This window comes from Heterodontus francisci, chromosome 18 (assembly GCF_036365525.1).
Source record: "Heterodontus francisci isolate sHetFra1 chromosome 18, sHetFra1.hap1, whole genome shotgun sequence".
Lineage (NCBI taxonomy): Eukaryota > Metazoa > Chordata > Chondrichthyes > Heterodontiformes > Heterodontidae > Heterodontus > Heterodontus francisci.
Genome location: NC_090388.1, coordinates 52,327,442 through 52,471,620, shown reverse-complemented (window position 1 = coordinate 52,471,620; position 144,179 = coordinate 52,327,442). Strand labels below are relative to the sequence as shown.

The 144,179-nt window shown below is 41.7% G+C and overlaps 2 protein-coding genes across 2 annotated transcripts; both read right to left on the bottom strand.

The window, feature by feature from the left end:
* Positions 1–5,421: 5,421 nt before the first annotated feature.
* Positions 5,422–7,785, bottom strand: tmem121b (transmembrane protein 121B). The gene has a single exon (XM_068051263.1). It carries the CDS (start codon positions 7,756–7,758, stop codon positions 6,592–6,594), a length of 1,167 nt encoding a protein of 388 aa, XP_067907364.1. The 5' UTR covers positions 7,759–7,785; the 3' UTR covers positions 5,422–6,591.
* A 25,546-nt stretch (positions 7,786–33,331) lies between these two features.
* On the bottom strand, positions 33,332–120,861 carry mkrn1 (makorin, ring finger protein, 1). The gene is made up of 9 exons (XM_068050756.1): positions 120,776–120,861; positions 120,321–120,674; positions 87,073–87,201; positions 71,089–71,333; positions 54,805–55,031; positions 52,266–52,480; positions 37,950–38,060; positions 36,273–36,417; positions 33,332–35,409 (listed from the first exon to the last, which is right to left on the bottom strand). The coding sequence occupies exons 2-9, from the start codon at positions 120,422–120,424 to the stop codon at positions 35,197–35,199; spliced, it is 1,389 nt and encodes a 462-aa protein (XP_067906857.1). The 5' UTR covers positions 120,425–120,674; positions 120,776–120,861; the 3' UTR covers positions 33,332–35,196.
* Positions 120,862–144,179: the final 23,318 nt, after the last annotated feature.

Below are 144,179 nucleotides of genomic sequence, written 5' to 3'. Positions count from 1 at the left end.
CAGGTCTCCATGAACTAGCACAGCCAGTACAGGGTACGATGAGTAGGAAAAGAGAGGCTTTTACCAAATACAAAGACAGCAAATCAATGGAAGCATTAGTGGAGTACAGAAAGTGTAGGATGGAGCTTAAGAAAGCAATTAGGAGAGCAAAGAGGGGACATGAGAAAGCTCTGGCTGGTAAAAGTAGGGAAAATTCCAAGATATTGTATAAGTATATCAATGGGAAGAAGATAACCAGGGAAAGAGTAGGACCCATGAGGGACCAAGGGGGAAATCTGTGGGTGGAGCCAGAGGACATTGCTAGGGTGTTGAATGAATACTTCACATCTGTCTTCACCCAAGAGGATGAGGAAGTAGATATGGAACTCAGAGAAAGAGACTGTGAGGTTCTTGAGCAAATTGTCATAGGGAGTGACAAGGTATTGGAGGTTTTGGCAGGCTTAAAAGTGGACAAATCTCCAGGTCCGGACGATTTGTATCCCAGGATGCTGTGGGAGGCGAGGGTGGAGATTGCAGGGGCTCTGACCCAAATTTTTAATTCCTCTCTGGCTACCGGAGAGGTGCCAGAGGACTGGAGAACAGCTAATGTGGTCCCATTATTTAAGAAAGGCTGTAGAGATAAGCCAGGGAACTATAGACCAGTGAGTCTCACGTCAGTGGTAGGGAAACTATTGGAGAAAATTCTGAAGGAGAGAATCTATCTCCACTTGGAGAGGCAAAATTTGATTAGGAATAGTCAGCAGGGCTTTGTCAGAGAGGGAGGTCATGCCTAACAAATTTGATAGAATTTTTTGAGCTTGTGACCAGGTGTGTAGATGAGGGTAGTGCAGTTGATGTAGTTTACATGGATTGGCTTAGCTGTAGGAAACAGAGAGTGATGACAGACGGTTGTTTTAGTGACTGGAAGCCAGTGTCCAGTGGTGTACCACAGGGATCTGTGCTGGGTCCCCTATTGTTTGTCAGTTATATAAACGACATAGATGACTATGTGGGGGGTAGGATCAGTAAGTTCGCGAATGACACAAAGATTGGCCGAGTGGTTAACAGTGAGATTGAGTGTCTTGGGTTACAGGAAGATATAGACGGGCTGGTCAAATGGGCAGAAAAGTGGCAGATGGAATTTAACCCTGAAAAGTGTGAGGTGATACACTTTGGAAGGAGTAATGTGATATGGAAGTATTCAATGAATGGCCTGACACTGGGATGTTCCGAGGAACAAAGGGACCTTGGCGTGTTTGTCCATAGATCCCTGAAGGCAGAAGGGCAGGTTCATAGGGTGGTGAAAAAGGCATATGGGACACTTGCATCAATCGAGGCATAGATTACAAAAGCAGGGAGGTCATGTTGGAGTTGTATAGAACTTTGGTAAGGCCACAGCTGGAGTACTGTGTGCAATTCTGGTCGCCACATTATAGGAAGGATGTGATTGCACTGGAGGGGGTGCAGAGGCGATTCACCAGGATGGTGCCTGAGATGGAACATTTAAGCTATGAAGAGTGGTTGGATAGGCTTGGGTTGTTTTCGCTGGAGCAGAGAAGACTGAGGGGTGACCTGATCGAGGTGTACAAGATTATGAGGGGCATGGACAGGGTGGATAGGGAGCAGCTGTTCCCCTTAGTTGAAGGGTCAGTTACTCGGGGACACAAGTTTAAGGTGAGGGGCAGGAGGTTTAAGGTGGATTTGAGGAAGAACCTTTTTACCCAGAGGGTGGTGACAGTCTGGAATGCATTGCCTGGGAGGATGGTAGAGGCGGGTTGCCTAACATCCTTTAAAAAGTACCTGGATGAGCACTTGGCACGACATAACATTCAAGGCTATGGGCCAAGTGCTGGCAAATGGGATTAGGTAGACAGGTCAGGTGTCTTTAATGCATCGGTGCAGACTCGATGGGCCGAAGGGCCTCTTCTGCGCTGTATTATTCTGTGACTCAGTGATTGAACCCGTGCTGTTGCTGTCCTTCTGCATCATACACTAGCCATCTAGCCAACTGAGCGAACCAACCTTCCCCATTTTTAAAGACAGACCCCCCAAATTTAAATAAATCTCTAACGCTCCATTCCCACCCCTTAATAACAATTACATGAACTGTTTGCCCATCCCCCCCAAAAACACTTGCCTTTAACATCTGACCTTCACTCCCCCCCCCAAATTGCATAAAGTTTACAGTTCAACCCTTCCCACCATCCCCTACACCCATGACGTTTATTTGACCCCCATCACCACACACCCCCGTACTCATAATCTTACCTCCTCCACCCTCCCCACCAGTGTGACGCCACCTTTCCCTGGACGGCAATTTGAAGGCACAGGACTGCTGGCCACTGTGCCGAAGCTCACGGCAGGCCCTCAAGATCACAGGTAAATGTATTATAATTTATTCATTTTGTTGATTTGAATATTTTAACTGTGGTCCCGTTGCCCAGCGGCGGGGGGCCGCCATGGAGCCTCGCCACTGCCGGGAGGATTAGGCCGGGCCCTCATGGTGTCAAGGTCTGTGGTGGGCCTCATCCGGAGCCATCTTCAGGCCTCCTCTGCCACGGAACCTGACGCTTGGGGGAGAACAAAATCCAGCCCATAATCTCCTTAACACTGAGATTATCAGTAGAAGACTACATAATCATACATCAGGGTACTGGTTATTAAAAATAGATCACTGGAAATTGGTATGCCTTTCACTCATTTTTTGGGTGTGAAACAGACTTAATATATATGAATTTCTGGGTACAAATTCTTAACCTAGTCTGTGCCAACAGTGCTACTGCCATATTGGTCCTCATTGTTTTTTGGCGAACTTGGTGGCTGCATTAAATCAGCATTGGATCACTTTAAACTTGCAAAGAAGGGTCCTGCATCTGTTTAAGTACCCTTCTGCAAAATGCGTGTAAAATTAGGTGGAGTACGTAGCTAGTTTTTCCAGCTCTGCAGTGATCCTTAAAAAGATGGATGGCGTTCTGCTGAAGATATTGTAGGATAGGAAACGTTTACCGCAGTAAGGTCCCTAGGTATCACTTGTCCCTTTACTGGCTGCTCCTTTCTATACATTACTTCCAATCACTATGTTGCTGCTACTCTTGGCTCTGCAGAAAATGCTGCAACCCACGCCCACCCCATCTTATTCTCCAGTCTTCTCTCTTCCCCCAGTCCAAGCCACAATCTCTCCAGAGCATCCATTTGCTAGTATTTGTCCTCCAGTCCCCAAGCAGCCATCTGCAAACTATTGTTTTTCTGTCTTGCTTTCACCATCAAGCCCCCATTCCCTAGCCTCAGTCCTAGCACCCTCTCCCCTTGAGTTCTCCCCTTTCCCCTAGTAATCCCTCCCCGTCCTCCTCCTCTCTTTTGCCCATCCCGTCCCCCTCCTCTCCTCCTTCCCCAATCCCCCTCTCTCCTCCTCCCACCGATCCCTGCTTAACCTCTCCCTCTTAACCAGGCCCCTCCCCTCCCCTCCCTCTCCTCTCTACAGTCCCCCATCTCCCCACTCTCATCTTTCCCGACAGCCTCTCCCAGCCCCCCTGACCCCTTTCCCCAGTCCTCCTTCCTCTCTCCCCCAGCCCCCCTCTCCCATCCATCACCCCGTCTCCTCCACCAGCTCCCCAATTCCTACCCCCTCTCCTTCCCCATCCCTACCCAACCCCCATTAACCCCCTTCTCTCTCCCCATCCCTCTTCTTTGCCCCCGAGTCACCATTCTCTCACCCCTGTCCCACTTCTCTCTCCCTCCTCCCCCTTCTCCCTAAAGGCCTGCTACCTGACCCGAACCTGACGGGACCTGACGACATGTGTCAGGTTCGGTTCGGGTCGCTCTTCTGGGTCCGGCCTTCGGGCAAGACACAACAAGAATTGCTGGTAAGTCTTAAAAGTAAAAAACCTACCTGAACTGGGAGTCCAGGATGTCACGAAGGGAAACTCTGAGTCTGCGCAGTCGCAAGGTAGGTAAAAGGAACATTCCGGTGGTTGGGTCAGGAAAAAATGGAGGAACTCGGGTCGGGCTTGGGTCCGATGTGGTTCTGTCGGGTTTTTTTTCCCTGACCTGAGCAGGCCTTTACTTCTCTCTCCCCACTCCCCCTTCTCCCTCCCTCTGTCCCCCATCCCTCTCCACCTCCCTCCCCTCCCCCTGTCTTTTTTTCATTTGTTCATGGGATGTGGGTGTCGCTGGCTGGGACAGCATTTATTGCCCATCCCTAATTACGCTTGAGAAGGTGGTGGTGAGCTGCCTTCTTGAACTACTGCAGTCCATGTGGGGTAGGTAAACCCACAGTGCTGTTAGAAATGGAGTTCCAGGATTTTGACCCAGCAACAATGGTCAGGATGGTGTGTGGCTTGGAGGGGAACTTGCAGGTGGTGGTGTTCCCATGCAAATCCGTCCCCCTTCTCTCTCTCCCCATCCCCCTTCTCAACCCACCCCCACGCCCCCCTTTCTCTAACCCCCGTCCCTTCTCTCCCCCACGCTCCCCTTCTCGATCCCCCGTCCTTTCTCTTCCCACCCGGCTCCTTCTCTGCCATCGCCCCCCCATCTGCCCTGAATCCCAATCCCCTAAATCTTGTTCTCCATCTTCCAGTCGAACCCAACTCTCTATCTCTAACTATCTCTCTCTCCCCGCCCCGTCAATTCCAGACCCTCTCTCCTGTGGACGCCTACTCTGCGCCGTCAGTGGGTGACGTCACGGAAAGGGGCCAGGCCCTCCTGTGGCGGGAAATTTAAAAGGAACAGGTTCGCCGCTGATCGGAGCAGTGCCCGGGAAATTCGTGTCCTATTCCGCAAGAAATTGCGGGCTGTACGTTTGACACCTCCGATTTACACTGTCCCAATTTTATTTTATACATGGCCCTTAACAGCCAGCAGGAAAGATTCAAACCCATGTACCATAGGTAAAATCAGATAGTGCCACCCAGCTTTCCAAATACGCAGCAGAAGCGTACAAGGACTTCAAATATGGTACAGAAAAACTTTTCTAAACATACTTTGTGACTACCATATATAGGGTATTTAGGTCCAGTTTGTATGTGCAGAAAGAAGTATTGTGAGATCATTGTGACATTATGGCTTTGAACTCAGGTTCCCTGCTTTGGTTTTCCTTTCCCTCCAAAAAGTATAATAGCTGTAAAAAGAACTGCAATTTTGATACAAAAGAAAAATAACGGGGAAGCTGGAAATGTGAAATTAAAAACAGAAAATGCTGTAAATACTCTGTTTTTACTGCAATGTTCATGTTCGTTATTTCAACACTATGGCCAAGGATCTTTCCAAACATTAAAATTCAGAATAACAAATATGTTCCATTACATCAACTGAACAAACTGTAAAATGAGAACAAATTTATTTACATTTTAAAATATTTCATACAGTTTTGTGAACATTCAATACTAACTGTGCAAAACACTTTACAAATATAAAAAGGCTTTCTTCTGAACATATTAATCTGACTTCAATACAAAAACTCTACAATCACAGATGAAAAATACGATAAGGTTGGTTAAAATAAGCATCCAAATTACATAAGGCTTTTTTTCAACTTATTTTCGTTAATGCTGCTTCTGGCAAAATGCTAAATTGATGACGTGTAAACTATTAATTTGAAAGAAAAACTATTCTGTACCTTGCGATCGTGATCTCGTGTAATACTGTGACGTTGAAACAATTCCACTTTGTTAAGCTTTTTTAAATAACGTTTTCCAGGTTAATATTCTGCAGTCGACCCTGTTGCAAACACGCTTCAATATTTCGTAACCAGGTCCATAAACGAGGATTTGAAGACATAATGTACATTTGTGCAGCTTTCTCTTCATCTTATTACAATATTATTGATTGGTGTAAATATCCCCAAATGTAGTTATTGGGCCCTCTGTGTTAACCCTATTCTGTATCCTGTGGGTCTCATCAGTACCAATGATTTGTACTATAGTTTCACGCAACCATTTGTGATTGGGTTGCTAACTTGCAAAACGAGCATAATGAAAGTTGGATTTCTTATATGGAACTTATTTCTCATTATCCCTGTAATTCCCGGTTTGTTACAGAGACCTACTTATACCTGGACTTCACTGTCTTATGTGGACAATTGCATACACAATGTCTAAACTGAATTTACACGAAGCAGTAACTTGACCGAATCCACCTGCAGCCGGTTACTTACTAGACTTCAAAATTAAAGCTACATCGAGGTAAACGTTTGAGTATCGCGACCAGGCTCACGACATAGGACCAGCGGGAGCTGCTTAAAACTAAAGCCTGGAAGGGATACACTTCTGAAGTTACCTCCCACATTTATTATTATGATTATGTTCACTTGACAGAAACCGCGTACTCCAGCCTTGAAAGTGAATAACTGAGGCAGGCAATTCACACAACCAATTAGACTTCAAGCGTAACTAAAGGGAATCGGCTCAGCCTGACAGCACGTACAGCTGATCCAGAAAATACCTTGCTCACATCCAACTCGTTGTGCAGAAATCAAATACGAGTCCCAATACGAACTGAAACATAAACATTCAAAAAATCATCCCCAATTACAGGTACAAAAGAGTTTACAAAAAAACAGAAATGTAACAATAAATCCTGCAGGTTGGATTGAAAGGCCAGCAGCTCCTGCTGCTGCTAGGACTGAGCTGTCACTGCCAGGGTATTCACATATCCATGTGCACACATCTCATTCTCTGAAATGCAATGTGTGAACTGCACGGGAGGGCTCGAGTACTTACGGACACGTCTCACACTACAACACCTCTCCAGCACCTCAGCACAATCACAACACAACCAGAAGACATTCTTCAGCAGGAACACCGAGACCTGTTGATCATAAATAAAGACAAGAAAGCACCTGACCACCAAGAGAGGGGCATTCACCGCGGAACTGGACAGGAAGCGGAACACAACACACTTGTAATGCAGCTGCAATGAGTTGAGTTCATAGAGCCAGAGAACCGGAATGAAAAACGAGACGAAGTAGACGGTGGTGACCGTGTACTTGAGGTAAACGCTGGGAATGTGGCCGGCTAGCATCAGCTCCATGAGAGTGAAGCTGTCCAGGAGATCCAGGCATGTCCTGCTGTAATAGTTCTGGGCTCGGTGGCTGCTCTGGCAGCTCAGCTCCTCAGTCACCGAGTTTATGAGCGTGTAGAGCAAGGGCACGGACGACATGACCACGATCTTAAAGCCGGTGGTGCCCAGGGGAACCTTCAGCTCAATCAGGTCGAGGATGGAGGTCTCCAGGATCAGCACGATTTTGGGCGTGCAGGCGATGACATAAATGAGCCAGGCCAAGTAGGCGAAGGCGAACTGGCCGCTATCGGGTGCCCCGGGGGCCGCTTTGTCCCCGGCTCCTCTCCGCCTGGAGTGTTTGATGAAGAAGATGAGCCAGCCCGCCATCACCACCAGGTCGGTGGCAATCCAAGAGCACCAGTACAGGTCGGTAAAAATAATCAGGTAGAAATCCAGGAGTCCCCCCTGGCACAGCAGCAGCAGGAGGCAGAGGCCCTTGTAGAAGAGGGTCCTGGTGCTTGAGGGTGGCCCGGGGCTGCTGGTGCAGTCCGAGCTGTGCTGCAGGAATTCTCCCGAAGTGATGATGAAGGCTGGACGGGCTTTGATGTTGGAAGCGGCACCAATCTCTCGGCTGAGGCTGGCCGTCGAGGTCTGAGAGTTCCTCCTGAAGGAGCTGTTCCTGATGAAAAGGGAATCGTTCTCTCCCGTCCGAAGGTTTCCCTCGGCTCCGCTCGCTGCTGCGGCGGCCGATCGAGAGCTCTCATTGCCGGCCGCAGCGCTCATTGTCTCCCCTTCTCTCCCCTGTGGCTCGGTGCAGCTCAGGCAGAGGCGGGCGGATCTCAAGCACAGGGATGGATTTGCAGGGAAGGGACTGTTGCTGAATCACCCAGAGGGATACAGACAAAAGGAGCGAGGTTAAAGAATACCCAGAAACATTTTGAGACTTAATGGGATAATTTATATTACAGCCGAGCTCTGGCGTTGGAGATGCTCCCAGTAACTGTCAGGTTTCACTCATTGAGCAGTGGGATCTGACTGATAGTTCTGGTACATTGACTCTTTGTAGAGCGGTCCCGAGTGATGGATGAGGCCAGTTGTAGGCAGGTTTACCGCCATATCTGTCTTACAGTTTGCAACTAACACAAACCCGGAACAAGATACATTTGGGTAATCAGCTAATCAATACATTGCTTTGGGTTTATGTTAAAATGTTCCTTATGCCTTGGGTTCTAGTACTAAAACTCGGGAAAATGTGAACCTCCTTTATAACCATTGAACAAGCTACTCCGGCAGCTCTCTGTGAGCCCGTATCGGTCGTAGACTTTGTTGTAATATTTGCAAAGCTAAGAAATGGTGACATTTTTCTTGAGAAATTAACAGTACAATATATATTCCTGTCTTCTCTGGAGTTTAGAAAAACGAGAGGCAATCTCATCGAAACATACAAGATTCTGAAGGGGCTGGATAGGGTAGACGTTGAGAGATTATTTCCGCTGTTCGAGGAATCTAAAACATTGGAGCACAGTCTCAGGATAAGGGGCTGATCATTTAGGACTGAAATGAGGAGAAATTATTTCACTCAAAGGGTTGTGAATCTTTGGAATTCTCGACCCCAGAAGGTTGTGGATGCTCCATCGTTGAATACATTTAAGGCTGAGATAGATTTTTAGTCGCTCAGGGAATCAAAGGATATTGCGAGCAGGCGGAAAGTGGAGTTGAAGCCTAAGGTCAGCCATGATCCCAATGAATGGAGGAGCAGGCTCGATGGGCCATATGGTCTATACCTGCTCTGATTTCTTGTGAATAGCCACTTCAAAAGGCATTTGACTTTCAAAGGGCATTTGATAAAGTGCCTCATAAAAGACATTCAAAAAATGAACGAGATATTAAAGGGACAGTTCTAACTTGGATGCATGATTGGCTAAGGGATATGAGATAGAGAGCAGTGGTGAACAAATATTTTTCTGACTGGACAGCAACCACAATATGATTGAATTTTACATCCAGTTTGAAAGAAAGGAGTGGGTCTAAGACTAGTATGTTAAACTTAAATAAGGACAATGATGTGGGCATGAAAGCTGACCTAGCTGAAGTGAACTGTGTTACTAGGCTAGGAGATAGATCAATAGAGAGGCATGGGCAGACATTTAAAGGGATACAGAACCATAGAAAAAGTACAGCACAGAGGAGGCCATTCAGCCCATCGTGTCCGTGCTGGACGAACAAACTAGCTGCCCAAGCTCATCCCACCTTCCAGCACCTGGTCCATAGTCCTGCAGGCCTTTAGTGCAGAGGGATCTAGGTGTTCTAGTGCATGAGTCACAAAAAGTTAGTATGCAGGTACAGCAAGTCATAAAGACGGCTAATGGTATGCTATCCTTTATTACATATGCAATTGAAAATAAAAGTAAGGATGTGATGCTTCAGTTATACAGGGCATTGGTGAGACCACATCTTGAATACTGGATGCAGTTTTGGTCTCCTTATTTAAGGAAGGATGTAAATGCATTGGAGGCAGTTCAGAGGAGGTTTACTAGATTGATACGTGGAATGAGTGGGTTGACTTATGAGGAAAGGTTGGACAGACTGGGCTTATTATCACTGGAGTTTAGAAGAGTGAGGGGAGACTTGATGGAAATATATAAGATCCTGAACGGTCTTGACAGGGTGGATGTGGAAAGGATGTTTCCTCTTGTGGGTGAGTCCAGAACTAGGGGGCACTGTTTTAAAAAAGAGTCGCCCTTTTAGGACAGAGATAAGGAGAATTTTTTTCTCCAAGGGTTGTGTGACTTTGGAACTCTGCCTCAGAAGGTGGTGGAGGCGGGGTCATTGAATATTTTTAAGGCGGCGGTAGATAGATTCTTGTTAGGCAAGGGAATCAAAGGTTATTGGGGGTAGATGGGAGTGTGGAATTCAAGACACAAACAGATCAGCCATGATCTTATTGAATGGCGGAGCAGGTTTGAGGGGCCGAATGGTCAACTACTGCCCCTAATTCGTACGTCGTAGAACTTTGCAGTGGGGTCCCCTGGGGTCGGTATTGGGACCATTGCATTTCTTGTTGTCTATAAATGACCTGGACTACAAAGTTTGCAACTGATACAAAACTTGGCAACATAGTAAATAGTGAGCAGGCTAGCAGCAAACTTCCAAAGGACATAGATTGGTGAAATGGTTAGGCATATGACAAATAATGTTTTAAGGTGGATAAATGTGAAATGATGCACTTTGTGAGAAATATGGAGAATCTAGAAAAGCTGGGTTTGTTCTCCTTAAAGCAGAACATGTTAAGGGAATATTTATTAGAGGCAATCAAAATCATAAAGTGTTTTCATAGAGTAAATAAGGAGCAACTATTTCCAGTGACAGAAGGTTCAGAAGTCAGAGGACACAGACTTAAGGTAATTATTTTAAACAGCCAGAGGTAAGATGAGGATAAAAAAAGATGCACAGCAGGTTATGATGATCTGGAATACACTACCTAAAAGGCTGGTGGAAGCTGATTCAATGGTAACTTTCAAAAATGAATTGGATAAATACTTGAAGGGGAGAAAATTGCACAGCTGTGGTGAAAGGGTAGGGGAGTGGGACTATTTGAATAGGGCTTTCAAAGAGATGGCACAGGCACAATGGGCTGAACAGCCTCCTTTTATTCCGAAAGATTCAATAAAATCTGTACTTTTCATCTGCTCTTGTGGAATCACTATTATAGTTTGTGAAAGAGCTTAAAATGAATTACGGTGAATTCCTGATAAGAAATGTTTTAGTAGGATTATCATGAGACTAATAAATTCATCTGCTTCATAACAGTGGATAAACAGAATTACTAATGAATTACTTCCCATTGTATCCCAATGAATTATATTTCATGTTTCATTTGTGCTAGGATTTTTTATATGTAGATGATAGATGAAAAATAGGCAGATCAGTTAAAAATCTTTAAAAAAAATACTTTAAAGACTAAGGTGGGTACATCACGCATATACATATGGTTCTAAAATTTTCAGTGCACATACCCCTTTTGGGTCCACTCCAGTTAATAAACTGATAACATGCAAGCCATGACCTATATAGAATACTATAGTATAAGTACTGTAAAAGGTTTTCTGGAGCAGGTGCTTCCTTACAACTTACTAAAAGGCACCAATTGTTGATTTTCTATTAAGTAGCTCATGGGTATTGTCTGGACATAATGAATATTTGAAGAAATAGAAGCAGAGTAAGAGGAAGTTGGGGTCCAAGGAGTTTCTAACCAGTTTTCTCTCAATAACTGGCATAATATTGGAAAGCAACCTGCAAAATAAATAAAAGCAAAATACTGCGGATGCTGGAAATCTGAAACAAAAACAAGAAATGCTGGATTCACTCAGCAGGTCTGGCAGCATCTGTGGAAAGAGAAGCAGAGTTAACGTTTCGGGTCAGTGACCCTTCTTCGGAACTGCAAAATAAATTACTGATCAAATTCCATTAGAAATCTTAAATTTATAATATCACAGTGAACAAGGGGAATGGATGCATTTTTATTTACAAAATCTAAGTTATCATATTCTATTTCACATTGATTTCAAAATCTTATCAAAATTAAACAGAGGGAAATGTAAATGTATCATTAATTTCATTGCATCATAACACTTTTTACCCAACTTTTTAAGATGTTGAATGTGTTAAGAGTCATACTGGATTGCTTGGAAAGAACAGACAGGAGGGGATAGGATGATAATTAAATACTGTCCCTGAACGACAGACTAAAAGTTATACCATCCAACCTAATTCATATTCAGATTTCATTTTGATTGACTAGTTTCTACTCAGTGCAGTGTGCATTATCTACCAGATGCCTAAATTATTTTCATCATATCCCTTTACAATCTATATCAGTGTTCGATATTATTACTGAATTCAGTGTAACTACCAATTTATATCATTAACCCTTAGCTTGCTGAGAATGAAATTTGTGCTGTGTATTTGCTTGGATTTTTGTTTTTCTGGTAGGTTAAAAGCTAAGATGTCAACTTACCACCCACCTGTTTTGACTGCCATAAGGCACAGCTATTTTGAGCTCCGGGTGTTCTTTGCACGCAGCCAGCTCTAAGGCAGCTCACTGGCTGGAAAGAGTCTGCATGGAACAGAATGTTAGTTTGAGCCTGGTTTTGGGGTTGTGGGGTAAGGGGTGGCGGGTGGGGGGTGATCGTGGAGGCGTATGTGATTCTGATGAAGCAGCGTATGAACCGGGTGTGGGCCAGAATATTTTTATAGAGCCGGGAGAAGTAGGCATGCTCCACTGCACGAGCTCCACAAAAATGAAAGAGAAAATTGTTGGCTATTTTTTGAGCAGCCTTCAGTGTTCCTTTAAGCTATTTGGTTAAGCTGTTCCACATAAATATAAATGTGTGGAGCATGAGCATTGCATGGTCTGCTCTTTTGTACTTCAAAACTACAGATGTGTTTCTATGTCATAGAGTCATTTACAGCATAGGAGGAGGCCATTCAGCCCATCAAGTCCATGACGGCTCTCGGCAGAGCAATCCAGTCAGTCCCACTGCCCCACTACACATCATAGGATCCAGATTCGCATATTGTTACGTCCGAGGTGGGAGCAGTGCACTGTTTATTCAGTCCCACTTCTCCACAGATCACAGCATATCAATACATTTTTCCACTTACCGAAACAGACAATTAGACACTCTATTTGTCCCCAGAATAAAGAACTCCAACCAGGTTTCTTTCATAAACAACAAAAATTATCCATTTATTATAAAACCAAGTCTTAACAAATGACATGAATTGAAATATTAACACCCCATATTTTATATCCTAGCCCTAACACACACTCACATACATCCAAAAACCAGTTAACCAGGAATAAAAGGGATTTTTGTTTAGAACTGTTTCAAAGAAATAGAAGGAATTAAAAAAAACTTAGTCTGAAAAGAAGGAAGTCCTTTGGTTTGACGAGGTGTCTCAAAGTCGAATAGTTGGCAGCCATTATGAGTCTTTCCAGGCGAGGTTGATGAACAGTCTGCTTTGGGTAGGCGTTCAAAGAAATTCAACTGCAGAAGTCTTCACATAGGTCTCCAATCAGGTGTGCAGCAACAAAGGTGTCGGTTCTCACACACATTCGATACAACGTTCATTTGAAGATGCAAAGTTTCTGCAAACATTCAGGGTTTCTTCAAAAATGCAGAGGCAACAGTACTACTTCATACAGACTTTTGCTTTTCAAGAGCAGGATTCTTTACAGAGGTAACAGTTTTCTTCTGAACTCCTGGCAGGTCCATATTAAATTCCAATTGCCTGCTTTTAATCCGAAAACCAACATTTTTTAACAGTTCAAAGTGAAACTAAACTTTTCCAAGCAAGTCATAAATTCTCTATTGTCACAAAAAAGAATAACTCTCAAATCAAACCCCCTGTGGTGTTTACTTGAAATCATCCGGTTTCCAGTACTTGTTTACTGGTTAAACTTTTGTTGAACTTCTGTTTAAACAAACACCCAAAGTTCAGCAATCTCCAGATGTTTTAATGCCCATGAAATTCTTTTTTTTTTAGTTTTTTAAAAATATAGATCCCCAGGTTTTAAGACAAAAAAATGGAAATTTCGTAACAATATTACAAGTGTCTCCCACCTGAAACAGGCAGGCGATCTAGTCATCCTTCTCAGGGCCCTACCCAAGATGAAGAGTCAGCTAAAAAGGGGTGTAAGTGACCTAATGTAATCTTCAGGTTCCAACTTCCCATTTACAATAGGCACAGGCAGTTGAAACTGGCCCAATGTCTTCAGTGCCATGAACCTTTTACGCTGAAATTGTATGGCAAGGGCCACTGAAGTTTGAAAAATATGACTTATTTCAGTACAGCTTGAATGACTGCACTTGGCAAACAAGAGATTTACTGAACATATTTTAAAATAAAATCTAAGAAATTATTCAGAGATGTGAAAATCTGGGGATATCAACAATCTTGTCCTTTTATTCATGTTCTACACCAGAGTTTAAGAGACAAGACTGTTGCTTATGCAAACATGGTTTATGTTAATCCCAGCCTTGTTGAGAACACTACTGTTACAACAATAGCCATAACAAGTCCTTCAAATAAAATGCAACCACAACAAAAGGTAATCTAATTAAAGGCTTCTAATCAAGAAAGTGTTATGTATCACAATAGATTATATGGTTTTGGATAAACTGAAGTTTGCAGACATTTAGAACATGGGAGGCTGGCCAGTGAGAATTGGTGTATTCAAGCCTGGAAAAACAAAAACAGGCAGAAGATTATAGACGGAAGAAGTGTCTTACATTTTTCCAATGTAGTCCAGCGCAGAAGCATGATCTTGATGTGCAGTGCAGCCAGGAATTTGAAGCCAGATTTGAGAAAAAGTTGACATTCAGATCCAGATCTTTACCCAACCAAGAAAAATGTAGGGAGCAGCAGCAACCTTTATACATGGCCTTCTTTGACCTCACAAAGGCCTTCGACTCTATCAACTGAGAAGGGTTATGGAACATCCTCCTCAAATTTGGCTGCCCGGAGAAATTTGTCACCATCCTCCTGCACCTGTTGAACAACAACATGCAAGCTGTAATCCTTGCCAATGGATTTGCCACTGATCCAAGCCAAGTGCAAACTGGGGTCAAGCAAGGCTATGTCATCGCACCAATGCTCTTTTCCATCTTCCTTGCAGCAACACTCCATCTCATCTCCATGAAGCTCCCTGCCAGAGTAGATCTACTCTACAGGGCGAGCGGGAAATTATTTAACCTACGTCGCCTCCAGTCCAGAACCAAGGTCACCCCAACCTCTCATTGAGCTGCAGTATGCTGACGACACTTGCGATGCATACGCTCAAGAGGCCTAGCTTCAAACCCTCGTCAATGCAGTCACGGAGACGTATGAAAGAATGGGCCTTAAGCTAAACATCCAGAAGACAAAAGTCCTCTACCAGCCTGCTCCCACAGCGCAACACTGTTCCCCCCACCCCCCGATTATCAAGATCAACGGCAAACCACTGGACAATGTGGATCATTTCTCATACCTTGGGATCCTCCTCTCAGCAAGGGCAGACATTGATGATGAAACTCAGCATCGCCTCCAGTGTGCCAGCGCAGCCTTTGGTCGTCTGAGGAAAAGAGCATTTGACGACAAAAACCTCAAACCTGGCACCAAGATCATGGTCTACAGGGCCGCAGTGTTACCTGCGCTCCTGTATGCGTTGGAAACATGGACACTGTACAGCAGACATTTCAAAGCCCTGGAGAGATATCACCAGCGGTGCCTCCGCAAGATCCTGCAAATTCAGTGGCAGGACAGGCGCTCCAATATCAGTGTCCTCTCTCAGGCCAACACCCCCAGTATCGAGACACTGGTCATGGCTAGTCAGTTACACCGGGCAGGCCATATCGTCCGCATGCCTGACACAAGACGCCCAAAACAAACTTTCTACTCCAAGCTCCATCACAGCAAGGGGCTACCAGGAGGGCAGAGGAAACGCTAAAAGGAGGTCCTTAGAGCCTCCCTGAAAAAATGAGACATCTCCATTGATTAGTGGGAATCTCTTGCCCAATACAGCCCAAAATGGAGAAGAAACATCCATGAAGGTGCCAGCCAGTTCGAACGATGCTGACATGCCCAGGCAGTGACCAAGCGAAAACAGCGGAAGGAGCACTCGGAAATTCGAGCAACCCATTCACTCACCTCACCAAACACCACCTGTCCCATCTGTGGGTGTGGATCAAGAATTGTACTATTCAATCATCTAAGGACCCACAACCCTAGAGTAGAAGAAAGTCATCCTCATTCCTGCGGGACTGCCTAAGATTCAAGCCTGGAAGTGACAAAGACATTGATGAGCATTTCATGTACCAATATTGAACTGTTTAATGGCATTAGAAACTAGAACTTGCATTATCCAGGACCAGCAAAATGGTGATCCTTGACTGGCATAATGAGAGCCACTGCATAAATGAGGCACAAAATATACATTGGCAATAGACCTCTGACCAGGAGACCTATTAGAGAACATGATCTCTTGTAGCCTGTCCCAAAGACCCTTCAAATTTGGAATTTTCCACACTAAACATTTATTGAAATGCTTACGATAGGACACATTCAGTGGAAAGCACTTCAGCCTCTATGTCAACAGCATTGTTTCCTTTAACTGGTAATTTACTTCACCAGAAGATATCTTTATTTAGCTAGTTGGCAACAGTGTTAAATAAATAGTCTCCTCAAGTCATCTTTACTTTTCCAGTTTTGATACAGGTTACCCTGAACATTTGTTTGCGCTCACAGGAAACACAAACCAATCTTCTGTGTTCAGTCAACATAATAGCACAGAAGTACATTCACCAATGCAATTGATCTTACATTCAGTTTATAACTTGTGTGCAGCTGGAATTCTCACCTTTCCCGATTGAACAGTCAAAGAAACATTAGGTAAGTACATGGTTTAGGTCTCTTTTTCAGAGGTGGTCTGGGTAGTTAGCTACTAATATCCTCTTCACATACTTTTCCAAAGCTAGAAAAAGTGCCTATTAACCAATTTGGGAACTTAGGTTGTTTCAGAAAATGAGCTCAAATTATATAACATAAAATAATTTAAACTGAGATGTAGCTTCCAAAGAAGAATTTGTGGCCTGAAGAAAGAGCTTGATTTCTCACATTCTTTTGTGAAAATAAATTCTTTTGGCAATTGAATTAGAACAACAATTTTGACATGTTAGTTTGGGATTTCAGACTATGCAGTCACAAGTAGTTGTTGGTGTATTATGTTAAGAAAAGGTATGATTAAGGTAAACTTAACACTCTCAATAACATTTACTCTACTGTACAGCAGGGATGGCAGGTACAGATTGGCTTCCAGACAGGCAGTCTGAATCAATGTCCTGAAGACAGATAGTGTGGCCATCCAGTGACTGTTTGCACTGACTGCTGCTGCAATAATGACATTCATTTAAACATAGTAGGGATCATTGCCACATTAGGCGAGTGGATTGTGTTCTTTGTAAAGGGGAAGATAGTCAATTTGATGATAAGTTGTCACTGGAGTTAGCTCTCTGTTTTCAAAGCCTATGAAAGATAGAGATAGGCAGCAAAGGGCTGTGAGAAAGATGCAATACAGGAGAAAATTAGAAATTAGAATTAGAAAATTAGCTGAAAGTCAAACAGGGCAGGTGACTGATGTGGATATTTTTATACTTTGCATGAAGGCAAGTTGTATTGATGGAAATAAGTGAATCAATCATAATTGGTGTTCTTTGCTTTGAAACCACCCAGGATCACAGGTATCTCCGAGAAATACAACGTTCCTCGGACTGCTACTCTCGCCGCATCCTGAGATCCACACTCAGTGCTATGCGCCGCCACATGCACACACTGGACCTCTCTCTCCAGCAGCACCGCCTCACCTTATCTCAAAGCTGTTCTACTCCGCAGTTTCATCTCATCTTACGTCTCATCCAACGCATTAACAAAAAACTTTTTTTCTTCCTTTCAGGTGTTAAGGAACGCAAGCTCCAGCAGCTGATGGGGACTAATGCCCCTCCAGAACCTCCCTCCGCTTCACTTCCCTCTGACACCACCCCTTCTGATCTGACCCCTTGCCGTGTATTCACTATACCCTCTGACCTCCCCCTCTCTGATGCTGAGCGTTCTGTACTCAGCAAAGGTCTCAGTTTTATCCCCTTACGCCCCCACCTCAATGAATTTCGCGCTCGGCATGACGTTGAGCTCTTCTTCCGTCGCCTCTGCCTCCGGGCTCACTTCTTCGACCAGGAGTCCTCCCCCCGACCAGCAGACCCATTCACCCGCCTCCAGCATTCGCCTTCTACCTGGACCCTGCCCCCTGGCTTCTTACCCGCTCTTGATCTCTTCATTGAAAACTGTCGGCGAGACATTGGTCGTCTCAATTTCTCTGCCCCCCTCACTCACTCTAACCTGTCCCCCTCTGAACTTGAGGCACTCCGTTCTCTCAGGTCTAACCTCGACATGGTCATCAAACCTGCAGACAAGGGTGGTGCTGTTGTTGTATGGCGTACCGACCTCTACCTTGCAGAAGTTCAACGCCAACTCACAGACACTTCTTCCTACCTCCCTCTGGACCATGACCCCACCACCGAACATCAAGCCACCGTCAAAAGGACTGTCACTGACCTCATCTCCTCTGGAGATCTTCCCTCTACAGCTTCCAACCTCATAGTCCCACAACCCCGGACAGCCCGCTTCTACCTCCTTCCCAAAATCCACAAACGGGACTGTCCCGGCAGACCCATTGTGTCAGCCTGCTCCTGCCCCACTGAACCTATTTCTTCCTATCTAGACTCTATCTTTTCTCCACTGGTCCAGTCTCTTCCCACCTACATCCGTGACTCTTCTGACGCCCTACGTCATTTTGACAATTTCCAGTTTCCTGGTCCCAACCGCCTCCTCTTCACTATGGACGTCCAATCGCTCTACACCTCCATCCCCCACCAGGATGGTTTGAGGGCTCTCCGCTTCTTCCTGGAACAGAGGCCCAACCAGTCCCCATCCACCACCACCCTCCTCCGCCTGGCTGAACTTGTTCTCATATTGAACAACTTCTCCTTCAACTCCACGCACTTCCTTCAAGTAAAAGGTGTCGCTATGGGTACCCGCATGGGTCCTAGTTATGCCTGTCTTTTTGTGGGATATGTCGAGCATTCTTTGTTCCAGTCCTACTCAGGCCCCCCCCCCTCCCCCAACTCTATTTCCGGTACATTGATGACTGTATCGGTGCCGTTTCCTGCTGCCGCCCCAAACTAGAAAACTTTATCAACTTTGCTTCCAATTTCCACCCTTCTCTCACCTTTACATGGTCCATCTCTGACACTTCCCTTCCCTTCCTCGACTTCTCTGTCTCCATCTCTGGGGATAGGTTGTCTACCAATATCCATTATAAGCCCACCGACTCCCACAGCTACCTCGACTACACTTCTTCACACCCTACCTCCTGTAAGGACTCCATTCCATTCTCCCAGTTTCTCCGTCTCCGACGCATCTGCTCTGATGATGCTACCTTCCATGACGGTGCTTCTGATGTGACCTCCTTTTTCCTCAACCGAGGATTTCCCCCCACTGTGGTTGACAGGGCCCTCAACCGTGTCCGACCCATTCCCCGTACCTCTACCCTCACCCCTTCCCCTCCCTCCCAGAACCGTGACAGGGTTCCCCTTGTCCTCACTTTTCACCCCACCAGCCTCCATATCCAAAGGATCATCCTCCGCCATTTCCGCCACCTCCAGCGTGATGCCACTACCAGTCACATCTTCCCCTCCCTTCCCCTGTCAGCATTCCGAAGGGATCGTTCCCTCCGCGACACCCTGGTCCACTCCTCCATTACCCCCACCACCTCGCCCCCGTCCCAGGGCACCTTCCCCTGCAATCGCAGGAGGTGTAATACCTGCCCATTTACCTCCTCTCTCCTCACTATCCCAGGCCCCAAACACTCCTTTCAGGTGAAGCAGCAATTTACTTGTACTTCTTTCAATGTAGTAGACTGTATTCGCTGCTCACAGTGTGGTCTCCTCTACATTGGGGAGACCAAGCGCAGACTGGGTGACCGCTTTGTGGAACATCTCTGCTCAGTCCGCAAGCAGGACCCTGAGCTTCCGGTTGCTTGCCATTTCAACACTCCCCCCTGCTCTCATGCTCACATCTCTGTCCTGGGATTGCTGCAGTGTTCCAGTGAACATCAACGCAAGCTCGAGGAACAGCATCTCATTTACCGGTTAGGCACACTACAGCCTTTCAGAGCATGACAGCCCCCCATTTTACTTTCATTTTTAGTTATTTTTTCTTACGTTCTTTTTTACATTCTTGTTTTTGCATTTATTTCATTTCATCTTAGTTTGTTCAGTTTGCTTACCCACTGTTTTTTTTCACTTTGCACTTGCTGCTGTTCAATATTTAGTGTATTTACACCTAATTTGTACTAATGCTTTGTCTTTCAACACACCATTAACATATTGTTTGCCTTTGCTCCATGACCTTTTGGTCAGCTATGTGGCCTGGTCCAATCTAGACCTCCTTTGTTATCTCTTGCCCCACCCCCACCTCACTTGCTTATAACCTGTGACTTTTCTAACATTTGTCAGTTCCGAAGAAGGGTCACTGACCCGAAATGTTAACTCTGCTTCTCATTCCACAGATGCTGCCAGACCTGCTGAGTGGTTCCAGCATTTCTTGTTTTTATTTCAGATTTCCAGCATCCGCAGTATTTTGCTTTTATTTTGGTGTTCTGTATGCTCATCTGTCTCAGCAATTGTTCACTCATTTTACCTTCAGAGACTGACACAGTGAAAGACACAAGTGTTCGATCCACATCGGAGGGATGTAATTGTTAAATCATTGGGTATTCTTTTGGGCCTCCTTATCTCGAGAGACAATGGATACGCGCCTGGAGGTGGTCAGTGGTTTGTGAAGCAGCGCCTGGAGTGGCTATAAAGGCCAATTCTGGAGTGACAGGCTCTTCCACAGGTGCTGCAGAGAAATTTGTTTGTTGGGGCTGTTGCACAGTTGGCTCTCCCCTTGCGCCTCTGTCTTTTTTCCTGCCAACTACTAAGTCTCTTCGACTCGCCACAATTTAGCCCTGTCTTTATGGCTGCCCGCCAGCTCTGGCGAATGCTGGCAACTGACTCCCACGACTTGTGATCAATGTCACACGATTTCATGTCGCGTTTGCAGACGTCTTTATAACGGAGACATGGACGGCCGGTGGGTCTGATACCAGTGGCGAGCTCGCTGTACAATGTGTCTTTGGGGATCCTGCCATCTTCCATGCGGCTCACATGGCCAAGCCATCTCAAGCGCCGCTGACTCAGTAGTGTGTATAAGCTGGGGGTGTTGGCCGCTTCAAGGACTTCTGTGTTGGAGATATAGTCCTGCCACCTGATGCCAAGTATTCTCCGAAGGCAGCGAAGATGGAATGAATTGAGACGTCGCTCTTGGCTGGCATACGTTGTCCAGGCCTCGCTGCCGTAGAGCAAGGTACTGAGGACACAGGCCTGATACACTCGGACTTTTGTGTTCCGTGTCAGTGCGCCATTTTCCCACACTCTCTTGGCCAGTCTGGACATAGCAGTGGAAGCCTTACCCATGCGCTTGTTGATTTCTGCATCTAGAGACAGGTTACTGATGATAGTTGAGCCTAGGTAGGTGAACTCTTGAACCACTTCCAGAGCGTGGTCGCCAATATTGATGGATGGAGCATTTCTGACATCCTGCCCCATGATGTTCGTTTTCTTGAGGCTGATGGTTAGGCCAAATTCATTGCAGGCAGACGCAAACCTGTCGATGAGACTCTGCAGGCATTCTTCAGTGTGAGATGTTAAAGCAGCATCGTCAGCAAAGAGGAGTTCTCTGATGAGGACTTTCCGTACTTTGGACTTCGCTCTTAGACGGGCAAGGTTGAACAACCTGCCCCCTGATCTTGTGTGGAGGAAAATTCCTTCTTCAGAGGATTTGAACGCATGTGAAAGCAGCAGGGAGAAGAAAATCCCAAAAAGTGTGGGTGCGAGAACACAGCCCTGTTTCACACCACTCAGGATAGGAAAGGGCTCTGATGAGGAGCCACCATTGGGTGGCTCATAAATCATTGGGTATATACCATCATATAAGTAGATGTGGGAGTTAAGCAACACTTTTGTGTAAGACTGCTCGTGGGAGCAACTGACACCACTGAGAACGTATCTGCATCACACCCAAATTTGAAACAGGGGACCTGTAGGTTTTAATAGCTGAGTACATTAATGTAAACCTTTTCATTATGCAGGACTGTGAAGGAGTGTTTCAATTGCATCCACAATAAAAGAGACCATATACAAGCCTCACTGTGATCACAAAAGTAATCAGGCAATAGTGCTGATCTTTCTCTTTCTGTCTTTCCCTCACTCACTTAAGCAAATGTTTAGCTGATGCCTGTCATCTCCTTTTGATGATACACTGACGTTAAAACTTGCTATGCCTGAAATCCTGTGCTTCACCCTGTACCATGTCATTCAGTGATATTAGTGAATACTGAGCTACTTTGACCAGCGTGGAGTTTTTAATTGTTTGGCTGGGTGGAAGGAGTGACTGGAAATTCAGGTACTTTGCCACTATGTTTTATCTTTTTATCCCCTATTATCTGCCTGACCTGACTTATGCAGCTGAGTGGACAGCCTGCTCCCAATCACCAAAATGTTTCCAATAATCAGTTGCAAGAAGCGTCAAAGATCCCTCAGCCGTAACTCTCTTCTCCGATTCAACCCTTCCCCAACACGAGAAGGCACCTGAGCCTCCAATGAGTACTTGTCCGCACAATGAAAAAAAAACCATGAAGTGGAACAGGACCAGAATGTTTGTCCATTGGTGGTGTAGAACTAGTTTGCCATCTCTGCACGGTCTCTTTTCCTTAATCTTTTGAGGTGACATTGTGGTGGAATGCTGATGTGCTGATACTGCATTTATAATCTCTGCTGGGGTGTGAGAAACATCAAGCCAAGGCCACACATTTCTCAGCAGGGAGACAGTTGAGAGTTATGCAGTGAAAGCTTTGTTATCCAGCATGTGCCAGACCTGAGAGGTGCCGGATAATCAAAAATTCCAGTTAATCAAGAGTTGTATGTGAAACTCTGGAGCAAAATGCATCAGATTGCAGGGACCAAGAATCCCATTATAGTGAGTCACCAAGGCAAGGTAGCATTTCCACCCGCAGATGGCGACCTTCATTCCCAGTTTTTGGTGGTCCAACCCAAAAGGTTGAGAAGTCTGCCAACTGGCTTCCCGGTGTCCGACCGGGTTGGTTCTGGTACCGTTGGATGCCTAGCCCTGCGACCACCAACCGATGCACAGAAGTCAGCCTCAGCCTTGCAGATTCAAGACAAAAAGCGGTTTCCTATTGCCACTCGGTCGGGCAGAGGTGCAGCCACGGGCACTGGTACTGCCCACTGTGCCTCACCGAGTCCTACTGCCTGCCATTGTCAGCATGGAGATCAGACCTTCCGTCCTGAAGTTATTGCCGGAGGACTGAAGGGTACGCAGGGCCTGGCATGCGGAAAGCCAATTTTTAATTCTCCCATAATCTTTCAACGTTGGTGCTCTAATATACCTGTAGTACAGGCGAGAGTGCACTTGGGAAAACTCAGCCCGGGAGAGCTTTGGGAGACTTTGGAAATTCCAGATAATAGAGCTTGCCAGTAGGTAAAGTGCCGGATAACAAAGCTTCTACTGTAGTATAAAACTAAAAGAAAGGGCAAGGAACAGTTAAGAAATCATGGACTGTAAGAGATATGAAGGACAGCAAAGGGATTTAAAAAAGCAGTAAGAGCCGCAAAATAGGAATGCAAGAAACAGCTTGTGAGGGATATCAAGGATAACACTATTGGTTTTTACAAATATATTAAGATAGACGCAAGTGATATTGTAATTGGAAGTCCGGAAATGGCAGGCATACTAAATAGCTGCTTCGTGTCAGATTTCACAGGAGAGGAATTTTTAAATTTATTATTCATAGGATTTGGGAGTTGCTGGGAATGGCAGCATTTACTACCCATCCCTAATTGTCCTCGAGAAAGTGGGTGACTGAGTGACTTGCAGAGCCACTTCAAAAGGCAGTTAAGAGTTAACTACAACTAGGATAGTATAGGATGAGGATAATCTATCAGAAACTCAGAACAAAAATAAAATCAAGGAGAGGAACTAACTAGATTATATTACAGATTTAATGCAAGTTAAAAAAAAACTGGAGAAACTATTGTTATTAAAGGTAGACAAAGCTCCAGGACCCGGGTATTAAAAGGTGAGGAAATTGTTGATGCGTTCGTCATGATCTTCCAAAACTCTCTCAATTCAGGAATTATCCACTTGGATTGGAAAATTGCCACAATCGACTATTTAAGGACAAGAGTGATAAACTCGGAAATTATAGGCTTATTAGTCAAACATCAGTTGTGGGGAAGTCACTAGAATTGATTATTAGGGGCAGAGTGACTGAGCATTTGAACAAATATGAATTGATCAGAGAGAATCAACATGCGTTTGTAAAGGGAGAGTCCTGTAAAGAATAAGTCATAGAGATACAGCACTGAAACAGGTCCTTCGGCCCACCGAGTCTGGCTGACCATTAACCACCCATTTATACTAATCCTAATTAATCCCATATTCCCTACCACATCCCCACCTTCCCTCAATTCTCCTACAACCTACCTACACTAGGGGCAATTTACAATGGCCAATTTACCTATCAACCTGCAAGTCTTTGGCAGTGGGAGGAAACCGGAGCACCTGGTGAAACCCATGCGGTCACAGGGAGAACTTGCAAACTCCGCACAGGCAGTACCCAGAACCGAACCCAGGTCGCTGGAGCTGTGAGGCTGCTGTGCTAACCACTGCGCCACTGTGCCATCCTGTCTAACAAACTTAGTTACCTCCTCAAAAATCTCAACTAATGTGGCAGATAGGGAGTTTCTATTGATGTATTTTTATATGAAATTCCAGAAGGCATTTGACAAGGTTCCACATAAGAGAGTATTAACAAGGTGATGCGCTTGAATTGATGCATAAAGAATTAGTTAGGAAGTAGAAGACAGAGAGTAGGGATAACGGATATGTACACAAATTGGCAGGATGCAAGTCGTGGTGTCCCCAGGGATCTGTCCTGGGGCCACAGCTTTTCACATTACTTCATCCATGTCATTTATAAATAGAGAGCAGTATATCTAAGTTTGCTGACCATACTAAGTTAGGTGACAGAGTAAATAGTGTAGACGGGAGCAAAAATTGAAAGGGACATTGACAGATTAAGTGAGCGGGAAAAAAAACATTGGCAGATGGAGTTCAATGTTGATCCAAGAAAGATCAGAGCATTTTCTAAATGGCAAGAAGTTAGGAACTATTGATAAGCAGAGATATTTAGAGATCCAAGTACAGAAATCACAGTTAGTTGATAGGTAAAAAAATTACTGAAAAGGCTAATGGAATATTGGCCTTTATCACAAGAAAGCTACAGTACAAAGAAGTGGAAGTTATGTTACAGCTGTACAATGCTCTGGTGAGACCCCATCTCAAGTTCTGCATTAGTTCTAGGCACCTCAGGAAGGAAAACTGGTCTTGGAGAGGGTGCAGTGCAGATTCACCAGAATGATACTGGGCTAAAAGGTTTAAATCACGAGGCCCTCATAATACAAGACTCGGCTTATATTCCCTTGAGTACAGAAAATTAAGGGGTGATCTAATTGAAGTATTTAAGATGATTAAAGGATTTGATAGGTTAGATAGAAACTACTTCCTCTGGAGGAAGAGTCCAGAACAAGGGGACATAACTTTAAATCTTAGAGCTAGGCTTTTTAGGGTTGATGTCAGATAGCACTTCTTCACACAAAGAGTAGTGGAAATCTGGAACACACTCTCTTCTCCCCACTCCCCTCCCCCTCAGAAAAAAAGCTGCTGAGGCTAGATCAATTGAAAAATTCAAAATGAGATTGATAGATTTTTGTTTCGCAAACACAGTAGGCATAATGGAAGGCAGGTAGATGGAGCTAAGATGCAGATCAGCTAAGATTTATTTGAATGTCAGAACAGGCTCGTGGGTCTGAATGGCCTACTGTTGTTCCTATGTTCACCCAACTACTAATTTCATAGAGCTATTAGTGAAAAGCAAGGAAAATGTTACTCAGTGTAAAGGCTGAGGGCAAGGATAAACAAATGCATTAAAGTAGCAGTCTCACCTTAAAAAGTTCAATATTTAAATTTTAAAAGCTTATAGCATTGCCCAGTTAATGTGATAATGGGAGCAAGGAATCTTTGAAGTCTTAATTAATAAATCTGGTCACAAAATGATGCATCTTTATTTTAGGATTCTAGTAAAAGGAATCTGCATGCAAATCAAGAAACATTAGTATCAATACCAATGAATGACTTCAGTAACCTTAATCTCACTGGTGTTGAGAAACTATTGAAGTTACAATTTGAAGAGTGATCTTGATTCAGATTCTGATGTCTTAGCAGATCATCTACATTACCCACAGACTTTTTAATTTTGGCCCCCTGAAAGAGCACTATATTCATGAAAGCAATGAGATTATCTACTCCCAGGTCTCAATCATTCTTAATTGACAATTAGATAGTGCTTTAAGTATCTTGGCATTTCTTTGCAGATGAAGATTTTGGGAAGGTTGTACTCATCGGTTTCAGTCCCGCTGGTGGCTAGTCAGGCCTATCCGTGACCGGCAGATTCTCCCAAAGCAGGTGCAAGTGAAGGTGTAGTCGCTGCTGGGGGCAATTATATCTATCCTTCTCCTTTTCTCTTTCATGCTGGTTCTTCGCTCAGTCTCAAAGGTGTCTGTAGCACTCCCAATGTAGCATCTCCAGTCATCACTATCTATGGCCTGTACTTCCCACTGGCAATGGTCAATGTGGCACACAGTGAGGGACTTATTCAACAAGTTCTTGAAACGTTTGCATGGGCCCCCTCTATTTCTTTTACCAGTGGTCAGCTCTCCGTACAACACTATCTTGAGCAGGCAACTGTCGTCCATCTGGGCAATGTGACCAGCCCAACGCAGTTGGCTTTGCAGGAGGATGGCCTCGATGCTGGTGATGTTGGCTTTTTCCAGGACTTCAATATTGGTGATGCGGTCCTGCCAGTGGATCTTGAGGATGCTGCAGAGGCAGTGCTGACGGCGGTATAGGACCCATGACTGGATGCCATACAGAAGGGTGCTGAGGACTATGACTGTACATTTTGAATTTGGTCTGTGCTCTGAGGCTGTGGTTACTCCACACCCGTTTGTAGAGTCTGCCGAATGCACTTTTGAAAGCCTGTTCCCACTTCCTTGTCTATCGTGGCATCAAACGAGATGACACTCCCCAAATAGGTTAATTGTTTGACAGCATTCAGCTTGGTTCCCTCGATGACTATGCTTGTTGGTCTATATTTCTTCTTGGGGGGCAGGCTGATGCAGGATTTCAGTTCTTTAAACTAATTTTTATTCTGAAGAGTTGTAGTGCTTCGGAAAAATGTGTTGTTAGGTCTGACTGACTATGGGCCAGGAGAGTGTAGTCATCGGCGAAAAGAAGTTCACGGATGAGTTTTTCTTGTGTCTTTGTGCGAGCCTGAAGATGCCTAAGGTTGAAAAGGCCTCCATCAATCCAGAAGTGTACGTAAACTCCCTCATTAAGGTCTTCCGTTGCCTGTTGCAGCATCATGCTGAAAAAGATGGTGAATAAGGTCGGGACCAGCAAACATCCCTGCATCACGCCACTGGAGATTCGGAAGGGACTCGAGGTCACTGTTGTGCTTGACTTGTCTGTACTGATATTCATGAAACTGCTTGTAAGTATCACATGTTCACAATCTCACATTTCTACCTATCCTCGCCTGGCCCCTGGGGAACTATCCTCTTAGTACCTTCCTCCAGAAACCTCATTGAAAACAGAATCTTGCAGTTTAGAGGAATTGAAGGTTCAGCCTCGTGCATCAATCTACAGAATAGGGACCAACTTTCAGTGGCACCAGGACATCTCAGGCAGACTTATATATGTGTAGTTTTGATAAGTGGAAAATTTTTAATTCAAGTAGTATTTAGTGTTAACCAAAGTGAATGCATTGACCCCCTTTTCTCCTAGTAATGTTGCTAATCTAAAATTTAAAATAAAAAACAAGAAACCTTGAATAAACTGATTGTCAGGAAAAAATAATCCCAAAGATTTTTCTCTGCTGCAGCCCTGTTAAATTTATTACATTTTAAACTATTAAGAAATTGCACAAGTGCTATAAAAATTAAACTTCCAATCAATAGGCTATTTGAATATAAATTTAAACACAAGTCATCTTGAGTACAAATCAAACAGCACGAGAGAGCTGCACCATTCAAGTCAATGGACTTCTAATTACAAGGCGATTGATCTCAAGTGCTCTGTTATAATAAGTGATCATGCAGAACTAGTGGAAGTAAAAGTTATCAGCTTTATTTTTTGACAGTCGGATTAATGATAGATTTATTATGTCTTGCTCAATTTTTGTGGCCATTGTAATGTTCTGGGTTGTTCTCATAACTAGTGTTTTTATTTGAAATTGGACTACTTTTAGGCCTTCATTGTATATTCAGTAGGAAACCATGGTTTCCACTACTGTTACGTTTCTCCCACAAAATGTACAAACAGCAATTTTAGCATGCGACTTCTCAACATTTATGGCTATAGTGATTGAACTGCTTCAAATTCAGCCAATTACCTATCCGAAGTATAAATTGTGTATAAAAGAGCCCTATATTGGCCATTGTGCATCACCACACCCCTTCAGCTAGTTTCTAACACATTTTGACACCAGAAATATAATTAAAGATTTTAAAATTAAGCCAATTAGAAATTACAAGTGTTGAAAGAAATATTATAAGATAACCAAGTTTCAAGTTAATAAAAGATTTATTAAAATTAGTTTGGTGTACTTTCCACTTTCTAAAATACATAGAACACATTCAAACCAATGTTTAGGGACAATTTTCTTTAATAACTATTTAGCGTCAATCTCAGCAATGAATTAGAGTTAGACTAAACTTGAAGCCAATCTTCAAGGGTGGGAATTCTGGATATGCTTCCTCATAATATGCCAAACGCAAAGCCAGACAGAATTGTTTGCCAAAATTTTACATCAACAGTGATGATATCAACTATGAATAAAAACTCATGAAGCAGACAACATTCACTTAAAAAGCTCACAAAACTCACTGCACTGAGCTTTCAACATTTTTCCCACTAGTTAATCAGATTGCAAAAAAAAACAAGTTCAAAATATCAATAAAAATAAATTAGCTATGACTGAAGAGATGAGGGTATGGTAATGCTAATTCAAAAAAAAAACAGTTCTATTTGTTTAGAAACTTTGCAATGAAATCATTTCAACACACAAAGACTCATCCATTAACTGTACTTTGTCTCTATAAGACTGACTGGTGAATTGCATTATCTGTAACTGATGGACCGTTTCGTGGACCTAATGGAAATAAAGGATGAGATCTATTTACAAAACAGCAAAAATGTAACTCTTTCCAGCTTCAAACCCAAATGGCTTAAAAATGTCAACTTGTTTCACAGAATTCATTACTTTTCTCATGATATGGCATCTTTCATACATTACTAGAGCAAGCTGGCTATGTTTACATGAGAAAAATAATGTACAGAGCAACATTCTTTGAAGATATTTTTACCATTGGTTCATTTGGATTTGATGTACTTCCTGAACAGCATAATGGGTTGGCATATACAAGATATGCCAAACCAGAAAGAGAAAAGTTAACTTAAAAAACTCAACACCTGAGGATATGGTCAGGTGTATGAACAATAGAATAACACTTAAATAATTAGGACAACCCGACAATGTAACAAGTACAAAAACATTGATTTCCAAGAAAAGGAAAGATTCCAGTCTTGAGAACTGGTTTGCCTGTGGCCTTTGAGCAGAATCAAGGGAACTGGTAATTTTTTGTTTGAGTTTATAAGACTTACTGGATATGTATCAACTGCATTCACTGTCAACCTTCCAGTCATGAAGTTGTTCAAAAGATCAATTAAGGGTCTTGGCTCTCATGTTGTCCACTCTGACTCAATGTTGCACCAGGATTGTCACCCTGTAGTTCGAACACCATTAGCCAAGCAGTGTCACATTACCAAGTGATCAGAAAGTGAGCTAATATACTGTGCTATATACCATAGAATAAACAACTGCTAATGTTGTCTATTCAGATATGCACCGACTTATCCTGTAGCAGACAGAAAATATTTAAAGTCACAAGCACAAATCATAGCTCAAAGCTTGATGTACCAATTGGATTCATCTTCAGTCCATTGAATTAATTTATATGTCCTGTAATATGGTGCCCCTGCCTTCATCCACGAGCTGTAAAGGGAAACATCACTGGCATCAATTTAGAAATGGTGGCTGCAGCCCAAACATCGCAAGGGATTTTTTCCTACTGAGGCCACTACTGATCAGAGCCAAGGCCATTCCATCCTCATCAACTTAAATAAGAAAGACTTGTGAGGAAGACCACTATCGATGTAGTAATAAAAACAAGAAATGCTGGAAATACTCAGCAGGTCTGGCAGCATCTGTGGAGAGAAAAGCAGAGGTAACGTTTCAGATCAGTGACCCATCATCAGAACTGGCTTAAAACCTATTACATTTCTAACATTTGCCAATTCTGATGAAGGGTCACTGACTTGAAACGTTAACTCTGCTTCTCTTTCCACAGATGCTGCTAGACCTGCTGAGTATTTCCAGCATCTGCAGTATTTTGCTTTTATTTCACTATCAATGTAGGTTTGGCTGTAGTGATCTTACAAAAGTTGAGAATTTGGGGAAAACATAAATGCACTGCTTTCCTATCATTAATGTTTCGCAGAGGAGAAATAAATCTTTGATTGTGAAATAACTTGGAAGTAAGAATCTTTGATCATAGAGTCCTATAAAGGTCATATTCTACTTTGCCTCTAGATAAGATTCTGTGCCCTTGACAAAAAAAAAGTGTTCTTGGAATATGCCAAGCGCCTGCAGGGAGGCTACATTTGAGACTTTTCAACAAGGAAATCTGTAAAGTCAGTAATTTAAACTGTGTTGTCTCTTCAGAGTTGCATGGTACTCACTGTTTAAGCTCATGCATGGAAGTGTGGAGAAAATGTCTAGGAGTATTCCATACTCTTATTGTGCCTCCAAACAGTAAATTAAAGCCAAGTGTAACATCACTCATTAATTTACTGAGTAAACTGATTTTTTTTTGTGCGTTAATTTTATTGGATCTGTGAACATGTTCTAAATGGCAAAAATATGGAGCATAATCTAATTCAGAAACATCAGTCTTTTGGTGATGTACTGTACTGTCTGCAGAAGACATTTAGAGCGAATTAGATTAGAGATACAGCACTGAAACAGGCCCTTCGGCCCACCGAGTCTGTGCCGACCATCAACCACCCATTTATACTAATCCTACACTAATCCCATATTCCTACCAAACATCCCCACCTGTCCCTATATTTCCCTACCACCTACCTATACTAGTGACAATTTATAATGGCCAATTTACCTATCAACCTGCAAGTCTTTTGGCTTGTGGGAGGAAACCGGAGCACCCGGAGAAAACCCACGCAGACACAGGGAGAACTTGCAAACTCCACACAGGCAGTACCCGGAATCGAACCCGGGTCCCTGGAGCTGTGAGGCTGCAGTGCTAACCACTGCGCCACTGTGCCGCCCCTAGGCACATTAAAGAAGCAAATACTGCAGATGCTGGGAATCAAATAAAAACAGAAAATGTTGGAATGCTGAAAAAAACTCAGCAGGTTTGACAGCATCTGTCAAGAGAGAAACAGTTAATGTTTCAGGTCGTCAGAACTGGAAAAAGAGATGCAACAGGTTTAGAGGAAGTACAGAGACAGGGAAAGGGGGAGGAGAGGAAAAGAACAAATGGAAAGGTCTGTGATAGGATGGAAGGCAGGAGAGATTAAATGACAAAAGAGATAATGATACAAGGCAAAAAAGGGTGGGTAATGAGACAAGTAAAGGAACAGTGTGTCTAGAGGAGATGCAAATGGGAAAATGCAGACTCATTATTAACAGCTGCCATCTAAAAACTAAACAAAATAAAGCACAGGTTATGATCCAAAATTGTTGAACTCTATGTTGAGTTTGGAAAGCTGTAAAGTGCCTCAGCTGCATTACACCTCGGCCTTCATGAAACTTAAAAATTTGAAAGAAAAGGGGTGATTCTAGTCAGATTGGACTATGATATATATTCTCTTCCAGAGTGGGCGGATAAATGACAAATGAAACTCAATATAGCAAAGTGTGATGGGGTTCGCTAGGTAGGAGAAATAAGAAGGCAACTTTATTCTTTGGAAGATAACAAACTAAGCAGGATAGAGAAGCAGAGATCGAGGTATACAGATACTTTTTTAAAAAATACATTCATGGGATTGTGAGCATCACTAGCAAGGCTAGTATTCGTTACCATCCCTAATTGCCTTTGAGAAGTTTGTGGTGGTGAGCCATCTTCTTGAATCACTGCAGTCCATGTGGTGTAGGTACACGCACAGTGCTGTAAGGGAGGGAGTTCCAGGTTTTTGACTCAGCACCAATGAAGGAATGGTAATATAGTTCCAAGTCAGGATGGCGTGTGACTTGGAGGGGAATTTGTAGATGGTGGTGTTCCCACGTGTCTGCTGCCCTTGTCCTTCCAGGTGGTGCAGGCCACGTGTTCATAAGGTCCTGTCGAAGGAGTCTTGGCAAGTTGTGGCACTGCATCATGTAGATGGTACACACTGCTGCCACTGAGCGCCGGTGGTGGAGGAAGTGTTTAAGGTGGTGGCTGGGGTACCAATCAAGCAGGCTTATTTGTCCTGGATGGTTGTCACGCTTCTTGAGTGTTGTTGAAGCTGCACTCATCCAGGAAAAGTGGAGATAAAACACTAAAGCTAGTAACACAAGTTGATAAGGCCATGAAAGTACTAGGGTTCATTTCTAGAGGAACAGAATACAAAAGCAGGGAGGTAATGTTAAATTTATATAGAAACTTGGCTAGAACAGACTTGGAATATTGTGTGAAGTTCTGGTCTCCATACTACAAAAAAAAGATATTAAAGCAGTGAAGAAAATACAGAAAAGATTTACAAAGATATCACCAGAATTGAGAATGCTATCAGGAAAGATTGAGCAGGCTAGGGCTCTTTCCTCTGGAGAAAGAAAAAGCCGAAAGAGACCTGATAGAGGTCTTCAAAGTTGTGAAGGGGTTCAGTAGGTAGACGTGAAGAAACTGTTTCCACTTATGGACAAGTCCACAGATACTCTTTGGGATGGAGAGGCAGGGAAATGTGTTTGAGTCTGCTCCTTACAGTAACATGCCAAGGACTACATCCAGATCCAGATGATGATGTTGAATATATAGGCACAGAATGGTTGCTGTAGTTCTGAAAAAGCCTGTGGACAAAATAGCCCGACAAATGGTGGAAAATCCTGAAACGGGATGTCAAACAGGGAATCGTTCAAAGGTTGAATTGGTGGCAGCTTAGATTTGTCAAATAGTTCTTTGATTTTCTCACTGACAAGGGCCTTCCTACTAAACTACATCTGGAGAAGGAGCTGCTGCAATTATTGTGCAGAATTACACAACTAAGCTGGCTAGCAGAGAATGATCCTATGGGTTATCAACCTTCCTTGGAACACTGAAAGGCACTCATCACAGACTGCTGCACTGAGCATTGTTGGAGGAAATCATTGAAATCAATGTATATTATAGATCATCCCTGTAAAGTATGCAAGCACCTTCATTTTTTTTAAACCCAGGATACACACAGGACATATACAACAACATGGTTTAGAGCAAAAGGTATTTATTTAGAAAAATGCTGTTTTATATTTGTAATGACAGTTTAAAGGGCATTTGTTCCAGCTACATTTCCATATGTAACTGGTCACAAACAGCTTTGGGAATCTACATTCCCTCCCACTTACATTGCCAAGATGATTAGGCTCACAACAGCAAACCTCTTCATAAATTCAGACCTCACGTGCAGTTCCACAAAGAGGGAAAAAGGGCTAATATGCATTGTCACATATCCAAGTCATGCTGCAGTTACTCAGATTCCCATGCTTCCATTAAAAATAGTCACTGAATCCTAATGTCCTGTAAAGGAGACTAGGAACATGTATCCTAGTTTTCTGTCTGAATTGAGTTCATATTGTGCAGATACCATGAAGCCAGAGACTGAGCATATGGAGTTTAAATATTACAATACAAGGTAGTAGAAATAGGTACGTTTGACTGAACCTCATTCATTTAGGATTCACAGTATATTCAACTAATGCATCTCAGTTAGTTAACAGGTGAGCATTTGTAAAGGAGAGAATGGTGGCAGTTAATATGCCTAAATGTTCAAATTTACACAATTATAACCTGCAATTGATGAATTTGGTACTTTACAAAAGATTCACCCCTGACCATTCCCAAACATCAGATACAGTCAGTATCACAAGAGCACCCTATTCTTAATGTTAAGAATTCAAATGAAATCTGAACTGAAATCAGTCAGATAAACTTGTTACAAGATATAAAATGAGCCTTATATGAAAAAGGGATAAATAACAAGACTTTGGTAACCCCATAATTTTGTGTCATTATTTTTATCTAGATTAGATGAAGGATTTAAATAAGCTAGCTAACTTGGAAATGTCAGAGAACAGCCAATAGTTAATAAATAAAAAAATTGTAATATATGGAACAGTTAACCTCGCATTTCTTATGGAATCCGATCATGTTGTTTTGCTTTTATAAATGCCATTAATTCACTTCACCATGGCAAACAACCTTTTTCGAACAGGGTACATACTTAAAGAGGGAATCATAACAGTAGGATCCCTTTTGAAAATTGAACAACTGAAAATAATTCTGATTAACATCCTTTTCTTTCTGATCTATTTGAGTTTATTTTAAAAATATTTTTGTATAAACTGAGTGCTGATGACGTTATTGACGAGAATTGGGTGGGAGGGAGCTGCTGAGCATGAGGGAACAAATAATTCTTGAAACAAACAGTCTGATCATCTCAACAGTGTATGGGCAATTCAGCTCCCTCACAAGCTGGACTCAGTAGCTCCTCTAAGCCCAGTTCTCCTGAGCTCAATTAGCCTACTATATAAAATTAAAAAAATAGAAAGACAGGAAAAAAACCACGGTTGTTAATCATAACTATTTTATACTTTGAGTTTTAAAAAGGCCACTGACTGCACGACACCCTCCTTAAAACAAATTTAGTTATGTGGAAACAGCATTGTATAGAATAACACAAGCTGTCAAATGAATTAAGGTGTACATGGTCCCTTGTTGGTTTCAGGCTTTTGTGCATGCAAGTGGTCATATCGCTTTCATAACAACCAAGGACAGACACCTATGTTAGATCAAGCACCTAAACTCAACTCTTATTCCACATGAATAAATAGAGCCAGTTGCTATATTTATCCTCCAGGTTATCACCTTGAGTAAAGCAAGTTAATTTAACTTATATTTCGTATGGAACAAATTTCTTTTTTGATGCACTACGACAAGAACTCTGCTCAAACGTCCAAAGTGAAACTGCACCCAGAATGCCTGGCCTGCCTAAGACATATGGCACTGCCACAACACAGGGAAAGCTACTGTCTAAAAAACAAAGAACAAGACAGTCCAAAATCCACAATGGGTGCTATAGGTCAAACTCATAATAATCAACATCCATTTCATCATGGAACAAGTCCCAATCATCATCATCAGAATCTGAAAAGTCGTCATCATGGCCATCTGCCAAAAGCATAAGTAGCACTTCCCCGAGCTCGAAGGTGACCATTTCATCATCTTCATAGGAATCAGCATTTTCTCTCTCTCCAATGAAATCCCAAAAATGTGTCCTCCGTTGGTTCTGTGAAAAAACGTATGTAATTATGAACAAATTAAAAAGGTCTTAACAATATTGAATCGGCCTCCAAATGATATTGTTAGCTGTTAAAAGGGCTACTATTTAAGACAAATGATTTCCTTACAACTTATGCCACAGCTGCAGAGAAACTAAGATGATTAGTTTAGGCTCAGTATTTTCAGTCTTCACAGACAGGCATTAAGACTACCAGCTCTCAGCAAGACAATGTTATGATAAATTTTTGTTTGACCATGTGCATATTTTGAAGTCAGGTGATTAAGCAACAATGGAGCAGGAAAGAGGCCAATGGAAATAAATTGAATGTCAATTTTGTCTTCAGGTCATACTGACACAAAATAATGGCATAAAAACAGTGAGGTGCTTCGGGTGCAAACCAGGCCAAGTTAACCATACAAGTCAACATGAAATATTGAATTTCAATCGACTTGCAATCCAATCAGATTGCCAAAAGAGTATAATTCTGGCAGCACTTTACTAAAAACCTAAACCTGTAAGATTCAGGATTCTAATTTTCTGTATATATTTATACCATATCAACTAGAACAATACTAAATAGTTAATGTACATAAAAAGTGTAAAAATCGCACCTAGAGTAGCAAACGCAAAGGAAATCTCTGCCAATTCTATCTTAATTTGCTCCTACATCATTTAATTAGAAGGATACAATGCAAAGCATGAAGTGGCATCGCTCACCAGGAAACTAACTATAAAAAAAAGTTGTTGTAGGATGTTCCACCATATCTCCCTATAATTAGTTCAACACACAGCTCCTAAATGAAAGCAATAGCATAAAGGTGACATTCTTAAGCAAAACTCGCTTGTTTAACATATGGTAATGTGCTTACCCGATATCTACCCATTGATCCAATTGGCTTCCTCTGTGGTTGCGGTTCTTCCAGACGACCATCAGGGTACGCGTGTTTGTAGAAACAGTTCCCCCCAAAAGGACAAGTGCCGCGTCCTTGATCAAAGTATCGACATGCTTTATTGCTGCAGAGCAAACGAGAAATAATTATTGAATACAGAAAACTCCTGCTTTATCTGGTGACAGAAGCCAGTAAAACAGCATTAGATCAATTTCATTAGCAGGTATATTTATAATGCAAGATGTTAAATGAGTATTTGCCAGTCATTTTTGGCTACGCTCCACCATACACTACCCTCCACTTAAGTGTCAGCTAACAACTCACTTACGAGCCAGCCCAGTACAGATCTTCAATTGATTTAAAATGTGAGAGTACAGCTTAGAATAATTTCCTTGATAATGTACACTAAGTTGGCAAAAATGCTGACAAGTTAATCACAGGTGTGACCCCACACTCGACCAGAATTATAATAGGAATCTAAAAATAAATAACGTATAGAGTGGAATAGGAACTTGGAAATGTCACAAGAAACCAAACTCCTTCCTAGTAATGAAGAATATAATGTTGGATAACTTTTCTGGGGTTTTACTTGATTTACTTGGTTTGGTGGGGGGTGGGGGGGAAAAGAGAGAGGGGTTTTGAAGAATCTTTCCTCAAGAAATTACAGTTTTGGTAAGGGTCCACAATACAGCAGGTGTACATAATGTCCTAGAATTACCTTGAAAGTTTGCAACACCAAAGCGGAGATGTGCTGAATTTTCTGCAAGGAAATTCACACAACTAATTTGCAATGTCTTTACGCACTATTTTCGATAACTTACACCACTCCTGAGTTATGTCCACCATAACCCCATTTATCTCATTAGCTCAGCCTCATCCCAACAAATAAGGCCAAAAAATGAGTTTCCTGCATTTACATCAGTTCTGAATGGATGTAAATTTACACCCAAAATTTAAGAACAGCATGACCAAAAGTTAATATATCTGGTGCTTTACAGATCATTTTCTTTATTTCTCCTTACCAAGACCACCGTATTCTCTTATATCTTTAAACACTTTATGGCATAAGAATTTGATACATTAAAAAAGCTTCCACAATCGCAATTTCTTAAAACATGCTATTCTTAATGCACATAAATGATGGTTTGACGGCTTCAAACTTCAATTTTCAGATCAATAAAATAAAAAAAGGGACTTAAAGAAGATAGGACACTATTCCACACTTTCCTCAGGCCCTGATTGTTTAGGCTGATTTCCATTTCTATTACCCTGGTTTTTATATCCAGACATATGCTGGTGAGATGCTCAGAAAATTTTGGTTTTAGGTACTGTCAACAAGATTGGTGTACAAATTGACATTCAGATTGAGAAAATTCCTGCTTGGGTGTCAGTCATTGATGTCATTATCAGCATTACAATTTTAGACAAAAAGATCTGCAAAGACTGCACAACTCCGTGTAACAAACTCCATGAGCAATGTTTTTTTCCCACCCACCATCGCTGCCCTCAATTTTTATCCCTTCTCCAAAGAGCAGTTTTGAAGTACAGCCAGATTACATTTGGCCAAAAATATAGAAACATTAAAAATATAGAAACCAGAAAAGGAAGCTGTAATTATGGTAAACGAGAGTCTGGAAAACTGTCTGTTAACATTACCTCATTGCCTCTTTGTACTTCTTGATGAGTTTCTGTTTTTCTTCCTTGTCTTCTACCCAGTATTCACTTGGAATTACAAAGTTTGATGTAATTCGACACTCAGGACAGGATCTGTAAAAATAAATTCATGAATAATTGGTATCTGCAATATCGTCAAACCACCTTAAATATCTTAAAAAAAGCTTAAAGGAAAAGACTCATCTTTCTTTTCACAAACAGAAAACTGCTATAAAATGGAATATATAGCTTCATACCTCAGCTAGTAAATGAATTCCAACAACCAATTATTGAAATATGCATTGCAGTGTAATAAAGTTCTTAATATAAACCAAAATACAACAGTTACCATTCATGTATTTCAAAATGCCTATGTTGAAATAACACCAAGAAATCTCACATGTATTTATCATGTATCTTTTCTCTGAAGACGTTATATATCAAAAATAATTTAAATATGTGTAAAAAGCTGACAAGTTTTGAGAAGGGTCACTGGTTTGCAACAAAGCTCTTCTGTTTCTTATTGTAATCTGACACCATGTGCACAGAAGATATTATTGAAGTGCATCTCCAAACAATAAACATGCAGTGAGGCTAACCTACATTGGTTAGCACCGCAGCCTCACAGCTCCAGGGACCCGGGTTCGATTCTGGGTACTGCCTGTGCGGAGTTTGCAAGTTCTCCCTGTGTCTGCGTGGGTTTCCTCCGGGTGCTCCGGTTTCCTCCCACATGCCAAAGACTTGCAGGTTGATAGGTTAATTGGCCATTATAAATTGTCACTAGTATAGGTAGATGGTAGGGAAATATATAGGGACAGTTGGGGATGTGACAGGAATATGGGATTAGTGTAGGATTTGTATAAAATGGGTGGTTAATGGTCGGCACAGACTCGGTGGGCCAAAGGGCCTGTTTCAGTGCTGTATCTCTAAAACTGAAAAAAACTACTCTCATATTCCTACCAACTCAGAGCAGCAAAGATAGAAACAAGGAAGTGGGTTATCTCTCCAACATTTTGTGAAAAGGAATGGTGAGGCTGGGGGAAGGAGTTGACAAATTAAATAACATAAATTACATAAAAATAATTGTAAACACTATACAATTTAAAATACTTGAATATATCTTGGATTACAAGCCAACTTCTTCTTGTGATAATCCTGACTTTAAGTGATGTGCAACGGATGCAAGCTCAACATATTTTACATTAACAGTCCAGTTAACCTAAAATTTGATAAGTCATTATCTTAAAGAATTTAAAAGAAGAAAAGTAACTATTTGAAGTATCCTGTTAGTTTAGAGGCATACTTTGAAACTTGAGAAAATTCAAATGCATTCAATACTGGAATCTGGTTTTCAGGACAGTGGGGTACATACTATAGCCAATTCTCAAAAATATGGAATTTTAAATAAGTACTGCTAAGCAGAAGGAGGAATAAACACAAAATGTAGGTTAGACCTTCTATATTGTACAACGATACTGTTCAATATCACTTGCGAAATTCCAACCTCATTATGATTACCAGTTTTACACAATTACAATTCTATTTATAACACAAATTACCCTGAATATTAGGATGACCTACATAAATCGAGATCTACGATGACATCTCAAATTTTACTGAACTATACTTCAATACCACCTGTACATTAAAAGAGAAAACGGCAATGTTACTAATGGTTAAAAAAAACTTAGGTGTACTACTTTTGGTTAGTCAGGAGTTGTGATGCATAAAAATCACTGCCACACTTAACAGTATTCAACACAAAATACCAGAATTTCTGCTCGTCTAATAAGGTGCGCATAGTCCCTTATTCCCCCTCCATAGGGATGTACTTCACTTGCATAAGCCTACAGAACATAGATGTAGCTGATAAGAGCAAAGGGTTAAAGACCTCCACTGCGCACAGAAATAATGATAGAGTTTAACCGACACAGCTTACCAGCCCTCGCTTACTAGGTTAAAAGATTGAGTGGGAAGATTCCAAGCCCGTTGACAGGTCTACCACTCCAGGTCAACTAATGAGCCAGATTGCAGACCTACTAGCTCAGGTATCATATTACCGAATCTACTACACAGAATCAACTTGGTTTGTGTCTCCCATTGCCAGACATACTGGGCTGGACTTTACCTCAGGCGGCCGGGAATTTGCCAACGTAAAAGTTGGTGGCGAACCCGCTTCTGCCTAGCCGGGGATCCGTCCCGTATTTTACGGGTCCTGGGCTTTAATTGTCCCGAGGCGGGACTTCCATCCACTTGAGGGAGGAGGTCCCGCCTCAGTGAGCTGCCGGCCAATCAGCGGGCCGGCAGCTCTTAGTCCCAGCAGCGCCACCGGTGGCCACTGCTGGGACTGCAGCCCAACCGACGCCATGGAGCCTGGAGATGAGGTAAGTTGGGCTTGCCTCAGCAGGGGGAATCTGTCCTTCCCTGGTGAGGCTGGAGTGGTCGTTTGGGGGAAGGGGGGGCGTCTTAGGTCCCAGGGGTGGGTTGGGAGGCGGGGGCGGCCCTCAATCGGGCACCCTGTGCCCGACTGCCATGGTCCCCCCCAGGATGCGGAAAAACCGACAGCTATCGCTGGGCGGCCTTTCACGTCCCCAGCACGCCCGCTTGCCACGGGTAAAATACCCGTGGGGGCGGGAGAGGGCCGTTAAGTGGCCACTTAGGGGCCTTAATTGGCCTCGGGCGGCAGGCCGCTACCCCCCTCCCTCGCCCGACCACCGTAAAGTTGACCGGAGGCGGGAGCGGGGTGGGTAGGCCTCCAGCTCAATTTTACACCGCCCCCACACCACCATCCGACCCGCTGGGGCAGCGTAAAATTCAGCCCATTGGCTTGAAATCCACAACTCTTAAGAAATCCCACTTGCTTCCCTTCCACCAAGAAGGTTAATCACTAACTGGTTAGTCAGACTACCAACAAACATGGATTTAATCCTCACTAGTCTACAGCAGATGCTAGACACTTCTCCCAGCAGCACAGTAACTTGTACAATACACCACAAAATCTGAGCGCATTGCCACTAGCCTCCTGATCACATGGACTTACACCATATCTCATTAATGATGGTTACACCAGCAAAAGGTGCAGATTTTCAGTACCTTGCCTTCCTGCAATCAAATCAAGGTTCATTTCAAGTCTTGAAGTTCTATCATCTATTTGAAGAACAGTGTGCTGAAAGGATCTACACAGGACAGTTTTCAACATAACAGCCACCTTAATGTTCTTGATGTCCACAAGTAGTATTGGAATAGTAATCTGATTGAGATGTTTATAGGGTTTCATAAAAATCAGTCATCTCAGAAACTTTGAGATTCATAACAAGCATCTGAACCCAGAAAATTATACAATAAAACAGAAACCATCATTTGAACCTTCTTGGTATCTGTAACTATTCACCTGTAGAGTTGTTAGGGGAAAATTTGCGAACCGCTGCTTTGAGCAGCACTACACAGATTTACGTCGATTCCCCGGGGGCAGGCAATGTCGTGGACCAATACTTGCATGATGTTCTGCATTGACATCACTGAAGAAACTCGCATAGGCTGTGCAGGTAACAGACTGCGGCGCTGTCTGCCCCCGGGGAATCGACACAGTCTGTGCAGTAAGAAACACTATGCAATCGACTTTCTCCCCCTTTGTTTTTTGCTGGAGGATCCTTTCCCCCTTATCTAATTTTGTTAACTTTTCTCTCAGCCACTGCTGAACATATTAAGTGATGCTTCAGTATGGCTCTACAAATGCCTGCAGCCGTACTGTACCTCACCCAGGTTCATACAAATACAAAGAAGGCACAACACTGAAACAGGCCATTCAGCCCAACTAGTGAATGCCAGCATTTGCCATCCATGTGAGAGTACAGTCTTAATCACATTTATTTGCCCTGGTATATCACATCACTTTAACCCATTTTCTTCATCCATCTATTCAATCTAATCTTTAATGTTGATACAATTTCTGCTTCAACCACTAATTCTGGAAGTGAATTCCAAGGTTTGTAACTCTTTGTGTGAAGAAGTTGCTTTTGTTCTATGTCCTAAACCCCTCAGCAACAGGAAGCTTCCATTTATGCTGTCCCATCCTTTACTAATTTTAAACACCTCTATCATATCATCTAACAAAATAAAGCTCCAATTTTTACAATTTTTCCTTTATATCGCTATTTCCTCATGCCAGGAAGCACTCAAGTGAATCTGCACTGTACCGTCTCCAAAAACCTCAATATCCTTCCTATAGCGTGGAGCCCAATACTGCATACAGTACTCTTAGGTCTTAAAGTTGTATACAGGCTCATCATTACCTCTTAGCTTCTATATTCTCTACATCTTGTGATGAAACTTAGAATTGCATTAGCTTTTTCCCCACAGCCTCACCAACCTGAGGTGCTGCCTTTCATGTACTGTGAACCTGTACACTCAAATCCCACTACTCATCCACACACACAGCCTACTTCCATTCAATTACTACTGTTGCTTTTTTGAAAAAAAAATCTATTACCTCATATTATTGACATTGAATTCATTTGCCAACGTTTAGCCCAAGAATTAAATACACCTCCTATTTTGGTATTATCTGAAAATTTCAACACCTGCTATATATAGGCTCGGCCTATATAAAATCATCAATATCACAATGAGCAGAAGCTGTGGGACAGCACTAGCCACTTCCAAGCACTGATAAATTGTCCTTAATTCCTATTTTACGTTTCACCCTTCTAACAAAATTTAATCCAGTTTGCTATCCTCCCTCTAATTCCATACCGTTATGAATGCTGGACTTTGTAACATGATTATGTTTTAAAAACTGTGATTTTTAAAAGTTTAAGATGGAGTCAGAAATCAGGTGACCTCACATCAACTCCACTTAAAGACAACAGAGTACAGATCAAAGACTATTTTTTGAAAAAGCAGAGACTGCAGGGGTATAGCACCTGACGAACAAGGAGGTTTCACCTTCCCAGACTTTGGGATCGTAAACAAGGAGTCAGTGATTCTGAGGATGCAAATGTGCATAGCAGCTGCTAACACCTGGAAACAATGAAAAGCCCTGCTGAAGACAGACTTGTGGAGTTTGCATATTGGAAAAGGACAATAGGCTATTGACTTGTGATGCCAGACAAATTTAACAGATTTTCTGAAGGCAGACAGGCTGTACGAAAGGAAGACAACCAGCAGTGGCAGCCTCAAGGGGGCGAGGGAGGGAATACCTGATGCAGCGAAAGGCTGCAAAGACTTGAACCTGTTTTGAAAGTTGAAGTTTGCAGAGAAGAAACGACTGACAAGATCATCAGGGATCGCCTTATTCATGGATATCCAGGTCAAAAGTATTCAGAGAAGTGAGCAAAGAGGACATTGACTTTAAGAAAGGTCTGGGAGATCTAACCCATTGCAACTGGGAGGAGTTTAGGACTTTTAACAGCAAAGATTTTGCCATCAAGGAGGACTGTGTAACGTATAAGTGTGATGTTAGGCTTTCAAGAATTTTATTAAGTAAATATCTTTCTTTGTAATTTGGGGGTATCAGCTACTTACAAAGTGGTATTTAGTTAATGGGGATTTCTTTTTGTTTAGTTGTTACAATAAAAATCTTAAAACATGAAATCTTGTCGCGTAATTCTTAAAGTTGGTCTGGGGGTTCATATCTCATATTTTAACGTTAACGGTCTCACTGAAGTCGTTACAATACCCCTTAATCTTTTCTAATACTCATTCATGTGGTGTTTCGGTATTCTATATTGCCCCCATCTACCAAAACTGTTCTCAAAGAACTTCATGAGGCTTGATAAGCACGATTGTCCCTTTTAAAACATATACTGGTGACACCTAACTAATTTCATACATAAAGACTGTCAAAATTTTCCCTACCACAGGGGTTAAGATAACTAGCCTCTAATTACCAAAACTAGCCGAGTTTCTCTTTTTAAAAATGGGTACTACATTGGCCAGTCTTCTGGCATCCACACTCAATACAGCCCTGAAATATAATTTCTAGGAGCTCAGCAATCTTCTTACTTATCTTATCAGTATCCTAGGGAATATGTTATCAGGCTTTGGCACTTCGTCTTTTAACCTAGTGAAACTTGCCTAAAGTTCGCTTTTTCAATCATAATATTGCTCATCTCATTCTCAACCACTTTCAAATTCATCTTCACCCTCATATCCTCTTCAGTAAAGACCATGCAGTACTTATTGAATACCTCTACCATTTTTGATCTATAAAGTGATTAGTCTTCACATGCAAGCTTGCACTGCAAGTGTCAGTGGGCTATTATACCTAGAGGCATCACAACCAAGATTTTGATTTTCAACTGATGTCCACATACATTCTAGCAGCAGTCATTGAACACCAATCAGGAGTGGGAACCCTAGGTGGGTTCAGAAATTATACAGCCCCTGACTGCTCCACTGATAAGATCAACTCTGGCAGCACAGAGTACAGACAAAATTGAAACCTTCCTACTTCTGCAAATTATGTGCCCATTCCTGGCCATCATCTCTGGCTGACTCATGCTTTTCACAATCTGGGAATCCTACTTAAACCTAAATTGAGCTTCCAATCCCAAATTCTCTCTTATGTCACCTGCATCCTCTCTTGACTCAGTCCATTTACCCCTGAAACAATCATCCCTGCCTCTGTCACCTCCAAACTCAACTATTCCAATGTTCTCCTGGCTGGTCTCCCATCTTCTGTAAACTACAACTCATTCAAAACTTTATGCCTATGTCGAAATTTGCAATCTTCCTTGATGATCCACATCAGCTCCCAATGCCTCCAAATCAAATATTTGCATCCTCATACTTGCACTCCTTCATGGCTTCAGCCCTCCCTAGCTTTGTAACCTCCTCAGACATTACAAACTGCCCGAACACACTCTTCGTCCGATTTCAGCCTTTAATGCATTCCCCCTCCTTTTGTTTAACTATTGCCTTTAGCTCTGGAATTCATTCCCTAAAACTCTATTTCACCCTCCATTCACCCGTCCTCCTTAAAACTCAAACTGTTGAAGCTTCGGGCTGACAAGTCCCGGGTCCTGATGGACTTCAGCCTGGGGTCTTAGAAAAAGTGGCTAGTGAGATAATTGATGCATTGGTGTCATGCTAGGCCCCCACCTGCCAAGAATGAGGTACTTGAATTTTGTCATGAACATTGATGTTAAACTATTACTGGAGTGAAGAAAGGACTTGTTAAACAGATCAGCCATGGCTGGAAAGACATTTGCATATTAACAAACAGCGTTTGGAAGGACAAAGCAGTCATTCCCTGACACATTCAACCCACAATGGACTTTTGATCACCAGACGTTGAAGGTGGGGGAGCTTGCATTCCAGGTTGACTAAGATGGCCGAATACACAAATGGGCATGGGCAAATCAGCTAGTCACATGACTAACCTGCTGGGCAACCTAAGTTTTTTGAATTTGTACAGTTTGGGCAGAAAGTCTGTTTGCTCCTGGACTGAGAAGATCTCTCCCCTGTCTGCTCCCATCTCTTTCTTACAAGCCTCTGAATCCACATGCACCCCAAGAAAGAAAAGTCACCTACAGTGAACAAAGAATACTGGATTCCAGCGAAAAGCAAGATTTACCTACAATCAAGGATTCTACAGTGAGTTCGCAGAACCGTAACAACTCTTCAGATATTGCCTCAAACCTTTCCACTTTATTTCTCTTCTGCTCCTTTCTGTCTCTATTTGCTTGCGTGTATCGTGTATGCATACTAGCGTGGGCATGTCGCGTATCCGTAGGCGTTAACTGAATTAGAGTTTAAATTGAATAAGTTTTAACTTTTCTTCTTTAAACCCAAGAAAGCCTGTTTGTGCTGGTTTCTTTGCCTTATAATTGGAAAGTGGTGAACAAGGATTCACCAAGGGGGAGCTAAAAACAGTGTGTTTAAAAATTAAATCCTATTCTAGTAAGACCAGGTGAAGGCTGAGAGGGACCCCAAGACACCTTTCTCACCTGATCGTAAGAACTGGTTCTATTTTTCCAAAATTCCCTAGATTCGGGAAAGGTTCCAATAGATTGGAAAATAGCGAATGTAACTCCTTTATTCAAAAAGGAAGGGAGACAGAAAGCAGAAACTACAGACCAGTTAGCTTAACATCTGTCATAGGGAAAATGTTAGAAGCTATTGTTAAAGATGTTATAGCAGGGCATTTAGAAAAATTCAAGGTAATCAAGCAGAGTCAACATCGTTTTGTGAAGGGAAAATCATGTCAAATTAATTTACTGGAGTTTTTTTGAAGTAGTCACATGTGTTTTGGATAAAGGGGAACCAGTGGATGTACTGTACTTAGATTTCCAGAAGGTATTTGATAAGGTTATTGCAGTAAATAAAAGCTCATGGTATAGCGGTGACATATTGGCATGGATAGAAGATTGGATGGCAAAAGGAAACAGACAGTAGGCATAAATGGGCCATTTTCTGGTTGGCAAGATGTAATGAGTGGTGTGCCACAGCACTCAGTGCTGGGGCCTCAATGTTTTACAATTTATATAAATGACTTCGATGAAGGGACCGAAGGTATGGTTGCTAAATTTGCTGATGACACAAAGATAGGTAGGAAAGTAAGTTGTGAAGATGAAATAAGGAGGCTACAAAGGCATATAGATAGGTTAAGTGAGTGGGCAAAAATCTGGCAAATGGAGTATAATGTGGGAAAATGTGAAATTGTCCACTTTGGCAGGAAGAATAAAAAAAGCATATTATCTGAATGGTGAGAGATTGCAGAGCTCTGAGATGCAGAGGGATATGGGTATCCTAGTGCACGAATCGCAAAAGGTTAGTGTTCAGGTTCAGCAAGTAATTAAGAAAGCTAATAGAATGTTATTGTTTATTGAGAGGGGAATTGAATACAAAAGAAGGGAGATTATGCTTCAGTTATACAGGGCATTAGTGAGACCGCATCTGGAGTAGTGTATACAGTATTGGTCTCCTCATTTAAGGAAGGATGTAAATGTATTGGAAGCATTTCAGAGAAGGTTTACTCGACTAATACCTAGAATGGGCAGGTTGTCTTATGGGGAAAGGTTGGGCAGGCGAGGCTTGTATCCGCTGGAGTTTGGAAGAGTAAGAGGTGACTTGATTGAAACAGAGAAGATCCTGAGGGGTCTTGACAGGGTGGATGTGGAAAGAATGTTTCCCCTTGTGGGAGAGTCTAGAACTAGGGGCCACTCTTTAAAAATAAGGGGTCGCACATTTAAGAGGTAGATTTTAAGAGTGTCTTAAAGGAGAAAAGTGAGGTAGACAGGCAGAGAGCTTTAGGGAGGGAATTCCAGAGCTTAGGGCCGAGGTAGCTGAAGACACAGCCACCAATGGTAGAGCGATTATGAGGAGAAATCTTTTCTCTGAGGGTCATGAGTCTTTGGAACTCTTTTCCTCAAAAGACAGTGGAAGCAGAGTCTTTGAATATTTTTAAGGCAGAGGTAGATAGATGCTTGATAAGCAAATGGGTGAAAGGTTATTGGGGGTAGGTGGAAATGTGGAGTTGAGGTTACAATTAGATCAGCCATGATCTTGTTGAATGGCAGAGCAGGCTCGAGGGGCTGAGTAACCTACTCCTGCTCCTAATTCGTATGTTCATATGTATGTTCAATCAAAAGATAAAAGTATCAGAAATGTCATCATTTTGATGCCATAAACGACTTATATTTTACACAGCATCTTTAACGTAATAAAACATCCTAAGGCACTTCACAGAAACATAAAACAAAATATGACACCGAGCCACATAAGGAGATATTAGGGTAGACATCCAAAAGCTTGGTCAAAGAGGTAGATTTTAAGAGTGTTTTAAAGGAGAAAAGTGAGGTAGAGAGGCAGAGAGCTTTAGGGAGGGAATTCCAGAGCTTAGGGCCGAGGTAGCTGAAGACACAGCCACCAATGGTGGAGCGATTATATGAAACATAGGAAATAGGAGGAGTCGGCCATTCAGCCCCTCGAGCCTGCTCTGCCATTTTACTAGATCATGGCTAACCTTCTACCTCAACGTCATTTTCCTGTTCTATCCCCATATCCCTTGCTATCTTTAATATCTAGAAATCTATTAACCCTTGTCTTGAACACACTCAATGACTGAACCTCCACAGCACTCTGGGGTACAGAATTCCAAAGATTCACCACTCTCCGAGTGAAGAAATTCCTCCTCATCTCAGTCCTAAATGGTCTACCCCTTATTCTGAGACTGTCCCCTAGTTCTCGATCCCTCAGCCAGGGGAAACATCCTTCCTGCATCAACCCAGTCGAGTCCTGTAAGAATTTTGTATGCTTCAATGAGATCACCTCTCATTCTCTAAACTCTAGAGAATACAAGCCCAGTCTCCTCATAGGACAATCTGCCATCCCAGGAACCAGTCTGGTGAATCTTCATTGCACTCCCTCTATGGCAAGTATTTCCTTCCTTAGGTAAGGAGACCAAAAATGTACACAATACTCCAGGTGCAGTCTCACCAAGACTCTATACAACTGCAGCTGGACCTCTTTACTCCTGTACTCAAATCCTGTTGCAATAAAGGGCAACATACCATTTGCCTTAATTGCTTGCTGCACCTGTGTGTTAGCTTTCAGTGACTCATGAACAGGACACCCAGGCCCCTTTAGACAACACTTCCAAACTCTCAACATTTAGGAAATACTCTACATTTATGTTTTTCCTGTCAAAGTGGATAACTTCACATTTTTCCACATTATATTCCATCTGCCATGTTCTTGCCCACTCGCTTAGCCTCTCTAAATCCCCTTGAAGCCTCCTCACGACTCTCATTCCCACCAAGTTTTGTGTCATCAGCAAATTTGGAAATATTACATTTCGTCCCCACATCCAAATCATTGATATAGATTGTGAATAGCTGGGGCCCAAGCACTGATCCTCGCAGTACCCCACTAGTCACAGCCTGCCAACCTGAAAATGACCCATTTATTCCTTTTTTCTATCTGCTAACCAATTCTCAATCCATGCCAGTATATTACTCCCAATCCCCTGTGCTCTCATGGCGTTTACTAACCTCTTTTGTGGGACCTTATCGAAAGCCTTCTGAAAATCCAAATGCACCACATCCACTGGTTCCCCCTTATTTATTCTGCTGGTTACATCCTCAAAAAAACACCAACAGGTTTGTCAAACATGATTTCCCTTTCATATATCCATGTTGACTCTGCCCCCACCATTATTTTCTAAGTGTCTAGCTATCACATCCTTTATAATATATTCTAGCATTTTCCCTACTACTGATGTCAGGCTAACAGGTCTGTAGACCCCATTTTCTCTCTCCCTCCTTTCTTAAATAGTGGGGTTACATTTGCTATCTTCCAATCTTGAGGAACCACTGCAGAATCTATAGAATTTTGGAAGATGATCACCAATACATCCAATATCTCTACAGTCACCTCTTTCAACACTCTGGGATGTAGATCAGCAGGTCCAGGGGATTTATCAACTTTCAGTCCCATTAATTTCTCCAGTACTACTTTTTTGCGAATACTAATTTCTTTCAGTTCCCCATTCTCACTAGTCCCTTTGTTCTCTAGTATTTCTGGGAGGTTTTTTGTATCTTCCTCCAATTAAAATCAAAGATGCTCAAGAGGCTGGAATTAGAGAAGCACAAATAACTCAGAGGGTTGTAGGGCTGGAGGAGATTACAGAGATAGGGAGGGGCAAGGCCATGGAGGAATTTAAAACAAGGACGAGACTTTTAAAAATCGACGCGTTGCTTAACGGAGAGCCAGTATAGGTCAACGAGCACAGGGGCAATGAGTGAACGAGATTTGGTGCGAATTAGGACATGGGCAGCACAGCTTTGGATGACCTCAAGTTTACATAGGGTAGAATGTGGGAGGCCGGCCAGCAGTGCGTTACATTGGTCAAATCTGGAGGTAGCAAAGCCATGAATGAAGGTTTCAGCAGCAGATGAAGTGAGGCAGGGCCTGAGTTAGGTGCTATTACTGAGGTGGAAATAGACAGTCTTAATGATGATGGTGCAAATATGGATTGAAAGTTCATCTTGGGGTCAATATGACACCAAGGTTGCAAAGAGTCTGGTTCAGCCTCAGACAGTTGCCAGGGAGAGGGATGGAGTTGGTGGCAAGGGAGCAGAATTTATGGTGAGGACTGAAGGCAATGGTTTCAGTCTTCCTAATATTAAATTCAAGGAAATTTATATTCATCCAGTACTGGATGTTGGACAAGCAGTCTGACTATTTAGACATAGTGGAGGGGTTGAGAGAGGTGGTGGTGAGGTAAAGCTAGGTGTCTCCAGGATACGATCGCTGTGTTTTTGGATGATGTCGCAGAGGGGCAGCATGTAGATGAGAAATAGGAGGAGGGGCCAAGGTTAGATCCATGGTGGACACCAGACATAACTCTGTGGGAATGACAGGAGAAGCCATTGATGGTGATTCTCTGGCTACAATTAGATAAGAATGGAACCAGGCAAGTGCAATTCCACCCAGCCGGATGACAGTGAAGAGGCGTTGGAGGAGGATGGTGTGATCAACTATGTCAAACGCTACAGACAGGTCAGTAAGGACAAGGAGATATAGTCTGCCTTTGTCAGTCACGTAGGATGTTATTTGTGACTTTGATAAGAGCTGTTTGGTACTGTACTGGGGTGGAAACCTGGAGGAATTCAAACATGGGGTTTCAGGAGAGATGGGCATAAAGCACTAGTGATCATTTCCGAACACATTTAAATATAAGTCTTGACCTGCAAAAAAACTTTATTTAACGGTTTGTCTTACAAATTACACATCAGGTATTCAGGATAGTTACCATTTAATGCCAAAAAAGACTAATAACGATTAACCATACCTCAGCCACACTGCAAGTATTTCTATTCATTCCCCAAAACAGTGTTGGAACAAACCATTTCTCAATACAAGACAATTCTCAGCTCTCTAGTATAATCTATGCACTATCTAGCTGAGATGATTAACTGTACTGCAGCTTAAATTAATGCTGATTGATGTGAGGAGTCATGAAGAAGCAACTGCCTACTGTGATTCGAACTGCAAAAATATAATCACCTGATTGACGAAAAACTAATTGTATTTTTGCAGTAGGTTAATTGGAAGTTCATTGCAAGCATACAGTTAGCAGTTTTGCCGGTAAGCAATGATTACCTGATGTAAAAGAACATTGAATGATTCTATCAGAAATCAGATGGTATGCCTTCTATAGTGACATTTAGGTCTTTTAACCAGAAAACCAGAGTCATAACACACGTACCTCCATAAAGAAATGAATTAGGTGATCTCCAAACAAGGTTTTACTCTTTTGAAAGGCAGCTATAGCAACAGTCTGACTGGCATGAGGAAATTGAACACCAACCAAAAGGAAGCCTCAAGTTTGTGTCAGGGCAGGTATAGAACCAAACCTCTGCATGCACAAGTCAAGTATAATCAAGGATCTAGGTATGTTCTTTGTTCATTCAGCTACCACAAACAAATTAATCATGTAAAAAGAGAGGGGAGGAGGAGATTCGGTTATGGCTTCATGTGGTGGTAAATTTAGAGCAGAGCACAAAAGCACTAGACATTGAGGTATTAAATTATTACATAAACATGTGCATTACACAGATGGGCAGATGTCCTCTGACCTAACCACATATCGAATTTAGTGGCTGTAAGCAATAATTAAATTCTACTTACTTTCAAGGGAAGTGTTTGGTGAAGAAAATTTCAGATCTCAATATTCTGTGCCAAAATTCAAGATAAAGTTTTAGGAACAGATTTTGATTTGTCATTATTATCCTATCTGCATGCCAAAATAAACAAGGTGGAGCGACCACCAAAGCAAAGAACTCTCTAACCCTGCAAGTGAGAAAAGAGCAAACACCAACAGGTTTAAGAAAATACTGCAAGAAACTGTTGGACTTAATGCAAGCCTGTGTAAAATAAGATTCAAGTCCTCTGTAAGCAAAGATCAAGTTTTCAAAAGATTTTCAGATGCCTTTCATGAACCTTGACCTCACTAGATATTCACAAAGAAACTTTCCATCCACTGCAGGTTATAGATTATAGTAGATACAATCTCAAAAGAAAAACTTGGCAACAGACCTCAATTCAGTAGCTACTGTACATTGGCACAGACAGCTGCATTTAACATAGCAAAAGGATGCAGTTGTTACTCTGGTAATGGGACACAATTTTTCATTTAGCACCGTAAGCTTTAGCAATGGAAGGTTATCTGGATACCAATGCTAATCAAAAATTACCTTAGTAGAGCATTTACACTAAATTAAACCCTAAAAGAGAGGAACAAGGATGTCTTTTGTAGCTTGTAAACAGCTAAAGGAATTTACATTTCTACAAATCTAGATTCAAAAGACTTACTTTACAATCTTGTTTTCAAACTGCTTGGCACTCCTCCACTTTCGAATGCAATTGAGACAGTAGGTATGACTGCAGTTGGACAAGATTCCAAAACGTCGCTCACTTGCATTTGTTTTCTCATATATTACTTCCATACAGATGCCACATATGATATCCTTACTACGTTGGATGGCAAAAGATAGCTCCATGTCTTTTTCATGAGCCTCAATGCAAGCCTATCATAAAGAACATCCACCAGTCAAAAGAGCATACTAATATTGCAATTTAGTTAGTGAAGCTGGATTTGCACATCTCAAATTTGCTAATAAATATTACTGTTCAGATTAAAATATTGCAATCTACATTTCAGAACAGAATACTGCATTATTCAAATATTGTCAGAAGACTCTTTATTAAAATATCTTGAAAATAGAAAAGGTAAACTACAGCAAATCTAAAAAGTGACAAAAATTATGGCTATAAACAATGAATTAACTAAGACCAAAAATAATCAAATTTACTTGATTGTCCTGTTACAGCATTCATAGCACCAACTCTTGGAAGGGTTCATCACTGCATGTGCTGCACCAAACATGTGAAGCTTCAACTTATTCAACAAATTTAAATCAAATTGTCTTCCTTAGGCTCGCAAACAAGTTCTTTCCTGTTTGTAATATTGCACAGTAGACATATTGATCCAAGGGCATGTTGCTAGGCCAGAAATCAGTAGTCTAACAAGATTATCTGTAATGGGCAATGCTCAGGACTGACTGCTTGGTGTGATCAGGACTCCAATGGAATCTAGTATGTTGGGTCCACATAAGCTGTATATGGCGCCAAATCCAGAGATATATTCATTAACAATGTCAGAGATAGTGATGAAGGCTGTAATTTAAATTCAAATTACACTCAGTGGTTGGGCACATCGCGCCAAAGCAGAAGTTTCCTTTATTCTTGCTGAAAAGGGCCAGCAATCATCTTTTTTGAAGACTGCTAAAAGATAAAGTTTAACTGCATACAGGTCATGATCTGCTGGTACCCTCAATGCCTTGGTAGATAATGACTCTTGCCTTGAGGAATCTGTCCACTGGATAGGAGGCAACTGAAAGATGAGAAATCTCAAAGAACCTTATGTCTTATAGGTACCTTCTCTGAAGTTAGCAAGGAAAGGGAGATATTCAGACATAAGTAGAACATGTAGGACCAGGGTATCTGTTCTCATTTACTCTCTCACACACAAAGAGAAGAAATTCTGATGACCCCTAAAATAGTATAGCTGAACAATTGCTTCATTAGCAAGATGAAATAGGACCACTGAAAATAACTGCTTGACCAACTGGGGATTTGAAGCTAACAGGAAACATATATTGATCATTCTTGTTTTGAATACAAAACCCAATGCTCTTCTATAAATGAAATCAATCACTTTTAATCAAATCTCTGCAAAACAAACTTCTTGAAAGGTTGCTCAGGTTATTTTAACTAGAATGACTGAATGCCTTAATTCTGTTAAAAACTGATCCAAGTGACAGAAGGTCTAGGATTGGACTGAATCCATAGACTTTAGGAGACCAATAGTAGTAGGAATATTAACTTTTTTTCTTTGCACACCTGCAAGAATCTCCTCTACTGCACCAAAGCGCTTAGTTTACCACTCAAATTATTTGCAAACACAAGACTCCTTGAATGTTCCAAATTAGCTAAGTTACTGGACCACCCTAATCAGCTTTATCTCCCATACTACAAACTGTTCTGTTTTTCTTAAAGTCTTACTTTACCATTTATACCATCCCCATTTCCAAATCATGTACTTGCACTTTACTGTATGAATCTAAAAATTGGAATTTTAAAGTAATTTTAACTATATTGTTTGCTTTCCCTCAACTACACAGCAGCTGCTATCCACAAGAGTATTGTCTGAAGGAAGTTCTCAAATCAGGAAGCAAGATATGCTCACAGGGAATTGTATTTTATTCCCAGAAAGAATCTGGGAAGTCCTTACTTTATATAAGGAGATAAGAAAACTGATTTTGCAAGTTTCAGGGAACCAACAAGTTACAAGATTGGAAAAAACACATTTCATTATCTTGATTGAAAAGCATGCTTTTTAACAGCATGAAAAAATACAGACTATCAGCAAAAAGGGGACATGGTATGAAAGGCAGAAAGGCAAGGCATACTAGATAAATGCTCAACAATTTGTAGCTGTAGAGAAGATAACTAGTTAGACTGATGGTGAGGAAATGTTCTCAATTAAAGCATTTTGGTACAAGGGCAAAAATAGAAAGGGTGCTATTGTATGACCTGCTTTGGATCAAGATGGTGGCAAAGGTTTATTATGTTGAGACAGATCTGCTTTAATAGACTAAACCAAAGTTACAAATGGCATAAATTTCTTTATGTATGTTAATTTTTATACAGCAAGGTATTATATTTATGGAAGAAACAAACAGCTGATGCAGATCAAGTACAGTCTCTTAATTCTGCATCACCACAAATCAGATCAACCCAAATGTTTGAAGCACAATTTAATAGCCTTCCTTGTAGTTCAGTTACTTGCCTTTATGTGGTCTGATCTCTGAGAGGCATCAGTTGGATGAAGAACCTGCAAGCCACACATATCGCACACATCGCCATGGAGGTACACGCAGTTAACACCATATCGACATTCTCCTAAGGCAGCATATGGACACATCTGCTTCTTTACATCTTCACCAGTTTGTGGGGCCTCAAAGCTTTCTTCAATTATTAAACCTTCCATTCTTGTTTCACGATAAGTTGGTACAGCTGTAACGAGAATTTTAAAATGATCCTAAAACTAATTACCAACAGGACTCTATGTTTGTATGTCAAAAATATAAAGGTACGATTCTGATTGTCAATCCAAACTATATTAAGAGACTGTCCAAAATAAAATGTGGCAGAAATTAGTCTTAAAAGGGCAGTGATGTTCTCTTAGGGAAGCAGGGAGTTTCCATTCCGAAATTTCACCCCCAAATTCAGTAAATGTTATTTATAGCTTCTCCTAATTTAAGAATTCCAATGAAAAAGAAGACTGCATGAGACCTGTAACATCAGGTCATCTGACTGGGAAAAAAAAAAATAGTTGCTCAGGTGACTTATGCAGTGTATGCATCATTAGGCAGCTCTCATTATCCAGGATCGGGATCCTACCCAGTGCTGGGCATTAATTCATGTACAACAACACAATGAGAAAAATTCAATCTTGGCTAGAAAAGATGCAAGAGTTGCTAGAGCAAGTCTTCTGATAAAAAGATCAAAAATGGTCAGCCTCTAATCGGCCACTTATGAAATGCTGAATCTTTCCTTTAAAAGAAAGAAAATGTTTTATTTATAGTGGCTATGGGTGGGTGGAGGCAATGTATACTTTAAATCATAGGTAGGCCCTTACTCCCAAAGTAGTTGTAAACTACTGTTTCCCCTGTATAAAAAAGCTGGTGGCCTAACACAGTGGTTTATCAATGCTCTCTGTCACATTCCTCCAGTTCAGGTCACCATGGGAAGGCAGTTAGTGAAGGCTAGGCACTTTCCAAAGGGAGGAAGATAAGGAGGATGAGTCGCCTTGTGCTACTCACAACCTCTTGGGTAGTTCATGATTGACACTCAAGTAGGCCAGGTAGGAAATTCCTAGCAATGTTTTACTTACTTTTTTGTGGGAGAGGTGAAAGTAGGAGCACAAGGAAGACAGGGAAAAATTATTATGCTTGATATTGCTACAAACCTTCTTAGAGAAACAAGGAAATCTGCAGACTAAAAACAAGATATTTCAAGTACAGCCATTGTTTTGGATCTGCGTCAGAACTGTTTAAACATTGAATTTTAATAAGCCGTAAACTGCAGATATTAGTTCCATGTGTACAATATAAGCTTGTCTCTGTGCCAACCTAAATGGTCAGTAGGGCAAATGCAATGACTATTTATTTCTAATCATTAATTACCAAAGTACATGCAGATTACAGTATACACCAGGTAAAAAGGTAACGATTCACTCACATCTGGCATTGTACGAGTCAGATAGGTCTCACTCAACTCCTCTATGTATAGCAAACAGCAGGCAAAAAGGTGGGAATTCAATCACGTATGGCTTGTATATTACTCCTGTTCAGGTGTACCAGGGCTGGAAAATTTCAATCACAACTAGCCAGAGATGAGTTACTTGTTTTTTCAGCTCGGGAAAGCTGGCAGGTAACTCACTAATCCCTCATCTTCAATCCTTTATAATTTCTTGTTGGATCAGATCCTAAGTGGCCTGTTGCAGTTCCTTCTGCCACCCAGACTAGTTCCTCATCTATAACAACAGGGTGTAATATTTTCTTTGGATTCATTTTCTCTGTTTAAAGTTCAAGCAGACATGTTTGAGTGAAGTTATTTTAGGAGATTTCCAAAAAAAAAGTTCTGTGATTAAGTGGAGGGGAACTTCCAAACATTTCTTCCAGAATGGATGAATGTTGCAAAGTGAGTCTGTTGTACACCCACAACAGAAAGACAAGCAACTGAAAGCAGAACAAACTGCACTGGTGATGGTGGAGCTAATCGTCAATTTGCATGACATCATAAATGAAAACGTACATTGTACATCGCCCAAATGTTATGTATACCAGTGTTGACTTTTACCAAGTGTGTAACCAGTTTGTTTTACTGTCCTTCATAGCATTTGCTTCACTCACACAGCTCAGCAGTTGTCCAGGTTGAAGAATTTGCAAGACAAGGGTCCAAGGGATATGTAAAGTTTCCTGTGTTGTTGTTGCCTGGACCCTTCAGACTTTTAATTGTACTTAAGAGTACTTAAGAGTTCTTTAATCAGTATTCATACAGCAGCATAGATCACAGGATGTTGATTACATTTTCTTGATAAAAATCAAAAATATAACAACTGTGATTTTATTTCTAAAACCTTATGAATAAAAACAAACAATCTAGCTGTATTAAGGTGCTAACATCTTATGGAAGGGTCCAGGCTTCTGTATCATAATTTCAGGAGCTATTTACAATTAAAGGGAAACAGAAACTTACCATTTCACTGCTAAAAGCAAACCTCAATACCATTCCCAGTCATTCTATCTCCATATTCACTGTTGGTTTACAACTAACTTTGGCCCTAGACAAAGGATTGAGTTTAACTTTCAATACCTTAGGTTTAAAAAAAACTAATTTACATTATCTAGATCATAGAATGCCTGAACTAAATGCAATCCAGTCATTCATGAAAGTTTTGGCATTATTTCTATAGGTTTTTAGATACACAGACAGATAAGGTGATAAAATCCATTTAAGACTGAGCTATAAATTTCAAACTTTCCCACCAAGGTTCATGGTGTGTACATAGTTGCTATATTCAAAAAAGCAGTACTCCTTGGTTTGCATACTGAAATTAATAGAGCACATGAAACTGGTGAGGTTTCAATGTTAATTATTACTTAAATATAATCTGCATATCTCAAGTGGGTTAATCGTTATTTTCTAGTTATAACAATAACAGTCTTTTCAAAGGGTTAAGTTTAAATCATGAAAGGTAAACCAGATTGTATGTTTTAAGGATGATTTCTTACCTCATGTGGCCCACATATTAGATGTATATACACCTTCTACCTTTGAGGAATAATGAGCAGCTAAGTGATTCCTCCATAGAGCACTGTAGTCTGTGACTGGACTTCAGGTTGGGGAATTCTATGGGCAATCACATTCACTAACCACCATGAAGCTGCTCCAAGGTCATTTTATTCATTTTAATAACAGATATCTGCTGAGGTTTATAACAGTGTGCCTAAAGCTACTTTCTGAGTCTACTACTGTAACTGAACCATACTGCTTTACAGGGGATGACAGCATCAGGAAAAGCCTTTTTAAAAATACAATAATGTACTTTTTGCTTAATGGGTAGCAAATGTGATTAGAACAGATATCTCCTGAAGTCGACTGATTAATATTCCTGTCTTTTTCTTCTGAAAAACTCAGGGTATATCACAGGTCTCCACAGCCTTACACAGTTAATCAAGTCCAAGCCACAGCTGGCAGCTAAATTATCTGAGGGGTGAAAGGTTGATCAGACACTCTCACTGCATATTGTTCTAAAAGAACAGCATCATAGCTTTTCTAAACCATCTTTTCTTCAACTAAATCCTTTCTTGTATACATAGTTCACCTTGATTGTTCAATCTGTATTAATAGATGAATTTATCCATCCAGTTACGTCACTCTGGTCCCCCTCATGCTGGTCATCTAACTACAGTTTGGTCCAATCAGTAAATTTCATATAACTTTTTTTTTAAATGTAAGTATGTGAACTCCAGAGTCCCAGACAAGAGTCTGGCAGAATTCTTCTCTTTTCTATTAACATGCTACGTTTAACTTCCAGTTGGCCACTTTGGCATTAAAGGAATGATAAATTTGATATTTGATTGCAGCCAATTCACAACCATCCACCACTCCAATAATGAGCATAAAAAGCAAAACCTACAGTAAAAAAAAATTACGACCTAGATCGCGCGGTGGTAATGATAGTGAAGCTGTCAGTGATCACTGTCAATACTCCTCTGAAACCAACAGCAACTTCAGGAGTCCGCACATGCTCAAAAATAATGTGGAAATCCAGAAGCTACTGTCAGTGATTCCTCTAGAGGGTGCGCTGTTGAGACCCCTCCCAGACTGCAAACAATGGGAAATCTATGAATTGACGAGGACTTCTACTTGCGCTGTAAAAACCCTTGAAAAAGTTAATGTTTAATGAGGAGTAACTAATATTTAACAATTACTGCTAAACACCCTCACTGACCCTGAAAAGCTAATTTTATATTTGTGAAATGCCAAATTTCTCCATGATAAAGTATTCCACTTTTTTAAAACAATTTTTAAAATGTTAATGATTTTAGTTTCATTTAAATCCAATCATAATTTATTTTGCTATCTGAAAACAAATTACAAGTGAAGGATATTAACTGCTTTTAACTTTCTGCTTTGCTGTTTGTGAATACTTCAATGCGATTGGCTGCTTACCTTCTTGCTGATATCACTGCTGCTGCATGCTAAGACTGCATGTTGACTTGCTGCCAGATTTAAACTACCGTCGGGAAAGGGGAAAACCATGCCAGAGATCGCTAGATTTTCGTGGGCAGCTTTCTTTGAGGTTAGCAGCAAGTGCACTTGCTTCACCACTGACGGCAAAATCCAGGCCTATACTTCGGTTCAGTGAGTTGTAACACAATTCTCACTGCAAGCTGGAACTGGATTCAGTGATTCAGATACAAAAATACACAGCTTAATTCAAGAGTGCAGTCTGAGCCTAGAGTTTCCTCCCATGAGTGTAATCGCACTAAGTATGTGATCTTTAAAGCTTCGTAAATTGCGCCAGATTGCACACCCCTTTGTGTGCAAATACTGAGGGAACTCTGGACCTAGATGTGGTGTACAGTGTAGTTAACGCCTGCTGGAAGCAACTACAAAATATTGCCTTTAAAGCAGCCACATTCTGTGTAATTGAGGCCATTGATGTGTCAAGTTATTCCTGCCAAGTTCAAGATACTGGCCTCCAGTCCTCAACAAATTTCATGTACGTAATGATACCCAGAATGCTGAAACCAACATTAAGAAAAAGATGGTGACTGCAGGCTCATTTGAGCATCAGTAAAAATTTCAGTCTTTATTTTGGCCACTTTGGGGTCCATTCAAATATATCAGTTTTTCTTGACTTATAAAAAAAAAAATTGGTGAAAAGCAGGAAACCCAAAGTATCACCTCAACCTTGCCATCATCTTAATCACAAACAAAGCCATCTCTGATCACGTCCTTGTATCCTTCACCAATCACATTCCCCTTCTTTCTGCGTCCACCCTGGAAAAACTCTCCCCAAGTCACTTACAACTGCTCTTTCAAACTCTCAACTATGAAATGAATCATAAACTTCCATTTAAGCTCTACACTCAGCTGCTCCAAGATGGCTGAAATCTGTTGCAAATGATCTGGAGTCATATCATCCAGCACAGTCCCATCAGAAACAACAAAGCCTTCGGAGCTAAATACCTCTTGGAATGTCTGGTTTTTTATGTCCCCTGGACTATCTACACTGCATCTGTTGCAGTGCCATTAAATGAGGAATCTGCTGCAAGTGTGCAGATATGTCTTCATTTCCAATAATAACAAGCACTTTGCCGGAATGATGTGGCTGTATCACTGAAAGATACAATGGTTCAATTTCCACGACCTTCCTTCTTCAGTAGTTCCTTAATCTCCTTAAAGAATGAATCAGAATTTATTTCACTGCCATAAAACTTGTAATTGCCTTTCCATGATTCCTTTACAATTTCATTCAAATTCTGGTGCAAGTCGCTGCGTAGCTCAGTTATTAGGCACAGAAATGCATCAGTTTCCTGCTCTTGTAAAACTGCCATCAACACACAGCTCCTTTAAACATCCACCCGCAACCCCTGTCTTTGCAAACGACCTCATCTTCAACCTCCCATCCCTTCCCAAAAAAACCACTGAAAGTCTTTCTCCCAAGTGTTGCGCCCACCTTTCCCACAACTCCATGTTTGAACCTTTCCAATCAGGTTTCTGTACCTGCCATAGCACAGAAACAGCCCTTACCCATGCCAGAAAAGACATGCTCTGTAACTGTGGTGACCTCCTGAAACTTTTGACAGTCAACCACACAATCCTCCCATGCCCTTCCTTCATTGTCCAGCTGAGTAAGACTGACATCACTTGGCTCCACTCAGACCTATCGAAGCATAGTCAAAAAATCTCTAGCAATGGCTTCCCTTCACATCCCATTACCTTGGGAGTCTCCCAAATATCTGTCAATGCGCTCCCTTTCCCTTGGCAGTGGCTTGACATCAGGTTCCACATATATGCTGATAACACCCATCTCTGCCTTGACACCACCTCTCTTGACCTCTCCAGTCCCTCTGTATTATCAGCCTGCTTGTCTATTCCAAATGCTCTTCTGACTGACCTCCATCCCTCATAAACTTGAGGTCATCCATACTCTACTGCCCTTTACCTCAACCTCCACAAAGTCCCACTCACCCATCACGACTGTGCATACAGACCTACAATGGCTGCAGGTCCACTGATGTCTCAGTTTTAACATTTTCATCTCGTGTTCAAATCCCTCCATGGCCTCAACCCTCTCTATATCTCTAACTTCCTCCAGCCGTACAACCCTCAGAACTCTGCATTCCTCCAACTCTAGCTTCTCACACATTCCTCACTCTGTCCCCACTGGCTATGCCTTCAGTTGTTGGCCCTAGGCTTTGGAATTCTCTCCCTATACCTCTCTGCCAGTTCACATCTCTCCTCCTTTAAGACCCTGCTAAAAACCTGCCTCTTTGATCAAGTTTTAGTCACTGCTTCTAATAGCCCTGATGCATGGCTCAGTGTCAATTTTTGTCTCATTTGTCAGTTTATGCTTCTGAGATGCATCTTGGGATGCTTTTAAATATCCAATGTAAATTAAAGTTGTTTCAAAATTATATTGCAACAGACTGGGGAAGTTAGTTTTAAAATAATAAACTTGGACTCAAACACAACTGACGAATGGAAAGTCATGGGACAGCTGGAAAGAAGATACTGCAACAGTAAACCTGTGCTTGAGCAGAGTTAAAGAGTGGAGGAAGTTTGGGGGAGAAAGTACATCGGAACTGGATAACTCATTCAGTCCCCCAAGCCTGCTCCACCATTAAATTTGATCCTCACTGATCTGTACCTCAAATACATTTATCTGATTTAGTTCCATATCCCTTGATGCCCTTACCTAACAAAAATGTCAGTCTTGAAAGTTCCATCAGCACAATACTTTGGGGGGGGGGGGGGGCAGAAATCAGATTTCTACTACCCTTTGAAAACATGCTTCCAATTTCCTTTCTAAATAGCCTGGGCCTGGATTATGTCCCCTCATTCTTGATTCTCCTCCACCTGCAACCAGAGAAAATAGTTTCTCTGTGTCTACCCTATTGAACTCAGACATTTTTAACACATCAACCAGATCACCTTTCAATCTTCTATACAAGGGAATACAAGTTATGTGTATGCAACCTATCATAATTTAACCCTCTAAGCTCCAGTATCATACTGATCATGTTAAAATAAAAAATATTTTTTTAAATGGTCATGGGGTGGGGGCATGGAAGGAGGAGCACCCATTGGTTTAAACTTAAACCAGCAAAGTTAATGATCAGCTTTGCCTACAAATTTCTTCATATATATCAGGGAAAGGATCCTATTTACCTTCTGCTTTGCATAAATGTTAGTGAAGAAATTCATTCAGAGCTGCTTTAAATAGAGGATAATACAGAGAACAAAAATTGAGAACACTGTGGTGATTAACATGGTATTGCACAAAAATGCATTTTTCACGCCATCTGGGAATCCCCAACTATTTATGAAGACTGTATTCATTTTGGATGATGTAACTTCTTTTAGACTCTTAAGACTTCATAGATTGTTTATCCCAAGAAAAGCGCCCACGAGGAGGCCACCATATTGCTATTAGTTTCAGTTTAGGTTAACAAATACAATTTATGTTCTACATATCAATATGTCGCATCTTTTAACATGTGCTGTAATCACACCGTACATATTTAAATAACGTGCATGGTAAAAGTAACAGTGATCCATGACATTCCATAAATATATTTTGCACTGAATAGTAAATTTAATTAATTTGGTACTCCAAAGTAGTCCTAATTAAACAGCAATAATGCATTTTGCATGAAATGAGTAACTGATATTTGTCTAAACTTTTGAAGTTTGACTTATTTTATGAAAAATATAAAATATAAAACAGAAGGATTTTAGTTTTTTCTCCTCCAAGAGTACCTAACTTATCAGGGCATGCACTTTTTTTAACCCTCAAATATCCTCCCTGGGGCCTTCCAACTATTGCAGCAAAGGGACAGGGTGGGGTGGCTGGTTTCTGTGATTATACCTTTTCGTAAGCAGGAGTTTCACATAACAGCTGCCCAACAGAAACTCAATTCAAATGATGCTTCTCCTTGCAAGGAGATACTAGATTCCTGCTTGTCCTTTCACGCTACATTACTGTGATAAGTAACTCAGTAGCACTGGGGATTGAAACTGCTCCTACCAGTAACATGTGTACATTCAAAATTGTAAACTTAATGGCTCCTCCTGCTTCAAAATGCTATGGATAAGCATTCCTGTGAAGTTCAAGTTTTAAAGCACTGCAAGGCAAATTAAGACAGAGTGTTTCTTTAGAGTAAAAATAAATTGTGATCAATTCAACAATGTTAATGCTAAATACATATTGGTATATCTGAACTGACATAACCCATATCACTCTAAATATGCAATTGTGTATTTTTGAAAATCTAAGATATTTTAATTGATTTGAGCAGCAATCATCCAGACATTCTTCACTATAGTATTCTTGAGTATTTCCATATCTGGATTCACTACAATGCTGTACAAATTTCCAAATACAGAAATATACATAGCAAAAATTAATTTGGTCATTTGTGACATGGATGCAGAAAATTATTGCAGGCCTGTTGATTATTACATTTGCACAATTATCCAGTTGTGCTCACAGGAAGCACTCAGGAAGCAACTGTCTGGATTTTTCCAACTGTCACCCTTCTCCTATAAAGCAATCCAATTAAACCAGGGTAATTACACACCCAGGAAGCTGGAATAGTGTTTTGGGACTGAAAACTGATGAAGTTAGACAGACATAAAATATTCTTGGGCACCTGACCAAATAATATTGTAGTAATATATGATAGATGAAACAAAGAATTAGTATACTTTTTCTGCTGGTTAGGGAGCCTTAAACAATGTGGGTTTTATCAGAGGTATAGGTACAGCAAGAAATGTTACAAACAGATCCATTAGATTTCTGATCAGCTTCATACACTATACATAAGTTTGTCGAAAAATATGCTAAATGGCAGAGAATAACGAATACTGGCATTATAGAACCTATCCTGATTTGTTTTTATACATAGGAAATCTCGAATAGAATTCTCTTTTGAACACTTGTGTGAATAACTTGAAAGATCAACTCTCATCAGTTCAGAAGCTTGTGGGGGAAACTACTGGTATGTGGTGTAGTCATTCATGAACTGCAGTCAACTGTACAAGGAATTAGTCATCAGCACATTAGTTAACAGTTGTTGAGATATAACTAATAGCCTCCTTCTGTGCTGTAAGTTCCTATGATTCCATTCCTCTCCCAACAACAGCCAGTGACTGAACTAATGTTGTCTTCAAGGTATTCCAAGCCCTTCAGGTAAGGCCAAAGAAGTTGTGTAAGGTTTTGATCCGTGGACTAGGCAGCTTTATTCCAGCAAATGGACTTAGTGCTTCTTTGCAAAGTTCATCATAGGTAGGCATTTGTTTCATTATCCTACTCAATTGTATACTGCCTTTCCAACACCCTGCTTTCAGATGAGATCATGTAGTATGCAAGAACACTGATTTTATGAATTTGAAATACCCTGTATCTGAGGTAAACTCCCAAGATCAGGAAATAAGGTAAGATAGACCATGGAACAATCACTTCAACCAGTGATGACACGATTTGTCAGAAGTCTTTCATACATCCTGCCAATTTGATCTCTTCTAGTTTCTGGTGCACTTGCAAGTTTCTGATCAGATATTTGTGCAGCCATCACCTCACTGTTGGCAGGGTGTCCACTGCACTACTTTCTGGCACTTTACTGGCATGGACGAATGAACATTCGGTCAGTCAGTGGTCACAAAAGTCAGAGGTGTCTGAAAACATACAATAATGGTGATTTGCTTCTTCCATTGTTGTAGTGACCTAGTCTCAACTGAGTACCACCATATTGCTTGTCCAGACAAAGACATTTTTTGACTTGACGAACAGTGAAAGAAAATTCACTCAACTCATTCTTTTAAGTTCCTGACATTCTAGAAGCATATAAATTATACCTCAAAAATGTTGCTGTGTGTTAACTACACTGTGGACATAGGGCCTGCAATCTCCCTCCATCCTCATTTTTATTTTATTTTATTTTAGCTGCTAAGAAAGATTGCAACCTTATGGGAAAGTTACAAAGTTACAAAGATTGGACTTATTTATATATTAAAGCAAATAATCAGGATCTGTACAAGAAAACCAACACAGTAAATATTACTGCAGGCTCACATACTATCCACAGAATAAGGACTATCACCTTTTTTCTATAAATGACTACCTGTGTCAGTCCTGCTATCAACGTAAAACAGCTCAAGGACTAAAAGAAATGTCTACAGCTCATTCATCAAAATGTAGAAATGATTCTGAAATATACAACTATCAATTTCCTAATTTCTAAAAGACATTTTTTTCTGAGATGTCAGCTGATCACAATAGTTTTTCATTAACAAATAGAAAACAATGGGATATCCAGGACCAATTACAAAGGTGTGATATAAATCAAAGTAATGATTTAAATCACATTACACAAAGAATATAAGGCCCTCATCTAAATCAAAAGGATTCAAATAAAATCATAAACCAAGAAAGCAACGATGGAAAGGTATAAAAGGGAGAACTGAACTTTGAGAACAATTTAGTGTCTGAAAATGATTCATTATTGAATATACAATGTAACTTAATGTGGTGTTTTAATTCAGTTTTTGGCTTGCTGTGTGGCAACTGTCCCAATAATTCATGTCATGGCATTCAACTTTGGTACTGGATTAACTGTCATTATTGGAAAATATATAAAACAGTAACTATATTAGACTGACTTTAGATCACAGCAACCCAAACAGCAGCTATGGTAAAATTCCACCAACACAAAATAGCACTTCAACAATTCTCTACATTCTCTAGCCCTAGCTAAAATACTGTTTATAGGGAGCAGATTTTGAGCAGAACTTCTAACAATACCTGCTGTGGTTGGTTATTAAAGCAAAATACTGCGGATGCTGGAAATCTGAAATAAAAACAAGAAATGCTGGAACCACTCAGCAGGTCTGGCAGCATCTGTGGAAAGAGAAGCAGAGTTAACGTTTCGGGTCAGTGACCCTTGAAACGTTAACTCTGCTTCTCTTTCCACAGATGCTGCCAGACCTGCTGAGTGGTTCCAGCATTTCTTGTTTTTATTCCTGCTTTGGTTATTGTTGGTTTCATCAAAAAGATTTAGCTATATTTATACCATTTTAAGTAGAGATTAGTTTAGGAATCCTTGACTACAACTTACTGTGGTTAAAAAAAACTACACTGTGGATGATTACATTCTTTATTAGACTTAAATTTACATAAAAATAATGGTATTTCAAAATTGTATCTTAATGTCACCAAACTGGATTCAATCACAGAACAGATTGTGTACAGTAGCATTTGGCTTTACAAGAAAAAAAAGCAAAAAATCTCAAACAAGTATGCAATGATCTTTAACCCTTTCCCTGTATGTTTGACTACATCTCCCCAATCCCTCATATACATTACATTCCTCCAGTTAGTATAGAACAATTTGCATCAGATATTATAATCTCTCTGGGATTCTTGCACCAATTTGTCTGAATTGTGCCAAAACCAGTGTATTAATCTGCAACTGCCTTCTTTCACTGTGTGTTGAATCCATCCACAATCACCTACACCTGCAACTGGCTTCAAATGCCATTCCTTTCTATTGGTGGACTATGAGGTGAACTTTTAACAAAATAAAATGAAACCATGAGGAAAAATATAATTCAAAGTAACTTAAGCTTTTTAAAAAAGTATGCAAAAACAGAGGTATTTTGAATAATATAAAGAAAAGCATAGAAGGAATAAAAGCACATAACATAATACAAAAATTAAATACAAATTTGGATTTGATTGCTTTCTATAGATGGGCTTTGCTGCCACCTTGCAGTGAAAGGGCATTTCACCTCAGGCAAGAGACTTTTGTCCTGATCAATCAGCAGCATAGACAACAGGCTATAAACCATCTACAAACTAATCTGTTTCACCCACTCTCTAGGCAATGGGAGAAGGGAAGACAGGGAAAGGGAGCACACAAAGTAACATGTAAAAATCAATTAAATGACAAAATATGATCAAGTGCATTTTTGTACAATTGTGACTGACATGACTTTTTAATTCTTAAGACAAATCTTTTATACAAAATAGAAGTTATTTTAAATGCTATACATTATAATTTTAGTAAATATAACATTACTTTAAATTAGACAAAACAAACATCAATATCTAGGCACTGCAAAATAATGCAAGATGTACTGTAGGAGCAAGTTCGAATGCAAGGTAGACAAGCATTTCATACTACAGAATACCATAGGGTTCAACTACAGCTGGAAGGAAAAGAAACCCCGTGACTTACCATACAAAGAGAAAACAGTAACATGAAAAAAATTTAGACACGGGCAAGTGGGGTAAAGTGTGACTGAACTGCAATAACACACGATTGTAACTGATGATGGCTTGATTGCAGACTTCTATTTCAATCCAGCTGTGTCTCCTTATTTACAGCTTGCTGCAATCATGCTTGTGAATCAATGCTTCATGAGCCAGCTGCTAAATATATGCAACCAAAGATGTTCGTCGTGCATTTCTAATGTTTTTTTTTGTCATTAATGGAAATTAATTCCTTTTTAAGTATCCTGTCTAGTGAAATTAAAAGTCAACAGCTCAACAAATTACAATCAGCCATTAAACTGGGAAAAAGAAAATTAATTTTATTCTGACTCCTTAAAGTCTTGCCAAAGTGAAAAATATTCAATATCCTATTCAAGCTTGCATAACCAAAGTTAGTTAAAAGCAATAGTACTCGAAGAAAAAGTTTAAAAATATCAAAAATATGTAAATGCGAATTTATTCCCACTTTTTGATACTTACATGTCAACAATGACTTACCTTTTAGATTTCCTCAGTGATTTCTACAGGTAAGTCGGACTAAATAGTCTGGGAGTTTGGTTGATCATACTTCCCTCCCTCAATAGTTAAAGTGGAATAATAGTTAAGTGAAAAGGAAGAAGTACTTTAAATATACTGCTCCCCTCTCATGTGTGTATAATTCATGCAGGCTTAGAATATGTAGTCAAAATTAACAAAATCTCTTAAATAAGTTTATTCTTTGAAAATAACCACACTTGTAACCATGTCTCTGCATATTAGAATTCTAATTCCAGAAGGTCACATTGCCAAAGTTTACACTTCATTAAAACTAGCGTGAAGATGACATATGCCACATTAAATCGGATTTTTGGACATATATATTGAGACAATTGTTTTTAATTTCAAGATTGCATTTACACAAGAATCAGGCCATGAGTAACTGTGTATTGAAGTTGCCAGTTTCAAAGTGGCATTTGAGGAAGCTAGCTACCTCTTAGTTGGGGCAATTATGTAATACATTAAAACCCCACAAAAAAAATGAAAGGAGTGCTTTATTTTAAGGAAGGAAACTAAAAAAAAAAACTGCCCTGCCAAAATCATATGGTATGGGAGAATTGTTGATATAGTAATTCTATTGTTAAAGCTATATAAAAAACAAATTTTAGAAAAATTTACAAAACAGTACTGTGGCAACTCTGCCATCTTGAAACTAGGTCAACAGTGGAAAGATGGAGCTGCAGTTTCCCCTCCAGGTTTCAACAGCAGCACATGTTTACAACCAGGTTTGCTTCAGTACCTGACCATCCACAAGCAGTCACACAGGATCAGGCACTTGAGAATCCTTTTGGGAGAAAGGAAATATTGTTTAATTTATCTGTCATCTGATAAGGAATTTTAAGAAAGTGATTTAAACTGCTCATTAATGTTCATTTGCACTAATATTCCTGGACAAAAATTTAAGATTACTTGCACATGTTGATGGGTTTTTAATAATGTGATCTATGGCACAACGAATGTGTTCTGACATGATACATAACTAAAACTGTTAGCTTAAAAACATTATGGTAAATAACTAACTTTTTAAGTCACAACCATTTTTCCCAATCATTTTCAATTTAAAAAACAGACGCAATCATTTTGGATGCACAGTTCTTAAATCACTTTTTAAATTTAATATTTTTATTTATGGTTTTGCAAAAGGCCTTGATATTGCAAATGTGGACCTATAAAGTACTAATTTTAAGGAGGGGTTCAAGATCCTCAATAATTATGTAGTTACTGCTAAATCTCAGCAAGAGGTTTGCAAGAATGATTTATTAATATTAAGTTTCACTGTACTGTGTGGCATCCCAGAAGGACTAGATTGCAAATTAGCTGTTAAAAGCTACATTAGGCTATCCGACATATAGTGACCTGAGCAGATTTTGGTATGTTAACTATTTAGAACCATAAATACAGCAACTTCACTAAATGGCAGAAGCTGCAAACTACTACTTAAAATTTTATTATACACAGCCACTAAATGTTGAAAAAGTTACATTTTAAAAATGACATTTAAACAAAGTTCTTTATTTCTTCACTTGAAACCTTATCCCTTAAAAAAAAATTAGCTACTCCAGACTTTGCAGCATTCGCACCTAACAGTTCAATAAAGAAAAATTCTTTGTGGAACAGGACTAAAATTTAATACGGTTCATCAGACACTTTATACAAAGAACTATATGGCACTCATTGGTAGCTAGGAGATGTATTTCGTAAGTATTACTGCAATGAACAGTGGTAAACATGTCTAATTCCAAGCTGGTTAAGCAAAATGTAGCATGGTTGAAGTTCATAAAATTACAGACAATAATTCCCACTTTCAACAAAAAGCCTGATATACATTTATTCAGTACTATGGACGACACCCAGTAACAGACAGGTGGTTAAACTGACTGGTGTCCTTGTGCCTCCCTCCGTCCCAGCCACACTCTCGATAATTCCAGAAATATGCCAGGGTGTATTCTTCCACAGGTTCCACTCAACAATAGCTTTTGATAAGGTAAAGCAGTTCTTATGAACCTAAAGATATGACATGTAGTGCTTCCCTATCCTTGATTATAGCATGTCGTACTCTGCATTATTGTAAACTCTCATGACTTTGTCCAGTGTTACCTTCCTTCTGTATTCTTACGGAAAAATCAATTAAAATATCAAACAATTGAGGAAAGATACCAGGGAGTAAGTACTATATTCAAAGGATTTCTCCTTCCTCAAATAATTAAATATTGCTTAGCAACTTCCAGCAAAGATGGATTTTGGGAAGGGTTACCAATTTTTAGTTTTATCCCTGAAAGCTTCACGGCATTTTGTGTCCTAAGGCTGAGGGAACCCATTTGATTTGACTTTATACCAATGTTACAATATCCTAGATGAATGTAAAAAGGAGAACCAGTAAATGGAAAAAAGGAGGCCATTCCAGGAGCATTGTAAAACAAGCTCCTAAAACAAAAAGAGCAAAATACTGCTGATGCTGGAACTCTGAAATGAGAACTCTGTACCTCTGTTTCTCTCTACACAGATGCTGTAAGACCTGCTGAGTATTTCCAGCACTTTCTATTCTCATTCCTAAGAAAAACAAATGTGTGTGTCCACCAGCAAAGGTGGGGGGAGGGTGTAGAAATATTGGGGCACAGAAATATAACTTACCTTCAAAAAATCTAACTGATCAAATAATTGTGTTGTTTTAGTTTTAACACTGTAACCTCCATTTTCACAAAATCTGAGCAAAAAAAAGACATGAAACCAAAAGCTCTTTTAAAAAGGAAATCAAATCTGAATCATTTATCTATTCCTATATAGGTAGCCCTTGTTCATTTTGTAAGGTAACAGAGAGGGAACAGCTTGTTACAAGTAATTGTAAATAATTTTGAACATTGGAGCCTATATACAGTAAACTGAGAAATACTACAGTAGATTGTTTTGTGTTTTTTTTATTTTGTTAAGTATCAAGCACGTAAACATGTCGAATCAGCTTACTTCGTCCACAGTATGGCTGTCCAGGTATAAACTCTGCTGCATTAACCCAGTCCTCCAGGTTTGAGCTTGGTGTTGCAGGGTTGGATTCCTCAATCACTGTTGTTTTTGTGCTCATTTCACCATTTAATTTGGTAAGTGGAGTAAGTTTAGTAGCTGATGCGGTGGCAGAATCCTTCGGGATCAATGGCGTAGGACCACTCTGAACTTCCGACAATCCTTGGTTTGACGGCTTCACGTGGTCATACCTGTATATCAATTAGGGATGTTACAATTAATGCAACCTGTGACAACAACCTTTTCTCTTAGGAACATAGGAACAGAAGTAGGCCATTCAGCCCCTTGAACCTGCTCTGCCATTAAATTAGATCATGTCTGATATGTACCTCAACTTCTCTACCTGCCTCTGTTCCATATCCCTCAACAGCCTTGTACAATACAAAATTCTACTGATCTGAGTCTTTAAAATTTCAATTGACTGGGGGGAAACAATTCCTGATATCCACTACTGTTTGGATGGAAAAGTGCTTCCTGATTTCACTCCTAAATAGCCTTGATCTAACTTTAAGATTATGCCTTCTTGTTCTGGAATACCCCACCAGAGGAACTAGCTTCACTATGTTGATCATATCAAATACTTTAATCACTTTAATACCTTGATTAGATCATCCCTCAACCTTCGAAACTCAAGGAAATACAAGTCAACTTGCCCTCATAATTTAACCCTTTAAGCTGTATCTGCCCTGTACCGCTTCCACAGCCTATACATCTTTCCTGAGGTTCAGTGCCCAGAACTGAATGGAGTTATCCAATTAGGGTCCCCAAGGCTCTGTCCAACTGAAACATCACCCTCAGTTTTGAATTCCACTCACTTTGAGATAAAGGCCAACAATTCTATTAGCATTTTTGATAACTTTTTATACCTGTGCACTAGCATACAAGAACATCTAAATCACTTTGCTCCTCCATAGCTCCCAGTCTCTCATCATTAAGAAAACATTTTGTCAGATCCAAAGTGGATGATCTCTCTGTTCCCTACACTGAACTTAATTTGTCATAGTTTTTCTCACACACTTAAGTCTGTCCATGCCCCATTGTAACTTCCATCTCTAATCCACACAATTTACTGTGCCTATTAACAGTGTTTTCTGCAAACCTGGGCATCATCAATTGTTATATTCCCATGGATCCCTATTCTCTGTTTCCTACCCCCAACCAATTGCAAACCCATGTCACAAGGTTACCGCCAATTACTCGTGCTCTCATTTTTACTAATAATTTGTGTGAAATCTATCAAATATGCCTCGTGGAGGTCCATATAGATATCAATACAATGCTTTCTTATGCACCATAGTAGTGACCCTCCAAAAAATCTCAACTAGATTAGTCAGACATGGCCTATCTTTCACAAATCCATGTTAACTCTCTTTGATGAGCTAATAAGAGTGATTGAGCACTTGGACAACTGTCTCAGATGACTGCAGTAACTTCCCCACAATTGATGTTAAACTGACAGGTCTACTGTCACCTGGTTTCTCCCTCCCTTCTTAAATAATGGAATGACATTTGCAATTTTCCAAACCAAAAAAGCACAATTCCTGAATATGGACTGCATTGGAAAATTATAACAAATGCATCTGCAGTTTCTGTGCCTACTTTTTCTTAATACCCTGGAGTGGGAACCATCAGACCCTGGAGATTTATCCCAATTATTTGATCCATAACCTTTTTTTGATAGTTAATTCACTACTTTCCTTGACTTAGTTTTAGGCTCCCTTGTAACTGATATTTTGCCTTCTTCCTCCATGGATAAAATGTACTCATTTAACAAGTCTGCCTTTCCAGTTCTGATGGAAGGTCATCAACCTGAAGCGTTAACTGTTTCTCTCTCCACCGATGCTACCAGATCTGATGAGCATTCCCACCATTCTCTGTTTTTATTTCTACCTTTTACTTATTGCCCATTATAGTCTCAGTCTGTCTTTAATGGGTCCACATTTCTCTTTACCATCTTTCTCTCAATGTATTTATAAAATCTTTTGCTGTTAAGCTTCAATAATCCCTTGTGTATCCTCATACCCCATTTTTGCACCTTATCACTTTCTTCTTCCTAGATCATAATTGTAAAATGCTGACAGCTGAATATAGAAAAAAAATTCCAAGAAAGCTGCAACCACCTGATCACTCAATCACTTCACCATGTGAATAACGCAATCAGCACCAACTTATCAAAATAATTTTTTTTTAAAAACTCTGCACTACACTATGTAGTAACTTAACCTAGCTTCACTTGTGTGAAATTTGCAAATCCTCTATACCAGTCAAGAGAAAAATTAAGTTGCCCACTGGACATTTTAAATCTAAAAAGGGAAATGATTCACTATCTGCAGTATTAGATCTAATTAACGTACCTAATAAAAAGCAAACATTACAAAAAAACTCTCCAATGGACTGTCGATATAAATCGAGGTTTGCACAGTATTTATATCTGCTACATTTTCTCAAATTTGAACCCAACATTGAATTCTTGAAATTTATACGTGGAGCTTTAATACATTTCTACTTTCTAAACTTTACTCAATGGTAATATGCCATTTATGATAGAGCACTGTCTTGGAAGCTAGTGATGAAATATAAATAAATATACACACCTGTAGGTATCAAGACAAACCTTACCTTACGAGTGGTTTTAGTCACATAAAAAAATAAATGACAGTCACCAGCAGCAACTGACATCAAGTCCATTGCTACATTTGAGCCAAAAGGTGGATGACAAGAGTTTTGATCGTGTGGATCCCTATAGACCATTCCTCCACAGAGCAGGCTAGTAGCCAGAACAATAGCTAGTAGCCAGAACAATACAGTCACGAATACAATTTTGTAGGAAGTGAGAATATTGTTACTTTGAAATCGCATTTGCTATTTTCCATTAGTTGCATGCATGTGTGCAAATTTTGTGCATTTGTTCTGGTGTTTCCAAATTCATTCCACAATGTAAGCAGGGCATATTTGGCGTCAAGGGGTATTGGGCCATATTACAGAACTATTTCCACTGGAACCAGTTCCCTATATTAAGTGTGAATGGCATGTAACCCTGTTACCAACGAGTTGCACTGAGGCAGAGATTTAATAAACCTAAACCGGCACCAAAATTCCTACTCCCAGAAAAAGAACAAATCGAACTTTTTCATTTAAGCATGAAGTGATCACATAAGGAAACTGATTTGCAAGGATTATTCATTTATTGTCGTGTTTAACACAATTAGCCAAAGAACGGTACAATAATGGATGTACAGACACTTCTATATTGGCTCCAGAACTCCAGGAGAGTGTTCATTGCATGTCAGTGACTTCCCAGCACCATTCCCTGCTTGCCTGCATCTGCTGGGTACCAGTATCTTGATGAGAGCGCCAATAGGAAGCTTGCCTTCTCCACACCTCCATCTCTGCTTTTCAGACCCACAAAAAGTTAGGCCCTAGGTTCTATCAAGTGTAGAGTTTGCTTTTGTTGTACGTAACCGGAAATAGGAGTATTGAGTACCTGTTACCAATGATATAGTATTTTTACATTAATAGTGTATGTCTCTGTAATATTAATTTAGCTTCCACAAATCTTTTGGGCTCAATAGCTTAATAAAGTTATTTCCCCGATCCTCTTTTTATAACAACTGAACTGCTTTCTGTTACTGTGCCAGTTCCCGCTGGTCTTGAATCTCTCTAATTAACTGTGGGTTGGATTTGACAGCAGGAGGAATATTGCAAGCATGCAATATTTGTTGTTTGAGACCACTAAAATGACTTCATAGAGGCCCATTCAACCCATCATGCCTCTGCTGGCTTTCTGCAAGAACTCACCTAGTCCCACTCTCCCACCTTTTCCCTGTAGCCCTGCAAATGTTTTCTCTTCAGATAATTATCCAATTCGCCTTTGACTCTGCTTCATATGTAGTACTTGATTTGCTCCCAAATTCTTCCTGAAGTTTCAAGAAAGTGATTAAGTATCAGGCGGCACAGTGATTAGCACCGCAGCCTCACAGCTCCAGTGACCCGGGTTCAATTCTGGGTACTGCCTGCGCGGAGTTTGCAAGTTCTCCCTGTGGCCGCGTGGGTTTTCGCCGGGTGCTCCAGTTTCCTCCCACAGCCAAAGACTTGCAGGTTGATAGGTAAATTGGACATTATAAATTGCCCATAGTATAGGTAGGTGGTGGGGGAATTGTGGGGATGTGATGGGGAATATGGGATTAATAAAGGATTAGTATAAAATGGGTGGTTGATGGTCGGCACAGACTCGGTGGGCCGAAGGGCCTGTTTCAATGCTGTATCTCTAAAATAAAATAAAAAGGAACCTGCACAATGTTTGCAACTGTGATTAGTCACAGGTCTGACCTAAAGCAACCGAACCATCGTTACAGGCCAACAAAACTGCATAGATAAAAATGGTAGACCCAAGAACAAATGTCACCTTGTAGCCTTGCAGTCGCTCCAGGAATATTTCATTGCAGGTCATTTATACTACCAGATTACCTCCATTGTTAAAGCTGAGTGAAAACGTATGGTATAAAGGATCAATGACAGATTTTTAAACAGACAGAAAACGAGGGCTGAACTTTATCACAATTCTTGATGACCAGTTGATTTGAAAGACAACCCAAAGATAAATATCCCATTTCGAATTAAAGTTTGTTTCTGCACCTCCTTACGGGTAGGGTTGAATGGTTAAAATTAAACTGTTGCTTGAATGAGCTGGACACAGTTACTTTAATCAAGGAAGAGTGGATGTCAGCAATCTTTAGGTAGTTCAGAGGACAGAGATCAATTACATAATTGTCTTATGAATCAAGCTGGCTGACAGCCATAAAGGCGGGGCTAAAGGTGGGCCGAAGGGCCTGTTTCAGCGCTGTACCTATAAATAAATAAATAAATAGAGTGGCGAGTCGAAGAAACTTAGCAGTTGGCAGGAAAAAAGACAGAAGCGCAAGGAGAGCGCCAACTGTGTAACAGCCCCGACAACCAATTTTATCTGCAGTGCCTGTGGAAGAGTCTGCCACTCTAGAATTGGCCTCCATAGCCACTCCAGGTGCTGCTTCACAAACCACTGACCACCTCCAGGCACTTACCCATTGTCTCCTGAGACAAGGAGGCCAAAGAAGAAGAATCAAGCCTACAACATTTAGTGACGGACCAATAATTAGTAACACATATCCTAATAGACCAGTATCCCCATGATCAAAACTCTTTGGTGAACACATTAAAAACTGCACGTATACATGTAAAACCAAGTATGTATTTTGGCCTAGATTATCCTCCACTATACTGCCGGAGATCTACTACTACTGTTGGGGGATGGGCAGAAGCCCACTGATGGCCCTTTGGAGGGAGAGAGCCTGATGGATGCTGGATTTTCCTTTCCTGCCTTTATAATAATAGGCATTGGTTTATTCCGAAGCCTTCATACCAACTATGACAAAAGTGTTTGGGGCGCTTCGGATTCCTTGAACTGTGAATCCACTTTCTAGCACTTCTGTTCACTGAATTTTGCTGCCTACAGGGCTCAGGCTTCTATGTGTAGCAAAGATACCACCACCAACATACCCAGCATTTTTAATGAGTTCCAACACAATACTTTGGGACCATGGTTGGTTTAGGACAATGGGTGGAAACCCTGTCCCAACCCATTCATAGTAGTTAATCTGTCCCAGAAAGAAATCTAGCCCTTTATCTTTTCAGTTGCCAAATCAGCATTTCCTACTGATATCTAGTAATTGTACAGCCTGAATCTTGAGGCCCGAAGAGAAGTATGACTTGTCTGAAAAATAAATTCAAGGAATTGCAGAATCAACAGGACTGTTATCCGTGCAAGATCCAAAGCATAATGTCACACTTACGAGAAGTGCGACGATGAAAAAAATACAAACTCAAACCTAAGAGTTGTAAAAAATGACTATCTTTTTAAAAAATGGACAATGCTGCAAAAGTGGCTACATGTGTATTCAAACACTGCCACACTGTCTGTTTAGAATGAAGGATGCCAAACCAGGTTGAGAAGTGTCAATTATACCCATCATGAAACATTCCTCCATTGAATGGATTCTAGTGAAACAAAGAAGGTAGGAGTGGAAACATCATAACTGGATTATTCTCACCCTGGAGGAAGAGACCAAAGCATCTCCTACCAGAATATGATTTGACAAACTTTATACCTTATAAAGGCAGCACTCGAGGCACAGACAGAGACACCCAGAAAGAAACATCACAAAAAAGCTTATCCAGCTGGGAGAAAATCCAGCAAGTCAGAAGAGAAGGTGCCTTGCTGCAAATTCTACATTTTCAATTTATGCAGCAGTGAATTGGAAGTGATCTTCTGTCTTCAAATTGAATTTACAACCAAGAGAGAACTCTTTAAACACCTCAGGTGTGCAACCAAAGAAAACTTGACCTCAGAGAAAATTCAACAGGTTTACTATGAATCTCGAAACCCTACCTCACTTAAAAACCACTTACCCCTTTTTCCTTTGTCTCTGTGCGCGCACACGGATGCGGTTGCGACAATTTCGGGATGAGGTATATTGCTCAATAAATAATTATTCTACCGTTTTAAACCTACAAGGAAACCTGTCGTTGTCTGTTTATTTGACAACTAAAACACAAAGGGGTTACACCCCAATAACAAAAAAAACTTGCTGCCGTCAGGTGGGAATGTGACAGTGGGAAGCACCCAAGCCCCTCACCATGTGGCCGTAACAGTATTTAACTAGGAAGGTGTTTCATTTCTCATAGCACTTAAAAGGTTGCATTCTTCATGGCAAATGTAGCAGTTAGTGGGGAATGCAGTTCAGGGAAAATGGCAATGTAGTTGACTGGCTACTTATGCCCAGAGAATGCAGCAGTTGAACTACATGAGGATCAGAGTAGTGATAGAACTCAGATGCTCTCTGTGGGAATCCAGGTGTCAACTGAGCTGTAGTACTCGCCTGTAAATCAGAAGGATATGGATTCATACACCACTCTAGGACTTCAGCACATATTTACACAAGTACTCTTCAAATAGCAAATGCTCTGGCGTGGTCAGTTAATTCAGGACAGATCACTACAGAGCTCATGTCTACCCTGAGACAGGATGGCACTTCAGTGCAGCAAAGGGAGCGCTATGTCAAATTTCTGTCTTTTTGCTGAGATGTTAAATCAAGGTCCCATCTGTATGTTCAAGTGTTCATGAGATCCAATGGCACTATTCAAATTGGGTCAGGGAGGTTATGGTATAACAAACACTGGGCCCTTAACAAACACCATCAAAACAGATTAATTAGTTGGTTATCTAATTTACTGTTTGTGTAACCCTGCTATGTGCAAAATGGCTCCCACATCTACTAACATACTAAGTCACTACACTTCAAAAAATAATTGATTAGATATGAGTCGCTTCCTGGTTAATAGGAAAAGGTAAACCCAGAGCTTAAGTAGTGGAAGACTGTGGAGTTCAAGTTCATTTGTTTTAAATGAAGCACACCAATTTTTTTGGTGAGAACAGCCCCAAGGCAGGGGCCACAAATCAGAAGGGATAGAGCAGAGGTATGAAGTGCCACTGAATAGTTGCAGAGCAGTAAGCAGGGGGAGGGGGAGAAAAAAAAAAGAGAAAGCATAGCTAACCAGCGAACTGGAAAGGGAGAGCCAATCTGCCAGTGCAAGCCTTGCTAATGCACTATGCACAAAGTTATTAATGTGCAAATCAGCCAACAAGTTGAGAAGAAAAACACCATGATTTGAGAATTTTCATTACTTGCTGTTTGATTCATGCTACTGTGCCTTTGCCTCATGTGGCAGCTCACCCTCAAGTTCAACTTGCTGGATTTGCACATTAATTGCCCATTATACTCACAAAGTTAGGGTCCATACTTAACTTAAAGAATTAAACCATGCAAAAGACAATTAAAAGTATAAATGCACTCATGTTCTTGCAAACCATCTTTAAAAAAAAAAATCACAAGAAATAGGAGTAGACCATTTGGCCCCTTGAGCCTGCTCTGCCATTCAATACCATAACTGATCTGATTGTGGCCTTAACTCCACTTTCCTGCCTGCCACCACCCCCCTCAGCATCCACCCCACATAACCCTGGATCCCCTTGCAGATCAAAAATCTGTCTAACTCAGCCTTGAATATATTCAATGACCCAGCCTCCACTGCTCTCTGGGGAAGAGAATCCCAAATATTAGCAACTAGAAGAAATTCCTTCTCATCTCTGTCTTAAATGGGAGACCCCTTATTTTTAAAGTGCATCCCCTAGTTCTAGAATCCCCCACGAGGGGAAACATCTTCTCAGCATCTAACCTGTCAAGTCCCCTCAGAAACCTATGTTTCAATAAGATCACCTCTCATTCTTCTAAACTCCAATGGGTATAGGCCCAACCTGCTCAACTTTTCCTCTAAGATAACCCCTTCATCCCAGGAATCAGTTAAATGAACCTTTTCTGAACTGCTAATGCAATGATATCCTTTAAGTAAGGAGACCAAAACTGTACATAGTGCTCCAGATGCGGTCTAACCAAAACCTTGTACAGCTGTAACATTTCCCTACTTTTATACTCTATTCCCCCTGCAATTATTGCCAACATTCCATTGCCTTCCGAATCACTTGTACCTGCATACTAACTTTTTTGTGATTCATGTACTAGGACACCTAGATCCCTCAGCATCGCAGAGTTCAATAGTCTCTCTCCATTTAAATATACTGCTTTTCTATTCTTCCTGTCAAAGTGGACAAGTTCATATTTTCCCACATTATACTCCATCTGCCAAATTTTTCCCCACTCACAACCTACTGAAATCCTTTTGTAGACTCTATGTCCTCTTGACAGCTTACTTCCCTACCTATCTATATGCCATCAGCAAATTTAGCTACCATACATGCGGTCTCTTCATCCTAGTCATTAATATAGATTGTAAATAGTTAAGGCACCAGCACTGATCCCTGTGGCACTCCACTAGCAACAGCTTGCCAACCTGAAAATGGCCCATTTATCCCTACTCTCTGCTTCCTGCTAGCTAACCAATCTTTTATCCATGCTAATATATTACCCCCTACACCATGAGCTCTTATTTTGTACAGTAACTCTTGATGTGGCATCTTATTGCATGCCTTTTGGAAATCAAAGTACACCACATCTACAGGTTCCCCTTTACCCACCTCATTTGTTAATTCCTCAAAGTGGCGCAGTGGTTAGCACCACAGCCTCACAGCTCCAGCGACCCAGGTTCAATTCTGGGTACTGCCTGTGTGGAGTTTGCAAGTTCTCCCTGTGGCTGCGTGGGTTTCCTCCGGGTGCTCCGGTTTCCTCCCACAGCCAAAAGACTTGCAGGTTGATAGGTAAATTGGCCGTTATAAATTGCCCCTAGTATAGGTAGGTGGTAGGGGAATATAGGGACAGCTGAGGATGTGGTAGGAATATGGGATTAGTGTAGGATTAGTATAAATGGGTGGTTAATGGTCGGCACAGACTCGGTGGGCCGAAGGGCCTGTTTCAGTGCTGTATCTCTAAATCTAAAAATCAAAAACTTCAGGACATCCCAAAGTGCTTTAGAGCCAATGAAGTACTTTTGAAATGTAGTCACTATTCTAATACAGAAAACACAACAGCCAATTTGCACACAGCAACACAAATAGCAATGGGATAATGACCAGACAATATGCAAAGTTTCCTGGCTAAAGAACAACTAAACTTTGACCAACCAGAGGCTCTATTTAAGAATAAGGCACTGTGGTTTCAAGACTGTTCAACATTACTAGCAAAATAATACATTGGGCATTACATGGTATAACAATTCCCAAATAGCATGAGTTACAAGAGGTGCATTAATTATACATAGAGTGGATCTCCTGTAGAGTTGTTCAGACTGAGATGGAGCATACACTTGTCCCCCTACCCAAAGTATTAAATTTTTAACTATTATCTTTTTAATGAAGAGCATACAAAAAGATGGTAGGCAAGATATACTGGATTGGAGGTGCATTCCCAGCATTCAGGAACATGGCTTGCCTTGGGGGGGGGGGTTGCGCAAGTCTAGCATTTCAGGGGTATGGTAATGGTTTTGGAATTTGGCAAAGCTGAGGGCAATGATCCTATGGTTAGCCAGGGCTGTGGTTGAGGTGCTGTGGTTTTGTAACAGAGGACAGTGATGATATTAGTAATACCATGTCAGGAGGAGGTGGTGCAGGCCTGGAACACAGCAACACTGCCCAACATAGTTTAATCATTGACATATATGAGGTTCAAATGTGGAGTTTGGTTCATTTGGGTACTTTTGAAGTCTGTGGGACAGGGTCCTCGGTCTAGAAGCATGGAAGCTTGGGTGTTGCGCTTTTATGCTCGATATACTACTTGGGTTCAGCACCAAAGACCATTCCTGTAAACCAATTTCATATTCAATATGAATCAAGCAAGTAAGTATCTCCCCAATAACAAAGTATATGTAAACGGAGGGATCATGAGAGCCTTTGCTACTGTATTCCAGCTTCTGGAACGGATCACATGTAGCAAAGTGATCCCTTTATCTTTGACAAGCTGAAGAATACATACCATTGGACCAAGGTTAAGAACCTCTCAACTATTAAAACCTTGGAACATGGTTGCTGACACGTGGCAAAATAGTAGCACAAAGTTATTAATATAGCTCAGTCTCTCTGCTGGCTTCAGACTAATTGCTGATTACCGGTAACTCAGACACAGATGTATAGGGCTTTGATGAGACCGCACCTGGAGTACTGAGTGCAGTTTTGGTCTCCATATCTAAGGAAGGATATCCTTGTACTGGACGTGGTACAGCGAAGGTTCAATAGATTGGTTCCTGGGATGACAGGGTTGTCCTTTGATGAGAGGCAGAGTAACTTGGGCCTATACTCTCTGAAGTTTATAAGAATGAGAGGTGAGCTCATTGAAGCATACAGGATTCTGAAGGAGCTTGACAGGGTAGGCACAGAGGTTGTTTCCCATCTGGGGAATTGAGAACGCAGGGGCATAGCCTCAGGATAAGGGGCTGATCTTTTAGAACTGAGATAAGGAGAAATTTCTTCACTCAATGAGTTGTGAATCTTTGGAATTGTCTGCCCCAGAGAGTTGTAGACGCCCCATTGTTGAGTATATTCAAGACTGAAATCGATAGATGTTTGATCACTGTCTTGAATCAAGGGATATGGGGAGCGGGCAGCAAAGCGGAGTTGAGGCAGAAGATCAGCCATGATCGTACTGAATGGCAGAGCAGGCTTGAGGGGCCAAATGGTCTACTGCTGCTCCTATTTATGTTCTTAATTTGAGGTTAGACTGTAAAGAAAATGGCACTAGACGATCCGACCTCACACAATTACTCAGAATCTAATAATGCACAGCTTGTCAATTACCCCACATGAATATTCACAAATATATTTGTCACATGATAATGTTCAAAGATATTTCTTTGCCCCATTGTACCAACCATATGCTGACTGCAATGGCATGATTTGCTGATCTGCACCAAATACTCAATGATCTGATAGATGGGTCCCCATACAATGACAACAATGAAGTTACACAGACCAATGCCTTTCTGAACTATACATATATCGATCTATTCCTGAGGTGTAACAGTAGCCAGACAGTAATGCATAATCCATACAAATTGCAGAAACAAAAGCAGTGACTATGTTTAGCAAAGAAAAAAAATCAGATAAATGATGTAATATAGATATAACCACTGCACTTTTATCAAACTGGTATCTGTAACAGCAGAGGTAAAGGCAAGAGTTGTGCAGTTTATAACAGAAGTTTTTTTTCTGGGGGGTGGCGGGCAAGGTCTGCAGGTGCCAGACTGCCCTGGGGTTCAGCAGCACTAGACGATGTTGCAGTTTCTAGTAGCACAGGGAAGGCTAGGGTTGGCAGTGGGGGGTGTTGTTCCAGCATGTGACAATGGAATTGAGCAGGAGGTTCAATGTTCTGGCAGCAAATGGCACACCAGACCAAAAGACATGGTCTCCTATACCTACCCAGTCTGATTGCATCCTGCAGCTAACAGATGCCAGTTCTTCTCCCTCCACCCCAACCCCTCCATCTGATCTCCCGCCAATATAAGTCTCACTTGGGGGAGGAGTAGCTGGAGAGTCAAGATCATGCAGAGAGAACAGTTTCTTAATGAAGATTTGGACAATATTTTGGGGGAACTAGGAGACTTCCATTTTTGAACTATCAAAGTACGGTGAGATAATAATACAAGGATTTCTGTTTGTCTGAAAACCTTTCAAAATTCAATGAGTTCTTTTAATTGAAAAGAGAAAGATGCGGACTTGCTTTTTCTCCCAGTTTGAAGTGCTTTTTAATCAGCAAGGCAAAATATTATCCTCTTTAGAAAATGCATAAAGTCTGAATACCAATTAGTCCCCAAGCCCACCCCCAAGCGATTTCAGGGTTCCCAATTCACTTCTGTCGTCTCCCTTACTTCCCAACCAGCAGTACCTGGCTTTGGTGTCTTTATCCAGCATCATAGTGGCAGAGAAAATATGCTGGGCAAAGAGATCTCCACTACACAAAAGCCATTTTTCTCCTTCTGCTGCATATCCAGTGTTTTAAGTTGTCAACAGACTTAGTACTTTAAAGGCTGTCCCCAGCTCATAATTTGCCAATGTCCATGCTTTCAAGGTGCAGTTTGTACCTATTACAATTAAAGTTATTTGGGACTATCGGTAAGTGTCCATTTGTATAGGTTTCGCTGCATGTTATGCGGCATATGAATGAACAAAACTCAGCATTCAGTTAAATTCGATCTATTCCCGATCTGCACCCTGTCATAAAAAACAACAAGTGCTTGATTCTGCCACTAATAAAGACTAAATACACATCAGCTGCCAGTGAACTAACCAACAGCGGACTTCCTTTGCCATAATCATGCCTAGTTCCCATATTGACCAGGTGAGCACTGCTATAGAATACACTCAATGACTTTCCATTGTCGTAAATGTGGTGGTAAATGCTCAAGTGCAGAGTTTGGTTGCTGTTCCATCTGGGATCTTCTCCCCACTTTGTGCTCCACCATTCTCTGGAACCATACTGATCAATATTTAAATGACTACTGTGCCTGTGACAGTTAATGTGTTCTAATCTGAATCTGACCCATAACAGTGTCATAATATTAATAAAAACAAAATCCCTTTCAGAATATAGAACTAAAAATCCCAAAATAATACTTAAGTGCAAAGCCTGGAGAACAATTTCTGATTTTTGTGAAGGAACTCAGTGTCTGTTAAGTAACACATCAGCTATACCGCCAAATGACGCATCAACACTTCGAGTGTATTTACTGAAATTGTGATTGAAGAAAATACAACCAAGGAGAAAACAAAAGAAATTCAATGAAAATAATGGACAGTCAACCTGGAAATCTGGAGTTATACTCCAACTGGACATCTGGGAAGGGGAACAAAAGGTAAAGCTTAAGCTGCTAAAAAGAAGGAGGTGTACTCAATAGTGACAAGGGCACCAGTTAAGATATGTGAGGTTTGGAGGCGATAGGACAGTTTGGAGAAATCCATCGTGGCAGCCCCTAAAATGGAAAACTGCAATGGCTTTCTCAAATCTTTAAAAAAGTGATATTAGTTCATTTTTGTGTGAATGGAAATTCAAGAGCTACTGAAGTTCATTGTGCATGTTTGAGTGTGTAAAATTATTTTTTTTTGATTGGTTCCTTTTCAGTGACTGTGAAACTTAAACCATTAAGTCTGTTATGCTCACAACAGGCACTCAGGACACTTCGCCAAGCTCAATGGAAACGGACACAAAATTATTTCATGACTTAGGCACAACTGAAACGGAATAGAATTCAGATTACCCATAATCAATTATGGTGCAGCCAAAGATTCTCTTTGTTATTCATATAAGCAACAGATATACAATTATGATATAGCATCGATACCAGTGTCTGCATTACTTAACTTGCAAAACAAGCCATTTAGAATGTTTTTCACAGAACTATTTTTATTCTGTACTTGGTATAACATGCTCAGTGCTTTTAAGCAATTATATGGTATTAGTAATCATTAGTTGTACTATTTGGTGGCACGATGAGAAATTGTACACAATTTTCATCCATGATATGTCTATCTCATTTATTACGTTTATTATTTGTAGTGAAGTATATATAGAGCACATGCCACAGACACGGAACATTTCAAATGGGTAACCCAAGGTTCATAGGCTTTCAACTTTAATAAAAATGAATTCTGTCTTATTTGGTCAGATTCACCCAATAGCAGAGTTTATTTAAATACACACACGCGCACACACACACAATTATCTGTTACGTACTAACAAGATTTCACTGTCCTCCCAAACTTAGAGGTTAGCAGAGAACCTATTTCAGTTTCTCTGCCAATGAACCAGGCGCTGCAAATTCTGCCATAAGTCAGTTACAAGAAATTGAAAAAAAATGACCCAAGGCTCCAGATTCACAAACTACATTAAGTATAGCAACGAAGAACATTAAAGAGAGTCAGGGTAAGAAAAGGTCATGCAACCCACTGATTATTACTTTTGCACATTAAGTCTCCACATATGACTTTTAACTGTATTTTGAACAACCCAAATTTGAGAGCCTATCAGGCTTAACAGATAATTCCAAACATTCTAAAAATGTTCTTTGATAAGAACATATTGCAACAAAGAGGGCTGTAACATTTCAAATCTAAGTATACATTTACTTGACTAGTATTTTTTAATCTATTTATCTATCAAATGTATTTGGTCACTTTAAATGTGATGACTACATTCTGTCTTTTACATATGGGGAGGGGATATGCATTATTCCATGGTATGCAAAAAAGGCACTTCAAAAAAGGTATTATTCCCTATGCAAATACATTTTCACTACAAAGCAAATAGAAACCACTGAACACAAGCTGTGGACTTCACCTTGAAATCTCTTAAGGCACGTGCCCGACAATGAAAACAGACTGTCATCTCACATTGTCATTCATGTTCATTCCCTTTGTTATTCATATAATCAACATAGATACAATTATGATATAGCATCTATACCACTGTCTGTATTATTTAACTTGCAAGAGCCACTTAGAATGTTTTTCACATAACTATTTTTATTCTGTACTTGGCATAACATGCTCAGTGCATTTAAGCAATTAAATGGTATTAGTAATTATTAATTCTCCTATTTGATGGCATTATGTGAAATTGTACACAATCTATTGTTTTAATTTGATAAACTTGGTTATAGTATAGAAGTCATCCTTTATCATGTACTTTGAATTTTAATCATTTTAAGAGGTATACCTTACGCCGTGTGCTGTCAACTCGACAGTTCTCTTGGTTCGTTAAAATAGAGAAAAATACCTAAAGATTTCATTATTAAGGTGAAACATAACAAAAAGATTTAGCTTTACTCAGTGTTAGCAATGTGGTTTTTGTACAGCCAAGGAGATGCAAGTTAAACTTTCTGTAATCAACTGAAATCTGTATTGATTTTCCACTACAGTCTAATCATAATAAATCGGATTTATAGCTTATACCTAAATCATACAGTGCGATGGAATTTTACTCTTCAGCCATCTGAAGACGAAGAAAACATGAGGGTGCTCGAATCAATTCAGTAAGCTATCACAATCAAAAGTGTCGCTGTTCCATCGTAGGCAATGCTGCATTACCCAACATTGTGCAAATAAGGATGCAATCTGGTTTGAAGGGAGAAAGGGTTCACTTATGGAAGTGGTCCTTGGCACTGAGCACAAGAGAAGTATCAAAGTAAATGCTAAAAATATAAGACAGCACTTTTTAATGAGAACAGAAACACACAACACTGTACCATTCTATGGTATTGTATGATGGAGCAGCATTACAATTCTTCACTGTGCTTTCAACTAGCAGAAGCGCTTGTACTTAAGAATTTCTGAAATAAATTTCTAATATTGTTCAAGACTAAAAAGGATCAACATTGTCATGGTAAGGTGATCCTTACCTGCAGCGGTCTCCATAGGTACAGCATCCTTTCTGGAAGTATTTGCAAATCAGTGAAGGCTTGCTGGTTGTGAGATCATGGGAATAGCGGCAGTTGTTTCCTTCTTTGCAAACTCCATGCATAAAGTACCTATAAGTAGAGTTTTACAGTTGGTATTAGCTTATGAATCCCTTGTTATTTGCAATACAATATTAAAAATTCTCAAAAGCAAAATACCGTGGATGCTGGAAATCTGAAATAAAAACAAAAAATGCTGGAAATGCTCAGCAGGTCTGGCAGCATCTGGGGAGAGAGAAACAAACAGAGTTAATGTTTCAGGTCTGATGAAAGGTCATCAACCCGAAATGTTAACTCTGTTTTTCTCACAACGGATGCATTTCCAGGATTATCTGTTTTGATTAAAAATTGTCATTTATTTCAGTGAATCGAACTCTTGTATTTTCTCATCACGCCATAAATTTTAATCTCCTCACTAGTTATCGTTTGTTACAATGGTACACTTGAAAGTGAAAGTAGTACTCGTTGGTTTTCAATATCATTTAATGTGATGATACACATATGTATTAAGGCAGCTCTATTCTAACTATTTGACAGTATGGAGTCCACTTATATTCTACAGCAAGTTTTCAAAGTTAAAGTTAAACAATCTCCAAGTAAAGCTACAAAACGTCAATACTTTTTAAAAGTCTGAAAAAACCCCACATATTAATCTTTAATGGTTTAAGCTAAAATGCAAATTTTATAAATGTTTATAATTGTATATTTTGTAAATATTGAACGTCACCTTAAACAAGATATGTTGAATTACCAAGTCTTTCTTAAACACCAAGTGGAACGTACGTCCTGCGGTGCATGGGAAGTCATGGACGCACCACGTCTCCTAGACGAACACATCTGCAGGAAGTGTCAGCGGCTGCAGAAGCTTGAGCTCCGGGTTTTGGAACTCGAGCAGTGGCTAGTCACTGTTGTGCATCCGTGAGGCAGAGGAGTATGTGGATGGCACGTTTAGGGAGGTGGTCACACCTCAGGTTAGGGGCATGCAGGCAGAGAGGGAATGGGTGACCGCCAGGCAGTCTAAGAGAACCAGGCAGACAGTGCAGGTGTCCTGAGTCTATCTTGCTTGCTAATCGGTTTTCTATTTTGGATACCGGTGACAGCGATGGTCCCTCGGGGGAGTGCAGCCAGAGCAAAGTCAGCTGCACAGGAGGGAAGGAAGAAGAGTGGAAGAGCAATAGTGATAAGGAATTTGATAGTCAGGGGATTAGACAGACGTTTCTGCGGCAGTAAACGTGACTCCAGGAGGGTGTGTTGCCTCCCAGAGTCAAGGATGCCATGGAGTGGCTACAGGACATCCTGCAGGAGGAGGGCGAACAGCCAGAGGTCGTGGTCCACATTGGTACCAATGACATAGGTAGGAAGAGGGACGAGGTCCTGAAAGCAGATTTTAAGGAGTTAGGAAGGAAATTAAAAAGCAGGACCTCCAAAGCAGTAATCTCAGGATTACTACCAGTGCCACGTGCTAGTGAGCATAAGAACAGGAGGATTGATCAACTGAACATGTGTTTGGAGAATTGGTGTAGGAGGGAGGGCATAAGATTTCTGAGGCATTGGGACCAGTTCTGGGGCAGGTGGGACCTGTACAAGATGGACAGGCTACACCTTAACAGGGCAGGAACTAACATCCTCGCAGGGAGATTTGCTAGTGCTGTTGGGGAGGGTTTCAACTAGCTTGTCAGGGAGATGGGAACCTGAGGGGTAGCTCAAATTGGAAGGAAGTAAAGCCAGTACCAGGAGGTAGAAAAGTAGCCAGTGACATTAAAAAGCAGGCGAAACAAAGGCGAGCATCACCTAGGCTTAGAATGCAGAATGTCAAGGCGACACTGTTAAGGACAAGCTACCTGAATGCACGCAGCATTCGCAACAAGGTAGATGGTTTAAAGGCACAAATAGAGGTAAATGGGTATGATCTAATTGCCATAACAGAAACGTGGTGACAGGGTGACCAAGACTGGGAAGTGAATATTCAAGGATAATCGACATTTAGGAAGTACAGGTAAAAAGGAAAAGGAGGTGGTGTTGTGCTGATAATGAAGGATGGGATCAGTACATTAATAAGGGAGGATCTCAGATCAGAAGAACAAAATGTGGAATCCGTTTGAGTGGAGCTAAGAAACAGCAAGGGGCAGCAAACATTGGTAGGAGTTGTTTATAGGCCACCAAACAGTACTGGTAGTGTGGGGCGTGGTATTAATCAGGAGATTAGAAAGCATGTAGCATGGGTAATACAGTAATCATGGGTGACCTCAATCTGCATATAGACTGGGTAAACCTAATGAGCACTAATGCTGTTAACAACGAATTTCTGGAGTGTGTTCAGGATGGTTTTCTAGAACAGTATGTTGAGGAACCGACTAGAGAACAGGCTATTTTAGGTCCAGTGTTATGTAATGAGAAAGGGCTAATTAATAATCTTGTTATGAAAGAACCTTTAGGGATGAGTGACCACAATATGGTAGAATTTTACATTTGTTTGAAAGTGAAGTGGTTCGATCCGAAGCCAGGGTGTCAAATTTGAACAAAGAAAATTATAAAAAGGTATGAGGGGCAAATTGGCTGAGGCAGATTGGGAGAATATATTAAAAGGTATGACAGTACATAGGCAATGGATAGTCTTTAAAGGGGGAGGGTGAACAGTCAGAGGTCATGGTTCACATTGGTACTAACGACATAGGCAGCAAGAAGGATGAGGTTCTGCAACAAGAATTTAGGGAGCGAGGTAGATTAAAAAGCAGGACCTCAAAAGGTTATAATCTCTGTATTACTCCCAGTGCCACGTGCTAGTGAGTAGAGGAATAGGAGGATAGAGCAGATGGGGACGCGGCTGTAGAGATAGTGCAGGAGGGACGGCTTTAGCTTCATGGATCATTGGGTCTGTTTCTGGTGAAGGTGGGATCTGTACAAGTCGGACGGGTTGCACCTGAACCAGAACGGGGCCAACATCCTTGCAGGGAGGTTTGCTCGTGTTGTTTGTGGGGGGGGGGGGGGGGGGTGGTTTAAACTAATTTGGCAGGGGGATGAGATACAGAGTGGAGGTACTGTAGGGGGTGATGCACAGCCAAATATAGAAGAGAAACCAAGTCAGTCTGGAAGGCAGAGCAAATATAGACCTGTTAAGGCACAAGCAAATAATGCAAGACTGGATTGCATCTATTTTAACGCAAGAAGTGTTACTAGTAAGGCGAATGAATTGAGGGCGTTGATTAACAGTTGGGAATATGATATTATTGCTATCACAGAGACATGGTTGAGGGAAGGGCAGGACTGGCAGCTTAATATTCCAGAGTATAGAATCTTCAGGCGTTGCGGGGGACGGGGGCGGGGCGGGGGTGGGGGTAGTGTACAAGTGTAAGTGGCATTGCACTATTAATCAAGGAGTCAATACTGCAGTAAGGAGGGATGATATCTTAGAAGGTTCCTCTAATGAGGCCATATGGGTAGAACTTAAAAACAAAAAAGGGGGCAATCACTTTGCTGGGAGTGTACTACTGGCCTCCAAACAGTCAGGAAGAGATAGAGGAGCAGATATGTAGGCAAATCTCAGAGGTGTAAAAATAACAGGGTAATAATAGTAGGGAATTTTAACTTCCCCACTCATAACTGGAACAGTCTTAGTGCAAATGACTTAAAGGGGGCGGAATTCTTAAATTGCATCCAGGAGAGCTTTTTGAGCCAGCACGTAGCAAGTCCTACAAGAGAAGGGGCGGTACTGGACTTAATCTTAGGGAATGAAGCCATCCAAGTGGTGGAAGTGTCAGTGGGGGAGCATTTCAGGGATAGTGACCATAACTCTAAAACTTAAGGTAGTTATGGAAAAGGACAAAGATGGATCAGAAATACTGAATAGGGGGAGGGCCGATTTCAATGTGATGAAATAGGATTTGGCCAAAGTGGACTGCGAGCAGCTACTTGGAGGAAAGTCTACATCAGACCAGGAAATAGTGAGAGTTCAGGGCCAGCATGTTCCCATAAAGGTGAAGGGTAGAACCAATAAGTCCAGGGAACCCTGGATGTCAAGGGATACAGAAGATTAGATAAAGCAAAAAAAATGGAGGCTTATGGCAGATTCAAAGAGCTGAAAACAGCAGAGGCCCTAAAGGAGTATACAAAGTGTAGGGGGGGTACTTAAAAAAGGTAATTAGGAGAGCGAAAAGGGGCATGAAAAAACACTGGCGGGCAAGATAAAGGAAAATCCCAAGTCATTTTCTAAGTATATTAAGGGCAAGAGGATAACCAGGGAAAGAGTAGGACCCATTAAGGACCAAAGTGGCAATGTGTGTGTGGAGCCGGAGGACGCAGGTGAGGTTTTAAATGATTACTTTTTATCTGTGGTGACTATGGAGAAGGATGATGTAGGTGTCGAGATCAGGGAGGGGGATTGTGATATCTTCGAACAAATTAGCATTGAAAGGGAGGAGGTATTAGCGGTTTTAGAGGGCTTCAAAGCGGATAAATCCCCAGGCTCAGATGAGGTGTATCCCAGGCTGCTATATGAGGCAAGGGAGGAGATTGCAGGGCCACAGGAGAAGTGCCAGAGGACTGGAGGACAGCAAATATGGTACCATTACTCAAGAAACGTAGTAGGGATAAACCAGGTAATTATAGGCCGCAGTGGCCTAATGGGCGGCACAGTGGCGCAGTGATTAGCACCGCAGCCTCACAGCTCCAGCGATATGGGTTCAATTCTGGGTACTGCCTGTGTAGAGTTTGCAAGTTCTCCCTGTGTCTGCGTGGGTTTCCTCCGGGTGCTCCGGTTTCCTCCCACATGCCAAAGACTTGCAGGTTGATAGGTAAATTGGCCATTAGCAATTGCCCCTAGTATAGGTAGGTAGTAGGGAAATATAGGGACAGGTGGGGATGTGGTAGGAATATGGAATTAGTGTAGGGTTAGTATAAATGGGTGGTTGATGGTTGGCACAGACTCGGTGGGCCGAAGGGCCTGTTTCAGTGCTGTATCTCTAAACTAAACTAAGGCCGGTGAGTCTAACATCTGTGGTAAGAAAACTATTGGAAAAAAGTTCTGAGGGACAGGATTAATCTCCACTTGGAGTGGCAGGGATTAATCAAGGATAGTCAGCATGGCTTTGTCAGGGGGAGATCATGTCGAACAAATTTGATTGAATTTTTTGAGGAGGCGACCAGGTGTGTAGATGAGGATAAAACAGTTGATATCGTCTACATGGACTTCAGTAAGGCTTTTGATAAGGTCCTGCATGGGAGATTGGTCAAGAAGGTAAGAGCCCATAGGATCCAGGGCAATGTGGCAAATTGGATCCAAAATTGGCTTAGTGGCAGGAGGCAGAGGGTGATGGTCGAGGATTGTTTTTGCGACTGGAAGCCTGTGACCAGTGGTGTACTGCAGGGATTGGTGCTGGGACCCTTGCTGTTTGTAATGTACATAAATGATTTTGATGTGAATATAGGAGGTATGATCAGTAAGTACGCAGATGACACGAAAATTGGTGGTGTCGTAAATAGTGAGGAGGAAAGCCTTAGATTACAGGACAATATATATGGGCTGGTAAGATGGGCAGAGGAGTGGCAAATGGAATTTAGTCCAGAGAAGTGTGAAGTGATGCATTTTGGGAGGACTAACAAGGCAAGGGAATATACAATGGATAGTAGGACCCTAACATGTACAGAGGGTCAGAGGGACCTTGGTGTGGTGTACTTGTCCATAGATCACTGAAGGCAGCAGCACAGGTAGCTAAGGTGGTTAGGAAGGCATATGGGATACTTGCCTTTATTAGCTGAGGCATAGAATATAGGAACAGGGAGGTTATGATGGAGCTCTATAAAATGCTAGTTGGGCCACAGCTGGAGTACTGTGTACAGTTCTGGTCACCACACTATAGGAAGGATGTGATTGCACTGGAGAGGGTGCAGAGGGGATTCACCAGGCTGTTGCCTGGGCCGGAGCATTTCAGCTATGAAGAGAGACTGGATAGGCTAGGGTTGTTTTCCTTAGAGTACAGAAGGCTGAGGGAGGAGGGGACCTGATTGAGGTATACAAAATTATGAGGGGCATAGATAAGGTAGATAGGAAGAAACATTTTCCCTTAGCGGAAGTGTCAATAACCAGTGGGCTTAGATTTAAGGTAAGGGGCAGGAGGTTTAGAGGGGATTTGAGGAAAAATCTTTTCACCCAGAGGGTGGTTGGAATCTAGAACGCTCTGCCTGACGGGGTGGTAGAAGCAGGAATCCTCACAACATTTAAAAAGTATTTAGACGAGCACTTGAAACGCCATAGCATACAAAGCTACGGGCCAAGTGCTGGAAAAAGGGATTAGAATAGATAGGCTTGATGGCCGGCGTGAACACGGTGGGCCAAAGGGCCTGTTTGAGAGATAAACTGACATATTTTACAAAAACTTCAAGGCACAAAAACCCCAAAAGTAAAGGCAGTCAACCGTGGATAACAAAGGAAGTTAAGGACTGGAGAAGATTAAAAGGCCTATAAAGTTGCCAGAAATAGTAGTACACCTGAGGATTGGGAAGATTTTAGAATACAGCAAAGGAGGACGAAGAAACTGGTAACAAAAAAGGGAGAAAAGAATATGAATGTAAGGTAGCAAAAAATATAACAGACTGTAAAAGCTTCAATAGGTACGTAAAAAGGAAACGTTTGTCTAAGACAAATGTGGGTCCATTACAGGCAGAGTCTGGAGAATTTATAATGGGGAATAGAGAAATGGCAGAGAAGCTAAATGTTTACTTTGTGTCTGTCTTCACTGAGGAAGATGCAAGAAAGCTCCCAGAATTAGAGATCCAATGGATTAGGAGGAATGAGGAATTGAAGGAAATTAGTATTAGTAAGAAGGTTATATTGGAGAAATTAATGGGGCTGAAGGTTGATAATCAGGACCTGATATTCTACATCATAGAGTGTTGAAAGAAGTAGCTATGGAGATGGTGGATGCATTGTGATCAACTTCCAAAATTGTATAGATTCTGGAGCAGTTCCTGCAGATTGGAAGGCCGCAAATATCACCCCACTATTTAAGAAGGGAGGGAGAGAGAAAATAGGGAATTACAGACCTGTTAGCCTTACATCAGTCGTTAGGAAAATGCGAGAATCTATTCTAAATGATGAGATAAATGGACACTCAGATAATGATGATCTGATTGGGCATAGTCAACATGGATTTATAAATGGGAAATCATGTTTGACGAACCTGTTGGAGTTTTTTGTGGATGTTTCTAACAGAATTGATAAAGGGAAGTTGGTGGATGTGGTATACTTGGATTTTCAGAAAGCTTTTGATAAAGTCCCCCACAGGAGATTGGTTAGCAAAATTAAAACACGCAGGATAGGAATAAATATACTGGCATGGATAAAGGATTGGTTAACAGGCAAAAAACAGAGAGTAGGAATAAATGGATCATTTGCGTGTTGGCAGGCTGTGACTCGTGGGGTAACGCAGGGATCAGCGCTTGGGCCCCAGCTGTTCACAATATATAATCAATGATTTGGATGTGGGGACCATATGTAATATTTCCAAGTTCGCAGATGACAAAACTAGGCGGGAATGTGTATTGTTAAAAAGATGCAAAGCAGCTTCAAGGACTTTGGACAGACTTAGGTGAGTGGGCAAGAACGTGGCAGATGGAATATAATGTGGAAAAATGTGAGGTTATCCACTGTGGCAGGAGGAACAGATGTGCAGAGTATTTCTTAAATGGTAAGAGATTAGAAAGTATAGATGTACAAAGGGACCTGGTTGCCCTTTTCAATAAGTCACTGAAAGCGAACATGCAGGTGCAGCAAATAATTAAGACTAATGGTATGTTGACCTTTATCACAAGAGGATTTGAGTACAGGAGTAGTGAAGTCTTGCTTCAATTGTATAGAACTTTGGTTAGACCTCATCTGGAGTAGTGTGTGCCGTTTTGCTCCCCTTAGCTTAGGAAGGATATTCTTGCCATAGAGGGAGTGCAAAGGTTCACCAGATTTGTTCCCGGGTTGGCAGAAATGTCCTATGAAGAGAGATTAGGGAAACTGGGCCTGTATTTTCTAGAGTTTCGAAGAATGAGAGGTGATCTCATTGAAACCTACAAAATACTTAAAGGGATAGACAGGGTAGATGCAGGTAAGATGTTTCCCCTGGTTGGGGGGTCTAGCGACACAATTTCAAAATAGAGGGCAGCCACTTCGGACTGAGATGAGGAGAAATTTCTTTACTCATAGGGTTGTGAATCTTTGGAATTCTCTACCCCAGAGGGTTGTGGAAGCTCAATGATTGAATAGGTTTAAAGCAGAGATTGACAGATTTCTACATACAAATGACGTAAGGGGATATGAGGATAGTGTGGGAAAAAGCATTGAAGTGCAAGATCAGCCACGATCGTATTGAATGGTGGGGCAGGCTCAGTAGGCTGAATGGCCTACTCCTACTCCTATGTTCCGATCTTCCTATCTACCAAGAATAAATCAGAGCACGGTGAAAGGAAGTTCCTTAATTAAGTGAAGGAAAAATAAGATTTAGAATTGCAAATACACAGGTCTTTACAGGTGGGGTACAGGTAGAAAAGGGAGCTAAAAAAGAAAATGCAATTCAGGTTTGAGACAAAAAAGGGCATTCAATATAAAAGCATACAAGTAATGCTGAGTTTATATAATACATCGTTTTGGCACAATTGTAGAATTGTTTCTGGTCCTAGGCGTCCCCATTCGAGTTGGGAAACAGATGCAAAGATTCACTAGGAATTACACTATAAAAGCAACATTATAGTTCTGAAGAAAGGCTCTTAGGGACTTATTCTGAGAGGGGTTAAGGGGCAGAGATTTAGAAAAATACAATGGTTTTAAGTGGGCAAATAGTGAAAGATTATCTTCACTGATTAGTAAATCATTAACAAGTTGCACAAATGGATAATTATCACTGGAAAAAGAATTTCTTTTCATGCAGGTTATTAAAAATCAAATGTTTTAAAACAAATGGCTATTGAAGCACGACAGCATTAATTAAAAAGTAAATTGGGGAAGTATTTGAAAAAGGATGATAAAAAAGGATTCCAGGAAGGTGCTGGGAAAGAGGATTATGGCTATTCCTGAACAGGGGTGATGGACAAAATGCAACATTGTGTTGTAATTCCTTTTATGTTACAAAAGATCTAGATTTAATACTGAACAGTTACGGAGCATGCACATCATATAATAAATATGCACAAAAACAGAAGCATGCAAACTAATAGGAACAATAACCTGATCTCTGCAAAAAAAAAAAAATTCCTTCCATATTTCAGCTCCAATCCTCCCTGATCAGGTTCCATAACTCCTCAGCAACATCTACGGTGAAGATCCAAAAGTCACGAAATACTGATACATTAGACAGCTAAATCGTGTTAATTTAAATTTATAGCCATTACTGTTTAAGCTATATTCAGGCGGTGTGCTGTTTTCAGTAGATTACTTTCAAAAGGACTGACAAAAATTAGGCTTTTTATCGGTGTAGTTTATCTGTAGTTAGTGAGTTCTCCATATTACGTTGCCTTTTTTAAGAAAAGGCAAGTTCTTTTAAGAAAGATACAACTCTTGAAATGGCTTCTGCCACTGCATGTTGAGAAATCATCCATTCTTTCAGCTGTTTCAACCATATCAGAAAAAAGCGAGCCTAAACAATACTGCCGATAACTAACAAACCACATTTCTGGAAAGACAATCAAATAACTAAAGTGCATCACCCAACTAGTATCATTAGCACAGCTACAAAGACATTAGTTGGAGAGCCCCATTAGTCACCGATATGCCTTTGTATATGTACTATGGAAATGGCTGCTCATTATTGAAGTTGCATGCATCCATCTTACAGAGTAGTTTCACTACCTGTTGCGTATAGGTTCTGCAAAGAAAGACCTGCAGAGATGATCAACCTACTGGTTTGTACGTTTAATCATTTCATGAACTGGCTCAAAAGTGCTGTATTATTCATTTCTGTGGCTACGATCTGTTTGTTACAAAAATGTCTATCGTCATGGATATGAAATCGCCCTCTGAAGTAACATGTGCATAGTGAAAAGCCTATGTGCAATTTAGAGATAATAGCCAGGTTTATCGTTAGCCCTGATTGAGCTAAGGAACACTGGTTATTTTGAGCAGAGGTTTCACAGGCGAGGGTTGCAGCTTGTCTATGGGAACTGACTCTATATTGGGCACCTCAAATAGCATTTAGAGAAACCCAAATTCTAATAAGGACATTGATGCATTTGTTACGACCAGGTGAGAAAGGTGTCTAGGGATCCCTTTTAGCCTTCACCTGGTCTTATTGTAACAGGGTTTAAGTTTTAAACACAGTGTTTTGAGCTCCCCCTTGGTCAAACCTTGTTCACCACTTTCCAATTATAAGGCAAAGACATGAGCACAAACAGGCCTTCTTAGGTTTAAAGATAAGTGAAATTTATTAAAACTTAAACTCCAATACAGTTGACGCTTACAGACATACGACGCGCCAACGCTAGCATGCACACGCAATACACACATACAAATTGGGACAGAAAACAGAAGAAAAATGAAGCAGACAGCTTTGAGGCAATATCAGAAGAGTTTCTTGTTAACTGTGCTTCGAGCTCACTGTAGTCCTTTTGTAAGTAGTCTTGCTTTTCGTTAGGGCCCAGTATTCTTCTTAAATCTTATTCACTGTAGGAGACTTTTCTCTCTTGGGGTTCATGTGTCTTCAATGGGTCTTCAGTTCCGTGAGAAAGAGATGGGAGCAGACAGGAGAGAGAGGAGAGAGTGTTTCTCAGTCCAGGAGCAAACAGCTTTCTGAGTTCAAATTCTCTGTGGCAAGTTCAAATTCTGCAACAGCCAGTTAGTCATATGACGGGGTAGGCAGTGGTGTAGTGGGATTATCACTTGACTAGTAACTCAGAGACCCGGAGTATTTCTCTGGGGATATGGGTTCGAATCCCACCACAGCAGAAGGTGGAATTTGAATTTAATTAATAAATCTGGAATTAAAAGCTAGTCTAATGATGGCCATGAAACCATTGTCGATTGTTGTAAAAACCCATCTGGTTCACTAATGTCCTTTAGGGAAGAAAATCTGCTGTCCTTACCTGGTCTGGCCTACGTGTGACTCCAGACCCACAGCAATGTGGTTAACTCTTCCATGCCCTCTGAAATGGCCTAGCAAGCCACTCAGTTGTACCTAACCGCTACGACGTCAATAAAAAGGAATGAAACCGGACGGACCACCCGGCATCGACCTAGGCACCGGAAACGACAACGGCAAACCCAGCCCTGTCGACCCTGCAAAGTCCTCCTTACTAACATCTGGGGGCTTGTGCCAAAGTTGGGAGAGCTATCCCACAGACTAGTCAAGCAACAGCCTGACATAGTCATACTCACAGAATCATATCTTACAGACAATGTCCCAGACACTGCCATCACTATCCCCGGGTATGTCCTGTCCCACTGGCAGGACAGACCCACCAGAGGTGGTGGCACAGTGGCATACAGTAGGGAGGGAGTTGCTCTGGGAGTCCTCAACATTGACTCAGGACCCCATGAAGTCTCATGCCATCAGGTCAAACATGGGCAAGGTAACCTCCTACTGATTACCACCTACCGCCCTCCCTCAGCTGATGACTCAGTACTCCATGTTGAACACCACTTGGAGGAAGCACTAAGGGTGGCAAGGGCACAAAATGTACTCTGGTTGGGGGACTTCAATGTCCATCACCAATACTGACCGAGCTGGCCGCATCCTAAAGGACAAAGCTGCTAGACTGGGTCTGCAGCAGGTGGTGAGGGAACCAACACGAGGGAAAAACATACTTGACCTCGTCCTCACCAATCTGCCTGCCGCAAATGCATCTGTCCATGACTGTATTGGTAGGAGTGACCACCGCATAGTCCTTGTGGAGACGAAGTCCTGCCTTCACATTGAGGATACCATCCGTGTTGTGTGGCACTACCACCGTGCTAAATGGGATAGATTTCGAACAGATCTAGCAATGCAAAACTGGGCATCCATGAGGCGCTGTGGGCCATCAGAAATGACTGAAGGCACTGGATACTGCAAAAGCTATGGGCCCTGACAATATTCCGGCAATAGTACTGAAGACCTGTGCTCCAGAACTTGCCGCGCCCCTTGCCAAGCTGTTCCAGTACAGCTACAACACTGGCATCTACCCTGCAATGTGGAAAATTGCCCAGGTATGTTCTGTACACAAAAAGCAGGACAAGTCCAACCTGGCCAATTACCATCCCATCAGCCTACTCTCAATCATCAGTAAAGTGATGGAAGATGTCATCAACAGTGCCATCAGGCTGCACTTGCTTAGCAATAACCTGCTCAGTGATGCTCAGTTTGGGTTCCGCCAGGGCCACTCAGCTCCTGACCTCATTACAGCCTTGGTTCAAACATGGACAAAAGAGCTGAACTCAAGAGGTGAGGTGAGAGTGACTGCCCTTGACATCAAGGCAGCATTTGACAGAGTATGGCATCAAGCAGCCCAAGCAAAACTGAGGTCAATGGGAATCAGGGGGAAAACCCTCCGTTGGCTGGAGTCATACCTAGCACAAAGGAAGATGGTTGTGGTTGTTGGAGGTCAATCATCTGAGCTCCAGGACATCACTGCAGGAGTTCCTCAGTGTAGTGTCCTAGGCCCAACCATCTTCAGCTGCTTCATCAATGACCTACCTTCAATCATAAGGTCAGAAGTGGGGATGTTCGCTGATGAATACACAATGCTCAGCACCATTCGTGACTCCTCAGATACTGAAGCAGTCCATGTAGAAATGCAGCAAGACCTGGACAATATCCAGGCTTGGGCTGATAAGTGGCAAGTAACATTCGTGCCACACAAGTGCCAGGCAATGACCATCTCCAACAAGAGAGAATCTAACCATCTCCCCTTGTTAACAACGGCATTACCATCGCTGAATCCCCCACTATCAACATCCTAGGGGCTACCATTGGCCAGAAACTGAACTGGAGTAGCCATATAAATACCGTGGCTACAAGAGCAGGTCAGAGGCTAGGAATCCTGAGGCGAGTAACTCATTTTCTGACTCCCCAAAGCCTGTCCACCATCTACAAGGCACAAGTCAGGAGTGTGATGGAATACTCTCCACTTGCCTGGATGGGTGCAGCTCCAACAACATTCAAGAAGCTCGACACCTGGTGATAGGCCCTCTTTTCTTCCCAGCACCAATTTTAAGTTTTAATGCTCATGTGGCGAAATAATGTGTGCCTCATTCTTGGCAGGTGGAGGCCTGCATGACACATTGTAAAAATTTTTGAAACAGCAACAAAGATGGTTCCAAGAACAGACTCACATGCTAAATTTGGTTTCAATAGGAAAATATTTTGAGGCAGAGGGAAGGGAATCTCCCAGATTTTCAGCAAGTTACTCAGATATCAGTCATACACAATTGAAGGTATCAAATTTTCAAAATGTTCCGACTTGAACATTGAAAACATCCAATTAGACTTTGTCTTTCCAAATGTACGTTCTATTTTAAGCTGTATAACAGTAGGGTTGAGCATTCGTAATTGCAGGTCTGTCAATGATGGTCACGGCAGGAGAAATTTCAGGTGATAAAAAAAAACTTACCAACATACTGGAAAACATTAAAGCAACTGGACTGAAGACAGCAAATCCAGTTGATGCCATTTTTACTCAACCCTCTTTTATACTTCAAAATATAAGTGACAACACTCTTGTTGAACATTATGACATTTCATAAACAAAAACACCGATTTTCTGGGATCAAGGGAGACCCAGCTTGGTCAGGTCTTCCTGTTAGACTACTCAAATGACATCACCAATGGGAAATCTACTACATCTGTTTCAGAATTGCTTTATTGGAAACAACATTTTCACAGTAGTCTATGTTGACTTGAAGCACCAAAAGCTGGGAAACCAAATCATGAAACTCCAGTTGGCTCCATGGTCATTCACTGGAGGACTAACAAACTGAATATTGTTGATGGGGTCTTAATTTTTTTTTGTATTTTCACTGGGGGAAAATCAGGGGATACATATGCAGAACCTAGCCTCAGTAAATTAAAGAGATGTATTCAAGACCATCTTAGCTTAAAAGTGATCTGTGATGGCTTTTCTCATTCCATGCACTCCGACATTCACCCATAAACTTTGATGTTCCCTAACCAATCCCATGCAGTATCAATCCCCAGAAATTGGTCTCCAAAAGGATTTTAAAAAGGTCCAAATTAAAATTCTGCTAAGTGCAAATGATTACATTAATCTGTAAATGAACCTCAAGACGGAACCAAACACAAACAGAAAAGCTAAATAGGTGGGTACAAATGCTGAAATGGACCACAAAGGATGAGATACAAGTAAAAGAAATAAACAATAACAAGGATAATAGTTACAGAAGCCCCTATGAGTAACTTGGCAAATCACCCACTTCAGTTCACCAAAGGTGGAAAGTCTTATCTTTGACTAGTTAGCACGTGGAATTTGCCATGCCTTGGTATTCTTATCCCCAAGTACAAATTGAGGTTTTCCATGTCAGGCCCCTCTCCCTCACTCCAATAGGTACTGTTAAAACTAAAAAAGTATCAAAAATTGTTCAGACAAGTCCAATACATATAAAAACACTTACTTTCAGGTAAGACACTGCCGTTCTCATCCCATCTTTCTTCACAAGCTCAGATATTTCTATAGCCTAAATTAGTCTAGTCTATCTCAGTTGTCAGCCCCTGCAGCTAACTACCTTGGTCCCAGGTAGCCATCCAGACTCTTCTGCAACTTATATGCAACAGGATTCTTCCAAGAGGCAGAAGGAACTATGATTATACCAAGTTCTGCTATTGTTGAGCTGATCATGTAACAATGTTGCAGCCAAGAAACACTGAATCACAAATACTTTCCCTGGAACCAAGTCTTCAAAAACAGTCAGCTTTGTTTTTCTTTCATGGGATGTGAGCGTCACTGGCAAGGCCAGCATTAATTGTCTATCTATAGTTGCCCTTTATAAAAGGTGGGAGGTGAGCTGCTTTCTTGAACATACTGTTCATGCGATGTAGGTACACCCACTGTGTTGTTAGGGAGGGAGTTCCAGGATTTTGACTCAGCAACAGTGAATGAACAGCAATACAGTTCCAAGTCAGGATGATGTGCGACTTGGACGGGAATTCACAGGTCGTGTTGTGCCCATGCGTCTGCTGCCCTTGTTCTTCTAGCTGGTAAAGGCTGCAGGTTTGGAAGGGGCTGTTGAAGGAATCTTGGCGGGTTGCTGCAGTGCATCTTGTAGATCGCACACAGGCCAAGGTGCACTGGTGGAGGAGGGAGTGAATGTTTATGGTGGCAGATGGAGTGATCAAGCAGGCCGTTTAGTCCTGAATATTGTTGGAGCTGCACTCAGTGCAGGGTATTTCATCACACTCCTGACTTATGCCTTGTAGATGCTTTACAGTTTTGGGCAGTCAAGAGGTGAGTTACTTGCAACAGAATTCTCAGCCTCTGACCTGCTCTTGTAGCCACAGTTTTTATATGGTTGGTCCAGTTAAGTTTCTGGTTAATAGTAACCCCAGGATGTTGATGGTGGGGGAGTCAGTGATTGTAATGCTGTTGAATGTCAGGGGAGATGGTTAGATTCTCTCTTGTTGGAGATAGTCATTGCCTGGCACTTGTGTGGCACAAATGTTACTTGCCACTTATCAACCCAAGCTTGACTGTTATCCTGGTTTTGCTGCACGTTGGCATGGTCTCTTCAGTATCTGAGGAGTCGCGAATGGTACTGAACAACCACTTCTGACTTTATGTTGGAGGGAAGGTCATTGATAAATCAGCTGAAGATGGTTGGGCCTAGGACACTACCCCGAGGAACTCCTGCAGCGATGTCCTGAGGCTGAGATGATTGGCCTCAACAACCACAATCATCTTTCTTTGTGCTAGGTATGACTCCAACCAGTTTTATCCCTGAATTTCCATTAACTTCAGTTTTGCTCGGGCTCATTGATTCCACACTTGGTCAAATACTGCCTTTGTCAAAGATAGTCACTCTCACTTCACCTCTAGAATTCAGCTCTTCTGTCCATGTTTGGACCAAGGCAGTAATAAAGGTCTAGAGCTGAGTGGCCCTGGCGAAACCCCAACTGAGCATCGGTGAGCAGGTTATTGCTGAGTAAGTACCACTTGATAAAACTGTCGACACCTTCCATCACTTTGCTGATGACTGAGAGTAGACTGATGGAGCAGTAACTGGCTGGATTGGATTTGTCCTGCTTTGTTGTGGACAGGACATACCCAGGCAATTTTCCAAATTGCTAGTATAGTAGCTGTACTGAAACAACTTGTCTAGGACACAGCTAGTTCTGGAGCTCAAGTCTTCAGTACTACAGCAGAGAATGTTGTCAGAGTCCACAGCCTTTGCTGTATCCAGCTTGTTCTCCAATACTTAACTTTTGCATTCTCCAAATATTGCTCGTCATACAAGATTTTACAGCAATATACAAAAGTCAAGTGGTACAATACAAGAATAGAAAAGCAACATTCGTGGAATATCTAAATGACAAGTACAGTAAAAATACTTTCTACCATAATACATACACCTATAATGACTGAGTGCTGGAGGCAGTAGTCCACAATGGTATGAAGCATTAGAGGGAGAGCCACTGCTGCTCTGCCTTGAAACAAAAGTAATCTTCAAATATTTCACAACTGTTCCACATGCCTGGAGACAAAGGCATCAATCTATCAAGTGAGAATAAAAAAATTTAAGTGTGACCTAGTTATGTCATGTGTCTACATTCATCATCTTGCAATAGTACAGTAGAAAAATGAACTGATCACAGTTGATTCAAGTTTTGGGTGTGCTTTAAGTCTGTGGTACAACAATGCTAATCACTCCAGTAGGTGGTCCAAGCCTCTTAGATTCAAGTGTATAACCAACTGCCCCATATTTAATTATATAGTAGCATAACCAGGGGTGTAACAATACAATGTATAACAATGTAATCTGAACTGGATTGACATGGCCTGTAGAATCTTTCCAAAGGCAAAAAGAAATACTTGCGAAATTAGGTGAATTGTTCAACTACCTCATTTAGACAGCAAATTTTTTTTATTCATTCCTGGGATGCGAGCATCACTGGCAAGATCAGCATTTGTTGCCCAGCCCTAATTGCCCTCGAGGTGGTGGTGGTCTGCCGCCTTCTTGAACCGCTGCCGTGCATTTGGTGTAGGAATAGTGTTGCTAGGGAGGGAGTTCCAGGTTTTTGACCCAGCGACAGTGAAGGAGTGGTGATATAGTTCCAAGTCAGGATGGTGTGTGACTTGAAGGGGAACTTGCAGGTGGTGGTGTTCCCATGGGGCTGCTGCCCTTGTCCTTCTCGGTGGTAAAGGTCACTGGTTTGCAAGATGCTGTCGAAGGGTCGACTAGGCCTATATCCACTAGAGTTTAGAAGAGAGGGGATCTCATAGTAACCTATAAAATTTGAACAGGACTAGACAGGCTAGATACAGGGAGGATGTTACCAATGGCTGGGGAGTCCAGAACCAGTGGGTCACAGTCTCAGGATACAGGGTACGCCACTTAGAACTGAGGAGGAGAGGGTGGTGAACCTGTGGAATTTTCTACCGTAGAAGGCAGTGGAGGCCAAGTCATTAAATATATTCAAGAAGGAGATAGATATATTTCTTAATGCCAAAGGGATCAAAGGATATGGGGAGAAAGCAGGAACAGGGTACTGAATTAGATGATCAGCCATGATCTTTTTTGAATGGCAGAGCAGGCCCATGGCCGAATGGCCTACTCTTGCTCCTATTTTCTATGTTTCTATGAATGAGACTTGGGGAGTTGCTGGAGTGCATCTTGTATATGGTACACACTGCTGCCACTATCCGCCAGTGGCTGAGGGAGTGAATGTTTAAGGTTGTAGATGGGTGTGTTGATCAAGCAGGGTGCTTTGTCCTGGTGTCGAGCTTCATGAGTGTTGTTCGAGCTGCACTCATCCAGGCAAGTGGAAAATATTCCTCACACTCCTGACTCCTCGTCTTGGTGAACAGGCTTTGGGGAGTCAGGTGATGAGTTACTCGCTGCAGAATTCCCAGCCTCTGATCTGCTCTTGTATCCATAGTATTTATATGTACACAGTAAGAGATGTAATCAAATTTAACTAACCAGAGAATGGAGAACAAGAAAAAAAATATGCTACATTATCCCTAATAAGGGCTTGCTTAAGTTTTTCTAGTCAGGTTTTGAGTCTGAGCTCGAGACAAATGGGTTCCCCTCAATAGGTCAGGCTTCTTCCTCAGACCCAGCTAACTGACTGACTACACTATCCACTACATTCTCTGTATATTCACAGGAAATCAAAGAACAGAGCCATTAACTCCATACAAGTTCCTAGATACGCCAACAGGCCTGTCAGTCAAACCAATTAACATTTCCTTTAAGAGTATATGGTCAACAGACACCGCATGCTGTGCTCACATATATAGAAGCATTCCAAGGAGATATGAATGCTCACTGAAATATCCAAACTAATTGCTTCAGACATCTCATCTGTCATAAACAACATTTCCGCTCAATGAATTTAACCCAGAGATCTTATTTAATGTAATTGTAGCTTTTTAACAAGAATGACATCAAGATCCTCCATCAGTAGCATAATCAGAAATCCTGAAACAGGATACAATCTTCCTCCAAAAAAGCAGCTGAACTCTTGTTCCTGTCAGTACAATAGAAGCTAAAATATATCCTTCATAATAGGAACATAAGAAAAGGAGCAGAAGAAGACCATACGGCCTGTCGAACCTGCTGCACCATTGATTACAATTATGGCTGATCTTATGCTTCAACTCCAATTTCCTGCCTGTTCCCCATATCCCTTGATTCCCTGAGACAGCAACAAATTTGTTTATCTCAGCCTTAAATCTATTCAACTATTGGAGAATCCACACCCTTTACGGTAGAAAATTCCAAAGATTCACAACCCTTTCAATGAAGAAATTTCTCATCGCAGTCCTAAATGATAGACCCTTTATCCCGAGACTGTGCCCGTGTTCTAGAATTCCCAGATAGGAGAAACAACCTCCAGGTCTACCCTGTCAAGCCCCTCGCATATTTCAATGAGATCACCTCCCATTCTTCGAAACTCTAGAGAATATAGACCCAATTTACTCAGCCCATCATAGGGCAACCCTCTCACCCCAGTGATCGATCTAGTGAACCTTTGCTGTACCGCCTCCAATGCAAGTATATCCTTCCTTAAATATGGAGACCAAAACTACAAAATGTACTCAAGATGTGGTCTCACCAAAGCCCTGGATAATTGTAGCAAGAGCTCTATTCTTGTACTCCAATCCCCTTGCAATAAAGGCCATCATGTCATTTGCCTTCCTAATTGCTTGCTGTACCAACATGCTAACTTTGTGTTCCTTGTACAAGTACACCCAAGTACCCCTGCAACAACATTAACAAGTTTTACAGCTTTTCAAAAAAATCTACTTTTCTATTCTTACAACCAAAGTGAATTACCTCACACTTCCCCACAGCAGACTCTCATCTGCCACCTTGTTACCCACTCACTTAATCTGTGGGGGACCCGATTGAGGTATACAAAATTGAGGGGCATAGATAGGGTCGACAGGAAGAAACATTTTCCCTTCGCGGAGGTGTCAATAACCAGGGGGCATTGATTTAAGGTAAGGGATAGGAGGTTTAGAGGGGATTTGAGGAAAAAGGGTGGTTGGAATCTGGAACACACTGCCTGATAGGGTGGTAGAGGCAGGAACCCTCACAACATTTAAGAAGTATTTAGATAAGCACTTGAAACGCCATAGCATACAAGGCTATGGGCCAAGTGCTGGAAAATGGGATCAGGATAGGTGCCTGATGGCCAGCACAGACACGATGGGCTGAAGGGCCTGTTTCTGTGCTATATAACTTATGACTCTTATTTCTTTGCGGCCTCTTTTGTGTCCTCCTCATAGCTTGCATTCCCACCTAGCTTTATATCAGCAACAAACTTAGATACACTAATCTCTGTCTCTTTCTCCAAGTCCTTAATATAGATTGTAAATAGCTGAGGCCCCAGTACCGATCCTTACAGCATTCCACTAGTTACAGCCTGCCAACTTGATGCCTCATTTATCTCTACTCTTTGCTTCCTGACAGTTACCAATCCTCTATCCACGCTAATATATTACCCTCAACTCCATAAGCCCTTATTTTGCGTACTAACCTTTGTGTGGCTCTTAACTTGGATTTCTAAAAGGCATTCGATATACTATATCCAATGGCTCCCCTTTATTTACCCTACTTGTTAAATCCTCAATTTGTCTAACACAATTTCCCTTTCATAAAACCATGTTGGCTTTGTCTGATCATACTATGATTTTCTAAGTGTATTGTTAAGATTTCCTTCATAATAGATTCCAGATGTCAAGGAATAATTCCAAATAACATCCAAAACAGCAGTCAAGGTTTTAAATGTCTTAACTTTTCTTGCAAATTGCAGCAGTAGGCTGGATAGTGAAAAGTCAATTTACAAAGGAGGTTTTACAGCACAAAATAATGGTAAATGTGTGCTGCACCACAAAATAGGACAAGACCGACATAAGCTCATTAACTCACAGAGATAGGATTCCTCTGGTCAATAATTTTAGCAATAGTAAATAAAGATTGGTAAGAGTTCAAAATGGGTTTCACCTTTGTCTTATGTTCCTGATTTCAAACAGAAGGGCAGAAAGAGACAAAAGCTGGACTGAAGTCATTTATGACAAAGCCCAGGACCGTCCCCAAGTGCAACTAGATCCCACTCCTCCACCTCAGTCCTGCAAAATGCCTGATAACTACCTCCAACTAGTGCATTTAAGATACAATGTTGTGCATTCTTAACTTTATAAACAGTACAAGATGAAAATTTTAATTCAAAAGCATAATCAAAAGTAATTAATTTATAGTGCTCACAATGAAGAGGTGTGGAATTCAATCTTCAAAAGCACCAGCAGCTTAAATGTGTTTGCCTGCGAACAAGACCCTTGGCATCTGTAACCTTATCGGGAATGATTCGATTCATACCGTAGAAATAATCTTGCGGTTTTGCGAAGCTTCTGCAGCACTGTATTGTGACTTCTGAGGTTTGTAGAATAGGAAAGGCTCTCTGATTTGATGCCATGCTGGAGAAGAACCTGTGACTGCACAGAACTGTGGGTGAATTGTGGCGCCAACAATATCTCCTTGTCTGGCTATGCTTTTTACCATCTTCCCAGCTCAAACAGCCACAGTGGTGATATGGCACTTATCAGCAAGTCACACAATGGTTGCATGGCATCTACTTCTACCCTTCAGCTCCTTACCTTGTTCCACCCCTTCTCACCAAACCTTTAAAATTCTGTCTACCAGCACCAAATCCCATCCGGATGTTTCTCGCCCCAATATCCTTCTATATTGAGAAGCAACTCATCCTCGTTGATACTGATCTCTATCTCAGCTCCCTTTTCCTTCTCCTCCAAATATATTGCCTTTGCACACTCCCACTCCTGCAGTACTGACCCCCCACCATATCAAAACTGCTATCAACCCCCTCATCAAAAACCTATCTTGGACCCTCTATCCTTGCAAAGCAGCACTCATGTCCAACATCCCTTTTTTTCCCCAAAGTCCTTAAATGCATTTTGTTGCTTCCTAAATCCATGCCTATCTTACCTGCAACTCCATATTTTAATTTCTCCAATCAGGTTTCTACTCCTGCCACTGCATGGAAATGGCCTTAACCGAGATCACAAGTGACATTATCTGTGACTTATATATTATTCCTTCTTGACCTCCTTTACTCAATTTTAGAAATGACAATACCAGAGGTGATAGAGAAGTAGAGGTGGGTGTCATCAACATGATGTGGAAGCTGACTCTATGTCTGTGTGTGGTGTTAAGATGCAGCACAAGAAGATGCCAAGGATAGATCCTTGCAAATCCTCAGAGCTAACAGTGTGGGGTGAAAAGAGAAGCAATGGATTGAGACGATTGGTTCCGGTTTTACCCATCACACCATAGCCAAACAAGGGGAGTCTCTCTGAGCTGGACAATAGAGGAGAGGCTTTGCAGGTGAATGGTGGGTTGACTATATCAGAAGTTGCAGAGGATTGAAGAGGTCAAGAAGGGACTCTCCTTGTTTGGTCCCACTTTTACACACAGCCAAAGTATCACCATTATCTCTGGAGTTTTGCAATAATCTATCCTTGGCATCTTCTTGTGGTGCATCTTAACACCACTCACAGACAAAGTCAGCTTCCACATTATGCTGATGACACCCCACCTCTACTTCTTGATGATCTCTCCTTCGAACTGTCAGTTCTAAAATTGAGTAAAGTGCCTATCAGACTGGTAATCCAATATCCACTCTTGAATCAGCTGCAATTTCCTCTAGCTCAGGGTTGTCCAACATATGGTCCGGGGCCAGAATCCAGCCCGCCAATCCTTCATAACTTGTGAACAGAAAAGGGCAAGATTGATTTTGTTCCATGTGTGCCCCCCAGTTGTAAACAGTAAGTGAGCTGAAAGTTGGTGCAGTGCAACCTGTACCTGAGCAGTCACTAGGAGGCCCAGCAGAGGCAGGACTCATTAGGATGACTGGTGCTGTCAATTGGGGACGCTGACCAAAGAGGCAGGAAGCGGTGCTAGCGGAGGGAGGCGATATGCAATTCAGAGTGCAGGGCCGGTGCCGAGCAGCAGAGCATTTCCGCTCTTGGTACGTGGTGGGTGAAGGGAGGAATTGTTGGGGAAAAAAAAAAGGTTAGTAATTTTTTTAAAACCCAGTATACCCAATTTCTTTTACCCAGATCGGCCAAGGTTTTAGCTGTATTCTGGGGGAAGTGTAATTAGGGAAAAGCATCCACTTGGGAGTTATGCAACTGTTTAGAAGTTAGTTTGTTCTGGCAGATAATTAAGAGTCGCTTCCCTCGCTCTCGTTTGGTGCTCGGATACATTTTCAAAATTGTTATACCATCAACCACAGAGGCTGAACTAATCGAGATCCAAAATGACAATGACATGGACAGCTTTCACAGAGCATCACTGTTTGACATTTTATAGTCAATCTTCTCTCACTGTCTTACCCAAATCTATCAAAATATGCCCTTTGATTCGTTGCACTGTTTGGTAGCATATATTGTTGCAAACAGCTTTTTTCAAGAATGAAGTGTCAAAACAAGATCAAGATCATTCCTGACAGACGGACATCTACTCAGAATACTCCGCATCACTACATCAAATGTGCAGGCAGACACTGACTACTTGTGCCAGCAAAACAATGCCAGGTATCTCACTAAATCAATGCTCAACATAGTGATGAGAAAGTAAGTTAATAAATTAGTCTTCTCATTTAAAGCTTCACAAAATTTCTAATGCCTTTATCTTTCTGAAATTTGCTCACTAGCCCCTTAGGTAGGACAAAAATTATAATGTGGCCCCTCACGCAAAAGGATTGGACACCCCCTGCTCTAGCTGAAGACTAGAAAGACCAAAGCCCTCGTCTTCCACCAATTCCATCTCGTCCCTGGCACTATCCAAGGCTGAAAAGCAAAAGCTAGTGGTAGGCCAGAGGATTGGAATTTTTTTTTTTTTACAAAGCAGCAGCGGATGACTAAAAAACTAATAAAGCGGGAGAAAATTGATTATGAGAGTAAATTGGCAAGAAATATAAAAACACTAAGTGCTTCTACGGGTATATACAAAGGAAGAGAGGAGCAAAAGTAAGTGTGGGACCTTTAGAGGATGAGACTGGGGAATTAATAACAGGGAAATGGCAGATAATTTAAACCAATATTTTGCATCGGTCTTCACGGTGGAGGACACTATAAACATTCCAACAATAAATAGATGAGCAAGGTGTAAATGGGAGGGATGAACTTGTAACAAGCTTCATCATGAGGGAAAAGGTGCTGGACAAACTGATGGGACTAAAGGCAGACAAGTCACCAGAACCTGATGGCCTGTTTCCAAGAGTTTTAAAAGAAGTGGCTGCAGAGATAGTGAAGGCATTGGTCATAATATACCTAAACTCACTGGATTCCGGTAGAGTACCAGCAGATTGGCAAACCGTTAATGTGACGCCCCTATTCAAGAAAGGAGGGAGACAGAAAGCAGGAAACTATAGACCAGTTAGCTTAACATCTGTCATCGGGAAAATGCTAGAGTCCATTATTAAGGAAGAAATAGCAGGACATTTAGAAAAACATAATGCAATCAAACAGACTCAACAGAGTCAGCGATTGAAAATACAGAACCCAAACTGAATTATAAAAATTGTCCAATATTTTAAAGGAAAAGTCAATGTGCTGCAAAATGGCCACCAGAGATCAAACGAACTGGCCCTGTATAGTCAAACTGTCTTACTATCTGTTAAGGACAAAAGGATACATTCCAAGCTAAGAGGTGTCAACTACACCCACCCTGAACTCATCAAGAGGCATTTTTGAATTAAATGGGCTCTTTTGAAACAAAGGTGTGAAGCTGCCGGGTCCACTGTTGGTCACAGGCAGGGAGCTCTCTGTCTCCCAACAGAGGCAACATGAGAGACTTGTTACCTTAAAAAATAGCTCTTTAGGGAGAGAGTGAGAGAATCAGAACAACGTGACAGAAGCCTATCCAGTCAAGTGCTGAGAGATTTAGTAAAAGCCAAAGGAGGAACCCTGCTGAGAATACTACACTTCAACCGGTTGCAGTAGAGAACTGAACGTGATCACCACTTCCAGACCGAGGTCCCAACCACCAGAAAAAAAATCTACAAACAACCCAGGCCTGAAACTTTAAAAGAGAAATTGAGCTCAGAGAAGATTCAACAGGTTTACCGTGAACCCTGAACACCTACCTCACTTCAAACCACTTGCCCTTTTCTTCTCTATCTATTCTTGTCTGTGTGAGCGAGTGAATGCATGTTTGGGTACGGTTGCGACCGTTTCAGGAATGAATTTTGCTCAACATTGAGTATGTTTAAAACAGAGATTGACAGATTTCTAAATACAAATGACACAAGGGGATATGAGGATAGTGCGGGAAAAAAGGCAATGAAGTGAATGATCAGCCATGATCGTACTGAATGGCAGTGAAAGCTCGATGGTCTGAATAGCCTACTCCTGCTCCTACGTTCCTAATAGCTAATCTTCTGTTCTGAACCTAGAAGAAAATCTGTTGCTGTCCGTTTACTTGACAAATAAAACACAAGGGGTTAAAGCCAGAGTAACAAAAACACTTGCTGCAGTCAGTTGGGAGGCGAATGGTGGGAACTACCCATACCCCTTACCACCTGGCCAGCTTCCCATCCTCCATAAAGCTCAGCTCAAACAAAACTCTGCTGACGATATCCTGTTTAGCATCAAATTCTGCTCCATCATCCTCATTGATTCACATTGGCTCACATGACGATAACCATCTTTCTTTCTGCCAGATATGGCTCTAGCAACTACAAGATTTTTCTTTTGACCCACAGTGACCTCAGGGCTCCTTGGTGTCATGCTCAGTTGATAGCTGCGTTGATGTCAAGTGCAGCGACACTTATCTCTCCTCTGGCATTCAGCTCTTGCACCTATGTCTGGATCAACATTTAACTGGCACCAAATGATTATGGAGGAACCTGAACTGGAAACTACTAGGTCAACCATTTAACCAGTCACTGTGAATCAATGCCCCTGGTACTATGGTCTACATGACATCTCTCTGACTCAATGTGAGCAACACCACAGGGGATCTACTGCTATATGGTGTTAAAAGTGCCAGTTTTCATCTCAGTTCTGAAACAAGTTGTCAGTTATTTTAAAATTAACCTTCACGTCATTCTGGGGAGGGGGGGCACAAAGAAATCTGCTAAACTACAACTTTGTTCATGGTCACAAGGAAAGGCTCAACAGTGCATCCTCTGACCCACTGTGGCCAATGTCATGGGAGATCAGTTATATTTATGTACATTAGAGCATGATCAAGGATCATACCTTTTGAATATATATGTAAAGGATTTGCAGCCAATTTGCTACTGCTTAATGACATTAAGCCAAGAAAAACTGAATATATAAAATTAGAAAGTATCAAACAAGAATTAAAATGCCTAATCATGGAGTTAAGAACGCAAGTCAAAAATGAGTAGTCAGTAGTAAATATCAATAAGCGAAAGCCAACCGTTTGGTTGATATTGTAAAAAAAAGATTCTTTTGGTCTCCTTTGAGTTCTCCTCTAAGCTGAGCACTTGCTGCTAGAAATAAGGATTTTAACATAATACTTTTAAATGCCTTTTAATTTACAAGAAAATTACTAAACATAACTAAACAATGGCATCTTGTGCAGTTGAAGGAGCAGCCTGCACCTCAGGTACATACAGGTTATCAGCTATCAATGTTAGCTGAAGAAACTCAAGCTACAGGTACAACTTCTAAAATGCACCTGTTCGACATCTAGAACTGTTTACCTTTCATTTTATGGCAATTTATAAAATCTGCTAGAACTTGTTGTTTATTATGACAAATTACTGCAAAGGAAAACCATAAATTAAATTATTTTCAGAACAGTGAATGTAACTAGAATTTGTTCATGTCTTTGATGATTTACACAAATTAAAAGGTTGAGCTGTTCAAACATATGATATATCAATTCATGAAAATACAATCAAATGCTATATGCAAACCCATAGCTGGTGCATATGGAAGGATTCAGAGCAGGTCTTAATACTTTGTCAAAAGTAAAATACTGATGCTGTAAATTTCTCCAGCCTTCCACCCTATCTCAGACCTCTACTTTTTTTCTTACCCCTGCTTCCCCGCCACTGTACTTGCTTAAAACCAGTTACAGCTCTAACTTTTTTCAGTTCTGAAGTTTCATCAACCTGAGGCTGCTATTCTCTCCATGGGTGCTGCCTGACCTGCAGTGATTCCAGCATTTTGCACTTTTGTTTCTTTACATTCTATGGAGCATTCAAATATAATTTCAGTCACTGCATCTCTCACTTATATGAAGGCTTGTTGTTTTTGAGCTCTGAAGATAAACAGTAGTAAATTTCACTCAAATTTGGATCAAAATTACAGATACAAAATAACCTTCGAAGAAGCAAAAGAGTTTGGTGATTCTAACTTGGTACTTGAAGGTTGCAAGCATTTCCAATCTGCATAGCTGCCTCAAACAGTTGAACTCCGAATGACCTCAGGAGCTTTGTTCTTAACTGGACTTTCGTCACCTTAAAAGGCAACCACTCCATCTTTGCAGAAGAATACATTCCTACTCCTTTAAAACAGTACACAGTTTGACTTAGCCTGAGTAATGCCATGGGAAATAGTTAAAAAAAAATTCCTGTCACCCTTTTTCATTAGTAACTGTGCATATTTAAAAGTGAGAAACAGAGACTAGTCATAAATAGAAACTTTCAAGCTGGAAAAGGCTGAGTAATTTACCATGGAAGAATATTTTATACGGTTTATAATCTAGGAGCAAATTGGCTGTAGTGTTATTCTCAGGTCATCTGAACTTCTGGAGAACAGTTTTGATGATTAGCTGTTAACCTGGTTGGTACTTTGCTGCTCAAGTACTCCCTGTGGGAGAGATAATAGCTGTTGGTAAATTTCTCAGGTCAATTACAGATCAGTAAATTTCTTGTCAACTCCAGACTCCAGGTCAGAAAACGGTTTTGCATCTGTAGCAAAGTTTAACGCTTGGAATGTGATGAATCTACACTACACACAAGAAATATTTTAAAAATGACATTTATGTAACATTTCATCTCAAATGTCCTGAAGCAGTTCAACCACAATGAATTACACTCTGCAATTACTCGTGGGCAATCACAGAAGCCAGTTTGCAGAAAGTCTCACAAACACAATAAAATGAACAACCAGTTAATCTGCTCTTATCCATGTGGTTGAAACAGTAATATTGACTGGGGCACAGGGAAACTATCTACTCTCCTTCAGTTGGTACTATAAAGAGGCAGACAGTTTAATGTGTCAGTGTAGTATGCCATTATTTACTGCACTGAACTGTCAGCCTATTTGTGCACTTTAAACCCCACTCCAGGATTTAATCCGCAACCTTCTGATTCAGGGACAATAATATCAACTGAGCTAAACTAAACCATTGCTCATGCTAAATCAAAAGGGTGTTATGCTGCAATATAGAAACTGGGTGCTATACTATATAATGCACTACATATTTCTCCTCTGCTATAATGGAGTTGAGCTCCTTTAAAATCAAAGTATAACAAATAAATACGTTGAACAGAATTCAAGATACACTGCTGTTTGATCAAGGAATTTTACAGACTGGAAAGTGGTTCAGTGTCATTATAAAACTGTGACGTTGAGTGTGTGGATCTCTTGTGACAATGTTCATGGCATTCCAGATAAAAAGTTTTAAAGATAGGAATCCTGCATGTAGGAAGAAAAATGGACAAAAGTACTCCATAAAGGGCTCTGAAATAGCAAAGAGCAAAAATAAAAAAGATCCAGTGGTCTTAAAATATATGACCCAGCAGATCCAACTCCTGTGGACAAGTAATCAACAAAGCAAATAGAATACTGAATTATATAGCCAAAGCAGAACAGTACAAGTTAAGGAAGTCATGCTCAAATGTTATAGTACTCTGGTCAAACACTGCCCAGTTCTAATCACTGGCACATAAGCAAGACATTCAGGCTTTGAAGGCAGGACTGAATTGAGTAATGCCTGCAGAAACTTGGATTTTCAACTTCAAAAAGGAAACAAATGAAAGGTAACCTTGCAGAGGTACATAAAGGAGTAAAAACCTCATTACAACCTTGGTCCAAACATGGAAAAAAGAGTTGAACTCGAGAGGTGAGGTGAGAGTGACTGCCCTTGACATCAAGGCAGCATTTGACCAAGTGAGACATCAAGGAGCCCTAGCAAAACTGGAATCAGGGGGAAAAACTCTCCACTGGCTAGAGGCATACACAGCACAAACGAAGATGGTTGTGGTTGTTGGAAGTCAATCATCTCAGTCCCAGGACATCACTGCACAGTTCCTCAAGGTAGGGTCCTAAGCACAATCATCCTCAGCTGCTTCATCAATGACTTTCCTTCAATCATAAGGTCAGAAGTGGGGATGTTCGATGATTGCACAATGTTCAGCACCTTCTGCGACTCCTGATACTGAAGCAGTCCATGTCCATATGCAGCAAGACCCAGACAACATTCAGGCTTAGGCTGATAAATGGAAAGTTACAGTCATGCCACACAAGTGCCAGGCAATGACCAACTTCAGCAAGAGAGTATCTAACTATCTCCCCTTGATATTCAAAGGCATTACCATCACTGAATCCCCCACTATCAACATCCTGGGGGTTACCATTGACCAGAAACTGGACCCGCCATATAAGTATCGTGGCTACAAGAGCAGGTCAGAGGCTGGGAATTCTGCAGTGAGTAACTCACTTCTTGACTCTCTAAAGCCTGTCCACTGTCTACAAGGCACAAGTCAGGAGTTTGATGGAATACTCGCCACTTGCCTGGATGAGTGCAGTTCCAAGACTCAAAGCACAACATCATCCAGGACAAAGCAAGCTGTTTAATTGTTTAACATGGTGGTTGGGGTGCCATTCACACCTTCCACCAGCAGCACACTGTGGCTGCAATGCATTCCATCTACAAGTTGCCCTACAGCAACTCGCCAAGACTTTTTAGACAGCACTTTAAGAACATAACACAACATAAGAAATAGGACCATGAGTAAGCCATTTGGACCCACAAGCATGCTCTGCCATTCAATAAGATCATGACTGATCTGATTGCAGCCTCAACTCCACTTTCTTGCCTGCCCCCCGCCCCCCACAACCCCTGACCCCCTTGTCAATTAAAAGTCTGTCTATCTCAGCCTTGAATATATTCAATGACCCAGCCTCCACCGCTCTCTGGGGTAGAGAATTCCACAGATTAATGGCCCTCCGAAAGAAGAAATTCCTAATTTCCGTCTTGAATGGGAAACACCTCATTCTGAAACTATGCCCCTTAGTTCTGGATTCCCACATAAGGGGAAACATCCTCAGCATCTAGAATTTCAAGCCCCCTCAAAATCTTTTATGCTTCAAAAAGACCACCTCTCATTCTTCTAAACTCAATGAGTAAAGGGCCAACCTGCTCAACCTTTCCTCACAAGACAACCCATTCATCCCAGGAATCAATATAGTGAACATTTCATTTGCCTTCCTAATTACTTGCTGCATCTGCATGCTAATCTTTTGTGAATTACGTGCGAGGATACCCAGATGCCCCTGTACCGCAGCATTCTGTAGCCTCTGCCCAATTAAATATTTTGCTTTACTGTTCTCCCTGACATGGATAACCTCACATTTTCCCATATTATACCCCACCTATTTTTGCCCACAACTTAACCTATCTATATCCCTTTGCAGACTTTGTGTCCTCCTCACAACTTGCTTTCCTACCCACCTTTGTATATCAGCAAATGTGGCTACAATATACTCGGTCCTTTCACATTGATTGTAAATAGTTAAGGCCCCAGCATGGATCTCTGTGGCACCCTACAAGTTTGTTTGCCAAGCTGAAAAGGGCCCATTTATCCTGACTCTCTGTTTCCTGTTAGTTAGCCAATCCTCTATCCATGCTAATATATTACCCTCAACACCATGAGCTCTTATCTTGTGTAGTAACCTTTTATGCGGCACCTTATCAAATGCCTTTTGGAAATCAAAATACACTACATCGACTGGTTTCCCTTTATCCACCCTACTTGTTACATCTCAAAGAACTCTAATAAATTTGTCAAACACGATTTCCCTTTCATAAACCACGTTAAGTCTGCTTGATTGTATTATGACTTTCTAAACGTCCTGCTACTACTTAATGATGGATTCCAGCATTTTCCCAATGACAGACATTAGGCTAACTGGCCTATAGCTCCTTGTTTTCTGTCTCCCTCCTTTCGTGAATATCTAAATCTGCAACTTCGCCTGGAGGAACAAGGCAGCAGGTGAATAAGAACATCACCTCCTGCAAGTTCCCTTCCAAGTCACACAAGATCCTGACCTGGAAATACATCACCTTCCTTCATCGTCCTTGGGTCAAAATCCTGGAACCCTATCTAACAGCACTGAGGAAGTAGTTACACTACATGGACTATAGCCAGTCAAGAAGTCTGCACTCCACCAAGGGCAATTAGAATGGGCAATAAATGCTGGCCTTGCCCGTGAGGTCCACATCCCATGAATAACTAATAAAAGAAACTGCCGAACAAAAATCAATCCCGGTCAATTGAAAATTTCAAAACTAGGTATCAATAGCTTTTTTGGGGGAAGAGTTCCAGGTTTCCATAGCATTTTGTGTTATCTAAATATTCACTCTACCCCTTTGGAGGCCAAGCCATCCATCCGAGGCGCAGTGTTCAGAACAGAATGCAATACTCCAGATGGGGTCTAACAAGAGCTCTGTACAGCAAAAACATAAATTTCATCCCTTTGTATTCCAGCCCTCCTGAAAAAAAGGGCAACATTCCATGAGCCTTTTTAACTATATTTTGTACCTACACACTAGCTTTTAGTGATTTCTGTACCTGGATCCATAAATCTCTCTGCTGATCCATATTTCCTAGCTTCTCCCCATTTCAAAAACGGTCACATTTGTTGACAACACAACCACTAGATGGTGCACAACTCCACATGCACAAATGCAGTATCAACTGAAATGTCACCGTCAGCGACGTCTCAGGCAACTGCCTGTATTAAAGATGGTGCTGCTCAATCTTACACCGGAAAACAAATAAACTCTGCATTGGCAAATAGAGTCAGTTGAAAACGTGCAACCACCCCACCCCCCCCAATTATCACTTCTCTGCCCCATTCCCTCCCGCCCAACTGCTCGCCACTTCAATCGCAACCTGTCTGCCCGCCTCAACGCCTCTCCGCCCTGCACCTTCCTGCCCAACAGCTTGCCGCTTCAATCATTGCTTCTCCTCCTCGCTCCCTTCTGCCCAATTGCTAACCGCTTCAATCATCGTTTCTCTGCCCCGCTCCCTTCTGCCCAACTGCTCGCCACTTCAATCATCGCTTCTCTGCCCCACTCCCTTCTGCCCAACTGCTCGCTGCTGGTCTCCCCCTTTGTCATTTGTCCCCCCCCCCCCAGTCAATCGCTTGCTAACAGTGCACTGTAATGTCAACGTGCTCAAGCGTGAGTTGATTCTGGCAAATTTGCGGATGCACTCAGGTGACATCAGAGCTTGCGCATGTGCTGGCTGTGATGGCAAGGCAGTTAGAAAAAAAAATCTCTTAGATCCTAATTGGATCTCCTCACACTTTCCTATATTGAACTCCATCTACCACAGTTTTGCCCACTAACTTAATCTATCAATGTCCCTTTGAGACTCTACCTATAAAATATTCAAATTTCAACATCAAAACTAAAAAAATTAATGCAAGATTAATGTACTACACTCCATTGTTGCTCAAAGTGCCCAAAGTTACAGCATCCAAAATGAACAACCTACAATACTATATGAAATTATAAGGAGGTTCGCACTTTTTGGGCGGAGGTGCACGAGAAAACAAAGTTCAGCAATCAACCAATTTTCTCTCTGGAATCTGCAGTAAAACAGAAACGGTGAGATTTGATCCAATTATTTAGTGAAAATTATACAAAATGTGCACAAACAGGCGCTTAAATACAGTTTAAAACGTAAATGTACAATAAATTTTAAAACACTTAAGCTCTTATCAAAATTGAGAAAACTTCTAACTCGCTGCGGTTTTTGGTTGACAACAGGGCGTCAGGCCAAAACAAAAGACATTCCTTCCTCAAAGTTTCTTAGCAACTTTCAAAAGCACTTCACAATCAACAAATTACAGTAAGGTACATACAATTCTGCAGAGATTAATAAAACATGCTCCATCAGCTGTAATTCGGAACACTTTAACATGCAGAAATCAAAAGGGAGTTTAACCGATACCTACCAGTACAATTTATTTTACACTGCGAAAAATCTGCAGTTTGTTTTTCACAATCTTTACTTGAAAGCCCCATATGGAGGGGGGGAGACGAGGGAGGGGGGGAGACGAGGGAGGGGGGGGGGGGGGGGGGGAAAGAGAGGGTAGCGAGCCCTGGTCCAACGGGGAACTGTTCCAATCGTTTTATTATTGTCGCCACTCGCAGTCTCTACTGCCATTTAAACAGATCGCCTCTAACAGGCCTTTTATCGTTGTGTCGCTGACTGCATGTGAGTGTACAAGACCAGTACGGCATGTATTAAATTGTCTTTTTTGTTTACCTGCAAGTAACCTGTTTAGTCCAACCAACTCCAGCGCCGCCTGCTGCTGCCACCGCCGCCGTCGTCCCCATGGATGCCGCTGCCGCTGCCGCTGCCTCCGCCATTATCCACCACTGTCACCGCGCGGCTACAGCCGGGCCTCCCAGCGGCCCCTGCGCCACTTCCGGGGAAGGTCGCGGACTCGAGCTTACTCTCGAGCTCGGAGGCGCACACGCAGTTGCCGTGACCGCGCACGGCGCCCCGAGCACACGCTGACCGGTACTTCCAGAAAGAAAACCAGCGCCACGTCTCGCCCTCGATACGGTTCGTTCGTTCCGATCAGTAACTGCCTGCCTATGCAGTCGACATCTACTCCTGCTCAAATATTGAAAAGGGGAAAAGAGAAAAAAAAGTAAGAGAATGAGTAAAGGATGGAGATGAAGAAAATCGTAGTGGCAATAGGGACTCTAACTCACTTCGAAGACGTGATCGGTAATTTCCGGAGGAAAAGGTTGTTCACCCCTCGGTAATTTCCGGAGAGGGCATGCGCGGGAGTGAGAGTGACGCGAGGTTGGAGCGGCAGATTGGCGAGAGGATGGCGGAGTGAAGCTGTCACATCCTCTTATCCTGAATTACAGCACATGGGACGGAGGCTGTAACGTAAATACGATGTCATTTGAGGCATTTATCATCACAACCCTCACAATATATACTGGTGGTTGTATTATGGGACCATAAGGAGGTACATCGTTTCTAGTCGCTAATATATTTGCTGAATAAAAATGTGGATAAAAATCAACGTAAGTTGGGCGAGTCCAAATTATAACACTATTTGGACACAGTTTGGAGTGGCTGATGGCAATGGCATTTTAACCAGTCACAATCACAACGTGTAGTTCTTACGGCACACAATTTAGAAGTTTTTCTGAAATTTTCATTCCAAGTGAAGCTCACTACATTTAATTTATTAAGCATATCTGATAGGATAACAGCAGTGCTATTGGAATAGGCAAGTTGCTGCAGATTTTTAATGTCAATTGTGCGTTGGCAAAGCTGGTGTCAGCCACGGAAGGAGCCAAGATGAAATAAACAATGAAATGGAAGGATTATGAATTTAAAGTCACCTGCTAAACAAAACCACAAGAACATGGACACTTGTAGCACAGGCAGAATGGAGTAGAGGCCACGTGACACCTCCTATACTGGAAGTCAACAAAGATGAAATTCATTAACTTTATCTGAAGTAGATCTGGGGAGACCCCTTTGAAATTGAAAGGAACGCTATTGCTTATTGATGACCCCTGTCGACATGAATGAACTAACAAAGGGTTCTAGAGATGGTCTGACTTACAGCACAAACCAAAATGAATAGGTGTGAAGTAGCACTGTGTTAACAGAATGGTCTCTATTCAGACCTTAATCAATAGCATGGTTTCTACATCCTGGTCCATTGTGTGATCACACCGGGGGAGAGGGCCACATGTCTCCTAACAGAAACTCTAATGTGATTGATTTTTACCTTAAAATGGTAGCCCAGAGAGGGAGATCAAGCCAAAAACCTCAGAAAGTCAGTCCATCCAGAAGCTGTGCTAGAGATCCAGCCAAGCAAGAAGAACCCTGCTGAACAAGAATTGGAACAGCCATTGCAGCAGAGACATCACGAAGTGACTCGAGTCTCTATCTGTGAAGCGAATAAAATCAACACCTTCAGCTTTGTGGTGAGTTGTAACCACTAGAACTCTACAACACCTCAACAAGTTCAAGACTACAAACACTGAGGCCTGCCCCTTTAAAAAGTCTTGACTGCTGACAAGATTCAACAGGTTTACTGTAAACCATGAACACGTACCTCACTTTGGACTTTTTAATCTACATCCTTTTTTTCTCTATCTATCAATTCTTGTGAGTGTGGGCAAATGTGTGTATGTGTGAGGTTGTGACCATTTTGGAAATTGTGTAAAAATAGTTTGTTTCTAACCTACGAGAAAACCTATCATTTGTCTGTTTATTTGGCCTGAAAAACACTTAGGGACTAATGCACCATTTTAACAAAACACGATCACGGTCAGTTGGGAGGTGAACAGTGAGAACCACTCATACCCCTTTCCACCTGTCTGTAAAACAGGATGAGCCCACTGCTGTCCCACGAAGAGAGTTTTTTTTCACGCCGGAAGGAGGGTGAAGCAGAGGTGTTTTCCTTTGGGTTTAGGAGTTGATCGGTAAGTAAATCACTTAAGGCCAGTGTTACGCATCTTCTGATGACTGTTAGTAGGTTGTTTACCTCTTCCTGGGAAGTGAGGATATAACAGAGCAATCTTTTAATTTCTGTGCCTACCAGGATCCTGGCGAGAACTAGCGTGTTCCACTAATATCACAACCATCCCTCACAGTCACCCTCAATAAATGTTGTCTTTCCATCCTCTCAACACACTCCATTTCCTACACTCATAACTCTCTGCTTTCTCACCTGGCAGAAGACAGTGCAGGACACCAGGGAAAGGCAGAGAATGGGGGTGACCCTCCTCTCATAGCCATTCTGATAGCTGCAGAGAAGGACACCTTGGAAATCACCAGAGTTGCAGAATGCATGTCCATTGGATAGGGAGAGATGGGTGTCTCCCAGACACTAGGTGACAGAATTAGAAACCCCCAATTCCATGAGCCCTAATCTTGTGTAAGAAACTTTTGTGTGGCACCTTATTGAATGCCTTCTGAAAATCCAAATATACTATTGGTTCTACCTCATCTATCCTGCTACTTATTCTGATGCATCAGTAACAGTTAATGTTGTGTTTGTTATTTCCATCCCACAAAATGAACAGCAATCTAATCTTCAGCTGGTAGAGTTATCAGAGGGATGAGGGCCAGGGTTTTAATATTTGATGAAGAGGCATTATAGGGTTACAAAAGAAAATCACCATGTAATGAGAATTTGGTGCAAACATTTCCAATGTAAATAAAAAAATACAACTTCACTCTTGTTGCCTCAATAATTTCAAAAACCTCAAGTATCTCTAGTTGTACCAGGTGTTTTGTGAATGAACTGAAATGTTTAATGCAGCCTAATGAATTTTGAATTCATGTTTACACGGTTACAATGCTTCAATTCGCATTGTAAAATACCATGCTAAACTATTTGAGTCAAAAACACAAAAGGGCACTTTGGTACATAAACAAAATTTTATTCCTTTTTGTGAAATATTTTGATATTTCAGTCTACAATTTTTTAACTTTCTGACCTAAATTCTCAGGGGTACATTGTTTAATGGCCTTTATCCCTCCTTTTACTACTTCTCATATATTCCATCATGATCAATCTGATGTTGAATAATTTTGTTGAGCAGAGAAGGAGAGTATCAGAGATGTTGAGGAAACAAGTCCCATGTTTTCTGAAGCCTCCATGGAGTTCTTGCTGGAAAAGATGAAGAAGGGGAAGGAAATCCTTTACCCCAGCACTGGAGGAGGGCTCCTAAACATGAGATCCACCGGGCCTTGAGGGAGGTGGCAGATGGCTAGCTCAAGGAACATCTCACCTGGATTCAATGTTGGAAAAGATTCAATGATCTCACGAGAGTAGCAAGGGTGAGTACAGCCCTGCATTCTGAATTTCTCTCAGTAACACCTATAAATAGTCCTTCCTACCCCCTTCCCCAACTTATTAATCTATTCCCTCCCCTCCAGCAGAAGGTCACAATATGCCACCTTTCATTTTGATTCCAAACACACACACAACTCTTCATTCCTCCCTTCATTGCTGCTACGGGCAGCCTCAATTTCTGTGGCTCAGTTGGTAGCACTCTCACTTCTGAGTCAGAATGTTTTGAGTTCAAGTCCCATTCCTGAACACAAAAAAAAAATCAAGGCTGATGCTCCAGTGCACTGAGTTTGTTCTAAAAGTTTCAATGGCACAGAGGGGGTCTTGGCCATTGGGAGACAGGTGGCAGGGAGAGTGGGCAGTCAGTGCAGGGGGTCGCCACCCTCCTGGAGTTATGGAGGCAGAAGAGCAGGGGGCAAGGTAGCCAAGGGCAACTGAGCAACCAGCTGAGCACAAGGAAGGCAGCAGCTGGCGATGGGGGCAGGACTCTCGGTGAGGAGTAACACCCTCTGCAGGAAGGCCAGAACCCCGGCCATCAGGAGGGCAGACGAGGGACAGGGAGGCCAAATCCTCCATATAGGATCAACTGCCGAAGAAGGAGCTGCCTGGAAATGACCAAGATCCAGTGCCACAGGAAACTGCAACTCTCCAGGCAGATAGTCACAGACATCAATGCTCTCGTCGCTGAGCACCTCGCAGCACTGGTTGCCATGCCTTGCCAGTAGCCATCAAAGTCACTGTGGCCTTGAACTTCGTTGCCTCGGGCTCCTTCCAAGGATCAGCTGCAAACGTACGTGGCATCTCACAAATGGTAGCACACCACTGCATCTTGCGGGTCATTGATGCCCACTTTGCCAGGGCTGATCAGTACATTCATTTCGCAACAGATGAGGCCTCGAAGGCAGAGGGCATTGGGTTTCATCACCATTGCTAGATTCCCTCACGTGCAGAGCATTATCAATTGCACCCATATGGCTATTAAGGCACCCAGTGACTTCCCAGTCAGATTCATCAACAGGAAGGGTTTCTACTCCTTCAATGTTCAGCTGGTCTGCAATCACAAGAGCTTCTTCGACTTGTGCACATGCTTTCCCGGCAGCTGCTATGACCCCTTCATGACTGCTGCAAATCTTTACTCCAACCACCAAACTGTGTGGATGGATCCTAGGGGCAAGGGATATCAAGATTGCTACTCACCCCTCTAGGAGACCCAGAGCCAGAGGCGATAAAACTGAAGCCATCTGCCCACTCAGACAACCATTGAGCAGGCCTTTGGGCTTCTGAAGATGTGGACCTGTCGGATGACGCTCTCCAACGTATTGCTGCAAGGGTCTTGCTGATTGTGGTGGTTTGTTGCATCTCCATAACATGGCCCTTCAGAGAGTTGTGGATCTTGAGGATGGTGAGACCATGGAATATGATAACTCATTGGAGGAAGAAGAGGAGCAGGAGATGGGAGAGGAGAAGGCAGTGGAGATGGAGGGGGAGGATGCCGAGGTGCCCCGGCTGCACAAGGAGGTGGCAGGACACCATGTAGGGCTCAAAGGCCTCATCAGGATGCCATGAATATCAGGGATCATTTGATTCACTAACATTTCAACTGAGTCCCTCACACCCAGGATGAAGGGCATGGGATGCAAGTCACTTTGAGGTGTCTGTGCTAACACATCCATTGAAGATGCACGTCTAAGCTCATACCACCAATGAAGGATGCACATCTGCCCAGAACCTTTGCCTTCTCCATGTACAAACCTTTGAGCTCCTTCACCATCTCATGCACTTTTTTGGTCACACCGGCAATAAAAGGAGTGTCAGACGTGTGCCTTCAAGTGTCATTATTTACAGTGCACAGAGACAGTAAAAAGACAACATAGTGACCCACTTAGTGCTCCACACGATGCAATGGTTTCCGCACTCAGCCACTCCTACGCAGTGCTCCCCTTGTGGCCAGGGAGGAAGTGGAGGCAGCCTGCTCACTTGTCTCTACCTGCAGCTGAGATGCACGTGGAGGTTGTCTTTGTCGTGGAGGTGCCTGTAGCTCCAGAGGCTGCTGCACCTGCATCATTGCAGGGACAGCCTCCACCACTTGCAGCCAAGGAGGCCAGGGATGATGAAAGCGCCCCATGACGGGTGGCACCCTCATCCTCCTCTGTGACATCCCTGACGTGTGCACCGGATGACTGAAGGGGGCACCAGAAGGAGCAAAACTGGCATATACTCCAAAGATCTCTGTGCCACGAATGCCACTGACTGCTCCAGGCTGCACAGTGTAGCATGCATCCTGTGCTTTTCAGTGCGCTGCTCCTGCATCCACTCAGAGTGATGCTGCATATAGTTCTCCACAAGATTGCCCACTCTCTCTATGGAAGAGCTCATGCTCTCATAGTTCTGAGCCATGATGGCATACTTGAGCTGGGTGGACTCTCCATCCTCAGCCCATGATTCCCTACTGCCTCAGGGAACTCTGACATGTGGGAGCGCAGTTGCTGTTCTAGGTAGAGCCTTCTTGTGATGTCTGAGGCCCTGCAATTGTGCCCAGCTGAACAAGTCTGTGTCTGTCCTCCCTCCTCCCTCCCTCCTCTGAGGGGAAGTGCCCACAGCTGCCTCTGGCACCTCCTCCTGCACACTTGTTCTATACTCCTCACCCAGTGCAACCCTATCTAAACGCATGCCAAGACACGTCAAGGTGAGAGTGGACGGTGCACTTGTCAGGTGTTTTGATGCTTCCTTGGGATTATGATGCTCTTCTAGGGCCACGGAGGGAGAGGGTGTTGTTGGGTTGACACTTGCACCTGTGGGAGACACGAGATCATGAGAACCAGCCTAGCAGCACAGAACCACTGCAGTGCTGAGGCTATCCAATGCAACTCAGTACGCGGCATGCTACTGGACAGATAGCATCCACTGCATTCCCAGAATGAGTGCTTCGCCCTCTGTCAATACCATCTACACCATGAGTTCCCATCTCACCAGGGCCGACATCCTCCTCATCTAGGATCATAGCACTCTCCATTGCTCGGTCTTCCATTGGCATTATCCTCTGGAAGTATGATTTCCCACCGCCTATTTGTACCCTTTCCCAGGCATTATATACCTGTTTCTCCTGCAACAACAGGAGAGAGCAAGATAAGGCACTGCTGTCCTGTATGCCAATGGCCTCTGCCCCTATCCAGTAGACGCTGCATGTTTCAGTGGTGACAGGTCCTCAGTAACACTATGCTGTGAGCCATTCTGAGGGATGTATAAGTGACCTGGGCACACGCCCCTCCCATGTTCAGGAGCAGCATGTGCCCCGATGCCCCTCAGGTGGTGCGTCTGCTGGAGAGTGAATACCCAGAGACCTGTCCTGAGGGTTGGGGGTTGCACTTACCTTGCCAGAGCATATGAGGTCATTAAACCTTTTACAGCACTGAATCCAGGTTCTTCTGATAACACTTTTTCTGCTGATGGTGGCAGCTATCTTAACCCAGGCCTGTTTAGTTTGGGTGAGTGGCCTCCTGCTACCTTCCAAGAGGAGGACCTCCCTCCTCTCCCTCACGGCTTCAAGCATCACCTCCAGGTCGGTCCGAGAACAAAGGGGCTGCCCTGTCTCAGGTGCCAGGCCTCAGGCTTTGCATTGACATCATTGGACACTGCCGTCCATTCCAAAACTCACAGGAACTCTTCTCCTTGCTTCCTCAAGACTCACATGGCAGCTGCTGTGGGGGGTTTAAATCTGGCCTGCACTTCATCTGGCCTGCCTCTACTCCCACCCCCGCGGCCTCTAATTGGCCACCGAACCTGACTGCAATTCAGTTAAGGGATTGCCCCCATGAAAGTTGTGAGTTTAATTTACTTACCCTCGGGGCCAGGTTCAGGGCCCCGGAAACAATTCCGACTTCAATTTCCCACCCCCAACATAAAAATTCAGCCCCTAAACACTGTTTCTGTCTCCACAAATGCTGCCAGACCTGCTGAGTATTTCCAGCACTTTCTGTTTTTATTTTAGTACTAGTGAATAGTTGTTTTTCAGTCTAGTGGGGTGTGTACAGTGGTGACCGCCAGGTGTGGGAATTGGAACACGTGCTCTTTTTTATATATATTAGTGACCTGGACTTGGGTATAAAAGTTAAATACAAAGTTTGTTGATGACAGAAAACTTGGAAATGTAGTAAATAGTGAGGGGGATAATAACAAACTTCAAGAGGACATTGACAAATTGATGAAATGGGCAGACTCATAGCAGATGAAATTTAACGCACAAAAGTGTGAAGTGATTAGTTTTGGCAAGAAGAATGAGGGGAGACAATATAAATTAAATAGTACAATTTTAATAGGGGTGGAGGAACAGAGACCTGCGGATGTATATAAACAAGTTTCTGAAGGCAGCAGGACATTTAAAGAAGGCTGTTGAAAGACTGACATGATTTTTGGTTTTATTAATAGAAGCATAGGGTTCAAAAGCAAGCTAGTTATGCTTAATCTATATAAAGCACTGGTTAGACCTCAACTGGCATATTGTGTTAAATTCTAGAATGGCACCAAGGATGAAAGACTTTAATTACATGGAGAGAGACTAGAGAAACTGGGTTGTTCTCCTTACAGCAGAGAATGTTAAGGGGAGATTTGATAGATGTGCTCAAAATCTTGTACTGTTTGATAGAGAGAATAAGGAGAAACTGTCTCTGATAACAGAAGGATCAGTAGCCAGAGGACACTGATTTATGGCAATTGGCAAAAAAAAAACAGGTGACATGAGGAGGCATTCTTTTACGTAGCAAGTTGTTGTGATCTGGAATGCACTGCCTGAAAGTATGGTTGAAAGCAAATTCAATAGTAACTTTCAAAAGTTGATAAATACTTGAAAAGGAAAATTTGCTGCTCTATGGGTAAAGGGCAGAGGAGTGAGACTAAAGTGAATAACTGACAAATACGCATGATGGGCTGAATGGCTTCCTTGTGCTGTGACATTCTACGATTTCATGTGGTCTACCAGCTATCTATAATAACAGAGGGTGTCTTTGGATTTGCACTGAATGAAACCATTAATGCAACTCAATACCATTAGATTTTTAAATTCTCAGCCTTGTTTACAAGTCCATCCATGGCCTCATCCCGTCCTAACTTTGTAACCTCCTTCAGCCTCTGAGATTGCTTCGCTCTTCCAATTCTTGCACATCCCCAATTTTAATCACTCCACCATTGGAGGTTGTGCCTTCAGCTGCCAAGGCCTTAAGCCCTGGAATTCTCTTGCTAAACCTCTCCATTTCTCCCTCCTCTCCCCCGCACTCCAACCCCCAGACACTCCTTAAAGCCTACCACTTTGATCAAGCATTTGATCATCTGTCCTAAAATCTACTTATGTGGCTCGGTATCAGATTTTGTTTGACAATGCTTATGTGAAACGTCTTGGGCAGTTTATTACAATAAAGGTTCTATATATTATGATGCCTTAAGGCATCAGGTCAAACGTGGGCAAAGAAAACTCTTGCTGATTACCACTTTTCACTCTCCCTCAGCTGATGAATCAGTACTCCTCTATGTTGAACACTACTTGGAAGAAGCACAGGGTAGCAAGGGCAAAGAATGTACATATCCTTACCAATCTACCTGCTACAGATGCATCTATATATGATGATACTGGAAGGGGTGAACACTGCATTGTTCTTGTTGAGACGAAGTCCCATTTTTACAGCAAGGATGCCCTCTATCATGTTATGTGGCACTACCATTGTGCTACATGGGATAAATTCAGAACAGATCTACCAGCCCAAAACTGGGCATCCATGATGTACTGTGGGCAGCAGATTTGCTTGTCAATACAATCTGTAATCTCATGGCCTGACATCACTCACTCTACCATTATCAACAAGCCAGGTGATCACCCAGGTGTAATGAGGTGTATGGAAGAGCAGCACCAGACATACCTGCAAATGAGGCACCAACCTGGTGAAGCTACAGTGCACGACTGCATGTATACTGAATCATAGAATCTTACAGCACGGCAGGAGGCCAGCCAACCCATCACACTTTGAAAAAGCTGTCCAATTTAGTGCAGCCCTCCAACTTTTTCCCCACAACCCTGCAAATTAGTCCTCTTCAAGTATATGGCCTTACACACAAACAGTGCACACCCATGGGCTCATCAATTGCAAATCCTGACTACCTTCCTGCCACATTAGGATCAGTGAGATCCAGAGGCCATTGAATATTTACACCATAAAATCTTTTAATTTACCAGCCAACTATAATTACAGTTGCAGGACTCGAGTTAACTTAGCTCCACTAAGCTCCACTTAGTGCATTCCACCATATCATCATTCTTACATGATTTGCACCTTCTTCAGTCATATTGTTCAATCACAGCAGCACTGTTAGCTCTGAAGAGCCTGCTTGCCATTCTGACAATGGATCAAATTACACATTACGGAGAATTTTGAATTACTCTACAGCAGTCAGGATCAAATTACACATTTGAGACAAACTGTTGGGTGTGTCTTATCTTCCAAGGGGATCAATCAGAAATCTAGTCCAACCTACCCGTGTTGCAAATAAACGTTTACTTCATAACAAGTATGGGAAGGTGGAATAGCTGTAAATGAGAGCAGCCAATTGTCCTTTATACTAAAATAGAAGCAAAATACTGCAGATGCTGGAAATCTGAAATAAAAGCAAGAAATGCTGGAAATACTCAGCAGGTCTGTCAGCATATGTGGCGAGAGAAGCAGAGTTAACGTTTCAGGTCAGTGACCCTTCTTCACCCTTCTAATGAAGGATCACTGATCTGAAACGTTAACTCTGCTTCTCTCTCCACAGATGCTGACAGACCTGCTGAGTATTTCCAACATTTCTTGTTTTTATTTCCTTTATACTAGTTTGGAACAAATGAAAAAGAGACAAAATATTAGCAACTTATGTTATTTGGTTCCATTTTCATATTACTATACAGGCTGTAAGCTATAAGATTACAATACACTGTCTTTCTCACACAAGTTTTTATCATGGATGCTGGGTCCAAATTATGTAATTTGCTCTGGAGAACTGTAAGATTATTAAACATTTAGCCCTACTAAAAAAGCCTTTTTGTAGTATAGTATTAGTAGGAATAGGGCATAATATAAAATGATGTAAAGGCAGAAGGATTGTTGGAAATCATGTCAAGCTGTAACAAACTTGCTGCAGCTGAAAGCTAGAGTCCTTGAGGACTGCTTGTGTGAGCTGAAAAGCAGGAAGGTAGGGGCCTCTCTATGAGATAAGAGACCACAGGATATAGCAGCTCGAGATAAGGGGAAGCAGAACGGTAAAACCCACAAGGTCATGTTCAGGCTAGTGTAGTTCATATGAACTACACATAATTGGCCAAGAAAAGCATGCACAGGGCATGGCCACCATGGGAATGAGCATGATTGGGCACTGGAAGGGGTTAATTGAACAAGAGCCAGGATAAAAAGAGACCCTTCCAGTCGGGTCTGCATGAAGGAGAGAACCAGAACAAGAAGACAAAGAGAAAAGAAAGTTTGAAAACCAAAAGCTACAAGAGAAGTTGTGTGCCCCCGTCCAGGACTAATACAGAAAATATATAGCCCATGTTAGACTGTAAATCGCTGGCCAAGTTTATTGCTTTAGTTTGCACAAAACTTAATAAACTTGTTCTGATTTTGTCTCAATAAAGTACATTCACAACTGACTTTTTGTCACATCCATTCCTGTACCAGTAAGGGGGATGAACCTTACACAAATTACAGAACTGAAAAGGTTATGGGAATTTTATTCTTTCAGAACAGTTTTAAAGTACTCGGGAGAAATTAATAATTCTATTACTACCATCAATCTGCAAATTGATCATTTTTATTTTGGTTTTATTTCTGTCTTTTAACACATGGTAAGTAGTTTTGAGACTGATTATATGGTCTGTCAGCATGTTTCCTGCCACTTTCTTAGAGATCAGGACTTAACAGGGGCAGGATTAACCAAACTGTTTCAAGTATACCAATGGAAAGAGGTTTATTGTTCACTTCTGGACACCATACATTCTTGATATCTTGTGTGTTATGATTATAAGTGCGCCCACAAATATGGTAGCCTACTTTTCTTTCCCCATAAATCGCATTTGGACAGTATGGGCAGAAAGGTGACATTGTAAACAGAGAGATGATCATTGACATTATCTTGCATGCCAATCATGAATAAGCATTGGAGTAAAGTGTTCAGAGCATCAATATGCAATTTGAGAGAGGTACCTTTTCTGTACCAGTCACTATTTTTAAGCAGACTATTTTCAGGTTTTAGTTTGTTGCTCATACCAGTTGCTCAGAGAATTTTGCAGTCTAAGATGGAGAATGACCTTCTGAACAACCTCCCTACAACCACGCCCTGCCTTGCCCAAGGGAGAAACATCGAGCTTTTGCATGGTAACTTACACCCCTTGCGAATTGAGTCACCATATGAGAAAACCATACCACCTCTCCAATGAAGCACATGCAACTATTTAGAATTAATGCTTCATAACAATGCATGGCGATGAATGCAAGCATCAGTTAACAGCAGGCTGGTTCTGAATCCAGGATCCCTCATTTACAAGGCAGATGCTCCAGCAACAATGACTTTTTAAAAATAGTTTTCATAAGAAAGTCTTCGCAAAGAGAATTATATTACTTTTAAAAGTTATATTGTTCAATTGTTACTTGAAGAAAAACAAATTTACACATGATAAATTTTTCTCTTCATTAATTTTATTGTAAAGCAAATTGAGGATAAAGCTAGAATCTCAGTGAGAGCGTGTAAAAAGATACATACTCATATTAGTGATTGTAGAATTAATGTGATAGAGATTGCAATGTGATCTGAACAATATGAAACAGAAGAAATTTAAAATCAGGCACATAAAATATTGCAAGATTCTTATACAATTTCAGAGACCATGATCCCATAGATTTTCATATGACAAGCGGAAGACAGAGGCAAAAGTTTTCCAATTTTCATCCCGTAATTGCATTCAGGCCCTAAAACAAATTACTGCAAGTGTTGCGACTGAGGCAGGAGTAATGCACTGTCAGTTCAGTCCTATTACTCCACAGGTCACAGCATATTATTAAAGTTTCCCACCTACCGAAAATTAGCCAAATTAAGCACTTAATACCCGTACCCACCCCCCCCACCCCCCCACCCCCAGAATAAAACACACCAAACCAGGTATCTTTAAACAACAACAACAAATTAACTATTTATGAATAAATTAAAGCTTAAACAATACTGAGATAAATCTATGCCTGAAAAGACTTTATAACTTCTTATTCCTCCTAATCCTCATGCACACACACATACATTCAAAAACCAACAGTTAACCAGATCTAAATTATGTTTTAAATTAGAGCTGTTTCTTAGGAATAATAAAACAAATGGGTTGTAAGTATTGGCGGGTTACATTCCTGGTTCAGCGAGGTATCCCAGAGTCGAATAGTCAGATGCCACTCCAAGTCCCCAGGTGAGTTTGATGAAGAGTCTGTAATGGATAGCCATTCACGGTACTTTGGCTGCAAGAGGCGTCACACAAATCTTTCAACAAGGAGTATAACAACAGGTCTATTTAGATTTTTGAATTAGCAGTCTATCAGTAGAAACTTTACTGAGTTTCCAGAACTCCCAGAATCACGAAAGGCAACAGAAAGTCACTCCTGCGGTAGAGACTTCTTAGAGATGGGAGTAAAAAGGAATTTGCTACCTCCAATAATGCAAACCTTTCTTCCCAAGGGTTTTTTCCTCTTTAGGTGAAACACAGCCTGTAAGCTAATGTACATTTTCTGCTGAGAGAGACAAACCCTTCCATCAATAGAGCTCGCTTCGCTGGTCTGCCAGTTCAAATTGGTTCTAGCCAGTCTTTACACACAGTCAAACTGATACAATACAGCAAGTGACCTCTCTCTCTTGCTGTTGCTTAGGAAACAAGCTTGTAGCTCACACACTGTTTCCAAAGAATATAAAAACTGCTCTCAGTCTTAAAGGCACACAGACCTTCTTTAGCTTTTAAACAGAAAAAAAACACTTCCATGACACAAGTTAAAACTTAAATTTAATTGGACAGCAAAAGTGACAAGAAAGAGCATAGTAGAATTTACATCGGACATCGGAAAAATATCTTGCAGAGAGCCAGCACAGACAAGATGGGCCAAATGGCCTCCTTCTGTGCTGTAGACATTCTATGATTCTATGAAGAAATTCTTCATAGGGACTGGAGAGAGAGACTGAATGGAAATGATACATATTTTACCAACACTCAAAAGGAGTGCAACAGGACTGATTTTTCATATTGTATTTGCATTCTTAATTAAAGGTGAAATGTGCAGGTAAGTCATGCATTGCTAATTTCTTTGCCAAATCCATTTGTTTTGCTACTCAATAGTAAAAATATTCCATCATTGGAACTGTGAGTAATCGTTCAGTTAGAGCTTTCTTGACTAAGGAGATGGAATGTGAAATTAATCACATGATTTGTATGTGATTGTTGCATCCTGTAATCAAAGCTGTAAAGGTTAAATATATTTTCTTGTGAGCATTGCCTGCTAATTAAGATTCTTAAGGAATCAGTACTGGTATTGGATAGTAGGGCTGACGAGCCCAGGGAAATCAGCAGTGTGAACAGTTGATAATACATGATTGAAGTTAGACTCGATAGGTCAGACAGCTGAGAATAGACCAGCATGAAACGCCAATTAGGGAATGATAGAGGATGAAGAGGCAAGCAATGTATATAGTGCGGTTACTGCAGGAAAAAAAATGAGAAAAGCCCCGAGTATTGAATAACACTGAGGAAAATGGAGGAAGACGTAAGAAAGGAAAAGGGAAGTTACAGCTGCAAGGCCATTATTTGCCTGGTTGTACATGGGAGATGAATGGTTGCACATATGGTAACTGACAACACTAGAGGGAGACAGCTGCTCAAAAGTAGGATAAAGCATCTTGCTTCTCTTTCTTGGTTTCACTGCACTCTGGTAAATGTAAGAAGTTATACTCAGGAATTCCAGTAGTAAATGAGTTAATAGGTAACAGATTGTTTGTGATAAACTAGGGTGCTTTATGAAGACTTGCATTTCTTTGGTGCCTTTCACAAACTTAGGACGTACCAAATTTGCAGCCAATGAAGCTTTGAAGTGTAGTCATTGTTGTAATGTAGGAAATGCAGTAGCCAATGTGCAAGCATCACAGTTCCAAAAGCAGCAATGTGATAATGACACAATAATTTGTTTATGTGATGCTGGTTGAGGGATAAATATCGGCCATTCCGTGCTCCACCTTAAATAGGCAGCAGGTAGCCTGGGAAATATCTATGACATAGGGCTAGGTCAGACACCACGGGTGGAATCTTATTGCTGCGGCGTTCCCAATGGCATTACTGGAAATTGTCATTACTTCCGCTCCTGCCACAAATCCCGTTTCCCAAGCAATTTTGTATGTAGATTAGCCATGCGACAACAGGCATGGGGAACACATGGGATCATGCGGCGGGGGTGGCCTTTCATTGGTGGAACCCGCCGTCACTGCCCCAAGGACCATGATCGCCACAGACATAAAACGTTGTGTGCCTGCAGCCTCAAGGATCAGCAGCCTACCTTTCATGTATCTTCAGAATAACTTAAACAAGTGACTCCTGACAATGCAGCAGCCTGCTGACATCATCAGAGTGCACCATATCTTGCCAGGACTAAGTGGCGCATGCGCTGGGTAACGTCATTGTGTATCTGCGCCTAGTCAATCTTCACGCATGCACGATAAAGCGTCATTGGGTATCCAGCCCCACACTCGGCTGGAGGAAGCGGCTGAATGGGAGACTTTGAGGCTGGTGCTCTCCCCCCTCGGCAACTTGCTCCAGGCCTCGTCGCTTCCTCCCTTCAGCCACTTGCTGCAGACCTCGCTGCTCCCCCCCACTTCCCTGGCCGATTGTTCCCCGCTCGCGCCACCCCACTCCGGCCGCTCACTCCCCACTTCCCTGCCCCCCTCTGGCCGCTAACTCTAGGTCACGTTGCTTCCCTCCATTCGGACACGCTCCTACGTCGCCCGGTTACCCCTTGCAGCCCGCATTGCTTCTTCGAGTGATGTGTGGAAACTGATCAAAAGTGGGAGCGAGTGGCCTATAACTAGCGGATGGAGGGGGATGGGGGTGCAGGGAGCGAGCGCCGGAGAGTGGGGTGGCACGAGCAGGGAACAATCGGCCAGGGAAGTGGGGGGGAGCAGCATGGTCTGGAGTGAGCAGCTGAGAGGGGGCAGCGGCTGGTGGGAAGGAGGGGGAGAAAGCGAGTTGCCGAGGGGGAAGCGCGGCCAGTGGGGTGGGAGCTAGTAGCTGCATTCGAGTGAAATCAGTCCTGGTCAGTCATATAAACGAATCATAATAATGAATTGGCATCACACTTTATACTCTGCCCAATTTTCTTTTCCATCGGTTAGGGTGCCAATTCACTATCTTCCAATGGAAACTCAATCATAAAATTCCTTTTGTATTTAATAGGATTACTGGAATATTAAATGGATCTGAGGATTACAGGTAGTATCCAAGAACTACATAGTAGCATATTACTGGGCTTCCATCCAACTTAATGTAAGGATTAGTTTGCTAGAACGATCTAGCCATAAGCATTTCTTGTGATAAATTGCGTATCACCATCTTTAATCCTGGCAGCTACTTGACATTGCAGACACTGACCACATGTGCAAGTACTGCGCCACCTCGTGGTTGCATTGTCAGCAAACGCAGCCTAACTTAAATTGAACCTTTCGCTTAAATCAAAATGGTTTTGCATCCCTTATTTTGTGAAAGTCACCACCATCAGGCTGCTGACCATGGCTGAGGAGGAGGCCACTGACATTGTGAGAATGGAGGGAGGTAGGGCGAGCGGAGGTGGCAAGGTAGGAGCCACAAGGCGAAAGGATGAAGTGTCATCTCTGCTCTTGCAGCCATATGTGGAAACAGAAGGAAATTGTAAGAACTCATCTGTAGCACATGCTAAAAGTGCCTTTGTTTGTGTCTCCACTGCAGGTGCCCGCAGTTGAGTAGCAGAATGCCGCGTGGCCCAAGAATCCTCCTCTGGGCAGCAAGAAGAAGTCAATGCCCCAGAGGGTGTACCGTCACCTGTCTCTTCGTCCACCTCCACCAGTGCAGATACATCCACATGGTCCACGGTGTCCAAGAAACCTCCAAGCCTATTTGTGAGAAAGACACTGAGACTAGGATGCTTTGGTGGAAACTGTTTATTGATTTCCACAGAGGTTACTTCTCCACTCCAAACACCACCCACCCAGCCAGTGCTGGATGGCTCTTTATATATACACATTTGTGTACAATTAACTAAATCAACACCCAACACCTGTTCACCCTGTTACCTTCAACCAGGTATTTAACATCCATTAACAGAACTTCGACACTAACAGACTCCCCAAATGAAAAAGAGAGACAAAATAATGATACATTTTTCTGTATCTTAATTTTATACCATTAACCATCAACAGCATCAGCCATTAACATTAACACTGTATATTCCCCCCTTTAAAAAAAATTGTTCAAAGGAATTACAAAGCGATCTTAACATTAAAAAAAATTTCCACATTTTCCTAACTTATCATAACACACAACGACCCTCTTCGAGGACATCCAACAATTTCTTTGAACAAGCACCTCTCTCCGTAAAACAATCCGACAACTGATAACTTGAGCAACCCATTTCATTTTGGAAATTTCTTTTCTTTCCAACATTTCTTTTATACATGCAAGATCAATCCTCAACCTCTTTTCCATGAAACCTTTTGTCAAATGGACATTGTCCCAGTGAGAATTGTCCCGGAGTTATCTATATAGCATTCTATTGGAACATTTTTCTCCGATTGTCCCTTATATTTTTTTTTATTCGTTCCTGGGATGTGGGCATCGCTGGCTAGGCCAGCATTTATTGCCCATCCCTAACTGCCTTGAGAAGGTGGTGGTGAGCTGCCTTCTTGAACCACTGTAGTCCATGTGGGGTAGGTACACCTACAGTGCTGTTAGGAAGGGAGTTCCAGGATTTTGACCCAGCGACAGTGAAGGAACGGCAATATAGTTCCAAATCAGGATGGTGTGTGGCTTGGAGGGGAACTTGCGGGTGGTGGTGTTCCCGTGCATTTGCTGCCCTTGTCCTTCTAGATGGTAGAGGTCGCAGGTTTGGAAGGTGCTGTCTAAAGGAGCCTTGATGCTTTGCTGCAGTACATCTTGCATACATCGTACACACTGCTGCCACTCTGCGTTGGTAATGGAGGAAGTGGATGTTGTGGATGGGGTGCCAATCAAGCGGGCTGCTTTGTCCTGGATGGTGTCGAGCTTCTTGAGTGTTGTTGGAGCTGCACCCATCCAGGCAAGTGGAGAGTATTCCATCACACTCCTGACTTGTGCCTTGTAGATGGTGGACAGGCTTTGGGGAGTCAGGTGGTGAGTTACTCGCCACAGAATTCCTAGCCTCTGACCTGCTCTTGTAGCCACAGTATTTATATGGCTACTCCAGTTCAGTTTCTGGTCAATGTTAACCCCCCAAGATGTTGATAGTGGGGGATTCTGCAATCTTAATGCCATTGAATGTCAAGGGGAGATGGTTAGATTCTCTCTTGTTCCTTTAAAATACTCAATAAATACCCATATATATTGCTTCTATCAGTGCAAGTGTCTCAGCAGCTAAGGTACTTTTAACTATCCTCTTTATTTTCTTCTATTCCCAGGCTAATGGACAAAATTTTTAATTTCTTCCCACCAAAAATATAATGAACCCTGTTGCACTCAAAAAACCATCGGGAAGATTAGCGTGTGAGGCGTCACTAACAATGATTAATTTCATTTTTTCTGGGTCATCCAAGGCTGGAAACCTGAGTGTACGTTTCCATAAACCCAATTTCTTCAATGTCTTATATGCTTTCAGCACTTCCCCAACAGTAGCATGTTTCAGCATGGTGTTCAATTCTAATACATCATAGCAAGCATTCGGCCTAGTTTGTGTGCACAGCCAGTTCAATTGTCTGATTAAACTCCTCAACTGGTCTACTTCTTTCTTGGTTGCAGAGTCTTCCTTTTGTGAGGCTCTAGCCTGATTTATTGGGATCCTAGTAACATTCTCTAGGTAAGACTGTTGATTTAGTGTTATCCCCAACTTAGTCTGCCTAATATTCAACCCGATATATTTAAAAGCTCCGGAAGCCCGACTTCCAATTTTAAATTCCTGTAGAACTTTATCTGCCACAAATTTTCAAATGCCGCAGATCCTCCCCACAGAAAATCATCTACGTGCACCAAGAAAATGCTAGTTTTTCTTCATAGTACTAATAAATCATTGCCGAATCCACTTTTAGCCGAATACAACCAGCTTTTAGTAGGACGACCTAACTGAAAAATACCACACTCTGGACACATCGTTTAGCCTATAACCACACTTGTTTAGCTTCCATAATTTCCCCTCTATCTCCAGTTTCTTTTGGTAGCTTTAAAAATACTTCCCTTTGAAACTTCTCCCCTTGCAAACATGCTGCTTTGATGTCAATGGATATACATTCCTATGCATGTGTTGCTAAAAGGGCAAGGAAAATCCTCAAACTTGCTTTTCCTATTCCTGGGGAGACTACTCTGACTTCTTGGTTGCCTAGTCATTCCTCAAATCCCCGAGCTACAAGTCTAGCCTTAGCTTCATACATATGATCGGGAAGTACTTTCTCTGTACGGATCCATCTATGGAACAATGCTGGTTGTCCTCTAGCACCTCCGTGTATACACCAAACTCTCTCCAACTGTCAAGCTCTTTTTGTTTTGCATCCTTTATCAATTTACCATCTAACTTGTTAATAGCCACGAGAACTTCTCTATTGTAAGGGCTCCTACTTCTTGTGGCCGTACTCGCCTGTTCTCTGGTCCTTGCTCTCGTGAAACCATGTCTCCCTACTAGATTTCCTATCCCTTTCTGGACTGCTACTACTCAACCTGTACCTCCTACAACTGGACTTCCTTTCACAAGTTCGTGATCATTTCCTTGGACTATGATCATCTTCAGGCCCACTGTCTCAACTTACACTATGTTTTCTTGCCTTCCACATTTTCACTTCCTTCTGCCAATCTATGGGTCTGATATCCTGTCCCTGTCTTGCACATTTAGCCAATGTTTGTATTTCCCTGTGACCTTTCCTGCCCTTCCTATAATGGTGGCTTCCCTCCATTCACTAGTCCCTTATGGCATATACATCACTCTAGTCCCAACTTTCGGTAGTTGACCTTTGGGATAAATGGCCTTATCTTGATCTTCACTATCACTTGGTTCACTCTCAGTTAGCCCGTTATCTGCCACAATCTGTTGCTCGTAAAGGTCGGACATATGTGCATGCGAAGCGCATGGTGCATTAGTGCCCATCATTTGTTCAGATCTGTCAATGTATAATCAGTGCCAATAAGCCACGAGGAATGTACTCGTTGCCATGTTGCAAAATTACTGTTTTGCCATCAGTGCCTATAACTTTCTGCCCTTCTCTTTTTTTAATACACCGTGTCCCCAGTATAATTTTTTTTTTCTGATGGCCTGATCCGATACCTCAAAGCTCTCCTGATCTTTTCTGAAACTTCCACCTTAATAAATGCTCTTCTCCCTGCATGCATGGCATTTAAATGTTCTGCAAAAATTGAACTAATTGTCGTCCCCTCTAAAGCCGGTGGATGATCCCACATTACCGAAGGTATTTTCGGATTCCTGCCATAAACTAATTGATATGGGCTGTGGCCCCCAACCACGTGAAGTGTGTTTTTTGCATGAACTGCCCAACAAGAGCAGTAGTCAATTTACAATTTGGTTGGTCGGCTAAAATTTTTCAGAACATTTCATCAATAACGGCATGATTTCTCTCATAAATCCCATTACTAAAAAGGACTTTCTGCTGCCGTGTGCATTGCTACTATATTTATATTTTCACACATACTCCTGAACTCATCATTGACAAATTCTCCTCCATTGTCAGTTAGATATCTAGCCAGTGCTCCCAGTCCTATTCCTATCCACCTTTCCATTATCTTGTCCACTACTTACTTTTTTGTCTTTATTATAAATTACCGTTGACAGACTGAATCTAGTCGCTATGTCTATAAAGTGTAGAAGAAAAACGTTTTTGTCCTTATTCCATACCTTCAAGTCCATTGCTACGGTTTCATTAAAAGTCCCTTGCTATGGGAGACTTACTATGGGTCGCCATGGCGTCGTCCTATTTTTTTGAAAAAACAGATATCAAATTTTTCACTGATGTCCTCAGTAAGTACAGTAGTAGTCATCATTTATCACCCCTGCATCTTTTAACAGAATCTTCAACCTATGACAAGATGGATGTGCAAACTGTTGATGTAGTTTCATAAATAATTTGCCTTTTCTCCTTTAAACCTCTACCCCCAAATGCCATTAATACTTCTTTAACATCCTGCCTCGAGATGTTAGGTCTTGCTAAAGGAATACAATAATGTCCCAGCTGTGTAAACCACCAGATTTCCCAAAGACAATCGCCCTTTCATGTTCTATATCCAATTTCACCTGAGCCTTTTTCAGAGATGGTTTACTTAACAGCAAAGGTATTTCACTGGATACTACATCGATAATAATAAAATGGTTTACCCCTGCTATTTTACATGGAATAATCACTGATTTTAGTGATTTCAATGTGTTGTCATCCCCAAACTTGCAACAGGTAGAACTGTCATATTCTTTGACCTTACTTCAGTCTCACTTACTTAAAGAATCCACGTAACACCTTAACCAGTCTACTCCACATACCGTGGACATACACCCACTGTCTAGTACTGCACAATTGAACAATAAATCTGCGACTAGGACACTCATTACCGGACTGAAGCTTCTCATGACCAGTCCAATTCCTTCTGATTGATCAGTAGCGTCATCCTCACCTTCCACGTCATGTGTCATCTCAAAAACCCTGTTAATACTTGTCGGACAATGCAACACATAATGAAACTTTGAGTCACATCAGAAACACCTGATGACCACCCCTTTGTTATTCCTGGGGTTCATCCTTCTGCCACAATTGCCCAATTCCTGCCATCTGTTTTAGCTGCCAAAAGGGTCGCTATCCTCATTCATTTTGTGTGTGATTCTCCTTTTGTACTAAAGTTTGGGCCCCATATTTGAACAGCCTCAAAATGCTGCTAGCATTGTATCCTCCACCTTTGGTGTCACCACTGAAGAGCCCATTTGCACCATGAAAACAGCTTGAAAACAATGTTTTCACAAAAAAATTTTCAGGGTGTCAGACATCTGATCAGAAAGCACCTCTCTTTCTTTGAATCTAACTCCTGCTAATACCAAGAGCCTATCCATGTCTGATATCCTAGCACAATCCAACAATTTGAAGACAAGTACTGATCTAGGATTTTCCAATTGGAATCTCTGCAACCTTGCATAAACTCCATAATATATTCTTCGATGGAAAAACCATCCATTTTTCTAAATTTATCAAAGTCTGACCATGCCTCATAGGCACTCAATAAGTCATCTTTCAGATAAATTTTATCCATAAATTTTAAGAGATTGTCCAAACCTTTTTCATTGTCCAAATGATGAGCCTCTAGCTCAGAGAACACTTTGCCCCTAATCTTGCTTCTGGCAGGAAGTGAAAGTGCAAGGGCGATTCCTTGCTTCCTTTTAGGTAAAGACATAACCCGTGTCCATAGATCAACTATATTCTTCCATTGATTGTAAAGGGTCGACTTCACTAAACAGCGGTGGAAAATTATATTCCGACACGTTACACCTGGTTTCAGTCATCTTTCTTCAAAAAAAACTTCAATTACAGCCTTCTCATAAAAAGCACTCCAATTCTAATCTCCTGTCTGAAAACAAACCTTAATCTCCAACCTTCACTTTCAGGCAACCCTCTTCTGCTACCAATGTTAGAGAAACCTCCAAGCCTGTGTGTGAAGAAAACACTGAGACTAGGATGCTTTGGTGGAGATTGTTTATTGTTTGTCACAGAGCTTACTTCTCCATTCCTAACACACCCAGCCATTGCTGGCTGGCTCCTCTTTATATAGACATATTTGAGTACAATTAACTAATCAACACCCAACCCTATTACCTTCAACTACTAGGTATTAAACATCCATTAACAGAACGTAGAAACTAACACATGGGAGGTTTAAGATTAGAATCTGGGTCACAAGCTAGTGTGCACGACATAGACATGTCCCAGCAGCTAAGGGAGCATGTGCCAGCTGGGTCCCCTGACAATCGGAGGACTGCTGGAGACCAGGACCCTGCTCACCCCCACACTAATGATGATCCACTGTTTGTTGCTGCGACAAGTCTGCTGGGTGTGCAGCAAAGCTGTGTGGAAAATATGTCTGAGATGCCTGAGGTCCTGCGTGGCTTAGCTCGTGCCACGGAGGAGTCCATGAAAGCCAAGACATCAACCATGTCTCAGGCATTGGAGTGTATGGCTTCCTCAGTCAAGAATCTGGCGAGCTCCATGGTAAGTCTGGTTGAGCACTTGAGCCATATGCTATCTGATCTGCACTCCATTGGTGTTGCCGTGGGCTCCATGCAGCAGAGTCTATGTGAGAGGGAGATTGAGGAACCTGGACCTCCCTCCAGGTGCTCCTTCCCCTCAGCGAGACAGGCAGGTGCCATCATGCACACAGATGGAGGAGGAGTGCGTGCCAGCTGGCCCGGGGCCTTCCTTTCAGGACACCTAGGGTAAGCGGCATCTCGTCCTCTTCCCCAACGTTGACCCTCTTACCTCCAGCAGGCGAGCACACAGGGGATACTCAAGCACCATGGCTGCAGACCCCCAGTAGGATGGAGCCATCAAAGCCTCTTTCCTCCCGAGGACGCTGACACTATCATCCACAGCAATGGGGCAGCGCACTGAACAGCCTGCCTCCACCTCAGCTGCTAATGTCGGGGTAGCACCTAGACATAGTGGTAGGCAAAGAAATTTGAAACAGTTTTGAGCATAAAGGTGGCATGGGTGATGTGGAAATGTTAATGAATGCAAAGATGTATTAAAACATTTTAATTTCTTGCAAAATTTGCACTGTCAGGAATGTTTTGCTTGGTTGCAGATGGATGAAATGAAGTTTCTTTGGAGGCCTATGGCAGGAAGGTAATGCTGCTTGCCAAGCATCTGAGAAAAAGTCCTGTGTCCATATATCATTGGAACTTTAGCCTTCACTCTTCCCTGATGGTGGTTTTCATATTGATGACTAATAACGTTTTCCAATACTGTCATGTCTTACTTTTGTTTTCTACGGTCATAACTTAATGCTG

What these genes read in the sequence shown, in the direction of transcription:
- mkrn1 (XM_068050756.1), bottom strand. Translation starts at nt 120,424, where the DNA reads ATGGCGGAGGCAGCGGCAGCGGCAGCGGCATCCATGGGGACGACGGCG. An exon ending in ACTAAACAGGTTACTTGCAG is followed by an intron (nt 87,202 to 120,320) that starts GTAAACAAAAAA and finishes CTCTACTTATAG; the next exon opens with GTACTTTATGCATGGAGTTT. An exon ending in ACCTATGGAGACCGCTGCAG is followed by an intron (nt 71,334 to 87,072) that starts GTAAGGATCACC and finishes ATTGATATACAG; the next exon opens with GTATGACCACGTGAAGCCGT.
- tmem121b (XM_068051263.1), bottom strand. Translation starts at nt 7,758, where the DNA reads ATGAGCGCTGCGGCCGGCAATGAGAGCTCTCGATCGGCCGCCGCAGCA.